This window comes from Hemitrygon akajei, chromosome 30 (assembly GCF_048418815.1).
Source record: "Hemitrygon akajei chromosome 30, sHemAka1.3, whole genome shotgun sequence".
NCBI classification, from domain to species: domain Eukaryota; kingdom Metazoa; phylum Chordata; class Chondrichthyes; order Myliobatiformes; family Dasyatidae; genus Hemitrygon; species Hemitrygon akajei.
In genome coordinates, this window is record NC_133153.1 from 30,555,729 (window position 1) to 30,699,907 (window position 144,179).

Genomic DNA, 144,179 nt, shown 5'->3' on the forward strand with positions numbered 1-144,179 from the left:
TGGATTTTAAACTCCCAACTATGATCCTCTTTAAGCCACGAGTCAGTGATGCCCACAACATCATACCTCCCAATATCTACAAGTGTGATGAGAGAGCTTGGGGTATTCAAGGTAAGGATGGAGACACTGTACAGTATAGACCCTGAACGAGAACCGAGCACTGGCAAAACACTGGACCAGTGATTCCTAACGGAGGCGGTTATGTGTCCTAAGGGATCATTTGACAAAATAGAAGTCATTGGGGGCCGCTCATGTTTCTCGAGGGGTGGGGTGGGGTGCAGTAATGAGGAGCCTAACTTGAAACACAAGACCTGCCCGATCGAGCATAGGAAGACCCATAGCTTCGCAGGCAGTGAGCACCTGTCATCACGACGCATGTGAAACTCGGCAAAAACCTGGCTTTACCAACTAAGCAGACATGACTGTGGTTGCATAAATTGGCAACCAGGGTGCCTAATGGTTCCCCTTGATTCGCAGTGTAGAACGAGTTCACACAATTTAACAGTTAGTAAATCAAGTGCGCTCTCCCAGATTTCTCTCCAGATTGTGGAAAACAGGTTGCACAACGTTACAGCGCTGACCGGAACCAAACAGTGAACCTGCCAACCCTGAGGATTCCTCTTGAATTGTTCAAAGCAACCTTAGCTTCATGTGTGGTCAAGAACCATCTTTGGGGATTATGAAATCTTACGTGATTGGTCAATCGCGCTGACTGGAATAGTATAAAGGTAGCATGTCGAAAACAAACTCTATCCCGACTAACATTCAGATTCCAAACTGAATCCTTGTCAATGTAATTTTGCCATCTGTCTGATGAAGCCATAAAACCATCAAGATTGTAGGAATACTTCCTAAAAGACACCCTGAAAAGGCTGCTTATGGTGTTACTCTGTTCCAGAAGATGAAAGAAGCTTAGGAGAGTCAATGGCACCTAATGGTGAATCTTTTGCTTGCATCTTCAGAAACAGCTCTATTTCTATCTTTAATATCTTCTTTTTTCCCTTCATGGTTCTTTTGAAGACTCTGATCTGGAGTTACGCGTGGACTTCGGTGCTTTGTGGGAATGGGACCTGCTCTCGGGGCTTCATGGCTGGCCATTATTCGACATGCCAAGGGAACGGCCTAAGAGCTTCCCTCACCTATGGAGTTCTGAGACTTCCTGGTTCTGGAGACGGGCGGATCGAAGGTTGGTGTCATGGCAGGAGATCAGTGTGTCATCGTGGGAGTGAAAATATCTATGGCTGTGTGTCCAGAGACCTGAGATTTTTGGGCACTGAGCTCAGAAAATTATGACACAACAGACTTTTAACATCATAAACCGGCGAGTTGTTTGTAATGTGTCCCCTCTCGCTGTGAAATGGAGACATCTCTTTCTCCCTTTATTAGGGAGGGGGTGGAGAGAGAGAGAGAGAGCCTGTGGGTGAACGAGTAGTCTTTGGGGTACTGCAAGTCTGTGTCTTTGCTGTTGGATTGCTGCATGCTGGAGTGCTTGGTGGTGAGTGCCGATGTTTTTTTTTGCTGGTGGGGTGAGGGGGGATCATTGATTGCTGCTGCTTATGCACGGGAGTGGGGGTGTGGGGGTAGATTTTGGGGTTATAACATTTAACTTTCTTTATAACATTTTAACATGTTATAACATTTAACATTCTTCATTCATTCTTTGGGGTCACTCCTCTGTTTTGTGGATGCTTGTGAAGAAAAAGCTTTTCAGGATGTATATTGTATACATTTCTCTGACATTAAATGTACCTTTGAAACCTTTGAAAGGCATTGCACACTCAATCATTTGCCAAGAAGCGAAAAATGACCTTGATAGTGATCTCGTTGCTTCTTATAACATTTTCAAAATGATAAAGTGCTTGTCAATCTGCACAAAATGGATACCAGTATTTGAAAATCAATTCCTCTGAGTAATAACTCTATGGCTCATTGTAGTGATGAAATGAGTGAAGACATTGAGTATCAGCTATGCACAGCTACAAAAAAACTGAATTTGGGATACAACTGGATGCATCAAATGTGCGAGACTGAGGCATTGCTAATGACATATGTACAGTTTATCAAAAATGGAAAAGGTTATGAATAAATTCATAAAAACTAAAACAATCATCAATTGAGAACAAGTGTACGACGAGCTTTATACTGAGGATAAAAGTATTCTGATAATGATGAAGAGTTTGACTACTTGCTTCTTCACACTGAAGTGCGTTGGCTGTCAAAAGCTGTTGCCTCATCCATTGTATCCCAAATTTTGATCTTTTTGGCATTGTGGGTGAACATTTGCTCAGAGAGCTTGGAAAGCAATATTGAAATTGTATATGGAGATTTGGCATACCCAACTGATGCATATGACAAAGTAAACATTCCAAATATGAAACTGCAGAGTGAAAATTTCAGTTTAATTCAGGCAAAAAGTGCAGTGTCCACTTATATCAGAAAATTGGAAATATATCAGCAACATTGGGAGAGGAACAGTCTCAGTTTCCCTGCATGACACGCATGACACTCTCTTTCACAGACAGTGATTTGCAAGAGTACTGCTTATACCTGCAGTCACTAAAGAAGGATTTTCTGAATTTATTCAAGGATTTGAACGATCTGGTAATTAACCCATTTCTTTGCAAGGTGGAAGAACATGAAGAGAGCTTACGAGAAAATATTATCAAAATTCTGAATGATGAAGAAGCAAAACTCCTTTACAAAAATGCTGGCTTTTGTGGTTATTCTGTCATACAAAGTTTCCTGGTCTTTGGAGAAGAGCCAAACTACTCTTCATTACTTTTCATCCTCCTATCTTGTTGAAAAAGGCTTCAATACAGTGAAAAATGCACACTCAAAAAAGAGAAACCACTTGGATATTGTTACGTGTGGGGACTTAAGGCTTTTGCCGTCACAACTTGAACCAGAAACTCTTCTTAAAAAAAAACAAGCTCAAGGATCACATTGATATTGAAGCTGCTGTACAGTTCACAGGTACTGTGTAAAGTAGTTTTAAAGAAAAATAAAAATTTAAGGAATATTAATTGTGATGAATGCTGTGTAAATACTACCCCATGCAAAATTATCATTCACCAGGAAATAACAGATGATACACTGGTATAAAATATACAGAGGAAATTTATTTAGCAATCTTTCAACTTTAATAAAGCGCTAACAGAAAAAGAAAAGAAAAATAAAAGGGCCCAGTCCACTTAAACCACTCTAAATGTGCACATAAACATTGGAGCTCATTTCTGGTGTAGTCGGGAGTTTTACTTTGATTACTCACGCACTGAATGCAAGTTCTGCAAGAAAAACCCCAGCCACACTTCAAAATTCCCTCAACAACCATTTCAAGTGAACTAGCTAACTCAGAAGTATTGGCAATTCCTCCTTGGAACTACTTGCCTGCACAAAGCACTTCTTAAAACAGGGTTCCCACTTCGTGCAGCATTTTGTGAGCATCTTCTGTTGTGATTCGCTACGCATCCCCTGCCAACAAAGACCCAAAGCAGAGCACTGTTCATCAGAAATCTGATCCCATTCAGCTCTCTTGAAAATTCCATGGCAACCCACTGGACAAAATATTACAGCACGCTCCCAAGACAAATCCAACTGGCTGACACAACATTCCTAGGCTGAGCAAATGGCTCCTTATCTCCGCCGCAGCCAAAACACTTGTCTATGAAGGTTAACATAACACACTGTGTGCAGAAAACCTGACTAAAGTATAACAGCATAACAGTAGAAATACAATAAAACAGGCTCTTAACCAGGGCATTACATAGGATAATATCTGTTGTCAGTTAGATGATCCCCAAGACCTACCCATTAAATATTTCAAGATCAAAAATCTTCTTCACCTCCTCCAGGTTAAAAACAGAGGTGAAATACTCCTTGAGGGCCTCACCTATCTATTGTGACTCCTACAAAGATGTCCACTTCTGACATTGCGGAGCCCTATTTTCTTCCCAGTTACTCTTTTCCCTTAATCTCCTTATAAAACATTTGTTTTCTCCTTAATATTCTCTTCCACATCTATCTCATGCTCCCTTTTTAGTATTCCTCATTTCCATCTTGAGTATACTCCTGGACCCCCATACTCCTTCCAGGAATCACTTAATCCCAGTTTCCTCAACCAGACCTACACATCCTCCTTCTTTCTGAGAAGAACCTCAATACCACACACTTAATTTTAGTTTCACACTGCTCTCCAGGGTAGATGGCATCTTTTTTCTATACTTTAGACATAACACTCAGTGGCAACTTTATATGCTACACCTGTACACCTGCTCATATATGGAAATCTCCAATTAGATAATAATGTGGCATGCTGACGTGGTCAAGATGTTCAGACCAAACATCAGAATGGGGAAGAAATATCATCTAAATAACCCTACCTGTGGAATGATTGTTGGTGCCAGATGGGATAGTTTGAGTAACTCACAAAGTGTTCATCTCCTGGGATTTTCACACACAACAGTCCCTAGAGTTTACAGATAATGGTGTGAAAAACATCAAAGAAAAACAGTGAGCTGACGAAAATGACTTGTTAATGAGATAGGTTAGTGGAGAATGGCCACACTGGTTCAATCTGACATGAGAGAGACAGAAACTCAAATAGCCTTATATTACAACAGCGGCATGCGGAAGAGCATCTCTGAATGTACAACATATCGAACCTTGAAGAGGATGGACTGCTGCAGCAGATGACCATGAACATACACCCAGTGGCCACTTTATTAGCTATTGGAGATCATTAATAAAATGTCTACTGTGTATATAATTGCCAATTACTGGGTGATTGTATACAAGCACAAAGTAATTCAGTGATAAAAATAGATTAGTTGTCAAACAAACAAAACAGAAGTTCCTTCAGACACATTTTGGGGCATCATATCCTGGAGTGAATACAACAACGTTTAAGAGGTGATAGGATAAAATGTAGGACAATTTGCATTGCCTAGTCCTGTTTTCAATGGAATCTTTTAATTACAGTGGAATATAGAGGCAGACTTCATGTAAGCGATGGGTGGGGGATTTCAAGTGCAAGCATTCTGCACGTCACAAACTCAGGGTATTTAGAACTCTCTCCACAAAAGCTGCTTAGAGCATTAATTGATTGATGAAGATTGACAGATTTTTGATCAAGTATGTAAAGGTCAACACATCCAATGCATTGATGATATCTGAGTGGCTCAACATGTTTGGGGGACTCTGTGGCTCACTCCTCTTCAGCTTCTATGGATATTGCTACCCATAAGTCTGCAGATGATATATGTAAATACATTTTTTCTTGCAAGGTGGAAACGAACTAACTATTCTGTATGCTGGTCGTGATTCATGCAAACATCATCAAAGATGCCCTTGATATTGAAATTTGACCTATCTTGCACCAGTATATATATATTTTAGTCCAAACTACCACCAGAATAGAATTCATTTGCTAGACATGAAATCAGATACATCTCAAAGGAATATTTCTTTATTAACACATTAACTCAATTAGTTGTAACTATTTTAAAGACAAAAGTACATGGTTGTACATCATCAGTGGCATTACATGGAGGTCACAACAGAAAATGGAGCCTGATGCTTATGCATCTAAGAAACATTCCAACATCTGTGATGTAAGAAGTGGCTGCACATCATATGATCAACCAGCCTGTGAGATGCAGTAATTCCTACTCAGCAACACACACAAAATCCTGGAGGAACTCAGCAGGTCAGGTAGCATCAATGGAAATGAATAAACAGTCAAAAAGAATCAATGGTGCTGATGAAGTGACTCACCCCAAAATGTGTAATGTTCATTCATTTCTATCGATGATGTCTGACCTGCTGAGTTCTGCCAACAGTTATGTGTGTTCCTCCGGATTTCCAGCAGAATCTCTTGTGTTTATGAAATTCTACTCAGCACCAACATTGAATCTGTCTGTCTGTAATTAATACCCCTTTACCAGAAAGTGTAGTTCGAAGAAAGTTCATTTACTTCTGTGGTTAAAAAAAACTCCATTACTCAAAGTCATCAACTCCAGATAGACACAAGAGAGTCTGCAAATACTGGAAATCTTGAGCAACATAGACAAAGAATGCTGGAGGAACACATCAAGACAGGCACAGAGGAGTTATCTTCACAGGGGGATAAACAGTCACTAGTTCTGGCTGAGACCCTTCATCTGGACTGGAAAAGAAGATGGCAGAAAGCCAGAATAGGAAGATGAGGGCAGGGGAGGAATACTATCTGGCAGGGGATAGGTGAGACAAGGTGAGCGGGAAGTTGGGTAGGCGGGGAGGGGGGTGAAGTAAGAAGATGGGACATGATAAGTGGAAAGGAAGAAGTGCTGAAGAAGAAGGAATCTGATAGGCGGTTTGGCACTGGAGGGAAGTGATTGGAAATGAAGAGAAGAAGCGAGAGTGTAACCAGAATGGGGAATAAAAGAGAAGGGGGCAGGGGTAGAAATACAGAAAGTTACAGAAATTGATATTCATGTAGTCAGACTGGAGGCTACCCAGACGTAGTATGAGGTCCTGCTCCTCCAAACTCTTGGCAATAGAGGATAAAACTCTAGGCAGATAGTAGATGACACCTGACAGACTTGCAGGTGAAGTGTTGCCTCGCCTGGAAAGATTGTTTGGGACCCTAAATGGTAGCGCAGGTGGATTTTGTAGAGGCAGGTGTAGCACTGTCCCACTGCAAGGATAAGAGCTAGGTGGGAAATCGGTGGGAAGGGGTGAGTAGATGAGAGGGTCACAAAGAGAAAGTGTGGGGAGAGTGGGATTGGGGGCGGAGTAGGGAATGATGTGCTTCCTGTGTAAATGGCGAAGTTACCAAAATGATGTGCTGAGCAGAGTGACTCCAGGTGGATAAGCATTTGTTGAGGAAATATTGCAAATTAGCTCAAACAACCAAAGAGGGATGTTTTTTGCCTGTTAAACCATGACCTACAACAATGGGGATGTGGGAAAGGACTGGGAAGTTATGACATATTGCAAGGGACTGTGTTGTGACCTCTGCCCTTTTGACAAAGTCTGAGGAGACATGAAAGAACAGTAACGAAAGTAGACTTTCAGACACAGAATTTGAAATTTTTTCAGCGTAGTATATGTATCTTAAGGTAGTATATCATGAGATGAATGTAATTTGGTAATAGATTTACTTTGAACTTTGTGACCATCTGCAAAATACATTACTTCATTTTAAAGTCATAAACATGTCTTTTCCTGTTTGATTTGATTTAGGAATTTGCATTTTTTTCTGTGCATATCATTGTATAAACGCTTTAAATTCACAGATATATTACTCTGTTGAGACTTTGTTCTATTCACAGTATCTGGAAAAGAGGCTTCATGTATTGAATACAAGAAAATCTTATTTAATCGTTAAAAGAATTTAAATCACCATCTTCCAACTCAAAATACAGAAACCTTACTCATACTTTTGTTTTATTTTCTTCCGTGCAATGTGACAAAATTTCTTCAGTGCTACAAACACCAGCACTGTGACCATGAGTAACATGGACAACAGAAAGACCATCACATCCACACAATAGTAAACATACCAGGGTAGTCGGTAGGATTCAGAGAGCAAATGCCCTGCTCCTTTGTGTCGGGCAACATACTCAATCCAGAAAACGGCTCGCTCCATTGGCAACTCTGGTTGGTCCCGGTGGAGGGCAGAGAGTTTCTTCATTTTGTCCCGGTAAAATGTGCCGTTTATCACCTCATTAAGTGCCTGCAATAGATCTGCTGAATAGATGTTTGCAACATTAAGCACCTTTGCTCCACCTCGGGATTCCAGTCGAAGTAAATTGTCAAACTGGTCAAAAATAAGAGGCATGCCAATCACTGGCACCCCATGGTAGATGGCCTCGTAAATGCCATTGGTACCACCATGAGAAATGAAGACTCGTGTGTTGGGGTGTCCCAGAAGGTCATTCTGAGGGATCCATTTTGTCAGTAGTGTATTATTACCTACATTGGGAGGGATTTCTCCATCATATCTCCAAATCACCTTCTGGGGTACTTGAGCAAATGCCTCAGCTATTTCCATTGTAATCTGCTTTGGCAAGGAATTGATAATAGATCCTAATGACATCACAATAAGTCCATGCTTCCCTGAGCTTTGGACAAACTCTTCAAACTCTGCCGCTAGTGGTTGGGCTGGTTTACACTGGAAGCCTCCAATGTAGACAATATTTGGCATGGTGGGTCTTGGGAATTCAAATACAAAATCGACTCTCATCAGCAACACATCAGCACTCAAGAGAATTGTTTGGATATCTGTTTCTGGTCCTAGATATTGATGACAGATTTCATTATGAATTGGGTATATAAATAATTCTGTAACCACTTGCTGAAGAAGATGTTGCATGAGGTTTCCTGTTCTTTGGAGAAAATTCATATTATCTGTCAATTGAGAGCCAGGAAAAGGGACATATGAAACTGGTGATGGAGCAGAGAGGAAATGGGCTTCCCCATTTATCTGCCATCGAACATTATACACCTGCGGGATTTTTAGATAATGAGCAAGCATTGGTCCAGTACTAAAAACAGGATCTGTAAGTACTAAGTCAAAATTTGCACTTTCCATTTGTTTTAACAGAGTTTTGTTTTCAAAAATTGCAATAGTAAATTCTTGATTGAATTTATGAGATTGATGTAAAAAATTCATCATCATGTTTTGGAACTTAATATGTTCCCATATGTTCCAGCCATTCTCTGAGCTCCCCAATGACAGCTTCACAAGTCCTCTGATCTTTTCACTCCACAAACTTTTGCTATTTCTTTCTTCAAGATGAACAACAATGGATTGATAGAGATCAGGATATTCATTCATATACCAAGATCCAGAGAAGTAAAGCATTGTGATTTTGTGTCCACGAAGTTTCAGTTCTTCTACTAGAACTTTCATATTAATCCAATGACTTCCATCCACAGGTACAACCAATATTTTAGCTCCTTGTGTAACTGGACAAGTTAGTTTGATGTAAATAACACTAAGAACATATGCAATCTGCAATCTGCCTTTCCATCCAGGACAATCCATCTTGAAAAAAGCAGATCACACCAATTCTGTTGTGGAATTGATAAGAGACATTGATAAGTTTCATAAATTGACATGAAAAGCATTTTGCATATAGTTTTTAAGAAAACTGCTTTTTAAGAAATGAGGGAAGGAGAAAACAGAGAACTATCGACCTGTCAGCCTAACATCAGTAGTGGGGAAGAGGCTAGAGTCCATTATTAAAGATGAAATAGTGGCATATCTAGATAGCAGTGATAGGATTGGGCCGAGCCAGCATGGATTTACCAAGGGTAAATCATGCTTGACTAATCTATTGGAGTTTTTTGAGGATGTAACCAGGAAGTTAGACAAGGGAGATCCAGTGGATGTAGTGTACCTCGATTTTCAGAAGGCATTTGATAAGGTCCCACATAGGAGATTGGTGGGTAAAATCAAAGCTCATGGCATTGGGGGGAAGACATTGACATGGATAGAAAACTGGTTGGCAGACAGAAAGCAAAGGGTAGCGGTGAATGGGTGTTTCTCGGAATGGCAGGTGGTGACTAGTGGGGTGCCACAGGCCTCGGTATTGGGACCACAGCTGTTTATGATTTACGTCAATGATTTAGATGAAGGCAAGTTTGCTGATGATCCTAAGCTGGGTGGCAGTGTGACATGTGATGAGGATGTTAGGAGAATTCAGGGTGACTTGGATAGGCTGGGTGAGTGGGCAGATACTTGGCAAATGACACTTAATGTGAATAAGTGTGAGGTTATCCACTTTGGGAGTAAGAACAGGAAGGCAGATTATTATCTGAACAGTATAAAGTTAGGTAAGGGAGAAATACAAAGACATCTAGGAGTCCTTGTTCATCAGTCACTGAAGATGAATGAGCAAGTGCAGCAGGCAGTGAAGAAGGCTAATGGAATGTTGGCCTTTATTACAAAGGGAATTGAGTACAAGAGCAAGGAAATCCTCTTGCATTTGTATAGGGCCCTGGTGAGACCACACCTGGAGTATTGTGTACAGTTTTGGTCTCCAGGGTTAAGGAAGGATATCCTGGCTGTAGAGGAAGTGCAGCGTAGATTCACAAGGTTAATTCCTGGGAAGTCAGGACTGTCTTACGCAGAGAGGTTAGAGAGACTGGGCTTGTACATGCTGGAATTAAGGAGATTGAGAGGGGATCTGATTGCAACATATAAGATTATTAAGGGATTGGACAAGATAGAGGCAGGAAATATGTTCCAGATGTTGGGAGAGTCCAGTACCAGAGGGCATGGTTTGAGAATAAGGGGTAGGTCATTTAGGACAGAGTTAAGGAAAAACTTCTTCTCCCAGAAAGTTGTGGGGGTCTGGAATGCACTGCCTCGGAAGGCAGTGGAGGCCAATTCTCTGAATGCTTTCAAGAAAGAGCTAGATAGGTATTTTATGGATAGGGGAATCAAGGGATATGGGGACAAGGCAGGAACCGGGTATTGATAGTAGATGATCAGCCATGATCTCAAAATGGCAGTGCAGGCTCGAAGGGCCGAATGGTCTACTTCTGCACCTATTGTCTATTGTCTATTGTGTGATTTCTTGCTATAACTTTAATCCAGGTGTCCACAACCTTTTTTAAATGATGAACAATTACCGTTTTGCAAGGAGTCCATGGATTGCAGCTTGGGGACCTTGGCTTTAACCAAATCACTGTGCACTGAGTATACTTTCAAATCTGGTTGTACTTGAATGACATACAACATAAACTATGATTTGGAAGAAGAACTCAACTGCACAACTAGACCCCTTTTCTGATGCACCATTTTAGTTTATGTTTCAAGAATGGCAAGTTCCAATGGGGATAGAGCGCCACAGGTTCAATATACAGTACGTGTTCAAGCAGGGGCAAGATTTTCCATTACACATCGAAGAGTAAAGAACAAGAGAAAAGCTGCAGATGCTAGAAATCCTAGTAACAGACACAAAATGTTGGAGGAACTCAGCAGGCCAGGTAGTGTCTATGGAGGCTACCCAAATGGAATATAAGGTGTTCTTCCTCCAACATGGAATAAAGAGGGAGGACAACCAGAGGGAGGTGATGGGAAGGCAAGGAGTTGAGGGATGGGAAATAGTGAAGGGGGAGGAGGCATTACTGGAAGTTTGAGAAATCGATGTTCATGCCGTCAGGTTGAAGGCTACCCAAACGGAATATAAGGCGTTGTTCTCCAACCTAAGTGTGGTCTTTCACTGGGCATCTACGCTCTGTCCACCAGAACAAGCAGGATCTCCCAATGATCACATATTGAAATTCCACTTTCCAGTTCCATTCTGATATATCTATCCAAGGCCCCCTCCACTCTCCCTGATAAGGCCACACAAATGTTATTTCATTTCATCCTCTCAGGATTAGAGTGGGGAGCATCTGTTTGCTCAACCTCTGACAGTCATAGCTATGTGTAACAAGCTCCTTGTGCCTGATTGTGGAGCTGGAGAGTATTGGGCTCCAGGGTTTCTACAGCACCTGAATTAGTTAATTGTTATTTAATGAGAGTGATTAATCAGTTAGATTTCCTTGTGTTTTTCTCGAGCAACTCACTCTTTGTAATGTGGTCACCTGGAACTTTCTGGTTAAAGTTGTTAAGTTTATTTCGACTGACTCAGAGATTCGGTGCTCCTTGTACTATTTAAGCGGATGCCTGACTTGCACTAATTGTGGGGTCCTAGTTTTGAGAATGTTTTGTCTTGTGGTGTTGTATGGCTGTGCCAGAAATAAGAATTCTGTTGTAATTCTTATGAATGAAGTCTGGTCACTGGCTCTACATTGGAATCTGTCTTTCCATCATACTTGTGTTCTGCTATCAACAGCACACATCATGACAGGTAGGTACCTACTGGATGGCTGTAGGACAGGCCACAGCCTTAAGTCTATGCTGAACTGAGGGTGTTGTAGTTAAACCACAAAGAGGAAAAAGGCTGCAAATATCAGCTGTGAAAAGACCACTTAAATCCAGAATCAGGATTACTATCACTGAAATTTTCTTGATTTTGTTTTGTTTTGTGGTAGTGGTACAGTGCAATACATTAAAGTTACTGCAAGTTACAAATAAATAAATAAATAGAGAAGTTGAGAAATATAAAAATAAATAGATCGATAGATACTGAAGGAGGAATAGTGAGGTCATGGATTTTTCAGAAAACTGGAGTAATTCAGCATCTATGGAAAAAACAGAACAGTCCACGTTTTGGGTCGAAGCCCTTTGGCAGGACTGGAGAAACAAAAGCAGAGGAGTAAATTTGAAAGGTGGGGAAAAGAGAAAGAGAAATGCCAGGCCATAAGTGCAACTTGGAGGGGAAAAGATGAAGCAAGTTGATTGGTGAAAGAGACCCAGCTCCACGGAAGAAAGAAAAAAGTGGGGAGGGGGCACCAGAGGGAGGCGATGGGCGGGCAAAAAGATAACATGAGAGGGACAAGGGGATGGGAAATGGTGAGGGGGTGTAGGCATTACTGGAAGTTTGAGAAATTGATGTTCATGCCATCAGGTTGAAGGCTACCCAAACGGAATATAAGATGTTGTTCCTCCAACCTAAGTGTGGCCTTATCCCGACAGTGGAGGAGGCCATGGGTGGACATATCAGAATGGGAATGAGAAGTGGAATTAAAATGGGTGGCTCCTGGGAGATCCTGCTTTTTCTGGCAGATGGAGTGTACACGCTCGGCGAAGCTGTCTCGCAATCTGCGTCGGGTCTCGCCAATATAAAGGAGGCCACACCGAGAGCACCAAACACAGAATATGACTTCAACAGACTCACCGGTGCAGTGTCGTCTCACCTGCAAGGACTGTTTGGGGCTCTGAACGTGGTGAGGGAGGAGGTGTAGGGGCAGGTGTAGCACTTGTTCCGCTTTCAAGGATGAGTGCCAGGAGGAAGATCAGTGGGGAAGGGATGAAGGGTCAAGGGTGTGTGTGTAGTGAAGCGGGAGGTGGGTGGGAAAGATGTGTTTGTGGTGGGATCCAGTTGGAAGTGGCTGAAGCTTCGGAGAATTTTGTGCTGGTCACCAAGGTTTGTGGTAGCTGAGGACAAGAGGAATCCTATCCCTGGTAGGGTTATGGGAGGATTAGATTAGATTAGATTGTGAGAACACTCAGTCCTCATTTATTGTTATTTAGTAATGCATGCATTAAGAAATGATACAACATTCCTCCAGTATGATATCACAAAAACACAAGACAGTCCAAGACTAACTTACAAAAACCACATAATTATAACATACAGTTACAACAGTGCCCTAATTTGATAAGGGCAGACCATGAACACAGTAAAAGAAAGTCTCTCAAACTCCTTGATAGCCCATCATCTCATGTAGACGGTAGAAGGAAGAAAAACTCTTCCTGCCATGAATCTCCAGCGCTGCAAAACTTCCTGATGCAGCCTCTGGAAGCATCCGACCACAGCCAACTCTGGGTCCGTCTGAAAAACTACGAGCCTCCGACCAGCCCTCTGACACTGAGCAACGAGCACCATCTCTGCCGAGTGCCTCGACCCCGGCCCCATTTGGAAGTAGCGGAGAATTATGTGCTGGACGCAGAGGCTGGTGAGGTGGTAGTTGAGGACAAGAGGAACCCTATCCCTGGTAGCGTGGCAGGAGGATGGGGTAGGAACAGACGTGCGTGAAATGCATGAGATGCGGTTGAGGGCAGCGTTAATGATGGAAGAAGGGAAGAGCTTTTCTTGGAAAACGGAGGACATGTCCTTCATTGCAGAATGAAAAGCCTCATCCTGAGAGTAGATGCGGCGGAGACGGAGGAATTGAGAGAAAAGATGGCGTTTTTACAAGTAGCAATGTGAGATAAGGTATAGTCCAAGTAGCTGTGAGAGTCCATTGGTTTATAAGACATCGGTGGATAAGCGATTTCTGGAGATAGAAACAGAGAAAGGAAAGGGAAGTGTCGGAAATGGAACAGGTGAATTTGAGGGCAGGGTGGAAGTTGGAGGCAAAGTGGGTAAAATCGATGAGTTTAGCACGGCTGCAGGAAGCAGCACCAATGCAATCGTCGATGTAGCGTTGGAAAAGTGCGGGACAGTCACCAGTGTAGGCTTGGAACATAGACTGCTCCACGTAGCCGACAGACAGGCAGGCTTAGCTGGGACCTAAGTGAGTAGCGAAAGTTCCGGAGAATTATGTGGTGGACGCGGAGGCTCCTCCTACCACTCACTTTCTGCTTTCCCCAGGGATCGCTCCCTACGCGACACTCTTGTCCATTCCCTTCGTACTTCCCTTCATGATGCGTACATTGTGGACTCCTGCTGAGCGGGCACTGGAAATCAGAACTTCCTTCCCTAACATATTCCCTGGGTTGGTAACTTTAACATGTTTCTGACAATTGCAATGAAAACACACTCAGCCTCAAGCTGCTTTTAAAATACATCCAAAAATAACCTGGAATGGAGACGTAATTACAATTTTACACTTACCGATAAAGAACACCTTGCCAGTAATAGAAAGTTTTTGTTTGAGGCTGTTGTGATTTCAGCAAAGCAAAAGTGACCTGAACTTCTCTGCAGTCAGAGGACAGGTCCAGGAGATTGGATAATAGTGTCACGTGTTCACTTTCAATTCCGTCCTGCCGAATGTTTTAATCAGTATGAACAACTTTGTTTTGGCTTGTATCCGCTGATTTCATGCATGCATGCTGAGCTCGTTGATTTCATTAACTTTGCCTCCACCTTTCACTCTGCCCTCAAATTTACCTGGTCCATTTCCGACAGCTCCCTCCCCTTTCTTGATCTTTCTGTCTCCATCTCTGGCTTATCTACTGATATCTACTATAAGCCTACTGACTCTCACAGCTACCTGGACTATTCCTCTTCCCACCCTGTCTCTTGCAAAAATGCTATCCCCTTCTCACAATTCCTCCATCTCCGCCGCATCTGCTCTCAGGATGAGGCTTTTCATTCCAGAACGAAGGAGATGTCTTCCTTTTTTAAACAAAGGGGCTTCCCTTCTTCCACCATCAACTCTGCTCTCAACCGCATCTCTCCCATTTCCCACACATCTGCCCTCACCCCATCCACCCGCCACCCCACTCGGGATAGGGTTCCCTTTGTCCTCACCTACCACCCCACCAGCCTCCAGGTCCAATGGATAATTCTCCGTAACTTTTGCCACCTCCAACGGGATCCCACTACCAAGCACATCTTTCCCTCCCCCCACCCCTTTCTGCTTTCTGCAGGGATCACTCCCTACGCAACTCCCTTGTCCACTCGTCCCCCCCATCCCTCCCCACCGATCTCCCTCCTGGCACTTATCCTTGTAAGCGGAACAAGTGCTACACCTGCCCTTACACTTCCTCCCTCATCACCATTCAGGGCCCCAGACAGTTCTTCCAGGTGAGGCGACACTTTACCTGTGAGTCGGCTGGTGTGGTATACTGCGTCCAGTGCTCCCGGTGTGGCCTTTTATATATTGGTGAGACCCGACGCAGACTGGGAGACCATTTCGCTGAACACCTACGCTCGGTCTGCCAGAAAAAGCAGGATCTCCCAGTGGCCACACATTTTAATTCCATGTCCCACTCCCATTCTGATATGTCTATCCATGGCCTCCTCTACTGTCAAAATGAATCCAAACTCAGGTTGGAGGAACAACACCTTATATACCGGCTGGGTAGCCTCCAACCTGATGGCATGAACATTGATTTCTCTAACTTCTGTTAATGCCCCTCCTTCCCTTCTTACCCCATCCCTGACATATTTAGTTGTTTGCCTGTTCTCCATCTCCCTCTGGTGCTCCCCCCCCCCCCTTCTTTCTCCTGAGGCCTCCTGTCCCATGATCCTTTCCCTCCTCCAGCTCTGTATCACTTTCGCCAATCACCTTTCCAGCTCTTAGCTTCATCCCACCCCCTCCGGTCTTCTCCTATCATTTTGCAATTCCCCCTCCCCCCACTACTTTCAAATCTCTTACTATCTTTTTTTTTAAACTTTTTTTATTGAGTTTTCAGATAATTACAGAAAGAAGAAAAAAAAATCTCTTACTATCTTTCCTTTCAGTTAGTCCTGACGAAGGGTCTCGGCCCGAAACGTTGACAGTGCTTCTCCTTATAGATGCTGCCTGGCCTGCTGTGTTCCACCAGTATTTTGTGTGTGTTACTCGAATAACTGAATGATTTTGTGGGGACATTCTCGTTTACAGCTGTTTTAATAAAATCTGTTCCAATCACGGCTCAGACCGCTGACTCGAAGCAAACTCGTAGCCACTCCTCAACCTCCTGTGATCTCCACTTTGTTGTCCTAAACGCTGAAGCTTTGCTCTTCAGCCTCTGCTCGTGTGCAGGTATGAAAAGCTCAGTCAAGTGACTGGATTTACCAAAATGTGGCCTGGGCAGGGAACGGTAGGCATTCCATGTCTTAGTTTAACAATGGTCTAGTATGTTGGGATCTCTAGTGCTACAAATCTTGCTCCTGCTTGTGCGAAAGGAGAGGAGAGAAGGCTTCGGATGAATGTTTCTATCATTAACTCTAATTTTGTTTCTTGTTTTGTGGATAGAAACATAGAAACAAAGAAAGCCTACAGAACAATACAGGTCCTTCAGCCCACAAAGCTCTGTCGAACATGTCCTTACTATAGAAATTATCTAGGGATACCTATAGCCCTCTATTTTACTAAGCTCCATGCACCTATCCAGGAGTCTCTAAAAGGCCCTATCGTTTCTGCCTCTACCACCATTGCCGACAGCCCATTGACTCACTCATCCCTCTCTGTGAGGGGGAGAAAAGAAACACTTACCCATGACATCTCCTCTGTACCTACTTCCAAGCACCTTTAAACTATGCCCTCTCGTGTTAGCCATTTCAGCCCTGGTAAAAAGCCTCTGACTATCCACACAATCAATGCCTCTCATCATCTTATACACCTCTATCAGGTCACTTCTCATCCTCCGTAGCTCCAAGGACAAAAGGCCGAGTTCACTCAACCTATTCTCATAAGGCATGCTCCCCAATCCAGGCAACATCCTTGTAAATCTCCTCTGCACCCTTTCTATGATTTCCATATCCTTCCTGTGGCAACCAGAACTGAGCACAGTACTCCAAGTGGGGTCTGACCAAGGTCCTATATAGCTGCAACATTACCTCTTGACTCCTAAACTCAATTCCATGATTGATGAAGGCCAATGCACCACATGCCTTCTTAACCATAGTCAACCTGTGCAGCTGCTTTGAGTGTCCTATAGACTCAGACCCCAAGATCCTTCTGATCCTCCACACTGCCAAGATTCTTTCCATTATTGCTATATTCTGCCATCATATTTGACCTGCCAAAATGAACCACCTCACACTTATCTGGGTTGAGCTCCATCTGCCACTTCTCAGCCCAGTTTTGCATCCAATCGATTGCCCGCTGTAACCTATGACAGCCCTCCACGCTATCCACAACACCTCCAACCTTTGTGTCATCAGCAAATTTACTAACCAATCCCTCTACTTCCTCATTCAGGTCATTTATAAAAATCACAAAGAGTAAGGGCCCCTGAACAGATCCCTGAGGCACACCGCCGGTCACCAACCTCCATGCAGAATATGACCCATCTACGCTGTAAGTCATCCCTACAATCGCCAAGATCATTTTCCATAGTGAATACTGAAGCAAAGTATTCATTAAGTACTTCTGCTGTCTCCTCTGGTTCCATACACACTTTCCATTGTCACACTGGATTGGTCCTATTCTCTCATGTCTTATCCTTTTGCTCTTCAAATACTTGTAGAATGCTTTAGGATTTTCCTTAATCCTGTCTGCCAAGGCCTTCTCATGGCCCCTTCTGGCTCTCCTAATTTCATTCTTAATGTCCTTCCTGATAGCCTCATAATCTTCAAGATGTCTAGTTTTTTGAACGTTTCGTAAGTTTTTCTTTTCTTCTTGACTGGATTTACAACAGCCTTTCTACACTACGGTTCCTATATCCTACCATCCTTTCCCTGTCTCATTGGAACGTACCTATACAGAACTCCATGCAAACATCCCCTGAATATTTGCCACATATATACCGTACATTTCCCTGAGAACATCTGTTCCCAATTTATTGCTCCAAGTTCCTGCCTGATAGCCTCATATTTCCCCTTACTCCAATTAAATGATTTCCTAATTTGTCTGCTCCCATCCCTCTCCAATGTTATTGTAAAGGAGATAGAATTGTGATCACTGTCTCCAAAATGCTCTCCCACTGAGAGATCTGACACCTGACCAGGTTCATTTCCCAAAACCAGATCAAGTACAGCCTCTCCTCTTGTGGGCTTATCTACATATTGTGTCAAGAAACTTTCCTGAACACACCTAACAAACTCCACTCCATCTAAACCCCTTACTCTAGGGAGATGCCGATCAATATTTGGGATATTAAAATCTCCCACCACAACAACCCTGTTATTATTACACCTTTCCAGAATCTGTCTCCCTGTCTGCTCCTCGATGTCCTCATTACTATTGGGTGGTCTATAAAAAACATCCAGTAAAGTTATTGACCCCTTCCTGTTCATAACTTCCACTCACAGGGACTCCGTAGACAATCCCTCCATGACTTCCTCCTTTTCTTCAGGCATGACACTATCTCTGATCAGCATTGCCGCGCCCTGCCCCCCCATTTTGCCTCGCTCCCTGTCCTTTCTGAAACACCTAAAGCCTGGCACTCTAAGTAACCACTCCTGTCCCTGATCCATCCAAGTCTCTGTAATGGCCACAAATCAAAGCTCCAAGTGCTGATCCATGCTCTAAGCCCATCCTCCTTGTTCATTATACTCCTTGCATTAAAATAGACACATCTCTAACCATCAGCCTGAGCACGTCCCTTCTCTCTCACCTGCCTGTCTTCCTTTTCGCATTGTCTACAAGCTTTCTCTATTTGTGAGCCAACCAGCTCTTCCTCCGTTTCTTCAGTTCGATTACAACCCCCAGCAATTCTAGTTTAAACACAATGACTGTGAAAGGTAAGAATTTCAGGTTGTATACACTGACATTAAAATAAACTTTTGAACATTTCTTGGAGGGAAATTGCATGCTGCAGATTACAGTGAGAGTAATTAGAAAGAGGTATATTTAACAGTATATTTAGAACTATTGCCTGCAGCCCACAGAACGTTGCTGATAATCACTGGTGCTATCTTACAAACAATGAAACAGACTGCAAATCACACAACAAGGGGATCTGAAGCTCCTTCTGAGTGACGTTCAGCCTGATATTGAGAGGCTGATATGAATGCACAAAGTCCACACAGAAAGGACAGAAAGCAATGAATGGCTCTCGACAAATGTGCACTCTAACATTATTAATGAAAATTGCTTTTAATGCAATTCTGTAAAGAAAATATTTTATTCCTCATGTTAAAAAATTGAATAATTTTTGTGATTATTTGTCACTGCTTTGAATTTATCATTACCGTTTTCTTTCACTTCTGCATTCTAAATCAAAATTCTTTGTAGTTTTTATGTAATTGCCGGAAAATGAGAGGAGGGCACTAGAGATGTAGTTTGAGACCACGGGGTAGTAACCCAAAAAATTTGGGGACCACTAATTTGATTTTTCTATCACTCATTACTAATTTTTCCATAATATAATGTTCCATAGATAATCTGCAGGAAAACAACTTCAAATAAATTTTAAAGAACATAAAACACCATATTCCAATACAAAATAGTGTAATGTCACTCAGTCTTCTGTTTTCCCCTACATGCGGTACGACAAATTTTCTTCAGTGCTACAACCACCAGCACTGTGACCATGAGTAACATGGACAACAGTAAGACCATCACGTCCACACAATAGTAAGCATACCAGGGCAGTCGGTAGGATTCAGAACGCAAATGCCCTGCTCCTTTGTGTCAGGTAACGTACTCAATCCAGAAAATGGCTTGCTCCATTGGCGACTCTGGCTGGTCCCGGTGGAGGGCAGAGAGTTTCTTCATGTTGTCCCGGTAAAATGTGCCATTTATCACCTCATTAAGTGCCTGCAATAGATCTGCTGAATGCATGTTTGCAACATTAAACACCTTTGCTGCACCTCGGGATTCTAGTCTAACTACATTGTCAAACTGGTCTAAAATTAGAGGCATGCCAATCACTGGCACCCCATGGTAGATGGCTTCGTAAATGCCATTGGTACCACCATGAGAAATGAAGACTCGTGTGTTGGGGTGTCCCAGAAGGTCGTTCTGAGGGATCTATTTTGTCAGTAGTGTATTATTACCTACATTGGGAGGGGTTTCTCCATCATATCTCCAAATCACCTTCTGGGGTACTTGAGCAAAAGCCTCAGCTATTTCCATTGTAAACTTCATTGGCAAGGAACCTACCAATGTCCCCAATGACATCACAATAAGTCCATGGTTCCCTGAGTTTTGGACAAACTTTTCAAACTCTGCTGCTAGTGGTCGGGCTGGTTTACACTGGAAGCCTCCAATGTAGACAATATTTGGCATGGTGGGTTTTGGGAATTCAAATACAAAATCAACTCTCATCAGCCACATATCAGCCCTCAGGAGCAGTGTTTGAATGTCTGTGTCTGGTCCAAGATATCGATGAATGATTTCATTATAAATTGGGTATACAAACAATTCTGTAAGCACTTGCTGAAGAAGATTTTGTATGAGGTTTCTTGTTCTTTGGAGAAAATTCATATTATCTGTCCATCATGAGCCAGGAATTGGGACATAGGAAAGTGGTGATGGAGCAGAGAGGAAATGGGTTTCCCCATTTATCTGCCATCGAACATTATACACCTGCGGGATTTTTAGATAATGAGCAAGCATTGGTCCAGTACCAAAAACAGGATCTGTAAGTATTAAGTCAAAGTTTGTACTTTCAAGTTGTTTTAACAGTGTTTTGTTTTCAAACACTGCAATATTAAAGGCTTGATGCCATTGATGACATTTATATAAAAAAATTGTGTTATAATTTTGGAACTTAATATGGTCCCACAGAGTCCAACTATTCTGTGACCTCTTCAATGACAATTGGGCAAGTCTTTCGATCAACTCGTTCTGCAAAGGCTTTTCATACTTTTGTTGAATTTGAACAACAATGGATTGATAGAGATCAGGATTTTCATTCATATACCAAGATGACGAGTGGTAAAGCATTGTGATATTGTGTCCACGAAGTTTCAGTTCTGCTGCCAGACTTTTCATATTAACCCAATGACTTCCATCCACAGGTACAACCAATATTTTAGCTCCTTGTGTAACTGGACAAGGCAGCATGTTGTAAATAATACCAAGAGCATATGCAATCTGCCTTTCCATCCAGGACTATCCATCTTCAGAAAAGCAGATGACAACGATCCTGTTTTCAATTGATAAAGAGATATTGGTTAGCATCATACATTGACAACACAAACATTCAGAATATCGTAGTTGTGTTTTTTCTTGTTATCACTTTAACCCAGGGGTTCCTGACCATTTCTAATGCCATGGACCATTACCATTAAGCATGGAGTCAGTGGACCACAGGTTGGGAACATCCTCTCAGGGTGAGAATGGGGAGCACATGGTTCCTCAAAGGGACACAAGTATGTGTAACAAGCTCTTCAAGCCTGTGTGCCAAGCTGGAGAGCATTAGCACCCGAGGTTTTTAGGGCACCTGAATTGGTTAGTTGCTGTTTAATGTGACTCATTAATCCTTTGGATTTCCTTGTGCTTTTCTCACAACTCACTTTTGTAATGTAGTTAAATGTCCTCTCTGTTTAAACTTGTTGAGTTTATTTGGATAGACTCAGGGATCCTCTGTCATTTGCACTATTTGAGCAGATGCCCAAATGCTGGGTCTTAGTATTGAGAATGTTACGTCATGGTATTGCATGGCTGTGCCACAAATAAGAATGCTGTCGTATGTCTTAAGAATAAACTCTGGTCGCTGTCTCTACACTGAAGTCTGTCTTTCCACTGCACTTGGGTTTTGACATTGCCAGCACACATTGTGACAGGTAGGTACCTACTGGATGGCTGTAGGACAGGCCACAGCCTGAAGTCTGTGCTGAATTGAGAGTGATGTAGTTAAACCCCAAAGAGGAAAGAAGCTACAAATACCGGCTGAGTGAAAACACCACCTATATCAAGAATCAGAATCGGGATTAGTATCACTAAAGTATCTCTGAATTTATTTGTTTCACTTTGCAGTAGCAGTACACTGCAAGACATTAAAATTACTTTAAGTTACAAATAAGTAAGTAAATAAATAATAAAGAGAGAAATAAAGAACCTGAGAAATAGATAAACAGGAAAATATATAGATAGTGTGAAGCAAGAATAGTGAGGTTGTGGGTTCATGGATAACTCAGAAAGCTGTTGGTAGAGAGGAAGAAGCTGTTCTGAAAACATTGAGTTTTCATCTTCAGGATCCTGTACCTCCTCCCTCATTGAAGCAATGAGAAGTGGGCATAATGTACACAATATTCCAAGAGCAGCCTTGGCATCAACATAAGTAACTTCTCTGAACCCAAACTCGCTACCCTGATTGATGAAGGCCAGAATGGTAAATCCATTCTTCACCACCCTGTCTACTTGCTTTCAGTGAGCTGTTCCCTTGTCGTCATGTTGTGCAGACTCACATTCCAAGTAACTTGCATTAATAACAAATAGCAAAGATCCTATCACTAACTACTGGGCCGCGCATTAGTCACGGCCTTCCAGTCAGAGAATTGACCTTCTGCTTCCCATCATCAAACCAACAATGAATCCACCTCACTAGCTTCCCCTGAACCTCATCGGACTTAACCTTCCAAAATTGGACTGCCATACAGGACCTTGTAAAGTCCAAAATGAAGGTTGTGCAGGTAGACAACCTTCCCTACTCTAACTTCATCCATTCTCTTCATTACCTCCCTGAAAAGCTTGAAATGATTTTGCAGATACAACCCCCAATGAGCTGCGCTGAATGAATTACTTCCCTATGGAAGCATACCTTGTGGACTCTTGCCTTTTGGGCACTGGAAATCAGAACTTCAGTTCCCCAATATATTGTCTGAGGTGGTAATTTCAATGTATTTCTGGACAAATACCAAGAAAACATACTCAGCCTCAGGCTGGTTATAAAATGCATCTAAAAATAACCGGGATTGGAGAAGTAATTACAATCTTACACTTACTGATAAAGAACTCCTTACAAGTAATAGAAAGTTTTTGTTTGATGTTGTTGCGATTTCAGCAAATGAAAGGTGACCTGCAATTTTCAGCTGTTTGGAGACAAAGTCGAGGAGAATGGGTAATATTGAGTGTGGTGCGTTCACTTTCAATTCAGTCCTGCCGAATGTTTTTATCAGTCTGAACAACTTTGTTTGGCTTGTATCTCCCGAGTCAGTACAAAGTCAAGGTCAAAGTCAAGTTTATTGTCAAATGGACAAGTACATGCAGGCACAGGTGCAATGAAAAACTTAGTTTTAAGCAGCATTACAGGCACAAAAACCATCATTCACAAGGAAACACAAATTAAACTCAAATTTAACCTTGACTTTGTAATTCCATATTTCCAAGAACATAAGCATCTTGGCAAACTTTTAAAGTAGCTTTCACCCAACTTTATTAAAATGGGTTTTATGACAATCAAGAAGTTTCCCAGGAATTTTGGCTCATGAAGCTTCTAATATCCTATATTTACCTAAATTTCAGTTGTATTGTATTGGAGAATAAAGTTGCAATGTTTGCTGTGTGGCCAGAACTATGTGACAGCCTTGTGTTTGCTATCTACTATGTATCCAACTTATTAGCCAGAATGTAATCTCTGTATTGTCTCTGTACTATTGAATGCATCAGTGCCTTAAGAATGTAGCTAACAGTGAAAGTAAGCATGTAGAGACAACGGTGGTAGACGGGATCATGGAGTGGTGTGATAGTATGGGAACCAGTCAAAGTTGGGAAGGGGGACACGTGTTCCAAGGAGTAGACTAGACAGGATCATGCGATGGTGTGATGGTGTGAGAACCAGTCAAGGCACTAGAACAAGTATATGCCAATGAAACTAAGATAAGAAATTACTATAAAGAATACTGTGAACCAGGGCTCGGCGGACAATTAGTGACACGCTCATTAATTGTCTCAGCTTTTGTTTGCAAATAAAGGCTTAAACTTCTCGAAGAATTTTCTGCGTCTCCTGGTTATTTCAAGAAACCACGACAATTGCTGCTGTGAAGGGATTTGAACTATGACCACTTGTTATTGACATTGTCACACACAAAATGCTGGAGGCACCCGGCAGTCTGGACAGCTTCTATAGCAGAGGTACCCAACCTGGGGTTCATGGACACCTTGCTTATTGGTATTGGTCCATGGCATAAAAAGTGTTGGGAACCCCTGATCTATGGAGAAGAATAAACCTTGACATGTCATACCGAGATCCTTCATCAGGATACCCACTTGAGGAGGAAGAGGCGGTGGTGTGCTTTCTTGCCTGTGACATTTGTGTGATTGGACCAGCACAGGTTATTGGTGATATTCACTCCTAGGAACTTGAAGTTCTCAACTCCCTCAACCTCAACATCTTTGATGTAGACAAGTGCAAGTGTGTAGCCCTCCTTTCTGATGCCAATCACCAGTTCTTTTGTTTTGCTGACATCGAAGGAAAGGTTATTATCATGACACCATGTTACCCAGCTCTGTATTACTTCTCCTACACTAACACACCATTACTTGAGATATGGATCCCAGCTGTCGTAGCATCTGCAACCTTGAAAATGGAGTAGTTCAGTTTTGTAACTTTGAAGTATTAAACTAATTCAAAGGAAGACACGGGAGATCAGAACGCAGGACTTACTTCGAGTTTACTATAAGCGAGGTGTATATGTATCACATGGTAGCATGATGACATAAGAAATACATGTATTTATACATATGGCCTTTAGTGAATTATTTAAATGAACAAGGATGCGTAATGAAACAATATACAGTATGCACAAGGTTACTTGTATACTATTGAAGTATTAAATACACAACTGAAACAGCCAAACCAGTGTCCAATTGAATTTTAATTAATTTTCTGTTCACTTCTGATGTAAGCCATATTGCTTGTCTATTTCAACATGAGTGAATCTGCAGATGCTGGAAATAAATAAAAAACACAAAATGCTGGCAGAACTCAGCAGGCCAGACAGCATCTATGGAAGGAGATAATAACGACGTTTCGGGCCGAAACCCTTCATCAGGAGTGAAGTAACGTGGGATGGTCGAGGGGGGATAAGAAGTGGGGGGAGGGATAAAGTAGAGAGCTGGGAAGTGATAGGCTAGAGGGAAATGGGCTAGGGGGAAGGTGGAGAATTATGGGAAATAAAAGAGAAAGAAAGGTAGGGCTGGGGGAGAGATTATAGTGAGGGGGGAAAAGAGAGAGAAAGAGAACCAGACTAAAATAATAGATAGGGATGGGGGTAAGGGTGGGGGGCAGGGGTATCAATGGAGGTCAGTGAGTTGGATGTTCATGCCGGCAGGAAGGAGGCTACCTAGGCGGGAAATAAGGTATTGCTCAATTGACCTGCGTGTGGCCTCATCTTGATGATAGAGGAGGCATTTATACATTGGGGAGACCCGCTGCAGACTGGGAGACCGTTTCACCGAACACTGGCGCTCGGTCCTCCAGATTATGAATTTTTTTTGTTTTTGATGTGATGATTGATGCCAAATACGTTGTTGTATTGTTACGAACCCCGTAACTGGGTTACTTACCAGCAAAGATAGAGGCGTCTGTTGGAATCTGGTGATACTATTTTTAACAGTATTTATTAGTAAAAATACACAAAAATAATATCAATGCAAATATACAGATAATATACGTCGTCAATACTAAACCTAAGAGTGCGGGTATAATAATAATCAATAAGAAATAAGCTCTATCGTTGTCTAGGGGATAATGAATTGTCTGATGGAAATATAAAGTTCGTTTCAGTTCACACAGGCTGCGGTGTTTATTTGTCGCTGTGTTGCAATTGTTGGAGAGAGAGAGAGAGAGATAGAAGAATGGGAACAGTTACCGCTATTGTTTTTGCCAACCTTCCTTTATGATTTCGATCCATCGGTGTCTCGTTGTTGTGGCCATTCAAGTATGACCTCTCCTTTAGCGAAACCGTTCTTCCATGATGAGCCCGCCACCCAGGCAAGGGAGGACACACACGAGCTTTCACCGGCTTTCGCCATAAAACACTGCCACTGGATTTCTAGCATTTCTCCTGGTGCGTCTGAGGGGTGTTCCCCAGACCCGACTTTTATCCTCACTCAGGGGGTCTCAGATGTCAATCAGGTTGGGATGATGCAGTCCCCCAACCAGACCACTCTGGCTGTCCCCTGAGGGGTTTCAATGAATAGTACAGTACTCAATACACAATTCCTTCTCCAAGAGACAATAGCAGTAATCAGTGGTTCCGTTCTGCTTTTTGTTAGGAGACATTCCACCTTGTTGTGTATTCTGCGTTGTCTATAGCAACTGCCTTTGCTGTGATCCTGCATCTCTCTGTCTCATTACTGACATGATGTGTATCTCTCTCATTTCCTGGGTATCAGACCCGAAATAATAGCGATTTTGCAATTCTCAAAAAGGAGGGGGGGGGGGTGACTTTGCTCCCTTCATTCATAACACCCCCATCCTTCTAAGGATTTTTACCATAGGGAAAAATAACTAATACAGAGTCTTACAGAATTTCAGAATCTTAACACAATACAAGAGTTTTTTCCCACTACAGAGTAATACAATTATACATTCAAGTTAGCACCTAAACAGTTAGCGATTACATTGTCACTTCCTTTAACATCTTAATATCTTGTACCTTAATAAATTCCTGTAGCATCAGACTCCAATTTAATAACCACCCATTTTTTTATTCCTTTTCTTCAGCAAAACAAAACTAAAGAGTTGTGATCTTAGCTTACGTGTATATTACAAAAGTTTATGCAAATACTAATCTTTATTTTACTTTCAAACTTAACAGTCAATCTTCCATGGTGTTTTCTTTATTATTTACATGCTTTGTCGAAATCCCTTAAAACCGGATCCTGTTATTTAAAGTGGCATCCCGTCTACCCTTGCCCCTTTTCCAGTTAACTCTCACGTGGTTAGCTTGCTTACCAGTGTGGAATAGGCTCTTGCATGCTCCTTTCATAGGAGTTATTTTATCAACAATGTTTTCCAAACTTAGCCCATCTTCTGAACTTCCACACAATTCTTTATTTTTAAGCAAGTCGTTAGTTTTATCTTCAGGACCCTTCATTCTATTAGTTTTCAGTTTAATATCTGCAAGCGATCCCTCTTTGTCCAAACAACATTTCAAATTCTGCCTCTTCACAGCACACTCTTGAATAACATTAGCGAGCGGGGCACCTTTACATTCCAAATCAAACTGTAATTGATTCACAGGCACCTTGGTAACAAGCCATTGTTCCTTCATCCTGGTTTCTGCTTCTGACACCAATCCAGACTTTAAATTTTCTTCATTCAATTTAGGAACTATACTTTTCCCTTTCCCTTCAATAATAATATCCACATCACCACCTTTTATCTCCTCACTAACTCTTAACACACCTTCGAACACAAACAACTGGGAATTCTCACTTCCCACTATTACCAAGGTTAACCCTTTTTTCACTGAACCAAGTCCATCTGACCCACAAGGACTGCATTCCTTTTTAACTGAATCAGATACCTCAGACTTTACCTGAGTTCCATTACTAGGTTCAATACCACGTGCATCCACATCTTGAACACACTCAAATGGGACATCTGCCTCTTCCAGGCTTTCAATACCCGTCCCCTTTTCAAATTCTAAGTTCCCCTGATCCTCCCAGTTACTCTCTGGGCAACTCCCTTCCGGAGTAAACTCAACCCTGCGGGCTGAAACAACCTCATCTGCCAACCCAGCAGACTCCTTCAAGGTAATGGCATCCTTTTCATCTAGGACTGCCCTCATTTCATTATCGGGCACACCTTTAAAATTTTCAACTTCTTCAAACAGGTCTGTCAAGCCAGACAGATCATCCATGTCCAACCCTGGACCTTCTAACAGCCTTATCTGTTTCTCATTTTTACTCCATGCCTCTATAAATTTCCTCCTGGCTAAGGGTAGGTCTACCTCCTCTCCTTTACTCTCTTTCACCTCCCTATTCTCCATTTTACCACCCTCTAACCCCTCTTGGTACAGGGTCAGTAGAAACGTCTCAACCAAATCAACACTGGACTGATTTAAACTGGTCTCTTTCTCAGCTGCCTTTCTCGACATGCTGCGTGTGATCTCACATGCGGGATAGATCTTGGAATCTAGGGGCGGGTCCTCAACACTTACAGGCTGGCTCGTCAACTTCATTGCTGACCAAACCTCACCACCAGCTAAATCGTTACCAAGAAGGATGTCCACGTCAGCTCTCAGAAATTCTGATCGCACCCCTATTTCAACTGGTCCAGATAACAGCTCACAATTTATAATGATCCTATGCAAAGGCACAGCTTCTGTTCCTTTTCCTATGCCTCTCAAAGCTACCTCTCCCGTCTCAGGACCAAAATCTAGTACCTTACCGAGAATCAATGACTGCTCAGCTCCAGTATCTCTCCAGATCCACACTGGAACTGGTGTTTCTCCCTCCTTCACAGACACGGTCCCTTCTGAAATAAATTTCTCACGCCCCTCTCGTATTCTATCTACCTGGGGCTTTCTCGTCGATTTACTGATCAACACAATACACCCTGTAGGGACTGCTGCTTTCCCTTTTCCTGTCTCCTTCCTCAGAGCAAAGCACTTAGATGCAATATGACGCACCTTTCCACAATTAAAACAGGTCAAGCCAGGACCCCTCCTGCCATCTTGTCTTTCTTCCTCCTTATTTTTACCACTAGCTCCCGGCTGAATCTCTGCCTCAGCCGGCGGGCTTTCTCTACCGTCTCTACGGTCTTTCTGGTAACTCTTATTCGAGGAAAACTTTGTCTTGTGGGTTAGGGCATATTCATCTGCGAACCTGGCAAATTCGGATATGGACTTATTCGGCTTCTCGTTCAAATACATCCGGATATCATCCGAAACACAACCTTTAAATTCCTCAATCAGAATTAACTCCCTGAAATGCCAAAAATCTTCTTCCACCCTTTCTGCTGCACACCAACGATCCAAGAGCACACCCTTCTCATAGGCAAACTCTGCATACATCTGATTCCACACTTTCTTTAAATTTCTGAACTTTTGTCTATAGGCCTCAGGTACCAATTCATAGGCCTGAAGAATGGCCTGTTTTACTTCCTCGTAATTCTCATACTCCTCCTCCTGGACGGATAATGCCACATATGCCCGTTGTGCCTTTCCTTTTAACACACTTTGTAACAACGCCACCCACTGATCTCTGGGCCACTTCTGATTCACTGCCACCTTTTCAAAATGCAAGAAATAACTATCAACATCCGTCTCCTCGAATGGAGGTACTAACTTAAACTCCCTACTAACATTAAACCTCTCCTCTCGGTCTGGCCTTTGAGCTCTTCGCTCTTGCCTTAACTTCTCCATGTCCAGCTCATGCTGCCTCTGTTTCTCCTTCTCCTCATACTCCCTCTGCTTTTCAGCTCTTTCCTTCTCCTTTTCAGCTCTTTCCAGCTGTTTTAACTTAATTTCATGTTCCAACCTTAATTTTTCCAATTCTAACTGAGCCGTCCCAATAGCTGGTACCTTTTCAGGGATATTTTCCAATACCTCAGCCGAAAACGCATTCTTCTCAATATAATACTGAGTTATGGCCCTCCACATCTCCCACTTTTTCATTGACGACCTCATCTCTGCGAGATTAGTCCTTTCGCAATATTTACCAAGTCTGACTTTGTGGCCCCCTCTAGCGCCTTCAAAGTTGGGTTTTGTGTAAATTCGTCTACGCCCATCTTTGCTGGTTTCCCGTCTGGCTACCCGCGCAACCAGATCCAAGTCTGGACTTAAAAGCCCGATTTTCTGGCCCTCCAATTTGGTATCAAATCCCAGACGAGCCCCCAAGTTGTTACGAACCCCGTAGCTGGGTTACTTACCAGCAAAGATAGAGGCGTCCATTGGAGTCTGGTGATACTATTTTTAACATTATTTATTAGTAAAAATACACAAAAATAACATCAATGCAAATATACAGATAATATACGTCATCAATACTAAACCTAAAAGTGCGGGTATAATAATAATCAATAAGAAATAAGCTCTATCGTTGTCTAGGGGATAATGAATTGTCCGATGGAAATATAAGTTGGAAAGATGGAAAGTTCGTTTCAGTTCACACAGGTTGCAGTGTTTGTTTGTCGCTGTGTTGCAATTGTTGGAGAGAGAGAGAGAGAGATAGAAGAATGGGAACAGTTACCGCTATTGTTTTTGCCAACCTTCCTTTATGATTTTGATCCGTCGGTGTCTCGTTGTTGTGGCCATTCAGGTATGACCTCTCCTTTAGCAAAACCGTTCCTCCGTGATGAGCCCGCCACCCAGGCAAGGGAGGACACACACAAGCTTTCACCGGCTTTCGCCATAAAACACTGTCACTGGATTTCTAGCATTTCTCCTGGTGCATCTGAGGGGTGTTCCCCAGACCCAATTTTTATCCTCACTCAGGGGGTCTCAGATCTCAATCAGGTTGGGATGATGCAATCCCTCAACCAGACAACTCTGGCTGTCCCCTGAGGGGTTTCAATGAATAGTACAGTACTCAATACACAATTCCTTCTCCAAGAGACAATAGCAGTAATCAGTGGTTCCGTTCCGCTTTTTGTTAGGAGACATTCCACCTTGTTGTGTATTCTGTGTTGTCTATAACAACTGCCTTTGCTGTGATCCTGCGTCTCTCTCTCTCATTACTGACATGATGTGTATCTCTCTCATTTCCTGGGTATCAGACCCGAAATAATAGCGATTTTGCGATTTTCAAAAAGGGGGGGCGACTTTACTCCCTTCATTCATAACAGTATAAGTAAGAGGGGTAGGCGTAATAAGCTGTGGCTTCAGCCTATAGCCTTTTGGTCTGTTTTAAAGAATATCTATATTTTTTGTTGTAATTTTGTCCTATGAAATCATCATTGTAAATGATGCTTTTTGTTATGTTTGTACTGGCCAAAATAAGTTAATTTCATTCATTCATTCATTCATTCAAAAATAACAAAAACCATTTTTGTGCAAAGTGATCATGTTGTACTTAGCTTATGATTGTGCAGGTTGATTTAATAATGTAATAGTTGAAAGGCAGCAACTGTACCTGAACCTGGATCTACAGGCTTCTAAACCTCCTGCCCAATGGTAGTTGTGAGAATATGGCACAGCCCAGATGATGGGGATCTTTAATAGATGTTGCCTTCATCAGGTAGCACTTCCTGTACATACTCCTGATGGTGGGGTGGGACGTACCTGTGATACTTTGGGCTGAGTCCATTACTCTCTGTAGTTTCTCAACTTCCTTCATTTTTGTTTTGTCATCCCAGTCCATGAAGCAACTACTACATCTGTACACATCTGTTGGAGTGTTTGGTTGCGTGCTGAACCTACTTAGATTTCTAAGGCAGCAAAGTTGCTAAAATGTTTTCCTTGTGATTGTATCAATGAGCTGGGCCGAAGTCAGGTCATCTGATATGTTAATCAGAATCAGTATCAGGTTTATTATCACCAGCATGTGACGAAAAATTTGTTAACTTAGCAGCAGCAGTTCAATGCAATACATAAACTAGCAGAGGAAATAATAATAATAAATCTAATAATAATAAAAAACAAGTAAATCAGTTATAATATACATATATTGAATGGATTTTTAAAAAATGTGCAAAAACAGAAATATTGTATATTTTTAAAAATGCGGTAGTGTCCAAAGATTCAATGTCCATTTAGGAATCCGAAGGCAGAGGGGAAGAAGCTGTTCCTGAATTGCTGAATGTGTGCCTTCAGACTTCTGTACCTCCTACCTGATGGTAACAGTGAGCAAAGGGCATGCCCAGGGTGCTGGGGGTCCTTAATAATGGACGCTGCCTTTCTGAGACACCGCTCCCTGAAGATGTCCTGGGTATGTTGTAGGCTAGTACCCAAGATGGAGCTGACTAGATTTACAATCCTCTGCAGCTTCTTTCAGTCCTGTGCAGTAGTTCCTCCATACCAGACACTGATGCAGCCTGTCAGAATGCTATCCACGGTACAACTATAAAAGTTTTTAAGTGTATTTGTTGACATGCCAAATCTCTTCAAACTTCTAATAAAGTATAGCCGCTGTCTTGCCTTCTTTATAATTACATCGATATGTTGGGACCAGGTTAGATCCTCAGAGATCTTGACACCCAGGAACTTGAAACTGCTCACTCTCTCCACTTCTGATCCCTCAATGAGAATTGGTATGTGTTCCTTCATCTTACCCTTACTGAAGTCCACAATCAGCTTTCATCTTACTGACACTGAGTGCCACGTTGTTGCTGTAGCACAATTCCACTAATTTGCATATCTCACTCCTGTATACCCTCTCGTCACCACCTGAGATTCTACCAACAATGGATGAATCGTCAGCAAATTTATAGATGGTATTTGAGCTATGCTTAGCCACACAGTCAGGTGTATATAAAGAGTAGAGCAGTGGGCTAAGCACACACCCCTGAGGTGCACCAGGGGTGCAAATCATAATATCAGAATATCAAACTGTTGATTCCTACCAGCTGTGATCCACCAATGTGGAACAGTGCACCCTCACCCACCTCTCCATTCCTGAAGCGGGCAGATGGGTTTGTGATTCATATCATCCATGAGCTAACTGAGTGAGTGAACTGGCCTGAGAGCTGAATGGCCTATTGCATAATTAATAACATAGCATGGAAAGAGTCACATCTGCTTGTGAATCCCAAAGATTTATAACCAAGTGAAAGGAAGTTACTTAATTTTCTGTAACTTGGCTTTTCCCTGTAAAATAGAGGCAGAGAGAGACTGTGGATGCTGGAAATATGGAACAAGACACACAAAATGCTGGAAGAACTCAGCAGGTGAGGGAAAATCAATAGGCGGTGGTGGAGGGTAGGGAATGAACGGACCACTTTCCAAGCAAAGACCCTTCATCAGGACAGAAAAGGAATGTGCAGAAGGCAGAATGAAGGAGTGGGGAGAGGGGGGGGATCAGAAGTTAGCAAGTGATAGACAAATCCAGGTGAAGATGAAGGTAGGAAGGTGGGAGAGGTGGGAGAAGGGGAATGATGTGAGAAGCTGGCATGTGATTAGTGGAGGAGGCAAAGGACTAAAGAAGAAGGAGTCTGATAGGAGAGGACAATAGACGATGGACAAAATGGAAGAAGATGCGAAAACCAGAGAGAGGAGGGTGTACATGATGGACTGGTCATAGGGGCAGGGAGGAGAAATAGAAAGGGTACAGTGGCAGAAGGGACAAAGAAAACCATGAGTCCATTGCAACACACACCAAAGCTGGAGAAGCTGAGCAGGTCAGCAGCATTTATAGAAAAGAGTAAACTGTCAATGTTTTGGATCAAGACCCTTCTTTTAGACTGAAAAGGAAGTGGTGGTGGGGGGGGGGGGGAAGGAGATGCCTGAAATAAAAGGTGGGTGGAGGTTAAAGAGGTTAGCAGGAAGCCGATAGGTGAAGCGTGTGGAAGGGGAAGGTCTAGGTCTGGAGAAGAAAGAATCTGATGAGAGGAGATTGGACCACAGGAGAAAGGGAAGGAGGAGGGAATGCAGGGGGAAGTAATAGGTAGGGGAATTGAGAAAAGGGAGCAGAAATTTGTTCACCGGAAAGAGAAATTTATCTTCATACCATCAGGTTGGACGGTACTCAAACAGAATATAAGGCATTGCTCGTCCACCCTAAGAGTAGCCTCCTCTTGGCACAAGACAAGGCCATAGATCAATACATTGGAATGGGAATGGGAATTAAAATGTTTGGCCACCAGTAAGTCCCATTGCTTCCTTGGCACTAAGCTACCTTTCCGCTTATCTTCATATCACTCTCAAACTTTGCTACTATGCCATCAACTCCATTATCCAAATCATTGACAAACCATGTGAAAAGTAGCGGTCCCAATACTGATCCCTGAGGAACACAACTAGTCACTGCCAGTCCACCAGAAAGACCCCTTTTATTCCCACTGACTGCCTCCTACCTGTCAGCCATTCCTCTATCCATGCCAGTATCTTTCCTGTAATGCCATAGGATTTTATCTTGTTAAGCAGCCTCATGTCTGGCACCTTATCAAATGCCTTCTGAAAATCCGCCTAAATGACATCCACTGCCTCTCCTTTATCTATCCTGCCTGTTACTTCGTCGAAGAACTCTAAGAGATTTGTCAGGCAAGTTTCTCTTCACAGAGACCATGCTGATTTTTGACTTATTCTATCATTAGTCTCCAAGTAGCCCAAAACCTCGTCCTTAATAATAGATTCCAACACTTTCCCAACCACTGAGTCGAGGCTAAATGGCCTATAACTTCCTTTCTTTTGCCTTTTTCCATTCTTAAAGAGTGAAGTGACATTTGCAATCATCCAGCCCTCTGGGACAATGACAGAATCAAATGATTCTTCAAAGATCATGACCACTGCATCTGTTACCACTGCAACCTCTTTCAGGAATCTGGGATGTAGTACATCTGATCCAGGTGACTTTTCCACCTTAAGACCTTTGAGTTGCAGTCGTCTCCATATTTCTATCTAAGTAACCCTTTCTAAGTTCAACATCGGCTTTCATAACCTTTTCAATTTCTGAGCCTATCTGAATTTACAGAGAAAGAAAGAATACCAGATAATGATTTTCAAATATATTCTGTCCACCTGGGTGAGCTGCATAAAGACATGTTTGAAGATACTTCTTTCTGACCAAAAAAAAGCAAGAAAAAAGACTGCAAATCACAGAATGTGGGGTTCTGAAACTCTTTCTAAGTAACATATTGTCTGATGTTAGAGGTTGATATCATTGCGCCAAGCCCATCCATCTCATAGAAAGGCAAAAAAGCCATGAGATAGTGAATAGCTGGACTACTAATATACACTCTATCCTTAATCCTGCTTGCCAAGGCCTTCTTATGGCCCCTTCTTGCTCTCCTAATTTCATTCTTGAGCTCCTTCCTAGCCCGCTTGTAATTTTCTAATGCTCTAACAGTACTAGTATTTTGAACATTTCATAAGTTTTCTTCTTAACTAGATCTTTTACATCCTTTGTACACCATGGTTCTTTTACCCTATCATCCCTTAAGTGCCTCAATAGAACATGCCTATGCAGAACACCATACAAATGTTTCCTGATCATTTACCACATTTCTGCCATGCATTTCCCTGAGAACATCTGCTCCCAAATTACGTCCCAAGTTCCTGCCTATTATAGATATTAGTATAGATACAAAATAAATATAAGGGGGGGGGGTATTCGAGTGTAAGCAATTTGCATGTTACAAACTTAGAATATTTGCAACTCTTCCCACTCACGTTACTTCAGCTACTTAGTATAGAGCTGGATTCCCAAACTGGGGTCCGCAGAGCCCCAGCTTAAAGGTTAAAATAGTTTGGGAACCCCTGGTCTAGAGGGATAATTGGTTGATGAACATTGATAGATTGTTGTTGAGCAAACATGTTAAGGTTAATGCATGCAATACATTGATGGAATCTGAGTGACTCAACAGGTTTGGGGAACCTTCAGACCATTCCTCTTCAGATCGCTTGATATTGCTGCCCACTTGTCTGCAGACAATATGTGTAAATACATTTTTCCTGCACATTGAAAACTATTTATTCTGTACTGCAATCAGCATCAAAGATTTACTTGACACTGAACTTTGACTTTTCTTGCATAATTTTTAGACCAAACTGCTGTTTGGATTCATGAGTGATAAAATTAACATGACAGAAATGAAAAATCATTAAAATCAAATACATTTCAAAACAATATTTCTTCATTCACAGATCAGCTTAATTAGTTATAAATCTTTTACTAATAAAAATACATTATTGTACCTCGTTGAGATTACATAGAGGTCACAACAGTGTACAATGGAGCCTGATGCTTATGTACGTATCTAAGAAACATTCAAACATATATAATGAACAAAGAGATTGCACAATGCAAGATTAATCAGTCAATAGAAATGCAGAAAAACCTACTTAGAAACTGCATTGTATCTGTCCATTTGTAATCAATTCCCTTTTATCCGAGCTGCAATCTGATACTTCCGTGATAGTGCCCACGGTTATTGATCAGAAAATGTAGCTGGGTGAATGTGCTTTTACTCATGTGGAAATATAATCCTATTACTTAAAGTTATCATCTCCAGGTGGACACAAGAGTTTCTGCAAATGGGGGAAATCTTGAGCAAACCACACTAAAAGTGCTGGGAACGTTTGCAGGAACGTGGGAGTTGTGAGAGAAAGGGAGTGATGTCAGTAACTCGCAGGTGATTGGTGGAGCAGGCAAAGGGATGAAGGTGGCATCAGATGGGAGTGAACAACAGGTCACAAAGCGAAAAAAAAGGGGGTGGGGAACCGGGGAGGGTGGGGTTGTGGGGCAGTTTAGGTGATGGACAGTTCATGAGGGCAGCGAGGGGAAGAGAAGGGGTAAAGTGGCCAAAAGGGGAATGGAAATCATATGAATACATTCTAGAACCTTATTTCATCTGGTGCAGCTTGCACTACAGCAATGAGACTCAATGGAGATTAGGAGCTTGCTTTGTTGAGCATTTTCTTGCCACTCACTATAACAGTTTTGATTTCCCACTGGCCGACCAGTAGACTGTAATTCCCATGTTCCCATTCCCACACTGACATGTTTGCCCATGACTGCCACACTGAGGTTACACACAAAATGGAGGAACAATACCACACATTCCATTGTGGGAGGCTCCATCCTGGCGGTATCAACTTCGATTTCTATAAATTCCAGTACACTGTTTTCCCTTATACTTCTGGTCACGTTACTCTCTTATGTCCCCTCTTTTCCCTGTGAAAAGTCAATCAGGTAGTTACAATTCTTTTGTGCATATCAAAGCACAAAGTCTATTATTTAATACATCACAGCTGATTTATTTTCATAATAGCCTTTGCTAAATTCATGAATACTGGAAGGAAGATTCCATGGATTAACTTCCGGGACAAAAATTAAATTAATTCTAAAGAACATAAAACACCATATCCCAACACAAAACAGGGTAACCTTACTCGGTCTTTTGCTTTCTTCTACATGCAATATGACAAAGTTTCTTCAGTGCTACAACCATCAGCACTGTGACCATGAGTAACATGGACAACAGTAAGACCATCACGTCCACACAATAGTAAGCATACCAGGGCAGTTGGTAGGATTCAGAACGCAAATGGCCTGCTCCTTTGTGTCGGGCAACATACTCAATCCAGAAAATGGCTCGCTCCATTGGCGACTCTGGTTGGTCCCGGTGGAGGGCAGAGAGTTTCTTCATGTTGTCCCGGTAAAATGTGCCATTTATCACCTCATTAAGTGCCTGTAATAGATCTGTTGAATGCATGTTTGCAACATTAAGCATCTTGGCTGCACCTCGGGATTCAAGTCGGACTACATTGTCAAACTGGTCAAAAATAAGAGGCATGCCAATCACTGGCACCCCATGGTAGATGGCCTCGTAAATGCCATTGGTACCACCATGAGAAATGAAGACTCGTGTGTTGGGGTGTCCCAGAAGGTCGTTCTGAGGGATCCATTTTGTCAGTAGTGTATTATTACCTACATTGGGAGGGGTTTCTCCATCATATCTCCAAATCACCTTCTGGGGTACATGAGCAAAAGCCTCAGCTATTTCCATTGTAAACTTCATTGGCAAGGAACCTACCAATGTCCCCAATGACATCACAATAAATCCATGCTTCCCTGAGCTTTGGACAAACTCTTCAAACTCTGCCGCTAGTGGTCGGGCTGGTTTACACTGGAAGCCTCCAATGTAGACAATATTTGGCATGGTGGGTCTTGGGAATTCAAATACAAAATCGACTCTCATCAGCAACACATCAGCCCCCATGATAATAGTTTGAATGTCTGTATCTGGTCCAAGATATTGATGACAGATTTCATTATAAATTGGGTATACAACAAATTCTATAAACAGAATCTGAAAAAAATTATACATGACATTTCCTGTTCTTTGGAGAAAATTCATATTATCTGTCAAATGCGTGCCAGAAATTGGGATATAGGAAAGTGGTGATGGGGCAAAGAAGAAATGAGCTTCCCCATTTAACTGCCATCGGACATTATGCACCAGCGGGACTTTTAAATAATGAGCAAGCATTGGTCCTGTACCAAAAGCAGGATCTGTAAGTACTAATTCAAAATTTGCACTTTCAAGTTGTCTTAACAGGGTTTTGTTTTGAAAAATTGCAATACCAAAAGCTTGATTTGTTTTGTGAAAAATATATACAACATCCTTCATGAAATTTAGGAAGATAATATGGTCCCAAAGCGTCCCACCATTCTGTAACCTCTTCAATAACAGTTCCACAGCGCTTTCAATCATATTTTGCACAGATTTGTCATTTTTTTCTTGAATTTGAACAACAATGGATTGATAGAGATCAGGATTTTCATTCATATACCAAGATGAAGAGAGGTAAAGCATTGTGATATTGTGTCCACGAAGTTTCAGTTCTGCTGCCAGACTTTTCATATTAACCCAATGACTTCCATCCACAGGTACAACCAATATTTTAGCTCCTTGTGTAACTGGACAAGGCAGCATGTTGCAAATAATACCAAGAGCATATGCAATCTGCAATTTGCTTTTCCATCCAGGACTATCCATCTTCAGAAAAGCAGATGACAATGATCCTGTTGTAGAATTGATAAAGAGATATTGGTTAGCATCATACATTGACAACACAAACATTCTGAATGTCGTAGTCGTGTTTTTTCTTGTTATCACTTTAACCCAGGGGTTCCTGACCATTTCTAATGCCATGGACCATTACCATTAAGCATGGAGTCAGTGGACCACAGGTTGGGAACCCTCTCAGGGTGAGAATGGGGAGCACATGGTTCCTCAAAGGGACACAAGTATGTGTAACAAGCTCTTCAAGCCTGTGTGCCAAGCCGGAGAGCATTAGCCTCCGAGGTTTTTAAGAGTACCTGAATTGGTTAGTTGTGGTTTAACAAAAGACATTAACCTTTTAGATTTCCTTGTGTTTTTCTCGAGTGACTTGCTCTTTGTAATGTAGTCTCCTGGTGCTTTCTGACTAAACTTAAGTTTATTTTGATCAGCTCCTGGATTCCGAGTTTCTTGTAATGATTTAAATGGAAGCCCGATTAGCGCTAACCGCAGTTCACCAATCAACTTCCCAACTATTTACTTCATCTCTCCCCCTCCCAGTTTCAACTATCACTTTATGTGTGTGTCTCTCTCTCTCCTCCCCCACTTTTTAAATCTACTCCTGGTCGATTTTTTTCTCCAGTCCTGCGGAAGAGTCTCGAAGCGTCAATTCTACTTTTCTCCATAGGTGCTGCCTGGCCTGCTGAGTTCCTCCAGCATTTCTTGAGTGTTGCTTCCACCTCCTTACAATCCTTGTTGACACGGGCTGCCACGCGACAACAGGTACATACCTGAGTGTTAACAGGACCAGGTCTATTGTCCCCTGTAGGCAAGCTGACATTGGTATTGTTGCCTCGCGAGAAACTTGATTAAAATCACCGGTAACAGCCAACAAAAGCAAAAACATTAGAGTTTGTTTTTTAGCAACGGTCGAAACAATAGCATCGCAAGCTACGTTCGCGTCAACCGACAGTTGAAAGTAAACCGCAACTAAAACGGCAATTGAGTGAGAATTCCCGTACATTACACCCAATATCAGGTTTATGCATATTCAAAATAACTTACATTTATAATAAATACCAAAAATGCTGACATGGATCGATGGGACCCCCACACTAGTCACAGCCCTCCAATCAGAGACTTGACATTCTCCTTCCTAGCGAAATAAATCTGAATCCCATGTGACCCAACCTTCCAATATCAGACTGCCACGTAGGACCATATAAAGTCAAAATGGATTCCATATAGACAACCTTTAGTGCTCTAATTTTATCCCAGCTCTTCCTTGCCTCCCTGAAAAGCTCGAAATGATTTTGCAGGTACGACTTCCGAATGGGTTGTGCTGAATGAATTACTTCCCTTCATGGACTCTTGCTGAGTGGGCACGGGAAAGCAGAACTTCGTTCCCTAACATATTCCCTGAGTTGGTAATTTTAACATGTTTCTGCACAAATGCATTGTAAACATACTCAGCTTTAAGCTGGTTATAAAATGCATCCAAAAATAACAGGGATTGGAGAAGTAATTACAATTTTACATTTACTAATAAAGAACACCTCGTGAGTGATAGAAAGATTTTCTTTGATGTCGTCGTGATTTCAGCAAAGGAAAAGTGACCTGGATTTTTCGGCTGTGCGGAGACAAGTCTGAGAGATTGGGTCATATTCAGTGTGATACATTCACTTTTTCTTCAGTCCTGCCAAATGTTTTTATCAGTATGAACAATGTTGTTTGGCTTGTACCTCCTGAGTCAGTGCAGAAGTCAAAGTCAAGTTTATTGCCAGATGCACAACTACAAACATGCACAGGCATGAATGAAAAACTTGGTTTCAAGCAGCATTACAGGCACATGTAAGCAACATTCATGGGGAAACACAAATTAAACCTAAATTTAAACTCTTGACTTTGTAATTCCATATTTCCAGGAACAGAATCATATGAACAAACTTTTAAAGTAACTTTGACCCTACTTTATTAAGAGGGTTCAAGAAATTCAAGAAGATTCCTGGAAATGTTGACTCATGAAGCTTCTAATCTCCCATGTATACATACGATATGACGTTGTAGAGGTTTGAACACTGTCCACTTGTTATTTAGACTGTTACGTACCTTTTCTAAGAAATTTAATAAGCATCAAAGAAACTATTCGACAATAGAAAAGGAATTGTTATCTCTTGTTTTGGCCTTAGAACATTTTGATGTATATGTTAGTACAATTCAAAAGCCACTTATAGTTTACACTGACCATAATCTGTTAGTGTTTCTGAGTAAGATGAGAAACAAAAATAGAAGATTATTAAATTGGAGTTTAATGTTACAAGAGTACAATATTTTAACAACTCATATTAAAGGCAAAGATAATGTGATTGCTGATTGTCTATCTCGATGTTGAATGTACAATGTAATTTTTTTATGGAGTGATATTTTAACATTTGTAACAGTCCTACTGTATAGTAAGTTGTAAGATACTGTATGATAATACTTTGTAAACTGTGTACATTGTAATTTTTATATGTTTGTATTTCTTCTCCTGTAAATAGTTAATTGTTAAAATTTTGTTCTTGACAGACCAAAATCTTTTTTTTTGGAGGGAGGTGTTACGTACCCGTGGGTATCTTGTACCTGTCATGTGACCATGATGTAATTGAGGCTATGCTGGGCATGAGGTAATGGTCTTGTGATGGTGGTGTGATGTCATTTTCCCGCCAGTGAGAGGTCATGTGACAGTTTTTCTCAACAGGGTATAAAAGGAGAACCCCTCCCTGTGACGTGGGCAGTTTCTGGCTGAATTCGCCAGTGATTCCATGTTGCTGCGTATTTGATGTTATGACGCAGTTTTATTTTAAAATGGAGTTTTACTTTCTGCCTTAAACCAAAGGTTATTGCCGGCAGTTTTCCTACAATACTGCCAGTTCAACCGTGGAGAGTGAAGATTCGTCGAAGTTTGGGAAACTGAAAGATCGAGGAAAGTTGATGTCGGCTGTGAAGCAGGTTCGACCTTTATTTAATCTCCGCACAAGGAATTAGTAACCTAGTCCATGTTAAGTCCTGCTTTGCCAAAAAAGAGCAGAAAGAGTTGGATGCAAAGTTTTGTCAAGGAAAAGTCAGTGCCTTTAAGCCATTTTATTTCCTTCAATCGTAAATCCCTCGGCAAAGCATACTTCAGCTGGGATCAGCAGTAACATCGTGAAAGAGGATTTAATTCAAGGGAAGTCTCTCCTTTGACTGTAAATTACTTTGGACTTTCGCATTACTACTTCTAAGAACTGTTTTTGCATTGTCGCTTTAAGAACTGTTTTCGCATTCTCGCTTTAAGAACTGTTCGAGCTGCCGTATCGCAGCTGACTTCTGGTTAAGTTAGTAGTTTGTTTACTTTTGGGGGTTTTTTTAAACAGTGTTTAATAAATGTTTCATTTGTTATGAAAAACCTGCCTCAATTATATATTCATTGTTGCTGGATCATAACAAGACCAACACATAGAAAATGCGGGAGCAACACTGCAATTCAGGCAGTACTCATGCCATATGAAGGACCTATGGAGAAGAAGATACATCAAAATTTTGTGCTAAGACCCTTCATTAGGATACCCATCAGAGGAAAGGGTGGTGTTGGTGTGCTGTGACATAAGTGCGGTCGGAGCAGGACAGGTTATTGGTGATATTTGTTCCTCAGAACTTGAAGCTCTCAATCCTCTCAACCTCAGTACCTTTGACGTAGACAAGAGCATGTGTATAGCCCTCCTTTCAGATGTCAAACACCAGTTCTTTTGTTTTGCTGACATTGAAGGAAAGGGTATTGTCATGGCACCATGTCACCCAGCTCTCTATTTACTTCTTGTACACTAACACACCATTATTTGAGATACAGATCACTACAGTGGTCGCATCTGCAAACTTGTAGCTGGAGCTGGTGCAGAATCTGGCCATGTAGTCATGAGTGCAAATGGAGTAGAGTAGGAGGAAGTGTAATAAACTGTACTGTGCACCTCTCTTGAACTTTCCTCCTCTCACCTTAAATACATGTATTCTGGTATTCAACACATCTACCCCGGGAAATGTATATGCCTGCGTACCCTATCCATGCATCTCAATATTTTATAAATGACTCTCAGGTTTTCCCTCATATCCTGATGCTCCAGAGAAAACAACCTGGGTTTGTCCAGCCTGACTGGACTGTTGCCTTTCATCATTTATACAGTCCACATTGTGATGTTGTGGCCGTTTGACTGTCTTCTTCCCCTGTGTCAACATTCCTTCCTTTACTGATCTCATGAAATTCAACCTCAGTTATTTTTCAGTTAAATCATTGTGTTATGCCATCCACTTAGTTTCTGTGTCAAAGTGCCTGCTGATGTTTTCTCCCTGTGCCACTGAACTAAGTGCCTTGTTTACTTTTAGCTATTACAGATAGTAAATTTGTCAAGTTAACTCTCCTGTGTTCATTGACCTTTTACCTCTCTTTATTTTTCTCATCTTTGCTTTCAAATCCTACCATGATCTTTCCTTTCCTCACCTCCATGAATTCTTCCGGCCCACAAAGTCCAGAACTCTCCACTTTTGTAACATTGACATCGATTTTCTGCAAGTCTCCTACACTCCACCATTGACAATGGTGTCTTCAGCTGCTTAGTCCCTTGGCCATGGAATCTTAATCATTAGACTCTTTCTTTCTTCCAAAGTTCCTCAAGACATCACTATTTTAATTCTTGTGTCTGACAGGAATGTAAAATAATTAAATAATCAAAATAGAGATGCAATATTCCAGGGTTCCAGGGCCTCTTCTCTGAGAGGAGGTACAGAAGCCTGAAGGCACAGACTCAGCATCTTAGGAACAACCCTGAACTGATTCCACAACCTATGGACTCACTTTCAAGGACTCTTTACAACTCATGTTCTCAGTATTACATTTTTTCCTTTGCACACTTTATTTTCTTTTGCACATTAGTTGCTTCTCAACCACTGTAAGCTTCAATATTTTGATTTTGAGACTGTTACGTACCCTGTAACTGGGTTTACAGACCAGCAGAAATAGAAGAATCCGTTGGAGTCTGGTGGTACCGAAACTAAAGGTGTTTATTAGTAAACTACACAATACAGTATCAAAAATGCAAATATACATATAAAACAAGTTAGCAATAATAAACATAGAAGTGTAGGAATAATAATAAGCAATAATAAACAAGCTCTATCAATATCTAGGGGTAAATGAATTGTCATAAGAGAATATAGAGTTCAGTTCAGTTCATGTGTGCTGAGGTAGTTGCGGTTGTTGTATTGTAATTTGTTGGGGGGAGAAAGAGAGCGAGCGGGATGTAACAGCTGCAGCAGGCAAACTTTCCGTTGTCTTCTTATTCCATCGTACCGTTGTAGTCATTCGGTTATGACCCCTCCGTTCTCAGCTAGACCGTTCTTCTGTGGTGGACTCGTCACTCTGGCATGAGTGGACACACACACAAGTCCCCACCGGCCCTGCTGTCACACTGAGAGTTTTATTGACCGATCTCCTGATTCGGTCCTCGAAGCCCCCACCTTCCTGTGGGTGCACAACACTCGGTCAGTGTCCACTGGTGTGTCTGAGGGGTGTCTCCCCACACCTGTCTTTTATCCCCATTGACGGGATATCAGCCATCCATCAACTCAAAATGACCATGTCCATCAAATCAGGCCACTCCTGCTGTCTCCTTAGGAATGTTAACGAGCAAAGTAACGTCCTTGTAGCGAAAGGTAAACAATCAGTGAAGAAGCCATAATACATAAATCAAATGTGTGTCTCTCTCTATCTGTAGCAGATGTCCCTGCCTCTGTGCTTCATCTCTCTCTCTCTCTCTCTCTCTCTCTCATTAGCAGCATAGCAATAGCAGTAGTTCATAATTCTCAAAAGGGGGGGGGGAATGGTTAACTCTGCAGCCCATTTCCAGCAGGTCTGTTCAGCACTCATAACAACACAAATAATGTTCCCTAATAAGTCTTTAAAATAGTCTTTAGACTAGAGATTCATTAAAAATATTGCAGCAGAGATTCACTTTTTTAACCAGTGTATTAACACTAATGAAATCAAAATGTCAATGCAGCAATGTCAAAGGCACATAATATCACAGATGCAACATTTACAAGAAAAATATAGATTAACGATGTAGTTTATACATTTTTTACAAGAACGACTGCAATTAGAATAAAATTAACAAAAGCCATTGTCATGCAAAATGATCATGTTGTTGTACTTAGCTAGTAATTATGATCGTACGTGTTGATTTAATAACTGATTTGTTGAAGGGTAGTAATTGTTCTTGAACCTGGTTGTGTGGGTGAACCAGTTGCCCAATGGTAGTTGTGAGAATATGGCACAGCCCAGATGATGGGGATCTTTAATAGATGTTGCCTTCATCAGGTAGCACTTCCTGTACATACTCCTGATGGTGGGATACCTGTGATACTTTGGGCTGAGTCCATTACTCTCTGTAGTTCTCAACTTCCTTCATTTTTGTTTTGTCATCCCAGTCCATGAAGCAACTACTAAATCTGTACACGTCTGTTGGAGTGTTTGGTTGCGTGCTGAAACTACTTAGATTTCTAAGAAGACAGAGATGCTAGACTGCTTTCCTTGTGATTGCATCGATAACTGCATCTATGAGCTGGGCCAAGGACAGGTCATCTGACACATTAGGAATATAGGAACGCCTAGGAATATCAAGCTGCTGACTTCTTCCAGCTCTGATCCACCAACCTGGAACCAGTGCATTTTCACTCAACTCTCCGTTCCTGAAGAGGACAGATGGGCTCGTGATTCAGATCATGCATGAGCTAACTGTGTGAGTGAACCGGCCTGAGAATTGAGTAGCTTATAGCATAATAAAAGTGCTAGTCTTTGGCTTGAGAGTCTTTGGCGAGGAGACTACACCAGGCACAATTGCAGAGGGTGAAGACATGACCGCTAAACTGATTTAGTATGCTACGTGCATGATGTGGGAGGTCAGGGACACTGATGGTGCCCCTGGCTGCTACAGCTGTAGAAAGTGTGTCCAGATTCAGCTTCTGAAGGAGCATGTTGCAGCACTGAAGAAAGAACTGGATGACCTCAGGTTTATCTGCGAAAACGAGAGTTTTCTGGACAGGACCTACAGTGAGGTCGTTACACCGAGGATACTGGAAGAGAGAAAGGGGGCGACAATGAGGAAGGAAAGGATGCTTGAAGTACAGGAGACCCCAGGGGATGTACCTCTCGTAAACAGGTTCACCCTCTTGGAAGCTGTCAGAGCAGAAGATACTGCCAGTCTGAGAGGCAGACAGGTCTGCGAGCCAAAAATTGGTGCAGAAGCAGAGCTGAGGAGTCAGACATCAGGAAGAGCCGTGGTAGTAGGGGACTCCATAGTAAGAGGTACGGAAAGGGGTCTCTGCAGCAACAGGCGAGATTTAAGGATGGTGTGTTGCCTCCCTGGTGCTAGGATCCAGGACATCACGGACCAATTGCAGGGCATCCTCAAGGGTGAAGGTGAACAGCCGGAAGTGGTAGTGCATGTCGGCACAAATGACATCAGGAAGAAGAGGAAGGACATTCTGCAGCGGGACTTCAGAGAACTCGGAAGAAGGCTGAAAAGCAGGACTTCCAGGGTGGTTATCTCTGGTTTGCTTCCAGTTCCTCGTGCTGGAGAGGGCAGGAACAGGGAGATAATGGATCTGAATGTGTGGCTGAGCAACTGGTGCAGGAAGCAAGGATTTATATTCTTGGACCACTGGGATCTGTTTTGGGGTAGGGATGGATTGTACAAAAGGGACGGGTTGCACCTTAATAGGCCGGGGACCAGCATTCTGGCAGACAGGTTTACCACTGCAACACGGATGTGTTTAAACCGAGTAGTGGGGGGAGGGGATGAACTGGAAATACAAGGATGGAGTTAAAGGGAAAGTGAAAATAAGAAAGTTAAAAAGGACAACAGAATCAATGGAGTAGAAAGCTCAAGAAGAGATCATACAGTATGGCCAAGTGAAATAGGAATTGATATGAAAGGAGAGGGGAGTACCGAATTAAAAGTATTATATATGAATGCATGAAGTATAAGGAATAAAGTAGATGAGCTTGAGGCTCAGTTGGAAATTGACAAGTACGATGTTGTGGGAATAACTGAGACATGGCTTAAAGCGGACAAGGCCTGGGAAATGAATATTCAAGGATATACATCTTATCAAAAGGACAGACTGACTGGCAGAGGGGGTGGTGTGGCTCTGTTGGTGAGGAATGATATTCAGTCCCTTGCGAGGGGGGACATAGAATCTGGGGATGTAGAGTCAGTATGGATAGAACTGAGAAATTCTAAGGGTAGAAACACCCTAATGGGAGTTATCTACAGGCCCCCAAACAGCAGTCTGGATGTAGGGTGTAAGTTGAATGAAGAGTTAAAATTGGCATGTCGCAAAGCTAATGATACAGTTGTCATGGGGGATTTCAACATGCAGGTAGACTGGGAGAATCAGAATGGTACTGGACCCCAAGAAAGGGAGTTTGTGGAGTGCCTCCAAGATGGATTCTTAGAACAGCTTGTACTGGAGCCTACCAGGGAGAAGGCAATTCTAGATTTAGTGTTGTGCAATGAACCAGATTTGATCAGGGACCTTAAGGTAAAGGAACCATTAGGAGGTAGTGACCATAATATGATATGTTTTAACCTACAATTTGAGAAGGAGAAGGGAAAATCGGATGTGTCAGTATTACAGTTGAACAAAGGGAACTATGGAGCTGGCCAAAGTTCAATGGAACAATACCCTAGCAGGGAAGACAGTGGAACAACAATGGCAGTTATTTCTGGGAATAATGCAGAAGGTGCAGGATCGGTTCATTCCAAAGAGGAAGAAATATCCTAATGGGAGTAAGGGCCGGCCGTGGCTGACGAGGGAAGTAAAGGGCAGTATAAGAATAAAAGAGAAGTATAACATAGCAAAGATGAGCGGGAAACCGGAGGACTGGGAAGCTTTTAAAGAGCAAAAGAAGATAACAAAAAAGGCAATATGCCAAGAAAAAATGAGGTACGAAGGTAAACTAGCCAAGAATATAAAGGAGGATAGTAAAAGCTTCTTTAGGTATGTGAATAGCAAAAAAATAGTTAAGACCAAAATTGGGCCATTGAAGACAGAAACGGGTGAATTTATTATGGGGAACAAGGAAATGGCAGATGAATTGAACAGGTACTTTGGATCTGTCTTCACTAGGGAAGACACAAACAATCTCCCAGATGTAATAGTGGCCAAAGGAACTAGGGTAAAAGATGAACTGAAGGAAATTTATATTAGGCAAGAAACGGTGTTGGATAGACTGTTGAGTCTGAAGGCTGATAAGTCCCCGGGACCTGATGGTCTGCATCCCAGGGTACTTAAAGAGGTGGCTCTAGAAATCGTGGATGCATTGGTAATCACTTTCCAATGTTCTATAGATTCAGGAACAGTTCCTGCTGATTGGAGGGTGGCTAATGTTGTCCCACTTTTCAAGAAAGGAGGGAGAGAGAAAACAGGGAATTATAGACTGGTTAGCCTGATATCAGTGATGGGAAAGATGCTGGAGTCAATTATAAAAGAGGAAATTACGACACACTTGGATAGCAGTAGAAGGATCAGTCCGAGTCAGTATGGATTTATGAAGGGAAAATCATGCTTGACTAATCTTCTGGAGTTTTTTGAGGATGTAACTATGAAAATGGACAAGGGAGAGTCAGTGGATGTAGTGTACCTGGACTTCCAGAAAGCTTTTGATAAAGTCCCACATAGGAGATTAGTGGGCAAAATTAGGGCACATGGTATTGGGGGCAGAGTACTGACATGGATTGAAAATTGGCTGGCTGACAGGAAACAAAGAGTAGCGATTAATGGGTCCCTTTCGGAATGGCAGGCTGTGACCAGTGGAGTACCGCAAGGTTCGGTGCTGGGACCGCAGCTGTTTACAATATACATTAATGATTTAGATGAAGGGATTAAAAGTAACATTAGCAAATTTGCTGATGACACAAAGCTGGGTGGAAGTGTGAAATGTCAGGAGGATGTTATGAGAATGCAGGGTGACTTGGACAGGTTGGGTGAGTGGGCAAATGTATGGCAGATGCAGTTTAATGTGGATAAATATGAGGTTATCCACTTTGGTGGCAAGAACAGGAAGTCAGATTACTATCTAAATGCAGTCAAGTTAGGGAAAGGGGAAGTACAATGAGATCCAGGTGTTCTTGTACATCAGTCAATGAAAGCAAGCATGCAGGTACAGCAGGTAGTGAAGAAAGCTAATGGCATGCTGGCCTTTATAACAAGAGGAATTGAGTATAGGAGTAAAGAGGTCCTTCTGCAGCTGTACAGGGCCCTGGTGAGACCCCACCTGGAGTATTGTGTGCAGTTTTGGTCTCCAAATTTGAGGAAGGACATTCTTGCTATTGAGGGAGTGCAGCGTAGGTTCACAAGGTTAATTCCCAGAATGGCGGGACTGTTATATGTTGAAAGATTGTAGCGACTGGGCTTGTATACACTAGAATTTAGAAGGATGAGAGGGGATCTGATTGAAACATATAAGATTATTAAGGGATTGGACACGCTAGAGGCAGGAAGCACGTTCCCGCTAATGGGTGAGTCCAGAACTAGAGGCCATAGTTTAAGAATAATGGGTAGGCCATTTAGAACAGAGATGCGGAAAAACTTTTTCACCCAGAGAGTGGTGGATATGTGGAATGCTCTGCCCCAGAAGGCAGTAGAGGCCAAGTCTCTGGATGCATTCAAGAGAGAGTTAGATAGAGCTCTTATAGATAGCAGGGTCAAGGGATATGGGGAGAGGGCAGGAACGGGGTACTGATTGTGTATGATCAGCCATGATCACAGTGAATGGCGGTGCTGGCTAGAAGGGCTGAATGGCCTACTCCTGCACCTACTGTCTATTGTCTATTAACTCTAACCCATCTAGACCTTTAACAGTATGGGAGTCCCAATCAATACGTGGAAAATTAAAATCCCCTACTATCACAACATTATGTTTCCTGCAGTTGTCTGCTATCTCTCTGCAGATTTGCTCCTTCAATTCTCGCTGACTATTGGGTGGTCTATAATACAACCCCATTAATGTGGTCATACCTTTCCTGTTTCTCAGCTCCACCCATATGGCCTCGGTAGACAAGCCCTCTAATCTGTCCTGCCTGAGCACTGCTGTAACATTTTCCTTATCTACACCAGTTCCTCAGCCACGTGTTCATCCTCCAGTGCATCCTATTCTTACCCTCTCTGGCACGTGGCACAGGAAGCAATCCTGAGATTACCATCCTCGAGGTCCTGCTTTTTAACTTTCTACCAAGCTCTCTATACTCACTCTTTCTTCCTATGTCATTGGTATAGATGTGTACCATGACATCTGGCTACTCACCCTCCCATTTCAAAATGCTGGGTATGCGATCAGAGACATCCCTGACCCTAGCACCCGGGAGGCAACAAATCATCCGGGAGTCTCTGTCGCGACCATAGAATCTCCTGTCTGTACCTCTAACTATTGAGTCTTTTATCACTACCACTCTCCTCTTCTTCCCCCTTCCCTTCTGCACTGCAGAACCAGACTCAGTGCCAGAGATCCGGCTGCCACAGCTTGTCCCAGGTAAGTCATCCCCCCCCCCAACCGTATCCAAATTGGTATACTTGTTGCTGAGGGGAATGGCCACAGGGGAGCCCTGCTCTGCCTGCCCTTTCCCCTTCCCTCGCCTGACGGTAACCCAATTACCCGTGCACCGCTCCTTTGGCGTAACTACCTCCCTGAAACTACTACCTATAAACTTCTCACTCTCCTGAATGAACCTGCCTGGCATTCTCTCTACTCTAAACGAACAAAACAAAACTTACCAGAACCTACCCTTGCCGCTGCCTGTTCATGCCAAAGCTGTCGCACTCTGCCTCAGTCCACTCCAATGATGGCCGCTACAATGATGGAGGTCTTTTTTTTAAACCTTTGGCGCGCTACATCATGCACCTGTGCAGTCTAGCCTCTGTGCCCCGAGCAGTTAAAAAAAAAATGGCTTCTCAAGCTCCAAGATCTTGGTCTCAATATATTCTTGTGCAATTGGATTTCCTTACTTGCAGACCCCAATCAGTTCGGATTGTCAACAACATCTCCTTCATAATCTCCATTAGCATAGATGCACCACAAAGCTCTTTGCTTAGCTCCCTGCTCTACTCACTTCACACTTATGACTGTGCGGCTAAACACAACTCCAATGCCATATTCAAGTATGCTGGTAACACCACCATCGTAGGCCAAATCAAAGGTGGTGATGAATCAACATATAGAAGGGGGACAGAAAATCTGGTGGAGTGGTGTTACAACAATCTCTTACACAATGTTAGCAAGACCAAAAAATTGATTATGGACTTCCGAAGAAGAAAACCAGAAGTCCAGGAGTCAAGTCTCATCAGAGGATTAGAGCTAGAGAGGGTTAGCAACTTTTAATTCCTAGGTGTTATTATTTCAGAGGATCTGTCCTGGGCCCATCACATTAAGAAAGCACAACAGCACCTCTATGCTCTTAGGAGTTTGTGGGGATTCAGCATGACATCTAAAACTTTAAAAAAACTTTTGTAGATGCACAGTAGAGAGTATATTGACTGGCTGCATCACACCCTGGTATGGAAACACCAGTACCCTTCAACAGAAAATCCTACAAAGATTAGTTGATATTGACCCAGTTCCTCCCAACCATGCAACGTATTTGCACAAAACGTTGCAACAGGAAAGCCCCAACATCTAGGGCGTGGTATCTTCTCACTGCTGCCATCAGGAAGAAGGTTTCAAGAGCCTCAGGACTTTCACTACCTGGTTCAGGAGATTTACTATCCTCGAACCATCAAGCTCTTGAACCAAATGGTTCAGCTTCAGTTGTCCCATCGTTGAAATGTTCCCACAACCTATAAATTCACTTTCAAGGACTCTTCATCTCATGTTTTCAATATTTATTGCTCATTTATTTATTAATATTATTTCTTCTTTCTGTGTTTGCACTGTTTCTTGTATTCTGCACCCTGGTTGAACACCCTAGTTGGGTGTTGTATCGATTCTGTTATAGTTATTATTCTATAGATTTATTGAGTATGCCCGTAGGTTGTATATGGTGACATACAGTATATGTACTCAGATAATAAAATTTACTTTGAACCTTGTCAAAGGAATCTGTAAGTATGAAATCAAAGTGTGCACTTTCAAATTGTTTTAACTGTGTTTTGTTTTGAAACACTGCTATATTAAAATCTTGATGCCATTGATGACATTTATATTAAAAATTCATCATTAACTTTTGGAAGATATTATGATGCCATTGTGTCTAACTATTATTCAACCTCTTCAATGACAGTTCCACAAATCTTTTCATCACCTTATTCCTTACAAGTTTATCATGTTTTTCTTGAATTTGAACAACACTGAGATATCCCTGACCCTAGCACCCAGGAGGCAACAAATCATCTGGGAGCCTCTGTCACGACCATAGAATCTCCTGTCTGTACCTCTAACTATTGAGTCCTATATCACTACCACTCTCCTCTTCTTCCCCCTTCCCTTCTGCACTGCAGAACCAGACTCAGTGCCAGAGATCCGGCTGCCACAGCTTGTCCCAGGTAAGTCATCCCCCCCAACAGTATCCAAATTGGTATACTTGTTGCTGAGGGGAATGGCCACAGGGGAGCCCTGCTCTGCCTGCCCTTTCCCCTTCCCTCACCTGACGGTAACCCAATTACCTGTGCGCCCCTCCTTTGGCGTAACTACCTCCCTGAAACTAGTTAGAGGTACAGACAGGAGATTCTATGGTCGCGACAGAGACTCCCGGATGATTTGTTGCCTCCCGGGTGCTAGGGTCAGGGATGTCTCTGATCGCATACCCAGCATTTTGAAATGGGAGGGTGAGTAGCCAGATGTCATGGTACACATCAGTACCAATGACGTAGGAAGAAAGAGTGAGGAGGTCCTGATAGGGATCAAAACATTCTTACATTAGCCAAGATGAAGGGTAACCAAGCATTGTGATAATGCTTCCATGTTGTTTCCGTTTTCCTGTTGGAAACTCCATATTAATCCAATGACTTCCATCCACAGGTATAACCAATATTTCAGACCCTTGGGTAACTGGACATGTGATGAAAATGATACTAAGAATACTTATAATCTGTATTTGCATCCAGTACGATCCATCATGAAAACTATCCATGATGCCAGATGGGGTGGTTCGAGTATCTCAGAAACTGCTCATCCCTTTGGGTTTTCATGCACAACAGTTTCTAGATTTTATAGAGAATGCTGTGAGAAATTTAAAAAAAAACACCAGTGAATGGCAGTCTTGTGGGTGAAAACATCTCGTTAATGAGAAATGTCAGCGGAGAAAGGCTAGAGTGGTTCAAGCTGACAGGAAGGTGACGGTATTTCAAATAACTATGCAGTAAAACAGTGGTGTGCAGAGGTGCGTCTCGAATGCATACACATCAAACCTTGGGCTACAGCAGCAGCAGACCACAAACATGCATTCAATGACCAACTTACTAGATACAGGAGGTCAAAGTTACCTGTACGGTGTGCTACTAACAGACAAAGCAACTTAAACTGCAGACAAAAGGTTGTCACCCTCTACATCGTTAGGATTGTAAGCATATTTCATGATCGCACACAATCACACTCCTTTTTGCGGTTTCTGCTGCAGATGGTGTTGACAACATGGCCTTTATGATTATTTGTCTGCATATCTTAGAATAGGCTTATTAATATTTTTTATTGAAGAAATTATTCCGTGCACACAAGTTGTTGTCACTGAGAAAAAATTGCACAGCACAAGATTTTTGCGCACACTGGTCATTACAAATTGCAGGGAATATTGCAGGATATACCTAATAGAGTGGCTACTGTGTATATAAATGCTAATTATTGTGGGATTGTACACAAAGCACTAAATAATTAAATGATAAAAATAGATTAGATGTCAGGCCAACAAAGCAAAAGCTCTAGACAGACTACATTTTGGGGCATCACATCTTAGAGCAAATATAACCACAGTTAAGGAGTGATAGGATAAAACAGAAGGACAATTTGCATCACCTAGGCCTGTGTTCAATTGAATCTTGACATCACAATGATGTATAGATACAAATGAATGTAAATTGGGGGAGGGGTATACCAGTGTAGGCATTTTGCATGTTACAAGTTTAGGATATTTGCAACTCCTTCCACTCAAGTTACTTAAGCTACTTAGTCTTGAGCTGGGTTCCAAACTGGGCTCCGCAGACCCCCTGTTTAAAGGTATTGTTTCACAACATCAAAAAGGTTGGGAACCCCTGGTCTAGAGGGATAATTGGTTGATGAACATTGATAGATTGTTGTTGAGCAAACATGTTAAGGTTAATGCATGCAATACATTGATGGAATCTGAGTGACTCAACAGGTTTGGGGAACCTTCAGACCATTCCTCTTCAGATCGCTTGATATTGCTGCCCACTTGTCTGCAGACGATATGCGTAAATACATTTTTCCTGCACATTGAAAACTACTTATTCTGTATTTCAATCAGCATCAAAGATACACTTGACACTGAACTTTGACATTTCTTGCATAATTTTTAGACCAAAATTTCACTAGGATTCATGAGTGATAAAAATAATTTGACCGACATGAAGAATCATTAAAATCAAATACATTTCAAAAGAATATTTCTTTATTCATAGGTCAGCTGAATTAGTTTGTTTTCCCTTATACCTCTAGTCACTTTACACTTTTACATCCCCTGTTTTCCCTGTGAAATGCGGATCAGGTAGTTTCAATTCTTTTGTGTATATAAAAGCACAAAGTCTATATTATAATGTGTCTATTGCTAATGATTTATTCTCAGAGTAGCCTTTGCTAAATTCATGAAATCTGGAAAGAATGTTCCATGGAATAACTTCAGAAAAAAAAATCAATTAATTCTAAACAACATAAAGCACCATATCCCAACACAAGATAGTGTAACCTCACTCAGTCTTTTGTTTTCCTCCACATGCAATACGACAAAGTTTCTTCAGTGCTACAACCATCAGCACTGTGACCATGAGTAACATGGACAACAGAAAGACCATCACATCAACACAGTAGTAAACGTACCAGGGCAGTCGGTAGGATTCAGAGCGCAAATGGCCTGCTCCTTTGTGTCGGGCAACATACTCAATCCAGAAAATGGCTCGCTCCATTGGTGACTCTGGCTGGTCCCGATGGAGGGCAGAGAGTTTCTTCATGTTGTCCCGGTAAAATGTGCCATTTATCACCTCGTTAAGTGCCTGCAATAGATCTGTTGAATGCACGGTTGCAACATCAAGCATCTTTGCTGCGCCTCGAGATTCAAGTCGGACTATATTGTCAAACTGGTCCAAAATTAGAGGCATGCCAATCACTGGCACCCCGTGATAGATGGCCTCATAAATACCATTGGTACCACCATGAGAAATGAAGACTCGTGTGTTGGGGTGTCCCAGAAGGTCGTTCTGAGGGATCCATTTTATCAGTAGTGTATTATTACCTACATTGGGAGGGGTTTCTCCATCATATCTCCAAATCACCTTCTGGGGTACTTGAGCAAATGCCTCAGCTATTTCCATTGTAATCTGCTTTGGCAAGGAATGTATAACAGATCCTAACGACATCACAATAAGTCCATGCTTTCCTGAGCTTTGAACAAACTCTTCAAACTCTGCCGCTAGTGGTCGGGCTGGTTTACACTGGAAGCCTCCAATGTAGACAATATTTGGCATGGTGGGTCTTGGGAATTCAAACACAAAATCCATTCTCATTAGCAACAAATCAGCCCTCAAGAGAAGCGTTTGGATGTCTGTGTCTGGTCCCAGATGTTGATGACAGATTTCTTTATATATTGGGTATATAAATAATTCTGAGATGACTAGCTGAATAAGATACTGCACAATGTTTTCTGTTCTCTGGAGAAAATTCATTTTATCTGTAAAGTGTGAGCCTGGATTTGGGATGTAAGAAAGTGGCGATGGAGCAAAATGAGAATGAGCTTCTCCAAAAGGAAGCCATCGAACATTATACACCAATGGGACTTTTAAATAATAAGCAAGCATTGGACCAGCAACAAAAACTGGATCTGTAAGCAATATCTCAAAATCTGCATTCTTAAGTCGGTTTAACAAGCTTTTGTTTTCAAATATTGCCCTGGTTTCATCCTGAAAAAATCTATGTAAATGATACTTGAAAAGATTATAAGTTAAAAACAACTTAATTTTGCCCCATGTTGTCCAACCATTCTGGAAGTTTTCCAATGAATTTTGCACAAGATATTCAAGCTGCTTCATAACTCCAAATTGTTCAATATCTTTCTCTTGTTTAGTCCTTATGAATTCAAAGAGATCTGGTCTTTCATTTACATACAAAGTTGATGAGTAAGAAAGCACTGTGATATTGTGTCCGTGTTCTTTTAGTTTTTCTATTAGAATCTCCATATTGATCCAATGACTTCCATCCACGGGTACAACCAATATCTTAGCCCCTTGTGTGACTGGACAAGGCAGCATGATGAAAATGCTAAGAGCACATGCAATCTGCAATCTGCTTTTCCATCCAGGACTATCCATCTTGAAAATAGCTGATCACACCGATCCTGTTGTAGAAATAATTAGAAATGTTGGTAAGCATAATAGTATATAGGTAACAAAAAACATTTTACATGTAGTTGTGTGTTTTCTTGTCACCACCTTAACTCTACTCACTGTATGGAGTACACTCCCAGTTGTAGCTGAATTTGAATGACATACAACACACAAATTTAATTTGGAAGCAGAACTCAGCTACACAACTAGGTCACCTTTCCAGTTCATGGGCTCAGCTGATGTTTCAAGGATGACAAGTTACCACAGGGATAGTGAGCAACAGGTTCTTTTTATGAGTTCAAGGAGCAAGACTTTGTATTGCAAATACCAAAGTAACAAGGAGTGGTGAAATGGAAAGCTCTGACTTTGTATGCCCCATAGCAACAAATCCTGATCAGCAATGCATATCTTCCACCATAAAGACTTGAGATTCCCACTGTGACATTTTCTGGTTTGGGATATTGATGCACCATCAGTAACTCACTCTGAGACGTAAAAGTGAGATATCGGCTTTTATTGACTGGAAGAAGGAACGAGCAGTGAGTGACCACCATACTACATCCTGGAGACTGAGAGGCCGGGCTCAGACCTCAATCGCCTTTATACAGGGGTCTGTGGGAGGAGCCACAGGAGCAGTCAGCAGGGGGCGTGTCCAGACAGGTATATGTAGTTCACCACAGATATCCTATACTGTTTGGTCATTTCATCCTCTCAAGGTGAGAATGGGGAACATCTGAATTATACAACCTGTAACATTAAAACATAAGACAGTTATTGTAAGGCAGGCCATATGTTGAAGACTGTGTTGAATTTATGGTGATATGGTTAAACCACAAAGATAAGGAAACTGTAAATTTGAGCTTAATCGAAAAACTACCTCAGAGGTCACTTTGTTAGGTACACCTATACACCTGCTCTTTAATACAAATATCTAATCCAGTTTAAGATGGTGCTGCTGAAGTCAAGCAACAACTTCATGGTGGCTTTCAAAGTAAGAAATACAATTAAATATTTTATTAATAACACATTTTCTGTAAATATTCATGGTATACGGTCACTGCAAACAATGAGGAAGCAAGGCTGAGTGGAGGGTCGAAGTGTGTGTGTGCAGGAGCAAGGTCAAGGCATATTTGAGACAGAGTCAGAGTTGAAGCAAGCAGAGTGGAGGAGATTCAGAGCCCTTACACCTAAACCAATAGCGAGATTTGATCAATTTAAGCATCGGACTAATTGGGAAATATTGGGCACGGGCTGACGTATGGCGGGTGGGTGGGGTCTAGGCCCAAAGTGTATCAATGCAACAGGTCCCAGTCTTTGAGAGAGCAATGAATCGATGTTTGGAGGATTTAAACGCCAGGCCAGATGATTGATAAGGCAGGGTGTCAGGACTGCAGGAAAGAATGGGCCAGTTCTGCTTCCTGCTGTTCTTTGCTGAACTAAGGCTGAGGCAGTGGGCCTGCTCTGTCTGGTCTGGGCTCCGTGTCTGAGGACTGAATTTTGTTCTAAATGTATTTTGCTTACTTTTATTGTTTGCCCCTAATAAAGTGGCCACTGCGTGCCTAAGTATAACTATTGCTGAGAGGAGAGGATGGGATAACTTTGCCAGAAAGTATCACTGAAGTATAACAAGTATTGCTGCTGATTAATTACCTCAGTGTGCCATGACAATGTTGTATATGTGGTCATGTGGACTTGGTGAGACACGAAAACTGTCCCTTGGTTTGAGCCTGAAACTAGAACTCATTTTCTCTTTCCACAGACAATCAGGGCTCTACGTTCTAGTGTTTGATTATGCTAACTGGCCTGCAATGAAATTATCGCGATACAAACAAGTTCAAGTTTAATTGTAGTTTAACTACACATGAATACCCATGAATACAGTCAAACAAAACAGCATTACTCCGGGGCCAAGATTCAACTCACATTACCAATAGTCACACACAGCACAAGGCAGACATTGTACATATAATTATGATAACTGTAAAATACAGAGTCTCACACAAAAAAAAGACCCTGAGTGAAGGAGGACATTAAGTGACCATCTCCTGTAAAGTGGCCCTCGCAACATAAATGCAAGGGTTTCGGCAGATGCTGAAAATCCAGAGTAACGCACACAAATTGCTGAAAGAACTCATCAGGTCAGGTAACATCCATGGAGGGGAATAAAGAGTCAATGTTTCAGCTGAGACTCTTGTGGTGAACTACATATACCTGTCTGGACACGCCCCCCCTGCTGACACTGACCGTGGCTCCTCCCACAGACCCCAGTATAAAGGCAATTGGAGACACAGCCCCGGCCTCAGTCTCCAGGATCTAGTGTGGTGGTCAATTGCTGCTTGTTCTTTCTTCCAGCCAATAAAAGCCGATATCTCGCCTCACGTCTCAGAGAATTATTGATGGTGCATCAACTCTTCATCAGGACTGTTAAAGCATTTCCTTACCACTTAATGCGCAGTATAAGACACTTGCTAGTCCTGCTGTTTGGATAATATGTAAAACATGTTTCTCAGTGTACCTATTGCATGCAGCATTAACAATAATAAACCAATATACCAATTTAAATTGATTAGAATGGTGCAAAGTTTGACAGGGTTAGTCATAGAATAAGTAGAAGAAGATTGTGAGATTGAAACAGGATTTCAATTACACTTCACATTCTCTGGATCTTTTCAAAGATTTCACGTTCCCTGGCCCCCATCATTTTATTTTCACTATGGAGGTCCAGTCCCTGTACACTTCCATCCCCAACCAGGAAGGCCTCAAAGCTCTCCATTTCTTTCTGGACACCAGACCCAACCAGTTCCCCTCCACCACCACTCTACTCTGTCTAGTGGATCTAGTCCTCACTCTCAATGATTTCTCCTTTGTCTCTTCCCGCTTCCTTCAAACAAAAGGTGTAGCCATGGGCGCCTGCCTTTTTGTTGGCTGCGTCGAACAGTCTATGTTCCAAGCTTACTCTGGTGTCCGTACCCCTCTTTTCCTACACTGCATTGACAACTGCATTGTGCTGCTCCCTGCACCTACGTGGTGCTCGTCAACTTCATCAACTTTGCCTCCAACTTCCACCCTGCTCTTAAATTTTGTTGGTCCATTTCCAACACCTCCCTCTCCTTTCTCGATCTCTCTGTCTCTATGTCTGGAGACAGATTATCTACTGATGTCTATTATAAACCCAAGGACTCTCACAGCTACCTAGACTATACCTCTTCCACTTGTAAAAACACCAACCCCTTCTCTCAATTCCTCCATCTCCTTTGCATCTGCTCTCAGGATGAGGCTTTTCATTCCAGAACAGAGGAGATGACCTCCTTTTTCAAAGAAAGGGGATTCCCATCTTCCACCGTCAACACTGCCCTCAACTGCATCTCTTCCATTTCACAGACATCTGCTCTCACGCCACCCTGCCAGGGATAAAGTTCCTCTTGTCCTCACCTACCACCCCACCAAAGTCCGCCACCTCCAACGGGATCCCACCACCAAGCACATCTTCGCCAAGCACCTACACTCTGTCCGCCAGAAGAAGTAGGATCTCCCAGTGGCTGTACATTTCAATTCTACCTCCCATTCCCATTCTGACATGTCAGTCCACGGCCTCCTCTACTGTCACAATGAGGCCACACTCAGGTTTGAGGAACAATACCTTATATTCCGTCTGGTTAGCCTCCAACCTGATGGCATAAACATCCATTTCTCTAACTTCTGGTATTGCCTCCCCACCATTCCCCATCCCCTTTCCCCTCTCTCACCTTATCTCCTTACCTGCCCATCACCTTCCTCTGGTGCTCCTCTCGCCTTTCTTTCTTTCATGGTCTTCTGTCCTCTCCTATTAGATTTCCCCCTACTCCAGTCCTGTATCTCTTTCACTAATCAACCGCCCAGCTCTTTACTTCACCCCTCCCCATCCCGGTTTCATCTCTCACCTTGTGTTTCTCCCTCCCCTCGACTCCAACTTTTAAATCTACTCCTCATCTTTTTTTTTCTCCGACGGCGCCAAAGGATCTCAGCCTGAAACATCGACTGTACCCTATACCATAGATGCTGTCTGGCCTGCTGAGTTCCTCCAGCATTTTGTGTGTGTGGCTTGGATTTCTGGCATCTGCAGATTTTCTCTTGTTTGTGATCGAAACAGGATTTATTTATTGAGAGATTCAGCACGGTATAAGCCATTCTGCCCCATCAAGCTGCACTGCCCCAACAATTGACCTAATCACAGGACAATTTACAATGACCAGTTAACCAACTAATCTTTGAACTGTGGGAGGAAACCCACACAGTCATGGGGAAAATGTTCAAACTCCTCTGTTAATATAATACTGCACGGCACACACAAAAAAAATCAGCTTCTACTAATAATGCAATTCTTAATTTCTGAAAATACAATCTGTAAAACATTCACAAACAAATGCACAGGCGTGTTTTAGAACTCGAGGTTATCCGTTATCATCATCTGAAAGTGCAAGGTAGTTTACATAATATGTTGTTTGTACTTTTTACCTTTTACTTACTGTCGTGGTCAAAAGTAATAGCTTCAAAGCGGTTGTAACTTCAGCAAAGGAAAAGAGTATGGCACTTTTCTAATGGAGGCACCACAGCTTTTAAGCTTCTCTTATCATGCGTCGTTTATCTTGCCGCATTTTTTCTATTCACAATCTATCATATTTCTGTTTTCAGCAGCAAGTTCAGAGGCAGAGTCTTTCTGAGTCATCGTTGCTTTTAATAACGCATCTCAAGTGCTGGAGGGACTAGTGGGTCGGTCAATAAATCATAAGCACAAGAGGTTCTGCAACTCTGAAAATCCAGAGCAAGCCATGCAAAATGCTGGAGGAAATCAGCAGATCAGGCAGCATCTATAGAAAGGAACAAAGAGTCAATGTTTTGGTCCGAGCCCCTTTCATCAGAACTGGAAAGGAAGGGGAAGGTGGAGCCAAGAGGGGGAGGAGTATAAGCTCAAAGGTGATAGGTGGGCCAGGTTGGTGAGGGAGGGGAGATGAAGAGATAATCTGAGAGGTCATGTGTGAAAAAGGTAAAGGGCTGAAGGAGATGGAATTTGTTAAGTGAGGAGAGCAAACCATGGGAGAAAGGGAAGGAAGAGGAGCACCAGAGGGAGTTGATAGGCAGATAAGGAGAAGAGAAAAATTAAGAGGGGAACCATAATGGTGAATGGAAGAAGAGGGGGGAGGGGCATAAATGATCAGAAATTTGATAAGTCAAGGTTCATGCCATCAGGGTGGAAGCTACCCAGACAGAATTCACACCTGAGAATGGCCGGATCTTGCGGTAGAGGGGTCCATGGATGAACACGTATGAATGGGAATGGGGATTGGAATTAAAATAATTGTCCACTTGTTACAGACAGAGCGAAGGTGCTCAACAAAGCAGCCCCCGTTTACGCTGGGGTCTCACTGAGGTAGAGGAAGCTGCATCGCGATCGCCTGATACAGTAGAAGTACTGTCTCGCCTGGAAAGACTGTTTAGGGTCCTGAATGGAGGTGAGGAAAGAGGTGAATGGGCAGGTGTAGCCCTTCTTCTCTTGCAGGGTTAAGTGCCAGGAGGGAGATCAGTGGGCAGGAACAAATGGACAAGGGAATCACGGAGCAAGCGACGCCAGCAGAATGTGGGGTTTGGGGTGGGTAAAGATGTATTTGGTGGTAGAACTTCGTTGAAGATGGTGGAAGTAAATGCTCCTCTCCTATCAGATTCCTTCTTCTTCAGCCCTTTATCTTTTCCACCCATCACCTCCTCGCTTCTCACTTCACCCTCTCCTATCCACCCACCTTTACCCTCACCTGGCTTCACCTATCACTGCCTTCCCCTCCCCCCAGAAACTTGGAAACACAGAAAACCTACAGCACAATACAGGCTGTTGGGCCCACAATGCTGTGCCAAACATATACTTACTTTAGAAATTACCTAGGGTTACCCATAGCCCTCTATTTTTCTAAGCTCCATGTTCCTATCCAGGAGTCTCTTAAAAGACCCTATCATATCTGCCACCACCACCGTTTTTGGCAGCCCATTCCATGCACTCACCACTCTCTGTGTAAAAAATTTACCCCGACATCTCCTCTGTACCTACTTCCAAGCACCTTAAAGCTGTGCCCTCTCATGTTGGCTATTTCAGCCCTGGGAAAAAGCCTCTAACTATCCACACCATCAATGGCTCTCATCGTCTTATTCACCTCTATCAGGTCACCTCTCATCCTCCAAGGAGAAAAGGCCAAGGTCACTAGAGCTATTCTCATAAGGCGTGCTCCCCAATCCAGGCAACATCCTTGTAAATCTCCTGTGCACCCTTTCTATGGTTTCCACATCCTTCCTGTAGTGAGGCGACCAGAACTGAGCACAGTACTCCAAGTGGGGTCTGATCAGGATCCTATACAGCTGCAACATTACCTCTCTGGATTACATTACCTTATTCTGGATTTCTTGCAGGCATTCACAGTAGAACAAAGAGAGTCAATGATGAACTGCACACAAGGACTGTCAATCAACCAGTGTGCAAAGGAAGACAAACTGCATGTATAAGCAACAAACAAACAATAAATAAATAGATAATATGATTTGAAGGATAAATCTGGAAATTATTAGGAGTCCTGGCTGATGAGGCATTGGTTAGAAAAATGAATGAAGCATATATCGCGCTTCGGAGATCAGAGACAAGTGAATGTTGTGAAATTTGTTTTTTGCAGCAGCGGTACAATGCAATACATGATTTTAAAAGTTATAAATTACAATAAGAAATACATATATATAATTAAATTAAATAAGTAGTGCAAAAAGAGGCCAAAAATATAGTGAGGTAGTGTACATGGTTTCGTTGTCCATTCTGAAACCTAATGGCAGAGGGGAAGAAGCTATTCCTTAAAAGTTGAGTGTGTGTCTTCAGGCTCCTATGCGTCCTCCTTGATTGTAGCAATGAGACGTGGGCATGGCCTGATTGATCAGGTCCTTAATTATGGATACCACCTCTTTGAAGCATTGTCTTTTGAAGAAGTCCTTGCTGCTGGGGATTCCAGTGTCCATGATAGAGCTGGCTGAGTTTGTAAATTTGTGCAGGTTTCCAATTCTGTGCGGTGGCCCTTCCAAACTAGACGGTGATGCAACCAATTAGAATGCTCTCCACGGCACATCTAAAAATTTGCTTGAGTTTTTGGTAACATATCAAATTTCCTCAAACTACTAATGAAATATAGCCTTTTTGTAATTGCATCAATATGTTGTACCTAGGATAGATCTTCAGAGATATTGATAGTCATGAACTTGAACCTGCTCACTCTTTCCACTGCTGATGAGAATGGGTGTGTGTGTTCCCTTGACTTCCCCTTTCCCAAAGTCCACAATCAATTTGTTGGTCTTATTGCACTGAGTGCAAGGTTGCTGTGAAACCATTCAACCAGCTGAGGACTTCTTCAAAAGACAATGCCTCCAAGAGGCATTCTGAGGAGACAGCACCCTCAACTGTGCACTGATGATGGGCTTCTTGAATGGAGCCAAAACTTCTGCAAAGATTTCGCCAAGCTCAGTGTTCAAACAAACTTCCAAATAGCCAACCTGAGCTACCAATATTCCGAAATAAGTCTTACTTACGGCAAATCAAATCAGTGAGGATTGTTCTGGGCAGCCTACAAGTGTTGCCACACTACTGCCACCAACATGTTAGCTGGGGGAAAAAACTGGAGCAGCTGGAAGAAGCCCATGTGGTCATGGGGAGAACATACAAACTCCTTACAGGCAGAGGCAGGAGTTGAACCCAGATTTTACAGCTATCATTGTTATAGCTTTACACTAACCACTGCACTACTGTGTTGCCTGTGTTACGTATTCAGGCAACAATAAATATAGATGAGATAGGCAAGGGTTTAACAACAAATATCACGTTTATTAAACACTGAAACAAACCCCCTCAAAAGTAAACAAACCCAAACGTAACCGGAAAACAGCTGCTGTGCGACACATTCACAGTTCTTAATAGCTTTGCAGTCCCAAACAGTCTTTAAAGCGGTATTGGAAAAAAACAGTTCTTTAGAACGATATGCCGAAAGAAAACAGTTCTTTATAGCGATATGCCAAAAGTTCAAAAGCTCACAGTACTTTTAAAAGGAGAGACTTTTTAAAGCGATGTAAATTCTCTTCCACGTCGATGTCCTTCGATTCCCCGGCGTCGAACTTTCCCACGAAGAATTTTATAAAATATAATGGCTCAAAAGTACTGACCTTTCTTCCCACACTATTCTCAATCCTTTCTGGTCAACCCAGGGATTAACAACGAGAATAGTCAACGAAATCCTTCCGAATGAGGATCAAACAAGGTCGAACTCAATCCACCGTCGAAAATCGATTTTCCTCGATCTCCATCTTCCAAACTTTTGTTCACTCTCCATCAGCAAAGAAACCGTTGGCAGTGACCTTTTAAACTTTAGGCATTATATAAAACTTCATTTTTAACTAAACTGCGTCATCACATTAAATCACGCAGTGACATGAAGTCATCCTGGCAAATTCCGCCACGAACTGCCCCACCTGACAGGGTGGGTCTTCCTTTTATACCCTGTAGAAAAAACCTGTCACATGACCTCTCCTGGCGGGAAAATGACATCACTCCACCATCACAAAACCATTCCCTCATGTCCAGTATAACTTCAACCCCAGTCACGTGACAAGGGTACCACTGTCACGTGTCACGGGTACGTAACACCTCCCTCCAAAAAAACATTTTTGGTCTGACAAGAACAAAAATTTTAACAATTTCTTACAAAAAAAAACAAATGTATAAATTATAACATACACAATATATAATACAGTAGGAGTGTTACAATAAAAAAAACCACTCCAAACAAAAAAAATATTACATTGTACATTCAACATCGAGATAGACAATCAGCAACCACATTATCTCTACCTTTAATATGAGTTATCACAATATTGTACTCTTGTAACATCAAACTCCAATTTAACAATCTTCTGTTTTTGTTTTTCATCTTACTCAGAAAAACTAACGGATTATGATCAGTGTAAACAATAAGTGGTTTTTGAGTTGTACCAACATATACCTCAAAATATTCTAAAGCCAAAACAAGAGATAACAATTCTTTCTCTATTGTTGAATAGTTTCTTTGATGCTTATTAAATTTCTTAGAAAAGTAAGCTACTGGATGATCAACCTCATCACCCTCATTCCTTTGCATCAATACTGCTCCCGCAGCTTCATCACTAGCATCTACAGCTAATGAAAAAGGTTTTCCAAAGTCAGGTGCCTTAAGCACAGGTTGTTGACATATCATTGTTTTCAATTTTTCAAATGCTTCCTGACAAGGCACTGTCCACACAAACTTTACATTCTTCTGCAGAAGATTAGTTAATGGAAGGGCAACATTAGCAAAATTCTTACAAAATTTTCTATAATATCCTACCATTCCCAAAAATCTTCTGAGAGTTTTTTTCCCCGTCGGAGTGGGAATCTCTAAAATTGCCTGAACTTTTGCCTGAACAGGAGCTACCTTACCTTGACCTACAACATAACCAAGGTAAGTCACAGTGGCATGTCCAAATTCACTCTTGGCTAAATTAATAGTCAAGTTAGCTTTTGAAAGCTTTTCAAACAATTTCTCCACCGCAATTATGTGTGCTTCCCAAGTATCATTTCCTGTCACTAAATCATCAATATAAGCATCAGTATCTTTCAATCCCTGAATCACAGAATTAATCATCCTCTGGAAAGTACCTGGGGCATTCTTCATCCCAAATGGAAGAACATTATACTCATATAACCCAGATGGAGTTACAAATGCAGAAATCTCTCTACCTCTGTCCGTTAATGGAACACACCAATACCCTTTCAATAAATCAATCTTTGTAAGGAACTTTGCTTTCCCAACTTTATCTACACAATCATCTACTCTAGGAATTGGATATGCATCTGTTTTCGTTACAGCATTCACCTTCCTATAGTCCGTACAAAACCTAATACTACCATCAGGTTTTGGCACCATAACACATGGCGAACTCCAATTCGAGTTAGAATGTCTAATAATATCATTCTCTAACATGTATTCAATTTCCTTCTCAGCAAGTTCACATTTTTCCATGTTCATCCTATATGGATGTTGTTTAATAGGTTTGGCATCTCCAACATCTACATCATGTGAAGCTATAGTAGTCCTTCTCGGAACATCTGGAAACAAATCCTTATACTTAAAAATCAATTCCTTCATCTGTTGTTTCTGCTCTAGCTGTAAACGTGCTAATTTCTCATCCATATTTTCCAAAATGGTCGAATTAGGTAACCTAACCGAAACAATGTTAGATTTAGAATGAAAGTCAGATGAATCATCTATCATGTTCCCAGTTAAATCAAACTCATTCTCACTAACACAACAGTCACAGTACCAGATTGTTTCTCAAAATATGGTTTAATCATATTTATGTGGCAAAGTTGTGTTGACTTTCTACGATCTGGAGTTTTTATTACGTAATCCACATCATTGATTCTAGACACAATTTCATAAGGTCCATGAAATCTAGCTTGTAAAGGATTTGTCTGCACTGGGAAAAGAACCAACACCTTATCTCCAGGCTTAAACATCCTCATCCTAGCTTCCTTATCATACCAAGTTTTCATTTTCTCCTGAGCCAACTTTAAATTTTCCTTGGCTAAACTACAAGCTTTATGTAACCTGTCCTTAAATTTCAAAACATAGTCCAACAAATTAGTATGCACTTCCTTACTAATCCACTGTTCCTTCAATAAAGCTAAAGGTCCTCTAACTCTATGCCCAAACACAAGTTCAAATGGACTAAAACCTAAAGATTCCTGTACCGATTCCCTTACTGCAAATAAAAGTAAGCTTATACTCTCATCCCAGTCACTTTCATTTTCCACACAATATGTCCTAATCATATTCTTGAGAGTAGAATGAAACCTCTCCAAAGCACCTTGCGATTCTGGATGGTATGCAGACGAAGTGATTTGCTTAGCTCCCAATTTATAAACTATCTGTTGAAACAATCCAGACATAAAATTACTACCTTGATCAGTTTGTATTTCCTTAGGCAATCCAAAATAAGTAAAGAATTTTATAAGAGCCTTCGTCACAGTTTTAGCTTTTATATTCCTAAGTGGTACTGCCTCTGGAAACCTAGACGAAGTACACATGATAGTCAACAAATACTGATAACCAGTTTTTGTCTTTGGTAATGGACCAACACAATCTACAATAACTTTAGAAAACGGTTCACCGAATGCTGGAATAGGTTGTAATGGAGCTACTGGTGTAACCTGATTTGGTTTACCCACAATTTGACAAGTATGGCACGTCTTACAAAACATCGCTACATCTTTTCTTAAACCAGGCCAGTAAAAATGTTTTAAAATCTTGTCCACAGTTTTCCTTACCCCTTGATGTCCACCTAAAGGCACACTATGAGCTAAAGTCAAAATCTCATTCCGATAAACTTTAGGAACAACTACCTGATAAACAACATTCCATTCCTCACTTGCAGGAATTGTAGGCGACCTCCACTTCCTCATCAACACTCCTTTTTCCAAGTAATATCCTACTGACACCTTCTCAATTTCACTACCTATTAAAGCTTGTTCCCTTAATTTTACAATCTCAGGATCTCTATTCTGCTCTGCTATCATCTCCTTCCGAGACAGAGATAAATCTTCATAGTCAGACTTACTCCCAGAATCTTGTTCAAACAACGAAGGTAAGAAAGTCTCTGACACATCCTCAAAACTCGAATCCTGAGTTGAACAGTCATGAGTAACAACCTCATTCTGCACATCAATTTTTTTAGCCATCGCTCTAGTCACAACACAGGAAGAATCTGTGTTAGAATTCACCTCTGGTTCCTCTGATTCCATTGTCAAATGCACTTCAGGAAAAACTTGTCCACCTGCCAAGTCATTACCTAACAATAAAGAAATACCCTTCACAGGTAAGCTATGCTGTAGTCCTACTTTAACAAATCCTGTAACTAACCCTGACTTTAAATTTACTTCATGTAAATGTACAGGCATAAAATCACTTCCAACACCTCTTATGTAATTCACCTCACCAGTATCACTCTCTTCATTAAACTTCAACACACTATCTAACATCAGTGATTGAGAAGCTCCAGTATCCCTAAGAATTTTTATTGGCACCAGAGTAGATCCTTCTTTCAAGGATACAAACCCTTCAGTTATAAAATGATCGTATCCCTTTCTAACTTTGTCAGACTCTAACAAATCCTCATTTGTGTTTACCAAACCCTGTAACTTTACAGGTGCTTCAGTATGTTGCACACAAGCATCTGGAACTGCTTCCTTCTCTTTCTTTTTCAATTTGAAACAGTTAGCTAATACATGGCCAGGCTTCTTACAATAGTTACAAATAAGACCAAACTGTCTTTCCTTCACAGGTTTTCCTTCCTCCTTACCTCTCTCATTAACCTCTGATTTAATTTCTAATTTACCTGGAGTCTCCATATTATTTTCCCTCTTAAACATTCTACCCTGAGGAAATTTATTCTTATGGATTAAAACATACTCATCAGCTAATCTAGCACAGTCATGCAATTTATCAGTATCCCTCTCATTTAAGTAGGTCCTTACTTCAACAGGAATGCTTCTTTTAAATTCCTCCATTAAAATCAGCTCTCTCAATGTCTCATAGTCCTCATTTACATTTTTAGAAGAAACCCATCTCTCAAAACACATAGCTTTATCATAGGCAAATTCCACATAAGTCTTTTCCACAGACTTTTTCAAACTCCTGAATCTTTCCCTATAAGCTTCTGGGACTAATTCGTATGCCTTGAGAATATTTGTTTTCACAATATCATAATCTAATGCTTGCGCAGCAGTTAAAGCTGTGTAAACTTGCTGTGCTTTGCCTTTAATCACACTCTGTAACAACACTGACCATTTATCTTTCGGCCACTCTGACATCCGAGCAATAGTTTCAAAATGTTGAAAATATCTTTCCACTTCTGTTTCACTAAATGGAGGGACCAATTTAATTTCTTGACTAGCAACAAACGGTTTTTTAAAATCAGAAGACTGATTCCCAGACCTTAATTTCGCCATTGCATATTCAAAATCTCTCTACTTTTGTTCAGCTTCCATTTTACACCTCTCTAACATCATTTGTTCGATTTGCAACTGCATCTCCAGATTACTTATTGGAAACGATTCTAAAATCGATTCATCAAAATGACCGGAAGCCACAAAATGTGATGCGATCTTTCTCTGTATTACAGCTTTTGATGTTGTCACCAAAATACCTTTAAGTTGCAATCTCTTAGCAATCTCAGATACTTCAGTTTTTTTCGCCGTCGCTAACAAATCCGCGTCTGGCGAATCCAGAAACTCATCAATATTCATCGTTGCCGAATACCAACCACAAGTCAAACAAACAAAAAAAAATCGAACAATCCCCGTTACCAAAACACCGATTCAAAATTCAAAAAGCATTTTAAACTCAAACGATTCAATTCCGGACGTAGCCCCCATAATTAATGTTACGTATTCAGGCAACAATAAATATAGATGAGATAGGCAAGGGTTTAACAACAAATAACACGTTTATTAAACACTGAAACAAACCCCCTCAAAAGTAAACAAACCCAAACGTAACCGGAAAACAGCTGCTGTGCGACACATTCACAGTTCTTAATAGCTTTGCAGTCCCAAACAGTCTTTAAAGCGGTATTGGGAAAAAACAGTTCTTTAGAACGATACGCCGAAAGAAAACAGTTCTTTATAGCGATATGCCAAAAGTTCAAAAGCTCACAGTACTTTTAAAAGGAGAGACTTTTTAAAGCGATGTAAATTCTCTTCCACGTCGATGTCCTTCGATTCCCCGGCGTCGAACTTTCCCACGAAGAATTTTATAAAATATAATGGCTCAAAAGTACTGACCTTTCTTCCCACACTATTCTCAATCCTTTCTGGTCAACCCAGGGATTAACAACGAGAATAGTCAACGAAATCCTTCCGAATGAGGATCAAACAAGGTCGAACTCAATCCACCGTCGAAAATCGATTTTCCTCGATCTCCATCTTCCAAACTTTTGTTCACTCTCCATCAGCAAAGAAACCGTTGGCAGTGACCTTTTAAACTTTAGGCATTATATAAAACTTCATTTTTAACTAAACTGCGTCATCACATTAAATCACGCAGTGACATGAAGTCATCCTGGCAAATTCCGCCACGAACTGCCCCACCTGACAGGGTGGGTCTTCCTTTTATACCCTGTAGAAAAACCTGTCACATGACCTCTCCTGGCGGGAAAATGACATCACTCCACCATCACAAAACCATTCCCTCATGTCCAGTATAACTTCAACCCCAGTCACGTGACAAGGGTACCACTGTCACGTGTCACGGGTACGTAACACGTGAAAATTGGAAAGTAGGCCATGTAAATAAAGCCAAGTAGGCTTTATTTCAAAGCAAATAAGTGTGGTGTGAAGCATTTGGAAAGTTAAACCAGAATAGGATTTGTGTTGTAGGGCACTAGAAAGTGCAATTGAGCATGGAGACCTAGCATCATAGGTAGACAAGGGGATGAAGAAAGCTTTTAGCTTGCTGGCCTTTGTCAGTCAAGACATTGAGACTAGGAGTTGGGACAATATGTTGCAGTTGTGTAACTTATTGGTGGTGTCGCACCAATGTACAGTTTTGGCCAACCTGTTAGGGAAAAGTCATGGTTAAACTGGAGAGAGTGCAAAGAATATTTAGTGAAGAAATATATAACTCAGGACTGCAATGCCTGAGTTATAGGGTTGGCCAGACTAGGTCTATATTCTTGGAATGTAGAGAAATGGTGGGGGCAAGCTTAAATAAAAGTATAAAATTAAAAAAGACATAGATAAGGTGGATGGCAACAGTCTTTTCTCCGTGGTAGGAGGAGTCCAGAACTGCGGGTTGGGTTCATAGGTATATTTACACGCAGAGGGAGGTGAGCATATGGAATGAGCTGCCAGAGGCAGTGGATGAGTTTGTTAAAATGGTATCATTCAAAAAAGCACAACTGGTAACTGGAACTCTGCAAGTTGAAGCCTGATGGATGAGGCTTGGAGCCTGGAGACTGGAGGCTTGGAGAATTGGAGGACTGTCCACGTGTGTGGGTAGAAGGGAGGAAAGAGGTTATTAATTTCCACAGATGTCGCTTGACCAGCTGAGTTACATAGAAAACCTACAGCACAATACAGGCCCTTCGACCTACAAAGCTGTGCCGAACATGTCCTTAACTTAGAATTACCTAGGCTTACTCATAGGCTATTTTTCTAAGCTCCATGTATCCATCCAGGTGTCTCTTAAAAGACCCTATCGTTCCTGCCTCCATCGCTGCCACTGGCAGACCATTACACGCACTCACCACTCTCTGCTCTGTAAAGCTGTCTTCCTTTTAAACTCTTCCCGCAGTTCTCACTGGCCGACCTCCATGCGCTCGTGCAGTCGTGCCCCAATCAAACCGCTGAAGAAGTAACCGTCACTTTTTCAACTCTGCTCGCTTTTAAACTCTCCCAACGTTTTGTGTGTGTTGTACAGCTGATGTCGCTCTGTTGCTGGTCGTCTTCGGTATAGTTCTGCTGAGCTTTGTGAGCGTGTTAAGTTGGCACTGGAATGTGTGGCTGTGGTGAACTACATATGCCTGTCTGGACATGCCCGCCCTGCTAACTGCTCCTGTGGCTCCTCCCACAGACCCCTGTATAAAGGCGATTGGATGCACTGCTCCTCCCTCAGTCTCCAGGATGTTGTGTGATGGTCTCTTGCTGCTGATAGTGCTCTCTTCCAGCTAATAAAAGCCTACCTCACCTCACGTTCCCGAGAGTTATTGATGGTGCATCAGTGGCAACACTTGCGGGCTGCCCCCAGCACAGCCTTAGGTTCTGTTGGTTGTCAGTGCAAACAACACATCTCACCATATGTTTCGATATACATGCAATTAATAAATGAATTTGAATCTGAATTTGAGAATGAATCTCAAGGTTATATATAGTAACTAACTAGGTAATAAATTTACTTTGAAAATCTTGAATAAATGGTTGTCATTCCTGAGAAAAAAGCTGCAGCGAGCAGTCATGAGTTAAATCATTCTGGTGCCTCAAATGCAAGTGTGTGACGTGCTTGAAGTTCAGTCTGTTTCTCGTAGAATGCAAATGAGGTCTGTGAAATGTGAACTTCAACGGGCTCCAAAAGCAGGCTTGTATAGTCCAGCTTCACATTTTCAAACTGGTTAAGCAAGGTTTTGCTTTTGAAGTGTGCATGAGCTAATTTTCTCAACCAATTATGTTTTGACTACACCTTGTACTGTTGATGAAAGTCGCGGCCCATTATTCCAGGCCATAATTTAGGAACTTGGAGGATCAATCTTTTATTATGTTATTTTCACCATGGCAATTTTGCATTTGAATAATAATGGACTGATAGAGCTAAGTAACACTCACGTCAGATAGCATCTGTGAAGGGGAATAAAGAGTCAATGTTTCTGGCAAGACTCGTTATCAGGACTGGAAAAGAAGGGGCTAAAAGACAGAATGAGAAGTTGAGGCTAAGGAAGGTGGGATGAAGGTAGAACAGTGATAGGTTGAAGAGTTAAAAGGCTGAAGAAGAAGTGTTCCAATAACAGAGGACAGTAGACCATGGTAGAAGATGAAGGAGGAGGGAAACTAGAGGGAGAACAGAAGGGGTAAGAGAGTAGCTAGAACAGGGAACAGAAAAAGAGTAGGGAGAGAAGGAAGAAATCGATGTTCATGGAATCTACCCAAACAGAATATGAGGTGTTGCTCCTCCAACTGGAAAATGGCCTGTTCTTGCAGTAGAGGTGGCCCACGGACAGACATGTACAAATGGGAATGGGAATCTGAATTAAGATAGTTGGTCATCAGCAAATCCTGCTTGTTGCAGATGAAGCAAAAGTTCTCAACAAAGTGGTTCCCCAATCTACATTGGGTCTCATTGATATAGAGGAGACCGCACAGGGAGCACCGGATATAGTCGTTAATCCCAACAGACTTGCAGGTGAAGCGTTGCTTCATCTGGAAGGGGCCTTGAATGGAGGTGAAACTATCGTTTTAAACAAGTGTCACCTACCTGCGAGAATCCTCATCGCTGTGGCCTGCACCTGCTGCTGATAGCACCGTCGTATTATAGAAATGATTCTAGCATGGATAAAACAGTGGCTGATTAGCAGGAAGCAAAGAGTGGGAAACAGAGAGCCTTTTCTAGTTTGCTGTCAGTGACTAGTGGTGTTCCACAGTGGTCTGTAATGGGACCAATTCTTTTTACATTACATGTCAATGATTTTGATGATGGAATTGATGGCTTTGTTGCAAAGTTTGCAGGTAATACAAAGATATGTAGAGGGACAGTTAGCTTTGAGGAAGTAGAGAGGCTACAGAAGGACTTAGACAGATTTGGAGAATGAGCAAAGAAATCTCCTACACAATGTTAGCAAGACCAAGAAATTGATTATGGACTTCCGAAGAAGAAAACCAGAAGTCCAGGAGTCAAGTCTCATCAGAGGATTAGAGCTAGAGAGGGTTAGCAACTTTTAATTCCTAGGTGTTATTATTTCAGAGGATCTGTCCTGGGCCCATCACATTAAGAAAGCACAACAGCACCTCTATGCTCTTAGGAGTTTGTGGGGATTCAGCATGACATCTAAAACTTTAAAAAAACTTTTGTAGATGCACAGTAGAGAGTATATTGACTGGCTGCATCACACCCTGGTATGGAAACACCAGTACCCTTCAACAGAAAATCCTACAAAGATTAGTTGATATTGACCCAGTTCCTCCCAACCATGCAACGTATTTGCACAAAACGTTGCAACAGGAAAGCCCCAACATCTAGGGCGTGGTCTCTTCTCACTGCTGCCATCAGGAAGAAGGTTTCAAGAGCCTCAGGACTTTCACTACCTGGTTCAGGAGATTTACTATCCTCGAACCATCAAGCTCTTGAACCAAATGGTTCAGCTTCAGTTGTCCCATCGTTGAAATGTTCCCACAACCTATAAATTCACTTTCAAGGACTCTTCATCTCATGTTTTCAATATTTATTGCTCATTTATTTATTAATATTATTTCTTCTTTCTGTGTTTGCACTGTTTCTTGTATTCTGCACCCTGGTTGAACACCCTAGTTGGGTGTTGTATCGATTCTGTTATAGTTATTATTCTATAGATTTATTGAGTATGCCCGTAGGTTGTATATGGTGACATACAGTATATGTACTCAGATAATAAAATTTACTTTGAACCTTGTCAAAGGAATCTGTAAGTATGAAATCAAAGTGTGCACTTTCAAATTGTTTTAACTGTGTTTTGTTTTGAAACACTGCTATATTAAAATCTTGATGCCATTGATGACATTTATATTAAAAATTCATCATTAACTTTTGGAAGATATTATGATGCCATTGTGTCTAACTATTATTCAACCTCTTCAATGACAGTTCCACAAATCTTTTCATCACCTTATTCCTTACAAGTTTATCATGTTTTTCTTGAATTTGAACAACACTGAGATATCCCTGACCCTAGCACCCAGGAGGCAACAAATCATCTGGGAGCCTCTGTCACGACCATAGAATCTCCTGTCTGTACCTCTAACTATTGAGTCCTATATCACTACCACTCTCCTCTTCTTCCCCCTTCCCTTCTGCACTGCAGAACCAGACTCAGTGCCAGAGATCCGGCTGCCACAGCTTGTCCCAGGTAAGTCATCCCCCCCAACAGTATCCAAATTGGTATACTTGTTGCTGAGGGGAATGGCCACAGGGGAGCCCTGCTCTGCCTGCCCTTTCCCCTTCCCTCACCTGACGGTAACCCAATTACCTGTGCGCCCCTCCTTTGGCATAACTACCTCCCTGAAACTAGTTAGAGGTACAGACAGGAGATTCTATGGTCGCGACAGAGACTCCCGGATGATTTGTTGCCTCCCGGGTGCTAGGGTCAGGGATGTCTCTGATCGCATACCCAGCATTTTGAAATGGGAGGGTGAGTAGCCAGATGTCATGGTACACATCAGTACCAATGACGTAGGAAGAAAGAGTGAGGAGGTCCTGATAGGGATCAAAACATTCTTACATTAGCCAAGATGAAGGGTAACCAAGCATTGTGATAATGCTTCCATGTTGTTTCCGTTTTCCTGTTGGAAACTCCATATTAATCCAATGACTTCCATCCACAGGTATAACCAATATTTCAGACCCTTGGGTAACTGGACATGTGATGAAAATGATACTAAGAATACTTATAATCTGTATTTGCATCCAGTACGATCCATCATGAAAACTATCCATGATGCCAGATGGGGTGGTTCGAGTATCTCAGAAACTGCTCATCCCTTTGGGTTTTCATGCACAACAGTTTCTAGATTTTATAGAGAATGCTGTGAGAAATTTAAAAAAAAACACCAGTGAATGGCAGTCTTGTGGGTGAAAACATCTCGTTAATGAGAAATGTCAGCGGAGAAAGGCTAGAGTGGTTCAAGCTGACAGGAAGGTGACGGTATTTCAAATAACTATGCAGTAAAACAGTGGTGTGCAGAGGTGCGTCTCGAATGCATACACATCAAACCTTGGGCTACAGCAGCAGCAGACCACAAACATGCATTCAATGACCAACTTACTAGATACAGGAGGTCAAAGTTACCTGTACGGTGTGCTACTAACAGACAAAGCAACTTAAACTGCAGACAAAAGGTTGTCACCCTCTACATCGTTAGGATTGTAAGCATATTTCATGATCGCACACAATCACACTCCTTTTTGCGGTTTCTGCTGCAGATGGTGTTGACAACATGGCCTTTATGATTATTTGTCTGCATATCTTAGAATAGGCTTATTAATATTTTTTATTGAAGAAATTATTCCGTGCACACAAGTTGTTGTCACTGAGAAAAAATTGCACAGCACAAGATTTTTGCGCACACTGGTCATTACAAATTGCAGGGAATATTGCAGGATATACCTAATAGAGTGGCTACTGTGTATATAAATGCTAATTATTGTGGGATTGTACACAAAGCACTAAATAATTAAATGATAAAAATAGATTAGATGTCAGGCCAACAAAGCAAAAGCTCTAGACAGACTACATTTTGGGGCATCACATCTTAGAGCAAATATAACCACAGTTAAGGAGTGATAGGATAAAACAGAAGGACAATTTGCATCACCTAGGCCTGTGTTCAATTGAATCTTGACATCACAATGATGTATAGATACAAATGAATGTAAATTGGGGGAGGGGTATACCAGTGTAGGCATTTTGCATGTTACAAGTTTAGGATATTTGCAACTCCTTCCACTCAAGTTACTTAAGCTACTTAGTCTTGAGCTGGGTTCCAAACTGGGCTCCGCAGACCCCCTGTTTAAAGGTATTGTTTCACAACATCAAAAAGGTTGGGAACCCCTGGTCTAGAGGGATAATTGGTTGATGAACATTGATAGATTGTTGTTGAGCAAACATGTTAAGGTTAATGCATGCAATACATTGATGGAATCTGAGTGACTCAACAGGTTTGGGGAACCTTCAGACCATTCCTCTTCAGATCGCTTGATATTGCTGCCCACTTGTCTGCAGACGATATGCGTAAATACATTTTTCCTGCACATTGAAAACTACTTATTCTGTATTTCAATCAGCATCAAAGATACACTTGACACTGAACTTTGACATTTCTTGCATAATTTTTAGACCAAAATTTCACTAGGATTCATGAGTGATAAAAATAATTTGACCGACATGAAGAATCATTAAAATTAAATACATTTCAAAAGAATATTTTTTTATTCATAGGTCAGCTGAATTAGTTTGTTTTCCCTTATACCTCTAGTCACTTTACTCTTTTACATCCCCTGTTTTCCCTGTGAAATGCGGATCAGGTAGTTTCAATTCTTTTGTGTATATCAAAGCACAAAGTCTATATTATAATGTGTCTATTTCTCTCTCTTTTAATCTTTTTATTAGTATTAAAAATATTAAGAACAAAATCCAATTAAAATATTGATAATGGATTACAAACTTATAAACTCCCATTACACATGAAGGAATACATAAACAATGAATACAGTATAAGTAAGCTTTCCCAAAACATAAACCATATAGTATATATATGAACAAGGTAAGTCTAGATATTCCATAATATATAATATAAAAAAAGAGAAAAAATATATAAATCTATATATGAAAGTTAACTAATCTACTAATCTAATATCTAAGAAAAAAAAACAAAAAAGGAAGAAAAAACTAAAAAAAAACTGAAAAAAAAGAGAAGAAAAAAAAAAGGGCTGTTCATAATATCTCACAAGCATACATAAACATCAATGTCGTCAACTCCGATCCTCTCAACATACATACGATTAAAGCTGAAAAAACCTATAAGCCTGGCACAGGGCCATTACATCATATGAAAATATTGAATAAATGGTCTCCATATCTTTTCAAATTTAATAGAAGTATCAAATACAGCACTTCTAATTTTTTCTAAATTTAGACATAACATAGTTTGAGAAAGCCAATGAAATACCGTGGGAGGATTAATTTCCTTCCAATTCAACAAAATAGATCTTCTAGCCATCAAAGTGAGAAAAGCAATCATTCGACAAGCGGAAGGAGATAAGTGAAGTGAGCCCATCATCGGTAAACCAAAAATTGCGGTAATAGGATGGGGTTGTAAATCAATGTTCAGTACCGCCGAAATAATATCAAAAATATCTTTCCAATATTTTTCCAAAATCAGACATGACCAAAACATATGAGTTAAAGACGCGATTTCTGATTGACATCTATCACAAATAGGGTTTATATGAGAATAAAAATGAACTAATTTATCCTTAGACATATGGGCCCTATGCACAACATTAAATTGTATTAATGAATGTTTGGCACATATAGATGATGTATTAACTAATTGAAGAATTCTATCCCAATTCTCAATAGGAATAATGATTAAGCTCTCTTTCCCAATCATTTTTGGTCTTATCAAAGGGCACTGAACGTATCTTCATAATTATATTATAAAGTTTTGATATAAGCCCTTTTTGAAAAGGGTTTAATTCAAACAAACTCTCCAAAATATCTCAAGACACAAAATTTGGGAATGAAGGAAGTACCGTACTTAAAAAATGCCTAACCTGTAAGTATCTAAAAAAATGAAATCTAGGCAAATTATATTTATTTGCTAATTGCTCAAAAGACATGAAACAGTTGTCCAAAAATAAGTCAGAAAATCTTAATAATCCCTTAGTTGTCCAAGCCAAAAAAGCTTGATCTATAATTGAGGGGTGGAAAAAACAATTAGATACAATAGGACTATTTAACACGAATTGAGTCAACCCAAAAAATTTCCGAAATTGAAACCATATACGTAAGGTATATTTAACTATCGGGTTGTCGATTCGATTCGGCAATTTAGAAAGAGCAAAAGGGAGAGATGTCCCTAAAATAGAACCCAGAGCATAAGCAGATACCGATTTAGTTTCCAAACTCACCCAATGAGGGCCAAAAGGACCATCTCATTCTTTCAACCAACATATCAAATATCTAATATTAACTGCCCAATAGTAAAATCTGAAATTGGGTAATGCCAACCCACCATCCTTCCTTGTCTTCTGTAAGTATATTTTACCTAACCTGGGATTTTTATTCTGCCATATATATGAGGAAATTTTTGAATCAACAATAGTAAAAAAGGATTTCGGAATAAAAATTGGTACCACTTGAAAAATATATAAAAATTTAGGTAAAATAACCATCTTAATAGCATTAATCCTACCTATTAGAGACAAAGATAATGGTGACCACTTAGTAAACAAGCCTTTAATCTGATCAATTAAGGGTAGAAAATTAAACCTAAATAATTCTTTATGGTTTTTTGTAATTTTAATCCCTAAGTAAGTAAAAGAGTCTTTAACTAATTTAAACAGTAAAATACCATAGTTTGGGACCTGTCTATTCAAAGGAAACAATTCACTCTTATTAAGATTTAACTTATACCCAGAAAACTCACTAAATTGAGCCAACAATGATAAGACTGCTGGAATAGATTTCTCAGCATTAGAGATGAATAATAATAAATCATCTGCATATAAAGATACCTTATGAATATCTGTTCCACGATTAATACCCAAAATATCCTGTGATTCTCTGATGGCAATTGCCAAAGGTTCTAAAGCGATGTTAAATAGTAATGGACTAAGAGGACAACCTTGTCTAGTGCCCCGAAATAAACAAAAAAATGGAGATCTTTGATTATTAGTAAACACCAAGGCTACTGGAGTTTGATATATCAGTTTAATCCAAGAAATAAAGGTCGGACTGAAGTTAAACTTCTCCAGCACATAAAATAAGTAAGGCCATTCAACTCTATCAAATGCTTTCTCCGCATCTAATGAAATAACACATTCTGAAGTATTGTGTGAAGGAGTATAAACAATATTCAATAATCTCCTAACATTAAAAAAAGAATAGCGATTTTTAATAAAACCGGTTTGGTCTTCCGAAATAATTTGGGGTAGTACCTTCTCCAGCCTGGAAGCCAGTAACTTGGAAAAAATCTTAGAATCCACATTCAATAAAGATATTGGTCTATAAGATGCACAATCAGTAGGGTCTTTATCTTTCTTCAGTATTAAGGAAATGGAAGCTCTATAAAAAGATTGAGGCAAATTCCCCAATCTAATTGCTTCTTCAAAAACCTTGCATAGCCAAGGAGATAGAGTAGCAGAAAAACATCTAAAAAATTCTACTGTGTACCCATCTGGACCTGGTGCTTTCCCAGAATTCATTGAGGAAATGACCCCTTTAATTTCCGCATCCGTAAATGGAGTATCTATTACTGAAAGATCATCAGATGATAGTTTTGGAAAATTCAATTTCCCAAGAAAATCACACATGGTATTATGATCCTGAGGGAATTCAGATTGATACAGGGAGGTATAAAAGTCTTGAAAAGACTTATTTATCTCATCATGGTTAACTGTCAAATCCCCGTTCTGCTGACGAACCATAGTGATTTGCCGTTTAACTGAAACATTCTTCAGCTGACTAGCTAACAGTTTTCCCGATTTATCACTATGTATATAAAAATCAGATCTGGTTTTCATTAATTGATTTTCAATCGGAGATGTAAGTAATAAACTATGTTCCATTTGAAGTTCAACCCTTTGTTTGTAAAGCTCCTTGCTAGGAGTAGTCGAATATTTCTTGTCAATCTCTTTAATTTTATCAACCAATAAAAGAGTTTCCTTCTTAATGCGTTTTCTCAGACCAGCAGAATAAGAGATAATCTGTCCACGTATATACGCTTTAAAAGTGTCCCAAAGTATTCCGCAAGAGATATCCTCCGTGGAATTAGTTGAAAAGAAGAAATCGATCTGTTCCTTCATAAATTTAATAAAGTCCGGCTCTTGCAATAAGGTAGAGTCAAATCGCCATTGTCTAGCACTTAAAGCTGTATCCGTAAAATTAATAGAAAGTTTTAATGGAGCATGGTCGGAAATAGCTATAATATCATAATTACAACCAATTTCCGATGGAATAAAACAAGAGTCAATAAAAAAATAATCAATTCTCGAATAGGAGTGATAAACATGTGAGAAAAAAGAAAACTCTTTGTCATTAGGATGATGAAATCTCCAAATGTCAAAAACTCCATTATCAGTCAAAAAGGAGTTAATACAAGTGGCCAACTTATTGGGTAGAGTCTGAATAGATGTAGATTTGTCCATCAAAGGAATTAGACAACAATTAAAGTCACCACCCATTATTAACTTATATTCATTTAAATTAGGTAAAGAAGTAAACAAGGACTTAAAGAAATCAGGACAATCCACATTTGGGGCATAAACATTAACCATAGCAACCTTTTTATTACCGACTAAACCCGTAATTAACAAAAATCTACCATTCGGATCCGAAAGGATATCATGTTGAACAAATGCAATAGAGGAGTCAATAAAAATTGAAACTCCCTTAACTTTGGCATTCAAATTCGAATGATACTGTTGATCCCGCCAAGACCTAAAAAAGCGATATTTGTCCTCCTTCCTCACATGAGTTTCTTGTACAAAAATAATATGAGCATTAAGTCTTCGGAATATTTTGAAAATCTTCTTTCGTTTAATCGGATGGTTTAATCCATTAGTATTCCAAGACACAAAGTTAATGGTTTGAGCCATGTTTCTAAAGTCATCCCTTTGGTATATAAAGGGTTAACCATGTTATAAACTCATGCACCCGGAAGAGGAACAAAAATAAAGAGCGGACCCGGAAGTGACGACATCGTAGACATATTTGTAGTTCAAGAACAGCCCAAGTAAAAAAACTACAACAAATTGATAAGAGAAAAATTAAAAAGGAAAACAGACCAACCCCCACCCCCACATGAAAAAGAAAAAAAGCCAAAATATGACTAGAAAAAAGAAAAAATGAGACTAACTCTACCCCCATATCAGCGGCAGACCACTCCGTGTTTAAAGGATATATATAAAAAAAACCACCCGGACTTTAAGAATTATGATCGCAGTACTAAAAACTACGCTTCTTAATATGCTGAGTTGTAAAGAAAAAGGGAATATAATCACTAAAAGTTTATAAATCGGGTTGTAACCCAAACAAATCAAGAAGTATTTAAACTATGATAAGCGATGCATTATAGGAAGAAGACGAAAAAAGAAACAATAACGCCATCTTAAACTAAACCAATACTTTGCAAAAAACCATTATCTTGATATTAAACAAAAAATTCACTTCGAAAGGTTAAAAATATACCTTCAAGGGAACAAAAATAATAGACAAAAATATAGTATAGTAGTTAAAGTGTATAAGACAAAGCGAGTAATATAACGAAAACACACTTTAACTTAAATATGAAGTATAGGATAAACCTACACCAATAACCAGAGACTAACCCTGGTTTAAGAAATCGAAAACCATCTTTCACGATCAGAATCACTCATTTAATGGAGAGTAGTAACTGTATCAGTAGGGAAGTTCTCCTCCAAATACTTTTTCGCTTCAAAGGTAGACAGAAATACTTTACGCGGAGCATTCGGGGGGGAGATCCTGAGCTTCGCCGGGTATAAGAGCGCAGGTTTTAGATTTTTCTCATAACATTCAGACATCAGAGGTTTAAAAAGCAGCCTTTTTTTCATAACTTCTGGGCTAAAATCATCCACCAAACGAAAGCAATAATCACGAAATTTAATCATCCCAGCCCTTCGAGCTTCACGAATGAGTTGTTCTTTGTCGTGTACGTAATGAAATCGGACGATTACCACTGGGGGCTTATCGGAAACCGTCGGTGAACGACTCCAAATTCTATGTGCTCGGTCAAGTAGCGGAGGGTTTTCTGGAAAAACCGACGGAAACGCATCTTTTAGAAATTGAGCAAAGTATTTCGAAGGATCGCCTTTTTCTATGCCGTCTGGGAGACCAAGTATGTGTAGGTTCTGTCTTCTGGACCGATTCTCCAAATCGACACTTTTGGCTTTAAGTGTCTCCACCAGTTTAATAGTCGAAATTAAATCCTGTTGCAATTTTTCAATTGTCAAATCTCGTTTCCGAGCTTCTTCTTGCAGAGATGTGATAAGCGCTTGCTGCTGGTTAATTACTGAATCCGTCTTAACCATATAATCTTGAAAAGCCTTTATATCTCGTTGAAAAGCCTGATGTTGTTCCTCAAATTTTTTATCCAAAAGCTCCATAAGCAGTTCATAAGTTAACTCAGTGCGTTGCGGTTGAGCTGGCTTCTTTCCATTACCGTTCGGGTTTCGCCCCGGTTCTCATCCTTTGGATCTAAGAGCCATTTCTGTTTGCATATCTTCCAAAATTCACAATAAAATCTTAACGATAAGCCCGAGAAAGTAGCAAAAATCTTTTGGTGTAGGTAACAATAAGTTGAATAAGGGTGATCAAAGGTTAAAAAAAGTAAAGGTTATGGAGCGGATCTGAAACAGTACTCACTCCATGAGCAGCTCCCGCTGACCTCCCGCGTCTATTGCTAATGATTTATTCTCAGAGTAGCCTTTGCTAAATTCATGAAATCTGGAAAGAATGTTCCATGGAATAACTTCAGAAAAAAAATCAATTAATTCTAAACAACATAAAGCACCATATCCCAACACAAGATAGTGTAACCTCACTCAGTCTTTTGTTTTCCTCCACATGCAATACGACAAAGTTTCTTCAGTGCTACAACCATCAGCACTGTGACCATGAGTAACATGGACAACAGAAAGACCATCACATCAACACAGTAGTAAACGTACGAGGGCAGTCGGTAGGATTCAGAGCACAAATGGCCTGCTCCTTTGTGTCGGGCAACATACTCAATCCAGAAAATGGCTCGCTCCAGTGGTGACTCTGGCTGGTCCCGATGGAGGGCAGAGAGTTTCTTCATGTTGTCCCGGTAAAATGTGCCATTTATCACCTCATTAAGTGCCTGCAATAGATCTGTTGAATGCACAGTTGCAACATTAAGCATCTTTGCTGCGCCTCGGGATTCAAGTCGGACTATATTGTCAAACTGGTCAAAAATTAGAGGCATGCCAATCACTGGCACCCCGTGATAGATGGCCTCATAAATACCATTGGTACCACCATGAGAAATGAAGACTCGTGTGTTGGGGTGTCCCAGAAGGTCGTTCTGAGGGATCCATTTTATCAGTAGTGTATTATTACCTACATTGGGAGGGGTTTCTCCATCATATCTCCAAATCACCTTCTGGGGTACTTGAGCAAATGCCTCAGCTATTTCCATTGTAATCTGCTTTGGCAAGGAATGTATAACAGATCCTAACGACATCACAATAAGTCCATGCTTTCCTGAGCTTTGAACAAACTCTTCAAACTCTGCCGCTAGTGGTCGGGCTGGTTTACACTGGAAGCCTCCAATGTAGACAATATTTGGCATGGTGGGTCTTGGGAATTCAAACACAAAATCCATTCTCATTAGCAACAAATCAGCCCTCAAGAGAAGCGTTTGGATGTCTGTGTCTGGTCCCAGATGTTGATGACAGATTTCTTTATATATTGGGTATATAAATAATTCTGAGATGACTAGCTGAATAAGATACTGCACAATGTTTTCTGTTCTCTGGAGAAAATTCATTTTATCTGTAAAGTGTGAGCCTGGATTTGGGATGTAAGAAAGTGGCGATGGAGCAAAATGAGAATGAGCTTCTCCAAAAGGAAGCCATCGAACATTATACACCAATGGGACTTTTAAATAATAAGCAAGCATTGGACCAGCAACTAAAACGGGATCTGTAAGCAATATCTCAAAATCTGCATTCTTAAGTCGGTTTAACAAGCTTTTGTTTTCAAATATTGCCCTGGTTTCATCCTGAAAAAATCTATGTAAATAATACTTGAAAAGATTATAAGTTAACAGCAACTTAATTTTGCCCCATGTTGTCCAACCATTCTGGAAGCTTTCCAATGAATTTTGCACAAGATATTCAAGCTGCTTCAAAACTCCAAATTGTTCAATATCTTTCTCTTGTTTAGTCCTTATGAATTCAAAGAGATCTGGTCTTTCTTTTACATACAAAGTTGATGAGTAAGAAAGCACTGTGATATTGTGTCCATGTTCTTTTAGTTTTTCTATTAGAATCTCCATATTGATCCAATGACTTCCATCCACGGGTACAACCAATATCTTAGCCCCTTGTGTGACTGGACAAGGCAGCATGATGAAAATGCTAAGAGCACATGCAATCTGCAATCTGCTTTTCCATCCAGGACTATCCATCTTGAAAATAGCTGATCACACCGATCCTGTTGTAGAAATAATTAGAAATGTTGGTAAGCATAATAATATATAGGTAACAAAAAACATTTTACATGTAGTTGTGTGTTTTCTTGTCACCACCTTAACTCTACTCACTGTATGGAGTACACTCCCAGTTGTAGCTGAATTTGAATGACATACAACACACAAATTTAATTTGGAAGCAGAACTCAGCTACACAACTAGGTCACCTTTCTGGTTCATGGGCTCAGCTGATGTTTCAAGGATGACAAGTTACCACAGGGATAGTGAGCAACAGGTTCTTTTTATGAGTTCAAGGAGCAAGACTTTGTATTGCAAATACCAAAGTAACAAGGAGTGGTGAAATGGAAAGCTCTGACTTTGTATGCCCCATAGCAACAAATCCTGATCAGCAATGCATATCTTCCACCATAAAGACTTGAGATTCCCACTGTGACATTTTCTGGTTTGGGATATTGATGCACCATCAGTAACTCACTCTGAGACGTAAAAGTGAGATATCGGCTTTTATTGACTGGAAGAAGGAACGAGCAGTGAGTGACCACCATACTACATCCTGGAGACTGAGAGGCCGGGCTCAGACCTCAATCGCCTTTATACAGGGGTCTGTGGGAGGAGCCACAGGAGCAGTCAGCAGGGGGCGTGTCCAGACAGGTATATGTAGTTCACCACAGATATCCTATAATGTTTGGTCATTTCATCCTCTCAAGGTGAGAATGGGGAACATCTGAATTATACAACCTGTAACATTAAAACATAAGACAGTTATTGTAAGGCAGGCCATATGTTGAAGACTGTGTTGAATTTATGGTGATATGGTTAAACCACAAAGATAAGGAAACTGTAAATTTGAGCTTAATCGAAAAACTACCTCAGAGGTCACTTTGTTAGGTACACCTATACACCTGCTCTTTAATACAAATATCTAATCCAGTTTAAGATGGTGCTGCTGAAGTCAAGCAACAACTTCATGGTGGCTTTCAAAGTAAGAAATACAATTAAATATTTTATTAATAACACATTTTCTGTAAATATTCATGGTATACGGTCACTGCAAACAATGAGGAAGCAAGACTGAGTGGAGGGTCGAAGTGTGTGTGTGCAGGAGCAAGGTCAAGGCATATTTGAGACAGAGTCAGAGTTGAAGCAAGCAGAGTGGAGGAGATTCAGAGCCCTTACACCTAAACCAATAGCGAGATTTGATCAATTTAAGCATCGGACTAATTGGGAAATATTGGGCACGGGCTGACGTATGGCGGGGGGGTGGGGTCTAGGCCCAAAGTGTATCAATGCAACAGGTCCCAGTCTTTGAGAGAGCAATGAATCGATGTTTGGAGGATTTAAACGCCAGGCCAGATGATTGATAAGGCAGGGTGTCAGGACTGCAGGAAAGAATGGGCCAGTTCTGCTTCCTGCTGTTCTTTGCTGAACTAAGGCTGAGGCAGTGGGCCTGCTCTGTCTGGTCTGGGCTCCGTGTCTGAGGACTGAATTTTGCTCTAAATGTATTTTGCTTACTTTTATTGTTTGCCCCTAATAAAGTGGCCACTGCGTGCCTAAGTATAACTATTGCTGAGAGGAGAGGATGGGATAACTTTGCCAGAAAGTATCACTGAAGTATAACAAGTATTGCTGCTGATTAATTACCTCAGTGTGCCATGACAATGTTGTATATGTGGTCATGTGGACTTGGTGAGACACGAAAACTGTCCCTTGGTTTGAGCCTGAAACTAGAACTCATTTTCTCTTTCCACAGACAATCAGGGCTCTACGTTCTAGTGTTTGATTATGCTAACTGGCCTGCAATGAAATTATCGCGATACAAACAAGTTCAAGTTTAATTGTAGTTTAACTACACATGAATACCCATGAATACAGTCAAACAAAACAGCGTTACTCCGGGGCCAAGATTCAACTCACATTACCAATAGTCACACACAGCACAAGGCAGACATTGTACATATAATTATGATAACTGTAAAATACAGAGTCTCACACAAAAAAAAGACCCTGAGTGAAGGAGGACATTAAGTGACCATCTCCTGTAAAGTGGCCCTCGCAACATAAATGCAAGGGTTTCGGCAGATGCTGGAAATCCAGAGTAACGCACACAAATTGCTGAAAGAACTCATCAGGTCAGGTAACATCCATGGAGGGGAATAAAGAGTCAATGTTTCAGCTGAGACTCTTGTGGTGAACTACATATACCTGTCTGGACACGCCCCCCCTGCTGACACTGACCGTGGCTCCTCCCACAGACCCCAGTATAAAGGCAATTGGAGACACAGCCCCGGCCTCAGTCTCCAGGATCTAGTGTGGTGGTCAATTGCTGTTTGTTCTTTCACCTAGCCAATAAAAGCCTATATCTCACCTCACGTCTCCGAGAATTATTGATGGTGCATCAACTCTTCATCAGGACTGTTAAAGCATTTCCTTACCACTTAATGCGCAGTATAAGACACTTGCTAGTCCTGCTGTTTGGATAATATGTAAAACATGTTTCTCAGTGTACCTATTGCAGGCAGCATTAACAATAATAAACCAATATACCAATTTAAATTGATTAGAATGGTGCAAAGTTTGACAGGGTTAGTCATAGAATAAGTAGAAGAAGATTGTGAGATTGAAACAGGATTTCAATTACACTTCACATTCTCTGGATCTTTTCAATGATTTCACGTTCCCTGGCCCCCATCATTTTATTTTCACTATGGAGGTCCAGTCCCTGTACACTTCCATCCCCAACCAGGAAGGCCTCAAAGCTCTCCATTTCTTTCTGGACACCAGACCCAACCAGTTCCCCTCCACCACCACTCTACTCTGTCTAGTGGATCTTGTCCTCACTCTCAATGATTTCTCCTTTGTCTCTTCCCACTTCCTTCAAACAAAAGGTGTAGCCATGGGCGCCTGCCTTTTTGTTGGCTGCGTCGAACAGTCTATGTTCCAAGCTTACTCTGGTGTCCGTACCCCTCTTTTCCTACACTGCATTGACAACTGCATTGTGCTGCTCCCTGCACCTACGTGGAGCTCGTCAACTTCATCAACTTTGCCTCCAACTTCCACCCTGCTCTTAAATTTTGTTGGTCCATTTCCAACACCTCCCTCTCCTTTCTCGATCTCTCTGTCTCTATGTCTGGAGACAGATTATCTACTGATGTCTATTATAAACCCAAGGACTCTCACAGCTACCTAGACTATACCTCTTCCACTTGTAAAAACACCAACCCCTTCTCTCAATTCCTCCATCTCCTTTGCATCTGCTCTCAGGATGAGGCTTTTCATTCCAGAACAGAGGAGATGACCTCCTTTTTCAAAGAAAGGGGATTCCCATCTTCCACCATCAACACTGCCCTCAACTGCATCTCTTCCATTTCACAGACATCTGCTCTCACGCCACCCTGCCAGGGATAAAGTTCCTCTTGTCCTCACCTACCACCCCACCAAAGTCCGCCACCTCCAACGGGATCCCACCACCAAACACATCTTCGCCAAGCACCTACACTCTGTCCGCCAGAAGAAGTAGGATCTCCCAGTGGCTGTACATTTCAATTCTACCTCCCATTCCCATTCTGACATGTCAGTCCACGGCCTCCTCTACTGTCACAATGAGGCCACACTCAGGTTTGAGGAACAATACCTTATATTCCGTCTGGTTAGCCTCCAACCTGATGGCATAAACATCCATTTCTCTAACTTCTGGTATTGCCTCCCCACCATTCCCCATCCCCTTTCCCCTCTCTCACCTTATCTCCTTACCTGCCCATCACCTTCCTCTGGTGCTCCTCTCGCCTTTCTTTCTTTCATGGTCTTCTGTCCTCTCCTATTAGATTTCCCCCTACTCCAGTCCTGTATCTCTTTCACTAATCAACCGCCCAGCTCTTTACTTCACCCCTCCCCATCCCGGTTTCATCTCTCACCTTGTGTTTCTCCCTCCCCTCGACTCCAACTTTTAAATCTACTCCTCATCTTTTTTTTTCTCCGACGGTGCCAAAGGATCTCAGCCTGAAACATCGACTGTACCCTATACCATAGATGCTGTCTGGCCTGCTGAGTTCCTCCAGCATTTTGTGTGTGTGGCTTGGATTTCTGGCATCTGCAGATTTTCTCTTGTTTGTGATCGAAACAGGATTTATTTATTGAGAGATTCAGCACGGTATAAGCCATTCTGCCCCATCAAGCTGCACTGCCCCAACAATTGACCTAATCACAGGACAATTTACAATGACCAGTTAACCAACTAATCTTTGAACTGTGGGAGGAAACCCACACAGTCATGGGGAAAATGTTCAAACTCCTCTGTTAATATAATACTGCACGGCACACACAAAAAAAATCAGCTTCTACTAATAATGCAATTCTTAATTTCTGAAAATACAATCTGTAAAACATTCACAAACAAATGCACAGGCGTGTTTTAGAACTCAAGGTTATCCGTTATCATCATCTGAAAGTGCAAGGTAGTTTACATAATATGTTGTTTGTACTTTTTACCTTTTACTTACTGCCGTGGTCAAAAGTAATAGCTTCAAAGCGGTTGTAACTTCAGCAAAGGAAAAGAGTATGGCACTTTTCTAATGGAGGCACCACAGCTTTTAAGCTTCTCTTATCATGCGTCGTTTATCTTTCCGCATTTTTTCTATTCACAATCTATCATATTTCTGTTTTCAGCAGCAAGTTCAGAGGCAGAGTCTTTCTGAGTCATCGTTGCTTTTAATAACACATCTCAAGTGCTGGAGGGACTAGTGGGTCGGTCAATAAATCATAAGCACAAGAGGTTCTGCAACTCTGAAAATCCAGAGCAAGCCATGCAAAATGCTGGAGGAAATCAGCAGATCAGGCAGCATCTATAGAAAGGAACAAAGAGTCAATGTTTTGGTCCGAGCCCCTTTCATCAGAACTGGAAAGGAAGGGGAAGGTGGAGCCAAGAGGGGGAGGAGTATAAGCTCAAAGGTGATAGGTGGGCCAGGTTGGTGAGGGAGGGGAGATGAAGAGATAATCTGAGAGGTCATGTGTGAAAAAGGTAAAGGGCTGAAGGAGATGGAATTTGTTAAGTGAGGAGAGCAAACCATGGGAGAAAGGGAAGGAAGAGGAGCACCAGAGGGAGTTGATAGGCAGATAAGGAGAAGAGAAAAATTAAGAGGGGAACCATAATGGTGAATGGAAGAAGAGGGGGGAGGGGCATAAATGATCAGAAATTTGATAAGTCAAGGTTCATGCCATCAGGGTGGAAGCTACCCAGACAGAATTCACACCTGAGAATGGCCGGATCTTGCGGTAGAGGGGTCCATGGATGAACACGTATGAATGGGAATGGGGATTGGAATTAAAATAATTGTCCACTTGTTACAGACAGAGCGAAGGTGCTCAACAAAGCAGCCCCCGTTTACGCTGGGGTCTCACTGAGGTAGAGGAAGCTGCATCGCGATCGCCTGATACAGTAGAAGTACTGTCTCGCCTGGAAAGACTGTTTAGGGTCCTGAATGGAGGTGAGGAAAGAGGTGAATGGGCAGGTGTAGCCCTTCTTCTCTTGCAGGGTTAAGTGCCAGGAGGGAGATCAGTGGGCAGGAACAAATGGACAAGGGAATCACGGAGCAAGCGACGCCAGCAGAATGTGGGGATTGGGGTGGGTAAAGATGTATTTGGTGGTAGAACTTCGTTGAAGATGGTGGAAGTAAATGCTCCTCTCCTATCAGATTCCTTCTTCTTCAGCCCTTTATCTTTTCCACCCATCACCTCCTCGCTTCTCACTTCACCCTCTCCTATCCACCCACCTTTACCCTCACCTGGCTTCACCTATCACTGCCTTCCCCTCCCCCCAGAAACTTGGAAACACAGAAAACCTACAGCACAATACAGGCTGTTGGGCCCACAATGCTGTGCCAAACATATACTTACTTTAGAAATTACCTAGGGTTACCCATAGCCCTCTATTTTTCTAAGCTCCATGTTCCTATCCAGGAGTCTCTTAAAAGACCCTATCATATCTGCCACCACCACCGTTTTTGGCAGCCCATTCCATGCACTCACCACTCTCTGTGTAAAAAATTTACCCCGACATCTCCTCTGTACCTACTTCCAAGCACCTTAAAGCTGTGCCCTCTCATGTTGGCTATTTCAGCCCTGGGAAAAAGCCTCTAACTATCCACACCATCAATGGCTCTCATCGTCTTATTCACCTCTATCAGGTCACCTCTCATCCTCCAAGGAGAAAAGGCCAAGGTCACTAGAGCTATTCTCATAAGGCGTGCTCCCCAATCCAGGCAACATCCTTGTAAATCTCCTGTGCACCCTTTCTATGGTTTCCACATCCTTCCTGTAGTGAGGCGACCAGAACTGAGCACAGTACTCCAAGTGGGGTCTGATCAGGATCCTATATAGCTGCAACATTACCTCTCTGGATTACATTACCTTATTCTGGATTTCTTGCAGGCATTCACAGTAGAACAAAGAGAGTCAATGATGAACTGCACACAAGGACTGTCAATCAACCAGTGTGCAAAGGAAGACAAACTGCATGTATAAGCAACAAACAAACAATAAATAAATAGATAATATGATTTGAAGGATAAATCTGGAAATTATTAGGAGTCCTGGCTGATGAGGCATTGGTTAGAAAAATGAATGAAGCATATATCGCGCTTCGGAGATCAGAGACAAGTGAATGTTGTGAAATTTGTTTTTTGCAGCAGCGGTACAATGCAATACATGATTTTAAAAGTTATAAATTACAATAAGAAATACATATATATAATTAAATTAAATAAGTAGTGCAAAAAGAGGCCAAAAATATAGTGAGGTAGTGTACATGGTTTCGTTGTCCATTCTGAAACCTAATGGCAGAGGGGAAGAAGCTATTCCTTAAAAGTTGAGTGTGTGTCTTCAGGCTCCTATGCGTCCTCCTTGATTGTAGCAATGAGACGTGGGCATGGCCTGATTGATCAGGTCCTTAATTATGGATACCACCTCTTTGAAGCATTGTCTTTTGAAGAAGTCCTTGCTGCTGGGGATCCCAGTGTCCATGATAGAGCTGGCTGAGTTTGTAAATTTGTGCAGGTTTCCAATTCTGTGCGGTGGCCCTTCCAAACTAGACGGTGATGCAACCAATTAGAATGCTCTCCACGGCACATCTAAAAATTTGCTTGAGTTTTTGGTAACATATCAAATTTCCTCAAACTACTAATGAAATATAGCCTTTTTGTAATTGCATCAATATGTTGTACCTAGGATAGATCTTCAGAGATATTGATAGTCATGAACTTGAACCTGCTCACTCTTTCCACTGCTGATGAGAATGGGTGTGTGTGTTCCCTTGACTTCCCCTTTCCCAAAGTCCACAATCAATTTGTTGGTCTTATTGCACTGAGTGCAAGGTTGCTGTGAAACCATTCAACCAGCTGAGGACTTCTTCAAAAGACAATGCCTCCAAGAGGCATTCTGAGGAGACAGCACCCTCAACTGTGCACTGATGATGGGCTTCTTGAATGGAGCCAAAACTTCTGCAAAGATTTCGCCAAGCTCAGTGTTCAAACAAACTTCCAAATAGCCAACCTGAGCTACCAATATTCCGAAATAAGTCTTACTTACGGCAAATCAAATCAGTGAGGATTGTTCTGGGCAGCCTACAAGTGTTGCCACACTACTGCCACCAACATGGTAGCTGGGGGAAAAAACTGGAGCAGCTGGAAGAAGCCCATGTGGTCATGGGGAGAACATACAAACTCCTTACAGGCAGAGGCAGGAGTTGAACCCAGATTTTACAGCTATCATTGTTATAGCTTTACACTAACCACTGCACTACTGTGTTGCCTGTGTTACGTATTCAGGCAACAATAAATATAGATGAGATAGGCAAGGGTTTAACAACAAATATCACGTTTATTAAACACTGAAACAAACCCCCTCAAAAGTAAACAAACCCAAACGTAACCGGAAAACAGCTGCTGTGCGACACATTCACAGTTCTTAATAGCTTTGCAGTCCCAAACAGTCTTTAAAGCGGTATTGGGAAAAAACAGTTCTTTAGAACGATATGCCGAAAGAAAACAGTTCTTTATAGCGATATGCCAAAAGTTCAAAAGCTCACAGTACTTTTAAAAGGAGAGACTTTTTAAAGCGATGTAAATTCTCTTCCACGTCGATGTCCTTCGATTCCCCGGCGTCGAACTTTCCCACGAAGAATTTTATAAAATATAATGGCTCAAAAGTACTGACCTTTCTTCCCACACTATTCTCAATCCTTTCTGGTCAACCCAGGGATTAACAACGAGAATAGTCAACGAAATCCTTCCGAATGAGGATCAAACAAGGTCGAACTCAATCCACCGTCGAAAATCGATTTTCCTCGATCTCCATCTTCCAAACTTTTGTTCACTCTCCATCAGCAAAGAAACCGTTGGCAGTGACCTTTTAAACTTTAGGCATTATATAAAACTTCATTTTTAACTAAACTGCGTCATCACATTAAATCACGCAGTGACATGAAGTCATCCTGGCAAATTCCGCCACGAACTGCCCCACCTGACAGGGTGGGTCTTCCTTTTATACCCTGTAGAAAAAACCTGTCACATGACCTCTCCTGGCGGGAAAATGACATCACTCCACCATCACAAAACCATTCCCTCATGTCCAGTATAACTTCAACCCCAGTCACGTGACAAGGGTACCACTGTCACGTGTCACGGGTACGTAACACCTCCCTCCAAAAAAACATTTTTGGTCTGACAAGAACAAAAATTTTAACAATTTCTTACAAAAAAAAACAAATGTATAAATTATAACATACACAATATATAATACAGTAGGAGTGTTACAATAAAAAAAAACCACTCCAAACAAAAAAAATATTACATTGTACATTCAACATCGAGATAGACAATCAGCAACCACATTATCTCTACCTTTAATATGAGTTATCACAATATTGTACTCTTGTAACATCAAACTCCAATTTAACAATCTTCTGTTTTTGTTTTTCATCTTACTCAGAAAATCTAACGGATTATGATCAGTGTAAACAATAAGTGGTTTTTGAGTTGTACCAACATATACCTCAAAATATTCTAAAGCCAAAACAAGAGATAACAATTCTTTCTCTATTGTTGAATAGTTTCTTTGATGCTTATTAAATTTCTTAGAAAAGTAAGCTACTGGATGATCAACCTCATCACCCTCATTCCTTTGCATCAATACTGCTCCCGCAGCTTCATCACTAGCATCTACAGCTAATGAAAAAGGTTTTCCAAAGTCAGGTGCCTTAAGCACAGGTTGTTGACATATCATTGTTTTCAATTTTTCAAATGCTTCCTGACAAGGCACTGTCCACACAAACTTTACATTCTTCTGCAGAAGATTAGTTAATGGAAGGGCAACATTAGCAAAATTCTTACAAAATTTTCTATAATATCCTACCATTCCCAAAAATCTTCTGAGAGTTTTTTTCCCCGTCGGAGTGGGAATCTCTAAAATTGCCTGAACTTTTGCCTGAACAGGAGCTACCTTACCTTGACCTACAACATAACCAAGGTAAGTCACAGTGGCATGTCCAAATTCACTCTTGGCTAAATTAATAGTCAAGTTAGCTTTTGAAAGCTTTTCAAACAATTTCTCCACCGCAATTATGTGTGCTTCCCAAGTATCATTTCCTGTCACTAAATCATCAATATAAGCATCAGTATCTTTCAATCCCTGAATCACAGAATTAATCATCCTCTGGAAAGTACCTGGGGCATTCTTCATCCCAAATGGAAGAACATTATACTCATATAACCCAGATGGAGTTACAAATGCAGAAATCTCTCTACCTCTGTCCGTTAATGGAACACACCAATACCCTTTCAATAAATCAATCTTTGTAAGGAACTTTGCTTTCCCAACTTTATCTACACAATCATCTACTCTAGGAATTGGATATGCATCTGTTTTCGTTACAGCATTCACCTTCCTATAGTCCGTACAAAACCTAATACTACCATCAGGTTTTGGCACCATAACACATGGCGAACTCCAATTCGAGTTAGAATGTCTAATAATATCATTCTCTAACATGTATTCAATTTCCTTCTCAGCAAGTTCACATTTTTCCATGTTCATCCTATATGGATGTTGTTTAATAGGTTTGGCATCTCCAACATCTACATCATGTGAAGCTATAGTAGTCCTTCTCGGAACATCTGGAAACAAATCCTTATACTTAAAAATCAATTCCTTCATCTGTTGTTTCTGCTCTAGCTGTAAATGTGCTAATTTCTCATCCATATTTTCCAAAATGGTCGAATTAGGTAACCTAACCGAAACAATGTTAGATTTAGAATGAAAGTCAGATGAATCATCTATCATGTTCCCAGTTAAATCAAACTCATTCTCACTAACCACAACAGTCACAGTACCAGATTGTTTCTCAAAATATGGTTTAATCATATTTATGTGGCAAAGTTGTGTTGACCTTCTACGATCTGGAGTTTTTATTACGTAATCCACATCATTGATTCTAGACACAATTTCATAAGGTCCATGAAATCTAGCTTGTAAAGGATTTGTCTGCACTGGGAAAAGAACCAACACCTTATCTCCAGGCTTAAACATCCTCATCCTAGCTTCCTTATCATACCAAGTTTTCATTTTCTCCTGAGCCAACTTTAAATTTTCCTTGGCTAAACTACAAGCTTTATGTAACCTGTCCTTAAATTTCAAAACATAGTCCAACAAATTAGTATGCACTTCCTTACTAATCCACTGTTCCTTCAATAAAGCTAAAGGTCCTCTAACTCTATGCCCAAACACAAGTTCAAATGGACTAAAACCTAAAGATTCCTGTACCGATTCCCTTACTGCAAATAAAAGTAAGCTTATACTCTCATCCCAGTCACTTTCATTTTCCACACAATATGTCCTAATCATATTCTTGAGAGTAGAATGAAACCTCTCCAAAGCACCTTGCGATTCTGGATGGTATGCAGACGAAGTGATTTGCTTAGCTCCCAATTTATAAACTATCTGTTGAAACAATCCAGACATAAAATTACTACCTTGATCAGTTTGTATTTCCTTAGGCAATCCAAAATAAGTAAAGAATTTTATAAGAGCCTTCGTCACAGTTTTAGCTTTTATATTCCTAAGTGGTACTGCCTCTGGAAACCTAGACGAAGTACACATGATAGTCAACAAATACTGATAACCAGTTTTTGTCTTTGGTAATGGACCAACACAATCTACAATAACTTTAGAAAACGGTTCACCGAATGCTGGAATAGGTTGTAATGGAGCTACTGGTGTAACCTGATTTGGTTTACCCACAATTTGACAAGTATGGCACGTCTTACAAAACATCGCCACATCTTTTCTTAAACCAGGCCAGTAAAAATGTTTTAAAATCTTGTCCACAGTTTTCCTTACCCCTTGATGACCACCTAAAGGCACACTATGAGCTAAAGTCAAAATCTCATTCCGATAAACTTTAGGAACAACTACCTGATAAACAACATTCCATTCCTCACTTGCAGGAATTGTAGGCGACCTCCACTTCCTCATCAACACTCCTTTTTCCAAGTAATATCCTACTGACACCTTCTCAATTTCACTACCTATTAAAGCTTGTTCCCTTAATTTTACAATCTCAGGATCTCTATTCTGCTCTGCTATCATCTCCTTCCGAGACAGAGATAAATCTTCATAGTCAGACTTACTCCCAGAATCTTGTTCAAACAACGAAGGTAAGAAAGTCTCTGACACATCCTCAAAACTCGAATCCTGAGTTGAACAGTCATGAGTAACAACCTCATTCTGCACATCAATTTTTTTAGCCATCGCTCTAGTCACAACACAGGAAGAATCTGTGTTAGAATTCACCTCTGGTTCCTCTGATTCCATTGTCAAATGCACTTCAGGAAAAACTTGTCCACCTGCCAAGTCATTACCTAACAATAAAGAAATACCCTTCACAGGTAAGCTATGCTGTAGTCCTACTTTAACAAATCCTGTAACTAACCCTGACTTTAAATTTACTTCATGTAAATGTACAGGCATAAAATCACTTCCAACACCTCTTATGTAATTCACCTCACCAGTATCACTCTCTTCATTAAACTTCAACACACTATCTAACATCAGTGATTGAGAAGCTCCAGTATCCCTAAGAATTTTTATTGGCACCAGAGTAGATCCTTCTTTCAAGGATACAAACCCTTCAGTTATAAAATGATCGTATCCCTTTCTAACTTTGTCAGACTCTAACAAATCCTCATTTGTGTTTACCAAACCCTGTAACTTTACAGGTGCTTCAGTATGTTGCACACAAGCATTTGGAACTGCTTCCTTCTCTTTCTTTTTCAATTTGAAACAGTTAGCTATTACATGGCCAGGCTTCTTACAATAGTTACAAATAAGACCAAACTGTCTTTCCTTCACAGGTTTTCCTTCCTCCTTACCTCTCTCATTAACCTCTGATTTAATTTCTAATTTACCTGGAGTCTCCATATTATTTTCCCTCTTAAACATTCTACCCTGAGGAAATTTATTCTTATGGATTAAAACATACTCATCAGCTAATCTAGCACAGTCATGCAATTTATCAGTATCCCTCTCATTTAAGTAGGTCCTTACTTCAACAGGAATGCTTCTTTTAAATTCCTCCATTAAAATCAGCTCTCTCAATGTCTCATAGTCCTCATTTACATTTTTAGAAGAAACCCATCTCTCAAAACACATAGCTTTATCATAGGCAAATTCCACATAAGTCTTTTCCACAGACTTTTTCAAACTCCTGAATCTTTCCCTATAAGCTTCTGGGACTAATTCGTATGCCTTGAGAATATTTGTTTTCACAATATCATAATCTAATGCTTGCGCAGCAGTTAAAGCTGTGTAAACTTGCTGTGCTTTGCCTTTAATCACACTCTGTAACAACACTGACCATTTATCTTTCGGCCACTCTGACATCCGAGCAATAGTTTCAAAATGTTGAAAATATCTTTCCACTTCTGTTTCACTAAATGGAGGGACCAATTTAATTTCTTGACTAGCAACAAACGGTTTTTTAAAATCAGAAGACTGATTCCCAGACCTTAATTTCGCCATTGCATATTCAAAATCTCTCTACTTTTGTTCAGCTTCCATTTTACACCTCTCTAACATCATTTGTTCGATTTGCAACTGCATCTCCAGATTACTTATTGGAAACGATTCTAAAATCGATTCATCAAAATGACCGGAAGCCACAAAATGTGATGCGATCTTTCTCTGTATTACAGCTTTTGATGTTGTCACCAAAATACCTTTAAGTTGCAATCTCTTAGCAATCTCAGATACTTCAGTTTTTTTCGCCGTCGCTAACAAATCCGCGTCTGGCGAATCCAGAAACTCATCAATATTCATCGTTGCCGAATACCAACCACAAGTCAAACAAACAAAAAAAAATCGAACAATCCCCGTTACCAAAACACCGATTCAAAATTCAAAAAGCATTTTAAACTCAAACGATTCAATTCCGGACGTAGCCCCCATAATTAATGTTACGTATTCAGGCAACAATAAATATAGATGAGATAGGCAAGGGTTTAACAACAAATAACACGTTTATTAAACACTGAAACAAACCCCCTCAAAAGTAAACAAACCCAAACGTAACCGGAAAACAGCTGCTGTGCGACACATTCACAGTTCTTAATAGCTTTGCAGTCCCAAACAGTCTTTAAAGCGGTATTGGGAAAAAACAGTTCTTTAGAACGATATGCCGAAAGAAAACAGTTCTTTATAGCGATATGCCAAAAGTTCAAAAGCTCACAGTACTTTTAAAAGGAGAGACTTTTTAAAGCGATGTAAATTCTCTTCCACGTCGATGTCCTTCGATTCCCCGGCGTCGAACTTTCCCACGAAGAATTTTATAAAATATAATGGCTCAAAAGTACTGACCTTTCTTCCCACACTATTCTCAATCCTTTCTGGTCAACCCAGGGATTAACAACGAGAATAGTCAACGAAATCCTTCCGAATGAGGATCAAACAAGGTCGAACTCAATCCACCGTCGAAAATCGATTTTCCTCGATCTCCATCTTCCAAACTTTTGTTCACTCTCCATCAGCAAAGAAACCGTTGGCAGTGACCTTTTAAACTTTAGGCATTATATAAAACTTCATTTTTAACTAAACTGCGTCATCACATTAAATCACGCAGTGACATGAAGTCATCCTGGCAAATTCCGCCACGAACTGCCCCACCTGACAGGGTGGGTCTTCCTTTTATACCCTGTAGAAAAACCTGTCACATGACCTCTCCTGGCAGGAAAATGACATCACTCCACCATCACAAAACCATTCCCTCATGTCCAGTATAACTTCAACCCCAGTCACGTGACAAGGGTACCACTGTCACGTGTCACGGGTACGTAACACGTGAAAATTGGAAAGTAGGCCATGTAAATAAAGCCAAGTAGGCTTTATTTCAAAGCAAATAAGTGTGGTGTGAAGCATTTGGAAAGTTAAACCAGAATAGGATTTGTGTTGTAGGGCACTAGAAAGTGCAATTGAGCATGGAGACCTAGCATCATAGGTAGACAAGGGGATGAAGAAAGCTTTTAGCTTGCTGGCCTTTGTCAGTCAAGACACTGAGACTAGGAGTTGGGACAATATGTTGCAGTTGTGTAACTTATTGGTGGTGTCGCACCAATGTACAGTTTTGGCCAACCTGTTAGGGAAAAGTCTTGGTTAAACTGGAGAGAGTGCAAAGAATATTTAGTGAAGAAATATATAACTCAGGACTGCAATGCCTGAGTTATAGGGTTGGCCAGACTAGGTCTATATTCTTGGAATGTAGAGAAATGGTGGGGGCAAGCTTAAATAAAAGTATAACATTAAAAAAGACATAGATAAGGTGGATGGCAACAGTCTTTTCTCCGTGGTAGGAGGAGTCCAGAACTGCGGGTTGGGTTCATAGGTATATTTACACGCAGAGGGAGGTGAGCATATGGAATGAGCTGCCAGAGTCAGTGGATGAGTTTGTTAAAATGGTATCATTCTAAAAAGCACAACTGGTAACTGGAACTCTGCAAGTTGAAGCCTGATGGATGAGGCTTGGAGCCTGGAGACTGGAGGCCTGGAGAATTGGAGGACTGTCCACGTGTGTGGGTAGAAGGGAGGAAAGAGGTTATTAATTTCCACAGATGTCGCTTGACCAGCTGAGTTACATAGAAAACCTACAGCACAATACAGGCCCTTCGACCTACAAAGCTGTGCCGAACATGTCCTTAACTTAGAATTACCTAGGCTTACTCATAGGCTATTTTTCTAAGCTCCATGTATCCATCCAGGTGTCTCTTAAAAGACCCTATCGTTCCTGCCTCCATCGCTGCCACTGGCAGACCATTACACGCACTCACCACTCTCTGCTCTGTAAAGCTGTCTTCCTTTTAAACTCTTCCCGCAGTTCTCACTGGCCGACCTCCATGCGCTCGTGCAGTCGTGCCCCAATCAAACCGCTGAAGAAGTAACCGTCACTTTTTCAACTCTGCTCGCTTTTAAACTCTCCCAACGTTTTGTGTGTGTTGTACAGCTGATGTCGCTCTGTTGCTGGTCGTCTTCGGTATAGTTCTGCTGAGCTTTGTGAGCGTGTTAAGTTGGCACTGGAATGTGTGACTGTGGTGAACTACATATGCCTGTCTGGACATGCCCGCCCTGCTAACTGCTCCTGTGGCTCCTCCCACAGACCCCTGTATAAAGGCGATTGGATGCACTGCTCCTCCCTCAGTCTCCAGGATGTTGTGTGATGGTCTCTTGCTGCTGATAGTGCTCTCTTCCAGCTAATAAAAGCCTACCTCACCTCACGTTCCCGAGAGTTATTGATGGTGCATCAGTGGCAACACTTGCGGGCTGCCCCCAGCACAGCCTTAGGTTCTGTTGGTTGTCAGTGCAAACAACACATCTCACCATATGTTTCGATATACATGCAATTAATAAATGAATTTCAATCTGAATTTGAGAATGAATCTCAAGGTTATATATAGTAACTAACTAGGTAATAAATTTACTTTGAAAATCTTGAATAAATGGTTGTCATTCCTGAGAAAAAAGCTGCAGCGAGCAGTCATGAGTTAAATCATTCTGGTGCCTCAAATGCAAGTGTGTGACGTGCTTGAAGTTCAGTCTGTTTCTCGTAGAATGCAAATGAGGTCTGTGAAATGTGAACTTCAACGGGCTCCAAAAGCAGGCTTGTATAGTCCAGCTTCACATTTTCAAACTGGTTAAGCAAGGTTTTGCTTTTGAAGTGTGCATGAGCTAATTTTCTCAACCAATTATGTTTTGACTACACCTTGTACTGTTGATGAAAGTCGCGGCCCATTATTCCAGGCCATAATTTAGGAACTTGGAGGATCAATCTTTTATTATGTTATTTTCACCATGGCAATTTTGCATTTGAATAATAATGGACTGATAGAGCTAAGTAACACTCACGTCAGATAGCATCTGTGAAGGGGAATAAAGAGTCAATGTTTCTGGCAAGACTCGTTATCAGGACTGGAAAAGAAGGGGCTAAAAGACAGAATGAGAAGTTGAGGCTAAGGAAGGTGGGATGAAGGTAGAACAGTGATAGGTTGAAGAGTTAAAAGGCTGAAGAAGAAGTGTTCCAATAACAGAGGACAGTAGACCATGGTAGAAGATGAAGGAGGAGGGAAACTAGAGGGATAACAGAAGGGGTAAGAGAGTAGCTAGAACAGGGAACAGAAAAAGAGTAGGGAGAGAAGGAAGAAATCGATGTTCATGGAATCTACCCAAACAGAATATGAGGTGTTGCTCCTCCAACTGGAAAATGGCCTGTTCTTGCAGTAGAGGTAGCCCACGGACAGACATGTACAAATGGGAATGGGAATCTGAATTAAGATAGTTGGTCATCAGCAAATCCTGCTTGTTGCAGATGAAGCAAAAGTTCTCAACAAAGTGGTTCCCCAATCTACATTGGGTCTCATTGATATAGAGGAGACCGCACAGGGAGCACCGGATTTAGTCGTTAATCCCAACAGACTTGCAGGTGAAGCGTTGCTTCATCTGGAAGGGGCCTTGAATGGAGGTGAAACTATCGTTTTAAACAAGTGTCACCTACCTGCGAGAATCCTCATCGCTGTGGCCTGCACCTGCTGCTGATAGCACCGTCGTATTATAGAAATGATTCTAGCATGGATAAAACAGTGGCTGATTAGCAGGAAGCAAAGAGTGGGAAACAGAGAGCCTTTTCTAGTTTGCTGTCAGTGACTAGTGGTGTTCCACAGTGGTCTGTAATGGGACCAATTCTTTTTACATTACATGTCAATGATTTTGATGATGGAATTGATGGCTTTGTTGCAAAGTTTGCAGGTAATACAAAGATATGTAGAGGGACAGTTAGCTTTGAGGAAGTAGAGAGGCTACAGAAGGACTTAGACAGATTTGGAGAATGAGCAAAGAAATCTCCTACACAATGTTAGCAAGACCAAGAAATTGATTATGGACTTCCGAAGAAGAAAACCAGAAGTCCAGGAGTCAAGTCTCATCAGAGGATTAGAGCTAGAGAGGGTTAGCAACTTTTAATTCCTAGGTGTTATTATTTCAGAGGATCTGTCCTGGGCCCATCACATTAAGAAAGCACAACAGCACCTCTATGCTCTTAGGAGTTTGTGGGGATTCAGCATGACATCTAAAACTTTAAAAAAAACTTTTGTAGATGCACAGTAGAGAGTATATTGACTGGCTGCATCACACCCTGGTATGGAAACACCAGTACCCTTCAACAGAAAATCCTACAAAGATTAGTTGATATTGACCCAGTTCCTCCCAACCATGCAACGTATTTGCACAAAACGTTGCAACAGGAAAGCCCCAACATCTAGGGCGTGGTATCTTCTCACTGCTGCCATCAGGAAGAAGGTTTCAAGAGCCTCAGGACTTTCACTACCTGGTTCAGGAGATTTACTATCCTCGAACCATCAAGCTCTTGAACCAAATGGTTCAGCTTCAGTTGTCCCATCGTTGAAATGTTCCCACAACCTATAAATTCACTTTCAAGGACTCTTCATCTCATGTTTTCAATATTTATTGCTCATTTATTTATTAATATTATTTCTTCTTTCTGTGTTTGCACTGTTTCTTGTATTCTGCACCCTGGTTGAACACCCTAGTTGGGTGTTGTATCGATTCTGTTATAGTTATTATTCTATAGATTTATTGAGTATGCCTGTAGGTTGTATATGGTGACATACAGTATATGTACTCAGATAATAAAATTTACTTTGAACCTTGTCAAAGGAATCTGTAAGTATGAAATCAAAGTGTGCACTTTCAAATTGTTTTAACTGTGTTTTGTTTTGAAACACTGCTATATTAAAATCTTGATGCCATTGATGACATTTATATTAAAAATTCATCATTAACTTTTGGAAGATATTATGATGCCATTGTGTCTAACTATTATTCAACCTCTTCAATGACAGTTCCACAAATCTTTTCATCATCTTATTCCTTACAAGTTTATCATGTTTTTCTTGAATTTGAACAACACTGAGATATCCCTGACCCTAGCACCCAGGAGGCAACAAATCATCTGGGAGCCTCTGTCACGACCATAGAATCTCCTGTCTGTACCTCTAACTATTGAGTCCTATATCACTACCACTCTCCTCTTCTTCCCCCTTCCCTTCTGCACTGCAGAACCAGACTCAGTGCCAGAGATCCGGCTGCCACAGCTTGTCCCAGGTAAGTCATCCCCCCCAACAGTATCCAAATTGGTATACTTGTTGCTGAGGGGAATGGCCACAGGGGAGCCCTGCTCTGCCTGCCCTTTCCCCTTCCCTCACCTGACGGTAACCCAATTACCTGTGCGCCCCTCCTTTGGCGTAACTACCTCCCTGAAACTAGTTAGAGGTACAGACAGGAGATTCTATGGTCGCGACAGAGACTCCCGGATGATTTGTTGCCTCCCGGGTGCTAGGGTCAGGGATGTCTCTGATCGCATACCCAGCATTTTGAAATGGGAGGGTGAGTAGCCAGATGTCATGGTACACATCAGTACCAATGACGTAGGAAGAAAGAGTGAGGAGGTCCTGATAGGGATCAAAACATTCTTACATTAGCCAAGATGAAGGGTAACCAAGCATTGTGATAATGCTTCCATGTTGTTTCCGTTTTCCTGTTGGAAACTCCATATTAATCCAATGACTTCCATCCACAGGTATAACCAATATTTCAGACCCTTGGGTAACTGGACATGTGATGAAAATGATACTAAGAATACTTATAATCTGTATTTGCATCCAGTACGATCCATCATGAAAACTATCCATGATGCCAGATGGGGTGGTTCGAGTATCTCAGAAACTGCTCATCCCTTTGGGTTTTCATGCACAACAGTTTCTAGATTTTATAGAGAATGCTGTGAGAAATTTAAAAAAAAACACCAGTGAATGGCAGTCTTGTGGGTGAAAACATCTCGTTAATGAGAAATGTCAGCGGAGAAAGGCTAGAGTGGTTCAAGCTGACAGGAAGGTGACGGTATTTCAAATAACTATGCAGTAAAACAGTGGTGTGCAGAGGTGCGTCTCGAATGCATACACATCAAACCTTGGGCTACAGCAGCAGCAGACCACAAACATGCATTCAATGACCAACTTACTAGATACAGGAGGTCAAAGTTACCTGTACGGTGTGCTACTAACAGACAAAGCAACTTAAACTGCAGACAAAAGGTTGTCACCCTCTACATCGTTAGGATTGTAAGCATATTTCATGATCGCACACAATCACACTCCTTTTTGCGGTTTCTGCTGCAGATGGTGTTGACAACATGGCCTTTATGATTATTTGTCTGCATATCTTAGAATAGGCTTATTAATATTTTTTATTGAAGAAATTATTCCGTGCACACAAGTTGTTGTCACTGAGAAAAAATTGCACAGCACAAGATTTTTGCGCACACTGGTCATTACAAATTGCAGGGAATATTGCAGGATATACCTAATAGAGTGGCTACTGTGTATATAAATGCTAATTATTGTGGGATTGTACACAAAGCACTAAATAATTAAATGATAAAAATAGATTAGATGTCAGGCCAACAAAGCAAAAGCTCTAGACAGACTACATTTTGGGGCATCACATCTTAGAGCAAATATAACCACAGTTAAGGAGTGATAGGATAAAACAGAAGGACAATTTGCATCACCTAGGCCTGTGTTCAATTGAATCTTGACATCACAATGATGTATAGATACAAATGAATGTAAATTGGGGGAGGGGTATACCAGTGTAGGCATTTTGCATGTTACAAGTTTAGGATATTTGCAACTCCTTCCACTCAAGTTACTTAAGCTACTTAGTCTTGAGCTGGGTTCCAAACTGGGCTCCGCAGACCCCCTGTTTAAAGGTATTGTTTCACAACATCAAAAAGGTTGGGAACCCCTGGTCTAGAGGGATAATTGGTTGATGAACATTGATAGATTGTTGTTGAGCAAACATGTTAAGGTTAATGCATGCAATACATTGATGGAATCTGAGTGACTCAACAGGTTTGGGGAACCTTCAGACCATTCCTCTTCAGATCGCTTGATATTGCTGCCCACTTGTCTGCAGACGATATGCGTAAATACATTTTTCCTGCACATTGAAAACTACTTATTCTGTATTTCAATCAGCATCAAAGATACACTTGACACTGAACTTTGACATTTCTTGCATAATTTTTAGACCAAAATTTCACTAGGATTCATGAGTGATAAAAATAATTTGACCGACATGAAGAATCATTAAAATCAAATACATTTCAAAAGAATATTTCTTTATTCATAGGTCAGCTGAATTAGTTTGTTTTCCCTTATACCTCTAGTCACTTTACACTTTTACATCCCCTGTTTTCCCTGTGAAATGCGGATCAGGTAGTTTCAATTCTTTTGTGTATATAAAAGCACAAAGTCTATATTATAATGTGTCTATTGCTAATGATTTATTCTCAGAGTAGCCTTTGCTAAATTCATGAAATCTGGAAAGAATGTTCCATGGAATAACTTCAGAAAAAAAAATCAATTAATTCTAAACAACATAAAGCACCATATCCCAACACAAGATAGTGTAACCTCACTCAGTCTTTTGTTTTCCTCCACATGCAATACGACAAAGTTTCTTCAGTGCTACAACCATCAGCACTGTGACCATGAGTAACATGGACAACAGAAAGACCATCACATCAACACAGTAGTAAACGTACCAGGGCAGTCGGTAGGATTCAGAGCGCAAATGGCCTGCTCCTTTGTGTCGGGCAACATACTCAATCCAGAAAATGGCTCGCTCCATTGGTGACTCTGGCTGGTCCCGATGGAGGGCAGAGAGTTTCTTCATGTTGTCCCGGTAAAATGTGCCATTTATCACCTCGTTAAGTGCCTGCAATAGATCTGTTGAATGCACGGTTGCAACATCAAGCATCTTTGCTGCGCCTCGAGATTCAAGTCGGACTATATTGTCAAACTGGTCCAAAATTAGAGGCATGCCAATCACTGGCACCCCGTGATAGATGGCCTCATAAATACCATTGGTACCACCATGAGAAATGAAGACTCGTGTGTTGGGGTGTCCCAGAAGGTCGTTCTGAGGGATCCATTTTATCAGTAGTGTATTATTACCTACATTGGGAGGGGTTTCTCCATCATATCTCCAAATCACCTTCTGGGGTACTTGAGCAAATGCCTCAGCTATTTCCATTGTAATCTGCTTTGGCAAGGAATGTATAACAGATCCTAACGACATCACAATAAGTCCATGCTTTCCTGAGCTTTGAACAAACTCTTCAAACTCTGCCGCTAGTGGTCGGGCTGGTTTACACTGGAAGCCTCCAATGTAGACAATATTTGGCATGGTGGGTCTTGGGAATTCAAACACAAAATCCATTCTCATTAGCAACAAATCAGCCCTCAAGAGAAGCGTTTGGATGTCTGTGTCTGGTCCCAGATGTTGATGACAGATTTCTTTATATATTGGGTATATAAATAATTCTGAGATGACTAGCTGAATAAGATACTGCACAATGTTTTCTGTTCTCTGGAGAAAATTCATTTTATCTGTAAAGTGTGAGCCTGGATTTGGGATGTAAGAAAGTGGCGATGGAGCAAAATGAGAATGAGCTTCTCCAAAAGGAAGCCATCGAACATTATACACCAATGGGACTTTTAAATAATAAGCAAGCATTGGACCAGCAACAAAAACTGGATCTGTAAGCAATATCTCAAAATCTGCATTCTTAAGTCGGTTTAACAAGCTTTTGTTTTCAAATATTGCCCTGGTTTCATCCTGAAAAAATCTATGTAAATGATACTTGAAAAGATTATAAGTTAAAAACAACTTAATTTTGCCCCATGTTGTCCAACCATTCTGGAAGTTTTCCAATGAATTTTGCACAAGATATTCAAGCTGCTTCATAACTCCAAATTGTTCAATATCTTTCTCTTGTTTAGTCCTTATGAATTCAAAGAGATCTGGTCTTTCTTTTACATACAAAGTTGATGAGTAAGAAAGCACTGTGATATTGTGTCCGTGTTCTTTTAGTTTTTCTATTAGAATCTCCATATTGATCCAATGACTTCCATCCACGGGTACAACCAATATCTTAGCCCCTTGTGTGACTGGACAAGGCAGCATGATGAAAATGCTAAGAGCACATGCAATCTGCAATCTGCTTTTCCATCCAGGACTATCCATCTTGAAAATAGCTGATCACACCGATCCTGTTGTAGAAATAATTAGAAATGTTGGTAAGCATAATAGTATATAGGTAACAAAAAACATTTTACATGTAGTTGTGTGTTTTCTTGTCACCACCTTAACTCTACTCACTGTATGGAGTACACTCCCAGTTGTAGCTGAATTTGAATGACATACAACACACAAATTTAATTTGGAAGCAGAACTCAGCTACACAACTAGGTCACCTTTCCAGTTCATGGGCTCAGCTGATGTTTCAAGGATGACAAGTTACCACAGGGATAGTGAGCAACAGGTTCTTTTTATGAGTTCAAGGAGCAAGACTTTGTATTGCAAATACCAAAGTAACAAGGAGTGGTGAAATGGAAAGCTCTGACTTTGTATGCCCCATAGCAACAAATCCTGATCAGCAATGCATATCTTCCACCATAAAGACTTGAGATTCCCACTGTGACATTTTCTGGTTTGGGATATTGATGCACCATCAGTAACTCACTCTGAGACGTAAAAGTGAGATATCGGCTTTTATTGACTGGAAGAAGGAACGAGCAGTGAGTGACCACCATACTACATCCTGGAGACTGAGAGGCCGGGCTCAGACCTCAATCGCCTTTATACAGGGGTCTGTGGGAGGAGCCACAGGAGCAGTCAGCAGGGGGCGTGTCCAGACAGGTATATGTAGTTCACCACAGATATCCTATACTGTTTGGTCATTTCATCCTCTCAAGGTGAGAATGGGGAACATCTGAATTATACAACCTGTAACATTAAAACATAAGACAGTTATTGTAAGGCAGGCCATATGTTGAAGACTGTGTTGAATTTATGGTGATATGGTTAAACCACAAAGATAAGGAAACTGTAAATTTGAGCTTAATCGAAAAACTACCTCAGAGGTCACTTTGTTAGGTACACCTATACACCTGCTCTTTAATACAAATATCTAATCCAGTTTAAGATGGTGCTGCTGAAGTCAAGCAACAACTTCATGGTGGCTTTCAAAGTAAGAAATACAATTAAATATTTTATTAATAACACATTTTCTGTAAATATTCATGGTATACGGTCACTGCAAACAATGAGGAAGCAAGGCTGAGTGGAGGGTCGAAGTGTGTGTGTGCAGGAGCAAGGTCAAGGCATATTTGAGACAGAGTCAGAGTTGAAGCAAGCAGAGTGGAGGAGATTCAGAGCCCTTACACCTAAACCAATAGCGAGATTTGATCAATTTAAGCATCGGACTAATTGGGAAATATTGGGCACGGGCTGACGTATGGCGGGGGGGTGGGGTCTAGGCCCAAAGTGTATCAATGCAACAGGTCCCAGTCTTTGAGAGAGCAATGAATCGATGTTTGGAGGATTTAAACGCCAGGCCAGATGATTGATAAGGCAGGGTGTCAGGACTGCAGGAAAGAATGGGCCAGTTCTGCTTCCTGCTGTTCTTTGCTGAACTAAGGCTGAGGCAGTGGGCCTGCTCTGTCTGGTCTGGGCTCCGTGTCTGAGGACTGAATTTTGTTCTAAATGTATTTTGCTTACTTTTATTGTTTGCCCCTAATAAAGTGGCCACTGCGTGCCTAAGTATAACTATTGCTGAGAGGAGAGGATGGGATAACTTTGCCAGAAAGTATCACTGAAGTATAACAAGTATTGCTGCTGATTAATTACCTCAGTGTGCCATGACAATGTTGTATATGTGGTCATGTGGACTTGGTGAGACACGAAAACTGTCCCTTGGTTTGAGCCTGAAACTAGAACTCATTTTCTCTTTCCACAGACAATCAGGGCTCTACGTTCTAGTGTTTGATTATGCTAACTGGCCTGCAATGAAATTATCGCGATACAAACAAGTTCAAGTTTAATTGTAGTTTAACTACACATGAATACCCATGAATACAGTCAAACAAAACAGCATTACTCCGGGGCCAAGATTCAACTCACATTACCAATAGTCACACACAGCACAAGGCAGACATTGTACATATAATTATGATAACTGTAAAATACAGAGTCTCACACAAAAAAAAGACCCTGAGTGAAGGAGGACATTAAGTGACCATCTCCTGTAAAGTGGCCCTTGCAACATAAATGCAAGGGTTTCGGCAGATGCTGAAAATCCAGAGTAACGCACACAAATTGCTGAAAGAACTCATCAGGTCAGGTAACATCCATGGAGGGGAATAAAGAGTCAATGTTTCAGCTGAGACTCTTGTGGTGAACTACATATACCTGTCTGGACACGCCCCCCCGCTGACACTGACCGTGGCTCCTCCCACAGACCCCAGTATAAAGGCAATTGGAGACACAGCCCCGGCCTCAGTCTCCAGGATCTAGTGTGGTGGTCAATTGCTGCTTGTTCTTTCTTCCAGCCAATAAAAGCCGATATCTCGCCTCACGTCTCAGAGAATTATTGATGGTGCATCAGCTCTTCATCAGGACTGTTAAAGCATTTCCTTACCACTTAATGCGCAGTATAAGACACTTGCTAGTCCTGCTGTTTGGATAATATGTAAAACATGTTTCTCAGTGTACCTATTGCATGCAGCATTAACAATAATAAACCAATATACCAATTTAAATTGATTAGAATGGTGCAAAGTTTGACAGGGTTAGTCATAGAATAAGTAGAAGAAGATTGTGAGATTGAAACAGGATTTCAATTACACTTCACATTCTCTGGATCTTTTCAATGATTTCACGTTCCCTGGCCCCCATCATTTTATTTTCACTATGGAGGTCCAGTCCCTGTACACTTCCATCCCCAACCAGGAAGGCCTCAAAGCTCTCCATTTCTTTCTGGACACCAGACCCAACCAGTTCCCCTCCACCACCACTCTACTCTGTCTAGTGGATCTAGTCCTCACTCTCAATGATTTCTCCTTTGTCTCTTCCCACTTCCTTCAAACAAAAGGTGTAGCCATGGGCGCCTGCCTTTTTGTTGGCTGCGTCGAACAGTCTATGTTCCAAGCTTACTCTGGTGTCCGTACCCCTCTTTTCCTACACTGCATTGACAACTGCATTGTGCTGCTCCCTGCACCTACGTGGTGCTCGTCAACTTCATCAACTTTGCCTCCAACTTCCACCCTGCTCTTAAATTTTGTTGGTCCATTTCCAACACCTCCCTCTCCTTTCTCGATCTCTCTGTCTCTATGTCTGGAGACAGATTATCTACTGATGTCTATTATAAACCCAAGGACTCTCACAGCTACCTAGACTATACCTCTTCCACTTGTAAAAACACCAACCCCTTCTCTCAATTCCTCCATCTCCTTTGCATCTGCTCTCAGGATGAGGCTTTTCATTCCAGAACAGAGGAGATGACCTCCTTTTTCAAAGAAAGGGGATTCCCATCTTCCACCGTCAACACTGCCCTCAACTGCATCTCTTCCATTTCACAGACATCTGCTCTCACGCCACCCTGCCAGGGATAAAGTTCCTCTTGTCCTCACCTACCACCCCACCAAAGTCCGCCACCTCCAACGGGATCCCACCACCAAGCACATCTTCGCCAAGCACCTACACTCTGTCCGCCAGAAGAAGTAGGATCTCCCAGTGGCTGTACATTTCAATTCTACCTCCCATTCCCATTCTGACATGTCAGTCCACGGCCTCCTCTACTGTCACAATGAGGCCACACTCAGGTTTGAGGAACAATACCTTATATTCCGTCTGGTTAGCCTCCAACCTGATGGCATAAACATCCATTTCTCTAACTTCTGGTATTGCCTCCCCACCATTCCCCATCCCCTTTCCCCTCTCTCACCTTATCTGCTTACCTGCCCATCACCTTCCTCTGGTGCTCCTCTCGCCTTTCTTTCTTTCATGGTCTTCTGTCCTCTCCTATTAGATTTCCCCCTACTCCAGTCCTGTATCTCTTTCACTAATCAACCGCCCAGCTCTTTACTTCACCCCTCCCCATCCCGGTTTCATCTCTCACCTTGTGTTTCTCCCTCCCCTCGACTCCAACTTTTAAATCCACTCCTCATCTTTTTTTTTCTCCGACGGCGCCAAAGGATCTCAGCCTGAAACATCGACTGTACCCTATACCATAGATGCTGTCTGGCCTGCTGAGTTCCTCCAGCATTTTGTGTGTGTGGCTTGGATTTCTGGCATCTGCAGATTTTCTCTTGTTTGTGATCGAAACAGGATTTATTTATTGAGAGATTCAGCACGGTATAAGCCATTCTGCCCCATCAAGCTGCACTGCCCCAACAATTGACCTAATCACAGGACAATTTACAATGACCAGTTAACCAACTAATCTTTGAACTGTGGGAGGAAACCCACACAGTCATGGGGAAAATGTTCAAACTCCTCTGTTAATATAATACTGCACGGCACACACAAAAAAAATCAGCTTCTACTAATAATGCAATTCTTAATTTCTGAAAATACAATCTGTAAAACATTCACAAACAAATGCACAGGCGTGTTTTAGAACTCGAGGTTATCCGTTATCATCATCTGAAAGTGCAAGGTAGTTTACATAATATGTTGTTTGTACTTTTTACCTTTTACTTACTGTCGTGGTCAAAAGTAATAGCTTCAAAGCGGTTGTAACTTCAGCAAAGGAAAAGAGTATGGCACTTTTCTAATGGAGGCACCACAGCTTTTAAGCTTCTCTTATCATGCGTCGTTTATCTTGCCGCATTTTTTCTATTCACAATCTATCATATTTCTGTTTTCAGCAGCAAGTTCAGAGGCAGAGTCTTTCTGAGTCATCGTTGCTTTTAATAACGCATCTCAAGTGCTGGAGGGACTAGTGGGTCGGTCAATAAATCATAAGCACAAGAGGTTCTGCAACTCTGAAAATCCAGAGCAAGCCATGCAAAATGCTGGAGGAAATCAGCAGATCAGGCAGCATCTATAGAAAGGAACAAAGAGTCAATGTTTTGGTCCGAGCCCCTTTCATCAGAACTGGAAAGGAAGGGGAAGGTGGAGCCAAGAGGGGGAGGAGTATAAGCTCAAAGGTGATAGGTGGGCCAGGTTGGTGAGGGAGGGGAGATGAAGAGATAATCTGAGAGGTCATGTGTGAAAAAGGTAAAGGGCTGAAGGAGATGGAATTTGTTAAGTGAGGAGAGCAAACCATGGGAGAAAGGGAAGGAAGAGGAGCACCAGAGGGAGTTGATAGGCAGATAAGGAGAAGAGAAAAATTAAGAGGGGAACCATAATGGTGAATGGAAGAAGAGGGGGGAGGGGCATAAATGATCAGAAATTTGATAAGTCAAGGTTCATGCCATCAGGGTGGAAGCTACCCAGACAGAATTCACACCTGAGAATGGCCGGATCTTGCGGTAGAGGGGTCCATGGATGAACACGTATGAATGGGAATGGGGATTGGAATTAAAATAATTGTCCACTTGTTACAGACAGAGCGAAGGTGCTCAACAAAGCAGCCCCCGTTTACGCTGGGGTCTCACTGAGGTAGAGGAAGCTGCATCGCGATCGCCTGATACAGTAGAAGTACTGTCTCGCCTGGAAAGACTGTTTAGGGTCCTGAATGGAGGTGAGGAAAGAGGTGAATGGGCAGGTGTAGCCCTTCTTCTCTTGCAGGGTTAAGTGCCAGGAGGGAGATCAGTGGGCAGGAACAAATGGACAAGGGAATCACGGAGCAAGCGATGCCAGCAGAATGTGGGGATTGGGGTGGGTAAAGATGTATTTGGTGGTAGAACTTCATTGAAGATGGTGGAAGTAAATGCTCCTCTCCTATCAGATTCCTTCTTCTTCAGCCCTTTATCTTTTCCACCCATCACCTCCTCGCTTCTCACTTCACCCTCTCCTATCCACCCACCTTTACCCTCACCTGGCTTCACCTATCACTGCCTTCCCCTCCCCCCAGAAACTTGGAAACACAGAAAACCTACAGCACAATACAGGCTGTTGGGCCCACAATGCTGTGCCAAACATATACTTACTTTAGAAATTACCTAGGGTTACCCATAGCCCTCTATTTTTCTAAGCTCCATGTTCCTATCCAGGAGTCTCTTAAAAGACCCTATCATATCTGCCACCACCACCGTTTTTGGCAGCCCATTCCATGCACTCACCACTCTCTGTGTAAAAAATTTACCCCGACATCTCCTCTGTACCTACTTCCAAGCACCTTAAAGCTGTGCCCTCTCATGTTGGCTATTTCAGCCCTGGGAAAAAGCCTCTAACTATCCACACCATCAATGGCTCTCATCGTCTTATTCACCTCTATCAGGTCACCTCTCATCCTCCAAGGAGAAAAGGCCAAGGTCACTAGAGCTATTCTCATAAGGCGTGCTCCCCAATCCAGGCAACATCCTTGTAAATCTCCTGTGCACCCTTTCTATGGTTTCCACATCCTTCCTGTAGTGAGGCGACCAGAACTGAGCACAGTACTCCAAGTGGGGTCTGATCAGGATCCTATATAGCTGCAACATTACCTCTCTGGATTACATTACCTTATTCTGGATTTCTTGCAGGCATTCACAGTAGAACAAAGAGAGTCAATGATGAACTGCACACAAGGACTGTCAATCAACCAGTGTGCAAAGGAAGACAAACTGCATGTATAAGCAACAAACAAACAATAAATAAATAGATAATATGATTTGAAGGATAAATCTGGAAATTATTAGGAGTCCTGGCTGATGAGGCATTGGTTAGAAAAATGAATGAAGCATATATCGCGCTTCGGAGATCAGAGACAAGTGAATGTTGTGAAATTTGTTTTTTGCAGCAGCGGTACAATGCAATACATGATTTTAAAAGTTATAAATTACAATAAGAAATACATATATATAATTAAATTAAATAAGTAGTGCAAAAAGAGGCCAAAAATATAGTGAGGTAGTGTACATGGTTTCGTTGTCCATTCTGAAACCTAATGGCAGAGGGGAAGAAGCTGTTCCTTAAAAGTTGAGTGTGTGTCTTCAGGCTCCTATGCGTCCTCCTTGATTGTAGCAATGAGACGTGGGCATGGCCTGATTGATCAGGTCCTTAATTATGGATACCACCTCTTTGAAGCATTGTCTTTTGAAGAAGTCCTTGCTGCTGGGGATTCCAGTGTCCATGATAGAGCTGGCTGAGTTTGTAAATTTGTGCAGGTTTCCAATTCTGTGCAGTGGCCCTTCCAAACTAGATGGTGATGCAACCAATTAGAATGCTCTCCACGGCACATCTAAAAATTTGCTTGAGTTTTTGGTAACATATCAAATTTCCTCAAACTACTAATGAAATATAGCCTTTTTGTAATTGCATCAATATGTTGTACCTAGGATAGATCTTCAGAGATATTGATAGTCATGAACTTGAACCTGCTCACTCTTTCCACTGCTGATGAGAATGGGTGTGTGTGTTCCCTTGACTTCCCCTTTCCCGAAGTCCACAATCAATTTGTTGGTCTTATTGCACTGAGTGAAAGGTTGCTGTGAAACCATTCAACCAGCTGAGGACTTCTTCAAAAGACAATGCCTCCAAGAGGCATTCTGAGGAGACAGCACCCTCAACTGTGCACTGATGATGGGCTTCTTGAATGGAGCCAAAACTTCTGCAAAGATTTCGCCAAGCTCAGTGTTCAAACAAACTTCCAAATAGCCAACCTGAGCTACCAATATTCCGAAATAAGTCTTACTTACAGCAAGTCAAATCAGTGAGGATTGTTCTGGGCAGCCTACAAGTGTTGCCACACTACTGCCACCAACATGGTAGCTGGGGGAAAAAACTGGAGCAGCTGGAAGAAGCCCATGTGGTCATGGGGAGAACATACAAACTCCTTACAGGCAGAGGCAGGAGTCGAACCCAGATTTTACAGCTATCATTGTTATAGCTTTACACTAACCACTGCACTACTGTGTTGCCTGTGTTACGTATTCAGGCAACAATAAATATAGATGAGATAGGCAAGGGTTTAACAACAAATATCACGTTTATTAAACACTGAAACAAACCCCCTCAAAAGTAAACAAACCCAAACGTAACCGGAAAACAGCTGCTGTGCGACACATTCACAGTTCTTAATAGCTTTGCAGTCCCAAACAGTCTTTAAAGTGGTATTGGGAAAAAACAGTTCTTTAGAACGATATGCCGAAAGAAAACAGTTCTTTATAGCGATATGCCAAAAGTTCAAAAGCTCACAGTACTTTTAAAAGGAGAGACTTTTTAAAGCGATGTAAATTCTCTTCCACGTCGATGTCCTTCGATTCCCCGGCGTCGAACTTTCCCACGAAGAATTTTATAAAATATAATGGCTCAAAAGTACTGACCTTTCTTCCCACACTATTCTCAATCCTTTCTGGTCAACCCAGGGATTAACAACGAGAATAGTCAACGAAATCCTTCCGAATGAGGATCAAACAAGGTCGAACTCAATCCACCGTCGAAAATCGATTTTCCTCGATCTCCATCTTCCAAACTTTTGTTCACTCTCCATCAGCAAAGAAACCGTTGGCAGTGACCTTTTAAACTTTAGGCATTATATAAAACTTCATTTTTAACTAAACTGCGTCATCACATTAAATCACGCAGTGACATGAAGTCATCCTGGCAAATTCCGCCACGAACTGCCCCACCTGACAGGGTGGGTCTTCCTTTTATACCCTGTAGAAAAAACCTGTCACATGACCTCTCCTGGCGGGAAAATGACATCACTCCACCATCACAAAACCATTCCCTCATGTCCAGTATAACTTCAACCCCAGTCACGTGACAAGGGTACCACTGTCACGTGTCACGGGTACGTAACACCTCCCTCCAAAAAAACATTTTTGGTCTGACAAGAACAAAAATTTTAACAATTTCTTACAAAAAAAACAAATGTATAAATTATAACATACACAATATATAATACAGTAGGAGTGTTACAATAAAAAAACCACTCCAAACAAAAAAAATATTACATTGTACATTCAACATCGAGATAGACAATCAGCAATCACATTATCTCTACCTTTAATATGAGTTATCACAATATTGTACTCTTGTAACATCAAACTCCAATTTAACAATCTTCTGTTTTTGTTTTTCATCTTACTCAGAAAAACTAACGGATTATGATCAGTGTAAACAATAAGTGGTTTTTGAGTTGTACCAACATATACCTCAAAATATTCTAAAGCCAAAACAAGAGATAACAATTCTTTCTCTATTGTTGAATAGTTTATTTGATGCTTATTAAATTTCTTAGAAAAGTAAGCTACTGGATGATCAACCTCATCACCCTCATTTCTTTGCGTCAATACTGCTCCCGCAGCTTCATCACTAGCATCTACAGCTAATGAAAAAGGTTTTCCAAAGTCAGGTGCCTTAAGCACAGGTTGTTGACATATCATTGTTTTCAATTTTTCAAATACTTCCTGACAAGGCACTGTCCACACAAACTTTACATTCTTCTGCAGAAGATTAGTTAATGGAAGGGCAACATTAGCAAAATTCTTACAAAATTTTCTATAATATCCTACCATTCCCAAAAATCTTCTGAGAGTTTTTTTCCCCGTCGGAGTGGGGATCTCTAAAATTGCCTGAACTTTTGCCTGAACAGGAGCTACCTTACCTTGACCTACAACATAACCAAGGTAAGTCACAGTGGCATGTCCAAATTCACTCTTGGCTAAATTAATAGTCAAGTTAGCTTTAGAAAGCTTTTCAAACAATTTCTCCACCGCAATTATGTGTGCTTCCCAAGTATCATTTCCTGTCACTAAATCATCAATATAAGCATCAGTATCTTTCAATCCCTGAATCACAGAATTAATCATCCTCTGGAAAGTACCTGGGGCATTCTTCATCCCAAATGGAAGAACATTATACTCATATAACCCAGATGGAGTTACAAATGCAGAAATCTCTCTACCTCTGTCCGTTAATGGAACACACCAATACCCTTTCAATAAATCAATCTTTGTAAGGAACTTTGCTTTCCCAACTTTATCTACACAATCATCTACTCTAGGAATTGGATATGCATCTGTTTTCGTTACAGCATTCACCTTCCTATAGTCCGTACAAAACCTAATACTACCATCAGGTTTTGGCACCATAACACATGGCGAACTCCAATTCGAGTTAGAATGTCTAATAATATCATTCTCTAACATGTATTCAATTTCCTTCTCAGCAAGTTCACATTTTTCCATGTTCATCCTATATGGATGTTGTTTAATAGGTTTGGCATCTCCAACATCTACATCATGTGAAGCTATAGTAGTCCTTCTCGGAACATCTGGAAACAAATCCTTATACTTAAAAATCAATTCCTTCATCTGTTGTTTCTGCTCTAGCTGTAAATGTGCTAATTTCTCATCCATATTTTCCAAAATGGTCGAATTAGGTAACCTAACAGAAACAATGTTAGATTTAGAATGAAAGTCAGATGAATCATCTATCATGTTCCCAGTTAAATCAAACTCATTCTCACTAACCACAACAGTCACAGTACCAGATTGTTTCTCAAAATATGGTTTAATCATATTTATGTGGCAAAGTTGTGTTGACCTTCTACGATCTGGAGTTTTTATTACGTAATCCACATCATTGATTCTAGACACAATTTCATAAGGTCCATGAAATCTAGCTTGTAAAGGATTTGTCTGCACTGGGAAAAGAACCAACACCTTATCTCCAGGCTTAAACATCCTCATCCTAGCTTCCTTATCATACCAAGTTTTCATTTTCTCCTGAGCCAACTTTAAATTTTCCTTGGCTAAACTACAAGCTTTATGTAACCTGTCCTTAAATTTCAAAACATAGTCCAACAAATTAGTATGCACTTCCTTACTAATCCACTGTTCCTTTAATAAAGCTAAAGGTCCTCTAACTCTATGCCCAAACACAAGTTCAAATGGACTAAAACCTAAAGATTCCTGTACCGATTCCCTTACTGCAAATAAAAGTAAGCTTATACTCTCATCCCAGTCACTTTCATTTTCCACACAATATGTCCTAATCATATTCTTGAGAGTAGAATGAAACCTCTCCAAGGCACCTTGCGATTCTGGATGGTATGCAGACGAAGTGATTTGCTTAGCTCCCAATTTATAAACTATCTGTTGAAACAATCCAGACATAAAATTACTACCTTGATCAGTTTGTATTTCCTTAGGCAATCCAAAATAAGTAAAGAATTTTATAAGAGCCTTCGTCACAGTTTTAGCTTTTATATACCTAAGTGGTACTGCCTCTGGAAACCTAGACGAAGTACACATGATAGTCAACAAATACTGATAACCAGTTTTTGTCTTTGGTAATGGACCAACACAATCTACAATAACTTTAGAAAACGGTTCACCGAATGCTGGAATAGGTTGTAATGGAGCTACTGGTGTAACCTGATTTGGTTTACCCACAATTTGACAAGTATGGCACGTCTTACAAAACATTGCCACATCTTTTCTTAAACCAGGCCAGTAAAAATGTTTTAAAATCTTGTCCACAGTTTTCCTTACCCCTTGATGTCCACCTAAAGGCACACTATGAGCTAAAGTCAAAATCTCATTCCGATAAACTTTAGGAACAACTACCTGATAAACAACATTCCATTCCTCACTTGCAGGAATTGTAGGCGACCTCCACTTCCTCATCAACACTCCTTTTTCCAAGTAATATCCTACTGACACCTTCTCAATTTCACTACCTAGTAAAGCTTGTTCCCTTAATTTTACAATCTCAGGATCTCTATTCTGCTCTGCTATCATCTCCTTCCGAGACAGAGATAAATCTTCATAGTCAGACTTACTCCCAGAATCTTGTTCAAACAACGAAGGTAAGAAAGTCTCTGACACATCCTCAAAACTCGAATCCTGAGTTGAACAGTCATGAGTAACAACCTCATTCTGCACATCAATTTTTTTAGCCATCGCTCTAGTCACAACACAGGAAGAATCTGTGTTAGAATTCACCTCTGGTTCCTCTGATTCCATTGTCAAATGCACTTCAGGAAAAACTTGTCCACCTGCCAAGTCATTACCTAACAATAAAGAAATACCCTTCACAGGTAAGCTATGCTGTAGTCCTACTTTAACAAATCCTGTAACTAACCCTGACTTTAAATTTACTTCATGTAAACGTACAGGCATAAAATCACTTCCAACACCTCTTATGTAATTCACCTCACCAGTATCACTCTCTTCATTAAACTTCAACACACTATCTAACATCAGTGATTGAGAAGCTCCAGTATCCCTAAGAATTTTTATTGGCACCAGAGTAGATCCTTCTTTCAAGGATACAAACCCTTCAGTTATAAAATGATCGTATCCCTTTCTAACTTTGTCAGACTCTAACAAATCCTCATTTGTGTTTACCAAACCCTGTAACTTTACAGGTGCTTCAGTATGTTGCACACAAGCATCTGGAACTGCTTCCTTCTCTTTCTTTTTCAATTTGAAACAGTTAGCTATTACATGGCCAGGCTTCTTACAATAGTTACAAATAAGACCAAACTGTCTTTCCTTCACAGGTTTTCCTTCCTCCTTACCTCTCTCATTAACCTCTGATTTAATTTCTAATTTACCTGGAGTCTCCATATTATTTTCCCTCTTAAACATTCTACCCTGAGGAAATTTATTCTTATGGATTAAAACATACTCATCAGCTAATCTAGCACAGTCCTGCAATTTATCAGTATCCCTCTCATTTAAGTAGGTCCTTACTTCAACAGGAATGCTTCTTTTAAATTCCTCCATTAAAATCAGCTCTCTCAATGTCTCATAGTCCTCATTTACATTTTTAGAAGAAACCCATCTCTCAAAACACATAGCTTTATCATAGGCAAATTCCACATAAGTCTTTTCAACAGACTTTTTCAAACTCCTGAATCTTTCCCTATAAGCTTCTGGGACTAATTCGTATGCCTTGAGAATATTTGTTTTCACAATATCATAATCTAATGCTTGCGCAGCAGTTAAAGCTGTGTAAACTTGCTGTGCTTTGCCTTTAATCACACTCTGTAACAACACTGACCATTTATCTTTCGGCCACTCTGACATCCGAGCAATAGTTTCAAAATGTTGAAAATATCTTTCCACTTCTGTTTCACTAAATGGAGGGACCAATTTAATTTCTTGACTAGCAACAAACGGTTTTTTAAAATCAGAAGACTGATTCCCAGACCTTAATTTCGCCATTGCATATTCAAAATCTCTCTGCTTTTGTTCAGCTTCCATTTTACACCTCTCTAACATCATTTGTTCGATTTGCAACTGCATCTCCAGATTACTTATTGGAAACGATTCTAAAATCGATTCATCAAAATGACCCGAAGCCACAAAATGTGATGCGATCTTTCTCTGTATTACAGCTTTTGATGTTGTCACCAAAATACCTTTAAGTTGCAATCTCTTAGCAATCTCAGATACTTCAGTTTTTTTCGCCGTCGCTAACAAATCCGCGTCTGGCGAATCCAGAAACTCATCAATATTCATCGTTGCCGAGTACCAACCACAAGTCAAACAAACAAAAAAAAATCGAACAATCCCCGTTACCAAAACACCGATTCAAAATTCAAAAAGCATTTTAAACTCAAACGATTCAATTCCGGACGTAGCCCCCATAATTAATGTTACGTATTCAGGCAACAATAAATATAGATGAGATAGGCAAGGGTTTAACAACAAATAACACGTTTATTAAACACTGAAACAAACCCCCTCAAAAGTAAACAAACCCAAACGTAACCGGAAAACAGCTGCTGTGCAACACATTCACAGTTCTTAATAGCTTTGCAGTCCCAAACAGTCTTTAAAGCGGTATTGGGAAAAACAGTTCTTTAGAACGATATGCCAAAAGAAAACAGTTCTTTATAGCGATATGCCAAAAGTTCAAAAGCTCACAGTACTTTTAAAAGGAGAGACTTTTTAAAGCGATGTAAATTCTCTTCCACGTCGATGTCCTTCGATTCCCCGGCGTCGAACTTTCCCACGAAGAATTTTATAAAATATAATGGCTCAAAAGTACTGACCTTTCTTCCCACACTATTCTCAATCCTTTCTGGTCAACCCAGGGATTAACAACGAGAATAGTCAACGAAATCCTTCCGAATGAGGATCAAACAAGGTCGAACTCAATCCACCGTCGAAAATCGATTTTCCTCGATCTCCATCTTCCAAACTTTTGTTCACTCTCCATCAGCAAAGAAACCGTTGGCAGGGACCTTTTAAACTTTAGGCATTATATAAAACTTCATTTTTAACTAAACTGCGTCATCACATTAAATCACGCAGTGACATGAAGTCATCCTGGCAAATTCCGCCACGAACTGCCCCACCTGACAGGGTGGGTCTTCCTTTTATACCCTGTAGAAAAACCTGTCACATGACCTCTCCTGGCGGGAAAATGACATCACTCCACCATCACAAAACCATTCCCTCATGTCCAGTATAACTTCAACCCCAGTCACGTGACAAGGGTACCACTGTCACGTGTCATGGGTACGTAACATGTGAAAATTGGAAAGTAGGCCATGGAGTGGCAAATAGATTTCAAAGCAAATAAGTGTGGTGTGAAGCATTTGGAAAGTTAAACCAGAATAGGATTTGTGTTGTAGGGCACTAGAAAGTGCAATTGAGCATGGAGACCTAGCATCATAGGTAGACAAGGGGATGAAGAAAGCTTTTAGCTTGCTGGCCTTTGTCAGTCAAGACATTGAGACTAGGAGTTGGGACAATATGTTGCAGTTGTGTAACTTATTGGTGGTGTCGCACCAATGTACAGTTTTGGCCAACCTGTTAGGGAAAAGTCATGGTTAAACTGGAGAGAGTGCAAAGAATATTTAGTGAAGAAATATATAACTCAGGACTGCAATGCCTGAGTTATAGGGTTGGCCAGACTAGGTCTATATTCTTGGAATGTAGAGAAATGGTGGGGGCAAGCTTAAATAAAAGTATAAAATTAAAAAAGACATAGATAAGGTGGATGGCAACAGTCTTTTCTCCGTGGTAGGAGGAGTCCAGAACTGCGGGTTGGGTTCATAGGTATATTTACACGCAGAGGGAGGTGAGCATATGGAATGAGCTGCCAGAGGCAGTGGATGAGTTTGTTAAAATGGTATCATTCAAAAAAGCACAACTGGTAACTGGAACTCTGCAAGTTGAAGCCTGATGGATGAGGCTTGGAGCCTGGAGACTGGAGGCTTGGAGAATTGGAGGACTGTCCACGTGTGTGGGTAGAAGGGAGGAAAGAGGTTATTAATTTCCACAGATGTCGCTTGACCAGCTGAGTTACATAGAAAACCTACAGCACAATACAGGCCCTTCGACCTACAAAGCTGTGCCGAACATGTCCTTAACTTAGAATTACCTAGGCTTACTCATAGGCTATTTTTCTAAGCTCCATGTATCCATCCAGGTGTCTCTTAAAAGACCCTATCGTTCCTGCCTCCATCGCTGCCACTGGCAGACCATTACACGCACTCACCACTCTCTGCTCTGTAAAGCTGTCTTCCTTTTAAACTCTTCCCGCAGTTCTCACTGGCCGACCTCCATGCGCTCGTGCAGTCGTGCCCCAATCAAACCGCTGAAGAAGTAACCGTCACTTTTTCAACTCTGCTCGCTTTTAAACTCTCCCAACGTTTTGTGTGTGTTGTACAGCTGATGTCGCTCTGTTGCTGGTCGTCTTCGGTATAGTTCTGCTGAGCTTTGTGAGCGTGTTAAGTTGGCACTGGAATGTGTGGCTGTGGTGAACTACATATGCCTGTCTGGACATGCCCGCCCTGCTAACTGATCCTGTGGCTCCTCCCACAGACCCCTGTATAAAGGCGATTGGATGCACTGCTCCTCCCTCAGTCTCCAGGATGTTGTGTGATGGTCTCTTGCTGCTGATAGTGCTCTCTTCCAGCTAATAAAAGCCTACCTCACCTCACGTTCCCGAGAGTTATTGATGGTGCATCAGTGGCAACACTTGCGGGCTGCCCCCAGCACAGCCTTAGGTTCTGTTGGTTGTCAGTGCAAACAACACATCTCACCATATGTTTCGATATACATGCAATTAATAAATGAATTTGAATCTGAATTTGAGAATGAATCTCAAGGTTATATATAGTAACTAACTAGGTAATAAATTTACTTTGAAAATTTTGAATAAATGGTTGTCATTCCTGAGAAAAAAGCTGCAGCGAGCAGTCATGAGTTAAATCATTCTGGTGCCTCAAATGCAAGTGTGTGACGTGCTTGAAGTTCAGTCTGTTTCTCGTAGAATGCAAATGAGGTCTGTGAAATGTGAACTTCAACGGGCTCCAAAAGCAGGCTTATATAGTCCAGCTTCACATTTTCAAACTGGTTAAGCAAGGTTTTGCTTTTGAAGTGTGCATGAGCTAATTTTCTCAACCAATTATGTTTTGACTACACCTTGTACTGTTGATGAAAGTCGCGGCCCATTATTCCAGGCCATAATTTAGGAACTTGGAGGATCAATCTTTTATTATGTTATTTTCACCATGGCAATTTTGCATTTGAATAATAATGGACTGATAGAGCTAAGTAACACTCACGTCAGATAGCATCTGTGAAGGGGAATAAAGAGTCAATGTTTCTGGCAAGACTCGTTATCAGGACTGGAAAAGAAGGGGCTAAAAGACAGAATGAGAAGTTGAGGCTAAGGAAGGTGGGATGAAGGTAGAACAGTGATAGGTTGAAGAGTTAAAAGGCTGAAGAAGAAGTGTTCCAATAACAGAGGACAGTAGACCATGGTAGAAGATGAAGGAGGAGGGAAACTAGAGGGAGAACAGAAGGGGTAAGAGAGTAGCTAGAACAGGGAACAGAAAAAGAGTAGGGAGAGAAGGAAGAAATCGATGTTCATGGAATCTACCCAAACAGAATATGAGGTGTTGCTCCTCCAACTGGAAAATGGCCTGTTCTTGCAGTAGAGGTGGCCCACGGACAGACATGTACAAATGGGAATGGGAATCTGAATTAAGATAGTTGGTCATCAGCAAATCCTGCTTGTTGCAGATGAAGCAAAAGTTCTCAACAAAGTGGTTCCCCAATCTACATTGGGTCTCATTGATATAGAGGAGACCGCACAGGGAGCACCGGATATAGTCGTTAATCCCAACAGACTTGCAGGTGAAGCGTTGCTTCATCTGGAAGGGGCCTTGAATGGAGGTGAAACTATCGTTTTAAACAAGTGTCACCTACCTGCGAGAATCCTCATCGCTGTGGCCTGCACCTGCTGCTGATAGCACCGTCGTATTATAGAAATGATTCTAGCATGGATAAAACAGTGGCTGATTAGCAGGAAGCAAAGAGTGGGAAACAGAGAGCCTTTTCTAGTTTGCTGTCAGTGACTAGTGGTGTTCCACAGTGGTCTGTAATGGGACCAATTCTTTTTACATTACATGTCAATGATTTTGATGATGGAATTGATGGCTTTGTTGCAAAGTTTGCAGGTAATACAAAGATATGTAGAGGGACAATTAGCTTTGAGGAAGTAGAGAGGCTACAGAAGGACTTAGACAGATTTGGAGAATGAGCAAAGAAATCTCCTACACAATGTTAGCAAGACCAAGAAATTGATTATGGACTTCCGAAGAAGAAAACCAGAAGTCCAGGAGTCAAGTCTCATCAGAGGATTAGAGCTAGAGAGGGTTAGCAACTTTTAATTCCTAGGTGTTATTATTTCAGAGGATCTGTCCTGGGCCCATCACATTAAGAAAGCACAACAGCACCTCTATGCTCTTAGGAGTTTGTGGGGATTCAGCATGACATCTAAAACTTTAAAAAAACTTTTGTAGATGCACAGTAGAGAGTATATTGACTGGCTGCATCACACCCTGGTATGGAAACACCAGTACCCTTCAACAGAAAATCCTACAAAGATTAGTTGATATTGACCCAGTTCCTCCCAACCATGCAACGTATTTGCACAAAACGTTGCAACAGGAAAGCCCCAACATCTAGGGCGTGGTCTCTTCTCACTGCTGCCATCAGGAAGAAGGTTTCAAGAGCCTCAGGACTTTCACTACCTGGTTCAGGAGATTTACTATCCTCGAACCATCAAGCTCTTGAACCAAATGGTTCAGCTTCAGTTGTCCCATCGTTGAAATGTTCCCACAACCTATAAATTCACTTTCAAGGACTCTTCATCTCATGTTTTCAATATTTATTGCTCATTTATTTATTAATATTATTTCTTCTTTCTGTGTTTGCACTGTTTCTTGTATTCTGCACCCTGGTTGAACACCCTAGTTGGGTGTTGTATCGATTCTGTTATAGTTATTATTCTATAGATTTATTGAGTATGCCCGTAGGTTGTATATGGTGACATACAGTATATGTACTCAGATAATAAAATTTACTTTGAACCTTGTCAAAGGAATCTGTAAGTATGAAATCAAAGTGTGCACTTTCAAATTGTTTTAACTGTGTTTTGTTTTGAAACACTGCTATATTAAAATCTTGATGCCATTGATGACATTTATATTAAAAATTCATCATTAACTTTTGGAAGATATTATGATGCCATTGTGTCTAACTATTATTCAACCTCTTCAATGACAGTTCCACAAATCTTTTCATCACCTTATTCCTTACAAGTTTATCATGTTTTTCTTGAATTTGAACAACACTGAGATATCCCTGACCCTAGCACCCAGGAGGCAACAAATCATCTGGGAGCCTCTGTCACGACCATAGAATCTCCTGTCTGTACCTCTAACTATTGAGTCCTATATCACTACCACTCTCCTCTTCTTCCCCCTTCCCTTCTGCACTGCAGAACCAGACTCAGTGCCAGAGATCCGGCTGCCACAGCTTGTCCCAGGTAAGTCATCCCCCCCAACAGTATCCAAATTGGTATACTTGTTGCTGAGGGGAATGGCCACAGGGGAGCCCTGCTCTGCCTGCCCTTTCCCCTTCCCTCACCTGACGGTAACCCAATTACCTGTGCGCCCCTCCTTTGGCGTAACTACCTCCCTGAAACTAGTTAGAGGTACAGACAGGAGATTCTATGGTCGCGACAGAGACTCCCGGATGATTTGTTGCCTCCCGGGTGCTAGGGTCAGGGATGTCTCTGATCGCATACCCAGCATTTTGAAATGGGAGGGTGAGTAGCCAGATGTCATGGTACACATCAGTACCAATGACGTAGGAAGAAAGAGTGAGGAGGTCCTGATAGGGATCAAAACATTCTTACATTAGCCAAGATGAAGGGTAACCAAGCATTGTGATAATGCTTCCATGTTGTTTCCGTTTTCCTGTTGGAAACTCCATATTAATCCAATGACTTCCATCCACAGGTATAACCAATATTTCAGACCCTTGGGTAACTGGACATGTGATGAAAATGATACTAAGAATACTTATAATCTGTATTTGCATCCAGTACGATCCATCATGAAAACTATCCATGATGCCAGATGGGGTGGTTCGAGTATCTCAGAAACTGCTCATCCCTTTGGGTTTTCATGCACAACAGTTTCTAGATTTTATAGAGAATGCTGTGAGAAATTTAAAAAAAAACACCAGTGAATGGCAGTCTTGTGGGTGAAAACATCTCGTTAATGAGAAATGTCAGCGGAGAAAGGCTAGAGTGGTTCAAGCTGACAGGAAGGTGACGGTATTTCAAATAACTATGCAGTAAAACAGTGGTGTGCAGAGGTGTGTCTCGAATGCATACACATCAAACCTTGGGCTACAGCAGCAGCAGACCACAAACATGCATTCAATGACCAACTTACTAGATACAGGAGGTCAAAGTTACCTGTACGGTGTGCTACTAACAGACAAAGCAACTTAAACTGCAGACAAAAGGTTGTCACCCTCTACATCGTTAGGATTGTAAGCATATTTCATGATCGCACACAATCACACTCCTTTTTGCGGTTTCTGCTGCAGATGGTGTTGACAACATGGCCTTTATGATTATTTGTCTGCATATCTTAGAATAGGCTTATTAATATTTTTTATTGAAGAAATTATTCCGTGCACACAAGTTGTTGTCACTGAGAAAAAATTGCACAGCACAAGATTTTTGCGCACACTGGTCATTACAAATTGCAGGGAATATTGCAGGATATACCTAATAGAGTGGCTACTGTGTATATAAATGCTAATTATTGTGGGATTGTACACAAAGCACTAAATAATTAAATGATAAAAATAGATTAGATGTCAGGCCAACAAAGCAAAAGCTCTAGACAGACTACATTTTGGGGCATCACATCTTAGAGCAAATATAACCACAGTTAAGGAGTGATAGGATAAAACAGAAGGACAATTTGCATCACCTAGGCCTGTGTTCAATTGAATCTTGACATCACAATGATGTATAGATACAAATGAATGTAAATTGGGGGAGGGGTATACCAGTGTAGGCATTTTGCATGTTACAAGTTTAGGATATTTGCAACTCCTTCCACTCAAGTTACTTAAGCTACTTAGTCTTGAGCTGGGTTCCAAACTGGGCTCCGCAGACCCCCTGTTTAAAGGTATTGTTTCACAACATCAAAAAGGTTGGGAACCCCTGGTCTAGAGGGATAATTGGTTGATGAACATTGATAGATTGTTGTTGAGCAAACATGTTAAGGTTAATGCATGCAATACATTGATGGAATCTGAGTGACTCAACAGGTTTGGGGAACCTTCAGACCATTCCTCTTCAGATCGCTTGATATTGCTGCCCACTTGTCTGCAGACGATATGCGTAAATACATTTTTCCTGCACATTGAAAACTACTTATTCTGTATTTCAATCAGCATCAAAGATACACTTGACACTGAACTTTGACATTTCTTGCATAATTTTTAGACCAAAATTTCACTAGGATTCATGAGTGATAAAAATAATTTGACCGACATGAAGAATCATTAAAATCAAATACATTTCAAAAGAATATTTCTTTATTCATAGGTCAGCTGAATTAGTTTGTTTTCCCTTATACCTCTAGTCACTTTACACTTTTACATCCCCTGTTTTCCCTGTGAAATGCGGATCAGGTAGTTTCAATTCTTTTGTGTATATAAAAGCACAAAGTCTATATTATAATGTGTCTATTGCTAATGATTTATTCTCAGAGTAGCCTTTGCTAAATTCATGAAATCTGGAAAGAATGTTCCATGGAATAACTTCAGAAAAAAAAATCAATTAATTCTAAACAACATAAAGCACCATATCCCAACACAAGATAGTGTAACCTCACTCAGTCTTTTGTTTTCCTCCACATGCAATACGACAAAGTTTCTTCAGTGCTACAACCATCAGCACTGTGACCATGAGTAACATGGACAACAGAAAGACCATCACATCAACACAGTAGTAAACGTACCAGGGCAGTCGGTAGGATTCAGAGCGCAAATGGCCTGCTCCTTTGTGTCGGGCAACATACTCAATCCAGAAAATGGCTCGCTCCATTGGTGACTCTGGCTGGTCCCGATGGAGGGCAGAGAGTTTCTTCATGTTGTCCCGGTAAAATGTGCCATTTATCACCTCATTAAGTGCCTGCAATAGATCTGTTGAATGCACGGTTGCAACATTAAGCATCTTTGCTGCGCCTCGGGATTCAAGTCGGACTATATTGTCAAACTGGTCCAAAATTAGAGGCATGCCAATCACTGGCACCCCGTGATAGATGGCCTCATAAATACCATTGGTACCACCATGAGAAATGAAGACTCGTGTGTTGGGGTGTCCCAGAAGGTCGTTCTGAGGGATCCATTTTATCAGTAGTGTATTATTACCTACATTGGGAGGGGTTTCTCCATCATATCTCCAAATCACCTTCTGGGGTACTTGAGCAAATGCCTCAGCTATTTCCATTGTAATCTGCTTTGGCAAGGAATGTATAACAGATCCTAACGACATCACAATAAGTCCATGCTTTCCTGAGCTTTGAACAAACTCTTCAAACTCTGCCGCTAGTGGTCGGGCTGGTTTACACTGGAAGCCTCCAATGTAGACAATATTTGGCATGGTGGGTCTTGGGAATTCAAACACAAAATCCATTCTCATTAGCAACAAATCAGCCCTCAAGAGAAGCGTTTGGATGTCTGTGTCTGGTCCCAGATGTTGATGACAGATTTCTTTATATATTGGGTATATAAATAATTCTGAGATGACTAGCTGAATAAGATACTGCACAATGTTTTCTGTTCTCTGGAGAAAATTCATTTTATCTGTAAAGTGTGAGCCTGGATTTGGGATGTAAGAAAGTGGCGATGGAGCAAAATGAGAATGAGCTTCTCCAAAAGGAAGCCATCGAACATTATACACCAATGGGACTTTTAAATAATAAGCAAGCATTGGACCAGCAACAAAAACTGGATCTGTAAGCAATATCTCAAAATCTGCATTCTTAAGTCGGTTTAACAAGCTTTTGTTTTCAAATATTGCCCTGGTTTCATCCTGAAAAAATCTATGTAAATGATACTTGAAAAGATTATAAGTTAACAGCAACTTAATTTTGCCCCATGTTGTCCAACCATTCTGGAAGTTTTCCAATGAATTTTGCACAAGATATTCAAGCTGCTTCATAACTCCAAATTGTTCAATATCTTTCTCTTGTTTAGTCCTTATGAATTCAAAGAGATCTGGTCTTTCTTTTACATACAAAGTTGATGAGTAAGAAAGCACTGTGATATTGTGTCCGTGTTCTTTTAGTTTTTCTATTAGAATCTCCATATTGATCCAATGACTTCCATCCACGGGTACAACCAATATCTTAGCCCCTTGTGTGACTGGACAAGGCAGCATGATGAAAATGCTAAGAGCACATGCAATCTGCAATCTGCTTTTCCATCCAGGACTATCCATCTTGAAAATAGCTGATCACACCGATCCTGTTGTAGAAATAATTAGAAATGTTGGTAAGCATAATAGTATATAGGTAACAAAAAACATTTTACATGTAGTTGTGTGTTTTCTTGTCACCACCTTAACTCTACTCACTGTATGGAGTACACTCCCAGTTGTAGCTGAATTTGAATGACATACAACACACAAATTTAATTTGGAAGCAGAACTCAGCTACACAACTAGGTCACCTTTCTGGTTCATGGGCTCAGCTGATGTTTCAAGGATGACAAGTTACCACAGGGATAGTGAGCAACAGGTTCTTTTTATGAGTTCAAGGAGCAAGACTTTGTATTGCAAATACCAAAGTAACAAGGAGTGGTGAAATGGAAAGCTCTGACTTTGTATGCCCCATAGCAACAAATCCTGATCAGCAATGCATATCTTCCACCATAAAGACTTGAGATTCCCACTGTGACATTTTCTGGTTTGGGATATTGATGCACCATCAGTAACTCACTCTGAGACGTAAAAGTGAGATATCGGCTTTTATTGACTGGAAGAAGGAACGAGCAGTGAGTGACCACCATACTACATCCTGGAGACTGAGAGGCCGGGCTCAGACCTCAATCGCCTTTATACAGGGGTCTGTGGGAGGAGCCACAGGAGCAGTCAGCAGGGGGCGTGTCCAGACAGGTATATGTAGTTCACCACAGATATCCTATACTGTTTGGTCATTTCATCCTCTCAAGGTGAGAATGGGGAACATCTGAATTATACAACCTGTAACATTAAAACATAAGACAGTTATTGTAAGGCAGGCCATATGTTGAAGACTGTGTTGAATTTATGGTGATATGGTTAAACCACAAAGATAAGGAAACTGTAAATTTGAGCTTAATCGAAAAACTACCTCAGAGGTCACTTTGTTAGGTACACCTATACACCTGCTCTTTAATACAAATATCTAATCCAGTTTAAGATGGTGCTGCTGAAGTCAAGCAACAACTTCATGGTGGCTTTCAAAGTAAGAAATACAATTAAATATTTTATTAATAACACATTTTCTGTAAATATTCATGGTATACGGTCACTGCAAACAATGAGGAAGCAAGGCTGAGTGGAGGGTCGAAGTGTGTGTGTGCAGGAGCAAGGTCAAGGCATATTTGAGACAGAGTCAGAGTTGAAGCAAGCAGAGTGGAGGAGATTCAGAGCCCTTACACCTAAACCAATAGCGAGATTTGATCAATTTAAGCATCGGACTAATTGGGAAATATTGGGCACGGGCTGACGTATGGCGGGTGGGTGGGGTCTAGGCCCAAAGTGTATCAATGCAACAGGTCCCAGTCTTTGAGAGAGCAATGAATCGATGTTTGGAGGATTTAAACGCCAGGCCAGATGATTGATAAGGCAGGGTGTCAGGACTGCAGGAAAGAATGGGCCAGTTCTGCTTCCTGCTGTTCTTTGCTGAACTAAGGCTGAGGCAGTGGGCCTGCTCTGTCTGGTCTGGGCTCCGTGTCTGAGGACTGAATTTTGTTCTAAATGTATTTTGCTTACTTTTATTGTTTGCCCCTAATAAAGTGGCCACTGCGTGCCTAAGTATAACTATTGCTGAGAGGAGAGGATGGGATAACTTTGCCAGAAAGTATCACTGAAGTATAACAAGTATTGCTGCTGATTAATTACCTCAGTGTGCCATGACAATGTTGTATATGTGGTCATGTGGACTTGGTGAGACACGAAAACTGTCCCTTGGTTTGAGCCTGAAACTAGAACTCATTTTCTCTTTCCACAGACAATCAGGGCTCTACGTTCTAGTGTTTGATTATGCTAACTGGCCTGCAATGAAATTATCGCGATACAAACAAGTTCAAGTTTAATTGTAGTTTAACTACACATGAATACCCATGAATACAGTCAAACAAAACAGCATTACTCCGGGGCCAAGATTCAACTCACATTACCAATAGTCACACACAGCACAAGGCAGACATTGTACATATAATTATGATAACTGTAAAATACAGAGTCTCACACAAAAAAAAGACCCTGAGTGAAGGAGGACATTAAGTGACCATCTCCTGTAAAGTGGCCCTCGCAACATAAATGCAAGGGTTTCGGCAGATGCTGAAAATCCAGAGTAACGCACACAAATTGCTGAAAGAACTCATCAGGTCAGGTAACATCCATGGAGGGGAATAAAGAGTCAATGTTTCAGCTGAGACTCTTGTGGTGAACTACATATACCTGTCTGGACACGCCCCCCCGCTGACACTGACCGTGGCTCCTCCCACAGACCCCAGTATAAAGGCAATTGGAGACACAGCCCCGGCCTCAGTCTCCAGGATCTAGTGTGGTGGTCAATTGCTGCTTGTTCTTTCTTCCAGCCAATAAAAGCCGATATCTCGCCTCACGTCTCAGAGAATTATTGATGGTGCATCAGCTCTTCATCAGGACTGTTAAAGCATTTCCTTACCACTTAATGCGCAGTATAAGACACTTGCTAGTCCTGCTGTTTGGATAATATGTAAAACATGTTTCTCAGTGTACCTATTGCATGCAGCATTAACAATAATAAACCAATATACCAATTTAAATTGATTAGAATGGTGCAAAGTTTGACAGGGTTAGTCATAGAATAAGTAGAAGAAGATTGTGAGATTGAAACAGGATTTCAATTACACTTCACATTCTCTGGATCTTTTCAATGATTTCACGTTCCCTGGCCCCCATCATTTTATTTTCACTATGGAGGTCCAGTCCCTGTACACTTCCATCCCCAACCAGGAAGGCCTCAAAGCTCTCCATTTCTTTCTGGACACCAGACCCAACCAGTTCCCCTCCACCACCACTCTACTCTGTCTAGTGGATCTAGTCCTCACTCTCAATGATTTCTCCTTTGTCTCTTCCCACTTCCTTCAAACAAAAGGTGTAGCCATGGGCGCCTGCCTTTTTGTTGGCTGCGTCGAACAGTCTATGTTCCAAGCTTACTCTGGTGTCCGTACCCCTCTTTTCCTACACTGCATTGACAACTGCATTGTGCTGCTCCCTGCACCTACGTGGTGCTCGTCAACTTCATCAACTTTGCCTCCAACTTCCACCCTGCTCTTAAATTTTGTTGGTCCATTTCCAACACCTCCCTCTCCTTTCTCGATCTCTCTGTCTCTATGTCTGGAGACAGATTATCTACTGATGTCTATTATAAACCCAAGGACTCTCACAGCTACCTAGACTATACCTCTTCCACTTGTAAAAACACCAACCCCTTCTCTCAATTCCTCCATCTCCTTTGCATCTGCTCTCAGGATGAGGCTTTTCATTCCAGAACAGAGGAGATGACCTCCTTTTTCAAAGAAAGGGGATTCCCATCTTCCACCGTCAACACTGCCCTCAACTGCATCTCTTCCATTTCACAGACATCTGCTCTCACGCCACCCTGCCAGGGATAAAGTTCCTCTTGTCCTCACCTACCACCCCACCAAAGTCCGCCACCTCCAACGGGATCCCACCACCAAGCACATCTTCGCCAAGCACCTACACTCTGTCCGCCAGAAGAAGTAGGATCTCCCAGTGGCTGTACATTTCAATTCTACCTCCCATTCCCATTCTGACATGTCAGTCCACGGCCTCCTCTACTGTCACAATGAGGCCACACTCAGGTTTGAGGAACAATACCTTATATTCCGTCTGGTTAGCCTCCAACCTGATGGCATAAACATCCATTTCTCTAACTTCTGGTATTGCCTCCCCACCATTCCCCATCCCCTTTCCCCTCTCTCACCTTATCTGCTTACCTGCCCATCACCTTCCTCTGGTGCTCCTCTCGCCTTTCTTTCTTTCATGGTCTTCTGTCCTCTCCTATTAGATTTCCCCCTACTCCAGTCCTGTATCTCTTTCACTAATCAACCGCCCAGCTCTTTACTTCACCCCTCCCCATCCCGGTTTCATCTCTCACCTTGTGCTTCTCCCTCCCCTCGACTCCAACTTTTAAATCCACTCCTCATCTTTTTTTTTCTCCGACGGCGCCAAAGGATCTCAGCCTGAAACATCGACTGTACCCTATACCATAGATGCTGTCTGGCCTGCTGAGTTCCTCCAGCATTTTGTGTGTGTGGCTTGGATTTCTGGCATCTGCAGATTTTCTCTTGTTTGTGATCGAAACAGGATTTATTTATTGAGAGATTCAGCACGGTATAAGCCATTCTGCCCCATCAAGCTGCACTGCCCCAACAATTGACCTAATCACAGGACAATTTACAATGACCAGTTAACCAACTAATCTTTGAACTGTGGGAGGAAACCCACACAGTCATGGGGAAAATGTTCAAACTCCTCTGTTAATATAATACTGCACGGCACACACAAAAAAAATCAGCTTCTACTAATAATGCAATTCTTAATTTCTGAAAATACAATCTGTAAAACATTCACAAACAAATGCACAGGCGTGTTTTAGAACTCGAGGTTATCCGTTATCATCATCTGAAAGTGCAAGGTAGTTTACATAATATGTTGTTTGTACTTTTTACCTTTTACTTACTGTCGTGGTCAAAAGTAATAGCTTCAAAGCGGTTGTAACTTCAGCAAAGGAAAAGAGTATGGCACTTTTCTAATGGAGGCACCACAGCTTTTAAGCTTCTCTTATCATGCGTCGTTTATCTTGCCGCATTTTTTCTATTCACAATCTATCATATTTCTGTTTTCAGCAGCAAGTTCAGAGGCAGAGTCTTTCTGAGTCATCGTTGCTTTTAATAACGCATCTCAAGTGCTGGAGGGACTAGTGGGTCGGTCAATAAATCATAAGCACAAGAGGTTCTGCAACTCTGAAAATCCAGAGCAAGCCATGCAAAATGCTGGAGGAAATCAGCAGATCAGGCAGCATCTATAGAAAGGAACAAAGAGTCAATGTTTTGGTCCGAGCCCCTTTCATCAGAACTGGAAAGGAAGGGGAAGGTGGAGCCAAGAGGGGGAGGAGTATAAGCTCAAAGGTGATAGGTGGGCCAGGTTGGTGAGGGAGGGGAGATGAAGAGATAATCTGAGAGGTCATGTGTGAAAAAGGTAAAGGGCTGAAGGAGATGGAATTTGTTAAGTGAGGAGAGCAAACCATGGGAGAAAGGGAAGGAAGAGGAGCACCAGAGGGAGTTGATAGGCAGATAAGGAGAAGAGAAAAATTAAGAGGGGAACCATAATGGTGAATGGAAGAAGAGGGGGGAGGGGCATAAATGATCAGAAATTTGATAAGTCAAGGTTCATGCCATCAGGGTGGAAGCTACCCAGACAGAATTCACACCTGAGAATGGCCGGATCTTGCGGTAGAGGGGTCCATGGATGAACACGTATGAATGGGAATGGGGATTGGAATTAAAATAATTGTCCACTTGTTACAGACAGAGCGAAGGTGCTCAACAAAGCAGCCCCCGTTTACGCTGGGGTCTCACTGAGGTAGAGGAAGCTGCATCGCGATCGCCTGATACAGTAGAAGTACTGTCTCGCCTGGAAAGACTGTTTAGGGTCCTGAATGGAGGTGAGGAAAGAGGTGAATGGGCAGGTGTAGCCCTTCTTCTCTTGCAGGGTTAAGTGCCAGGAGGGAGATCAGTGGGCAGGAACAAATGGACAAGGGAATCACGGAGCAAGCGACGCCAGCAGAATGTGGGGATTGGGGTGGGTAAAGATGTATTTGGTGGTAGAACTTCGTTGAAGATGGTGGAAGTAAATGCTCCTCTCCTATCAGATTCCTTCTTCTTCAGCCCTTTATCTTTTCCACCCATCACCTCCTCGCTTCTCACTTCACCCTCTCCTATCCACCCACCTTTACCCTCACCTGGCTTCACCTATCACTGCCTTCCCCTCCCCCCAGAAACTTGGAAACACAGAAAACCTACAGCACAATACAGGCTGTTGGGCCCACAATGCTGTGCCAAACATATACTTACTTTAGAAATTACCTAGGGTTACCCATAGCCCTCTATTTTTCTAAGCTCCATGTTCCTATCCAGGAGTCTCTTAAAAGACCCTATCATATCTGCCACCACCACCGTTTTTGGCAGCCCATTCCATGCACTCACCACTCTCTGTGTAAAAAATTTACCCCGACATCTCCTCTGTACCTACTTCCAAGCACCTTAAAGCTGTGCCCTCTCATGTTGGCTATTTCAGCCCTGGGAAAAAGCCTCTAACTATCCACACCATCAATGGCTCTCATCGTCTTATTCACCTCTATCAGGTCACCTCTCATCCTCCAAGGAGAAAAGGCCAAGGTCACTAGAGCTATTCTCATAAGGCGTGCTCCCCAATCCAGGCAACATCCTTGTAAATCTCCTGTGCACCCTTTCTATGGTTTCCACATCCTTCCTGTAGTGAGGCGACCAGAACTGAGCACAGTACTCCAAGTGGGGTCTGATCAGGATCCTATACAGCTGCAACATTACCTCTCTGGATTACATTACCTTATTCTGGATTTCTTGCAGGCATTCACAGTAGAACAAAGAGAGTCAATGATGAACTGCACACAAGGACTGTCAATCAACCAGTGTGCAAAGGAAGACAAACTGCATGTATAAGCAACAAACAAACAATAAATAAATAGATAATATGATTTGAAGGATAAATCTGGAAATTATTAGGAGTCCTGGCTGATGAGGCATTGGTTAGAAAAATGAATGAAGCATATATCGCGCTTCGGAGATCAGAGACAAGTGAATGTTGTGAAATTTGTTTTTTGCAGCAGCGGTACAATGCAATACATGATTTTAAAAGTTATAAATTACAATAAGAAATACATATATATAATTAAATTAAATAAGTAGTGCAAAAAGAGGCCAAAAATATAGTGAGGTAGTGTACATGGTTTCGTTGTCCATTCTGAAACCTAATGGCAGAGGGGAAGAAGCTATTCCTTAAAAGTTGAGTGTGTGTCTTCAGGCTCCTATGCGTCCTCCTTGATTGTAGCAATGAGACGTGGGCATGGCCTGATTGATCAGGTCCTTAATTATGGATACCACCTCTTTGAAGCATTGTCTTTTGAAGAAGTCCTTGCTGCTGGGGATCCCAGTGTCCATGATAGAGCTGGCTGAGTTTGTAAATTTGTGCAGGTTTCCAATTCTGTGCGGTGGCCCTTCCAAACTAGACGGTGATGCAACCAATTAGAATGCTCTCCACGGCACATCTAAAAATTTGCTTGAGTTTTTGGTAACATATCAAATTTCCTCAAACTACTAATGAAATATAGCCTTTTTGTAATTGCATCAATATGTTGTACCTAGGATAGATCTTCAGAGATATTGATAGTCATGAACTTGAACCTGCTCACTCTTTCCACTGCTGATGAGAATGGGTGTGTGTGTTCCCTTGACTTCCCCTTTCCCAAAGTCCACAATCAATTTGTTGGTCTTATTGCACTGAGTGCAAGGTTGCTGTGAAACCATTCAACCAGCTGAGGACTTCTTCAAAAGACAATGCCTCCAAGAGGCATTCTGAGGAGACAGCACCCTCAACTGTGCACTGATGATGGGCTTCTTGAATGGAGCCAAAACTTCTGCAAAGATTTCGCCAAGCTCAGTGTTCAAACAAACTTCCAAATAGCCAACCTGAGCTACCAATATTCCGAAATAAGTCTTACTTACGGCAAATCAAATCAGTGAGGATTGTTCTGGGCAGCCTACAAGTGTTGCCACACTACTGCCACCAACATGGTAGCTGGGGGAAAAAACTGGAGCAGCTGGAAGAAGCCCATGTGGTCATGGGGAGAACATACAAACTCCTTACAGGCAGAGGCAGGAGTTGAACCCAGATTTTACAGCTATCATTGTTATAGCTTTACACTAACCACTGCACTACTGTGTTGCCTGTGTTACGTATTCAGGCAACAATAAATATAGATGAGATAGGCAAGGGTTTAACAACAAATATCACGTTTATTAAACACTGAAACAAACCCCCTCAAAAGTAAACAAACCCAAACGTAACCGGAAAACAGCTGCTGTGCGACACATTCACAGTTCTTAATAGCTTTGCAGTCCCAAACAGTCTTTAAAGCGGTATTGGGAAAAAACAGTTCTTTAGAACGATATGCCGAAAGAAAACAGTTCTTTATAGCCATATGCCAAAAGTTCAAAAGCTCACAGTACTTTTAAAAGGAGAGACTTTTTAAAGCGATGTAAATTCTCTTCCACGTCGATGTCCTTCGATTCCCCGGCGTCGAACTTTCCCACGAAGAATTTTATAAAATATAATGGCTCAAAAGTACTGACCTTTCTTCCCACACTATTCTCAATCCTTTCTGGTCAACCCAGGGATTAACAACGAGAATAGTCAACGAAATCCTTCCGAATGAGGATCAAACAAGGTCGAACTCAATCCACCGTCGAAAATCGATTTTCCTCGATCTCCATCTTCCAAACTTTTGTTCACTCTCCATCAGCAAAGAAACCGTTGGCAGTGACCTTTTAAACTTTAGGCATTATATAAAACTTCATTTTTAACTAAACTGCGTCATCACATTAAATCACGCAGTGACATGAAGTCATCCTGGCAAATTCCGCCACGAACTGCCCCACCTGACAGGGTGGGTCTTCCTTTTATACCCTGTAGAAAAAACCTGTCACATGACCTCTCCTGGCGGGAAAATGACATCACTCCACCATCACAAAACCATTCCCTCATGTCCAGTATAACTTCAACCCCAGTCACGTGACAAGGGTACCACTGTCACGTGTCACGGGTACGTAACACCTCCCTCCAAAAAAACATTTTTGGTCTGACAAGAACAAAAATTTTAACAATTTCTTACAAAAAAAAACAAATGTATAAATTATAACATACACAATATATAATACAGTAGGAGTGTTACAATAAAAAAAAACCACTCCAAACAAAAAAAATATTACATTGTACATTCAACATCGAGATAGACAATCAGCAACCACATTATCTCTACCTTTAATATGAGTTATCACAATATTGTACTCTTGTAACATCAAACTCCAATTTAACAATCTTCTGTTTTTGTTTTTCATCTTACTCAGAAAAACTAACGGATTATGATCAGTGTAAACAATAAGTGGTTTTTGAGTTGTACCAACATATACCTCAAAATATTCTAAAGCCAAAACAAGAGATAACAATTCTTTCTCTATTGTTGAATAGTTTCTTTGATGCTTATTAAATTTCTTAGAAAAGTAAGCTACTGGATGATCAACCTCATCACCCTCATTCCTTTGCATCAATACTGCTCCCGCAGCTTCATCACTAGCATCTACAGCTAATGAAAAAGGTTTTCCAAAGTCAGGTGCCTTAAGCACAGGTTGTTGACATATCATTGTTTTCAATTTTTCAAATGCTTCCTGACAAGGCACTGTCCACACAAACTTTACATTCTTCTGCAGAAGATTAGTTAATGGAAGGGCAACATTAGCAAAATTCTTACAAAATTTTCTATAATATCCTACCATTCCCAAAAATCTTCTGAGAGTTTTTTTCCCCGTCGGAGTGGGAATCTCTAAAATTGCCTGAACTTTTGCCTGAACAGGAGCTACCTTACCTTGACCTACAACATAACCAAGGTAAGTCACAGTGGCATGTCCAAATTCACTCTTGGCTAAATTAATAGTCAAGTTAGCTTTTGAAAGCTTTTCAAACAATTTCTCCACCGCAATTATGTGTGCTTCCCAAGTATCATTTCCTGTCACTAAATCATCAATATAAGCATCAGTATCTTTCAATCCCTGAATCACAGAATTAATCATCCTCTGGAAAGTACCTGGGGCATTCTTCATCCCAAATGGAAGAACATTATACTCATATAACCCAGATGGAGTTACAAATGCAGAAATCTCTCTACCTCTGTCCGTTAATGGAACACACCAATACCCTTTCAATAAATCAATCTTTGTAAGGAACTTTGCTTTCCCAACTTTATCTACACAATCATCTACTCTAGGAATTGGATATGCATCTGTTTTCGTTACAGCATTCACCTTCCTATAGTCCGTACAAAACCTAATACTACCATCAGGTTTTGGCACCATAACACATGGCGAACTCCAATTCGAGTTAGAATGTCTAATAATATCATTCTCTAATTCAATTTCTCTAATATCATTCTCTAATTCAATTTCCTTCTCAGCAAGTTCACATTTTTCCATGTTCATCCTATATGGATGTTGTTTAATAGGTTTGGCATCTCCAACATCTACATCATGTGAAGCTATAGTAGTCCTTCTCGGAACATCTGGAAACAAATCCTTATACTTAAAAATCAATTCCTTCATCTGTTGTTTCTGCTCTAGCTGTAAATGTGCTAATTTCTCATCCATATTTTCCAAAATGGTCGAATTAGGTAACCTAACCGAAACAATGTTAGATTTAGAATGAAAGTCAGATGAATCATCTATCATGTTCCCAGTTAAATCAAACTCATTCTCACTAACCACAACAGTCACAGTACCAGATTGTTTCTCAAAATATGGTTTAATCATATTTATGTGGCAAAGTTGTGTTGACCTTCTACGATCTGGAGTTTTTATTACGTAATCCACATCATTGATTCTAGACACAATTTCATAAGGTCCATGAAATCTAGCTTGTAAAGGATTTGTCTGCACTGGGAAAAGAACCAACACCTTATCTCCAGGCTTAAACATCCTCATCCTAGCTTCCTTATCATACCAAGTTTTCATTTTCTCCTGAGCCAACTTTAAATTTTCCTTGGCTAAACTACAAGCTTTATGTAACCTGTCCTTAAATTTCAAAACATAGTCCAACAAATTAGTATGCACTTCCTTACTAATCCACTGTTCCTTCAATAAAGCTAAAGGTCCTCTAACTCTATGCCCAAACACAAGTTCAAATGGACTAAAACCTAAAGATTCCTGTACCGATTCCCTTACTGCAAATAAAAGTAAGCTTATACTCTCATCCCAGTCACTTTCATTTTCCACACAATATGTCCTAATCATATTCTTGAGAGTAGAATGAAACCTCTCCAAAGCACCTTGCGATTCTGGATGGTATGCAGACGAAGTGATTTGCTTAGCTCCCAATTTATAAACTATCTGTTGAAACAATCCAGACATAAAATTACTACCTTGATCAGTTTGTATTTCCTTAGGCAATCCAAAATAAGTAAAGAATTTTATAAGAGCCTTCGTCACAGTTTTAGCTTTTATATTCCTAAGTGGTACTGCCTCTGGAAACCTAGACGAAGTACACATGATAGTCAACAAATACTGATAACCAGTTTTTGTCTTTGGTAATGGACCAACACAATCTACAATAACTTTAGAAAACGGTTCACCGAATGCTGGAATAGGTTGTAATGGAGCTACTGGTGTAACCTGATTTGGTTTACCCACAATTTGACAAGTATGGCACGTCTTACAAAACATCGCCACATCTTTTCTTAAACCAGGCCAGTAAAAATGTTTTAAAATCTTGTCCACAGTTTTCCTTACCCCTTGATGTCCACCTAAAGGCACACTATGAGCTAAAGTCAAAATCTCATTCCGATAAACTTTAGGAACAACTACCTGATAAACAACATTCCATTCCTCACTTGCAGGAATTGTAGGCGACCTCCACTTCCTCATCAACACTCCTTTTTCCAAGTAATATCCTACTGACACCTTCTCAATTTCACTACCTATTAAAGCTTGTTCCCTTAATTTTACAATCTCAGGATCTCTATTCTGCTCTGCTATCATCTCCTTCCGAGACAGAGATAAATCTTCATAGTCAGACTTACTCCCAGAATCTTGTTCAAACAACGAAGGTAAGAAAGTCTCTGACACATCCTCAAAACTCGAATCCTGAGTTGAACAGTCATGAGTAACAACCTCATTCTGCACATCAATTTTTTTAGCCATCGCTCTAGTCACAACACAGGAAGAATCTGTGTTAGAATTCACCTCTGGTTCCTCTGATTCCATTGTCAAATGCACTTCAGGAAAAACTTGTCCACCTGCCAAGTCATTACCTAACAATAAAGAAATACCCTTCACAGGTAAGCTATGCTGTAGTCCTACTTTAACAAATCCTGTAACTAACCCTGACTTTAAATTTACTTCATGTAAATGTACAGGCATAAAATCACTTCCAACACCTCTTATGTAATTCACCTCACCAGTATCACTCTCTTCATTAAACTTCAACACACTATCTAACATCAGTGATTGAGAAGCTCCAGTATCCCTAAGAATTTTTATTGGCACCAGAGTAGATCCTTCTTTCAAGGATACAAACCCTTCAGTTATAAAATGATCGTATCCCTTTCTAACTTTGTCAGACTCTAACAAATCCTCATTTGTGTTTACCAAACCCTGTAACTTTACAGGTGCTTCAGTATGTTGCACACAAGCATCTGGAACTGCTTCCTTCTCTTTCTTTTTCAATTTGAAACAGTTAGCTATTACATGGCCAGGCTTCTTACAATAGTTACAAATAAGACCAAACTGTCTTTCCTTCACAGGTTTTCCTTCCTCCTTACCTCTCTCATTAACCTCTGATTTAATTTCTAATTTACCTGGAGTCTCCATATTATTTTCCCTCTTAAACATTCTACCCTGAGGAAATTTATTCTTATGGATTAAAACATACTCATCAGCTAATCTAGCACAGTCATGCAATTTATCAGTATCCCTCTCATTTAAGTAGGTCCTTACTTCAACAGGAATGCTTTTAAATTCCTCCATTAAAATCAGCTTTCTCAATGTCTCATAGTCCTCATTTACATTTTTAGAAGAAACCCATCTCTCAAAACACATAGCTTTATCATAGGCAAATTCCACATAAGTCTTTTCCACAGACTTTTTCAAACTCCTGAATCTTTCCCTATAAGCTTCTGGGACTAATTCGTATGCCTTGAGAATATTTGTTTTCACAATATCATAATCTAATGCTTGCGCAGCAGTTAAAGCTGTGTAAACTTGCTGTGCTTTGCCTTTAATCACACTCTGTAACAACACTGACCATTTATCTTTCGGCCACTCTGACATCCGAGCAATAGTTTCAAAATGTTGAAAATATCTTTCCACTTCTGTTTCACTAAATGGAGGGACCAATTTAATTTCTTGACTAGCAACAAACGGTTTTTTAAAATCAGAAGACTGATTCCCAGACCTTAATTTCGCCATTGCATATTCAAAATCTCTCTACTTTTGTTCAGCTTCCATTTTACACCTCTCTAACATCATTTGTTCGATTTGCAACTGCATCTCCAGATTACTTATTGGAAACGATTCTAAAATCGATTCATCAAAATGACCGGAAGCCACAAAATGTGATGCGATCTTTCTCTGTATTACAGCTTTTGATGTTGTCACCAAAATACCTTTAAGTTGCAATCTCTTAGCAATCTCAGATACTTCAGTTTTTTTCGCCGTCGCTAACAAATCCACGTCTGGCGAATCCAGAAACTCATCAATATTCATCGTTGCCGAATACCAACCACAAGTCAAACAAACAAAAAAAAATCGAACAATCCCCGTTACCAAAACACCGATTCAAAATTCAAAAAGCATTTTAAACTCAAACGATTCAATTCCGGACGTAGCCCCCATAATTAATGTTACGTATTCAGGCAACAATAAATATAGATGAGATAGGCAAGGGTTTAACAACAAATAACACGTTTATTAAACACTGAAACAAACCCCCTCAAAAGTAAACAAACCCAAACGTAACCGGAAAACAGCTGCTGTGCGACACATTCACAGTTCTTAA

At 41.1% G+C, this 144,179-nt stretch overlaps 7 pseudogenes; all 7 read right to left on the bottom strand.

Moving 5' to 3' along the window:
• Nucleotides 1-5,448: 5,448 nt before the first annotated feature.
• Nucleotides 5,449-14,540, bottom strand: LOC140718926 (UDP-glucuronosyltransferase 2C1 pseudogene; annotated as a pseudogene).
• Nucleotides 14,541-19,656: 5,116 nt separating this feature from the next.
• On the bottom strand, nt 19,657-39,874 carry LOC140718928 (UDP-glucuronosyltransferase 2C1 pseudogene; annotated as a pseudogene).
• Nucleotides 35,920-39,874, bottom strand: LOC140718927 (UDP-glucuronosyltransferase 2C1 pseudogene; annotated as a pseudogene).
• Nucleotides 39,875-54,369: 14,495 nt separating this feature from the next.
• On the bottom strand, nt 54,370-71,891 carry LOC140718929 (UDP-glucuronosyltransferase 2C1 pseudogene; annotated as a pseudogene).
• An 11,218-nt stretch (nt 71,892-83,109) lies between these two features.
• Nucleotides 83,110-100,650, bottom strand: LOC140718932 (UDP-glucuronosyltransferase 2C1 pseudogene; annotated as a pseudogene).
• Nucleotides 100,651-105,856: 5,206 nt separating this feature from the next.
• LOC140718930 (UDP-glucuronosyltransferase 2C1 pseudogene) lies at nt 105,857-123,364 on the bottom strand (annotated as a pseudogene).
• Nucleotides 123,365-128,557: 5,193 nt separating this feature from the next.
• Nucleotides 128,558-144,179, bottom strand: part of LOC140718933 (UDP-glucuronosyltransferase 2C1 pseudogene) — a 17,539-nt pseudogene continuing 1,917 nt past the window's right edge.